Source organism: Monodelphis domestica, chromosome 1 (genome assembly GCF_027887165.1).
Source record: "Monodelphis domestica isolate mMonDom1 chromosome 1, mMonDom1.pri, whole genome shotgun sequence".
Taxonomy (NCBI): Eukaryota; Metazoa; Chordata; class Mammalia; order Didelphimorphia; family Didelphidae; genus Monodelphis; species Monodelphis domestica.
Window position 1 is genome coordinate 43,642,830 of NC_077227.1, and position 144,179 is coordinate 43,787,008.

Below are 144,179 nucleotides of genomic sequence, written 5' to 3' on the forward strand. Positions count from 1 at the left end.
TACATCCACAAAAGAATCGATAAATAGTAATAATATATGGTTAATGTATACAAATATCTTTTTTGTCAAATGATACCTTTCTTAATATGGACTATGGGGGTTAAAGTGGATATTTTAATGGAACAAAACATAAATAAAAATTTTAAATGGGAAAACTACTTGGTTTCTATTCTATTTTGTAGTTTTTAAAGCATTTTTATATTTTTAAAGGAAGGATCCTGGTAAAGTGGAAATTTTTCTGATTTGAGAAAAGACCCTATTGTAAGCTATACCACTCAGTTACTTTGTAGCTTTATTCAAGTCACAGAATATTTCTGGGCCTGTATTTTCCCATTGTAAAATGGGACAGTACTTTTCCTTGTAAGGTTGTTATGAAGATCAAAAGAGAGAGTGTGTGTCAAAATGGTTTTGCTCTTTTGATTCTTCTGACACTTCTGTGAGATAGGCAAAATAAATATTTTCTATCTTTATAGAGTATGAAAATGAGTTTGAGAAAAGGTGAGTTACCCAGGATCCCATAGGGAATAGGTGGCTGACAATTTTATTGAGGCACCATCTTTATCTGTCTCTGTCACTGTGTATATGCCTCTCTCTCTCTCTCTCTCTCTCTCTCTCTCTCTCTCTCTCTCTCTCTCTCTCTCTCTCTCCACTTCCCTCTTCCTCTCTCTCCTAGTAAAACCAGTCAGATACAGAGAAAGGTTGGGTGACAGTTGATGAGAACTCATTGCAAACAGGACTTGCATTTTTGTCTTTTTTTGTATCCTCAGTGCTTAGCACAGTATCTGATACATGCTATGTGTTTAATAAATGCTTGTTGACTAACAAGTAGCATAGCCTACCAGGACTACAGCTGAATACACTCTGTATCCCACTCCTTCATCACCACAAGAGGGCGCTTTCCATCAGTCACTGAAGCTCTTATTAGGATTTAATCAATAAATGAAACTACTATTGCAATAGGAAGTTTCTTATTCCCATTTGACCTCAGTTGTTTTTGGTAAAGGCTTCAAAGTTCTACTTGTTTCAGCAAATAACATCATGTTACATAATATCAAGTAGAGGAAAAACATCATTAAGCAGACCACTGTTGGACCCAAATTCCAAATTCAGAGAAGCATGTGAGCAGTAAATAAAAGTCCTTTTAGGAAGCACAGCAACATTCCTGAGAGTCCAAAACATGGCCTGGAAGACAATCAGATACAGAGATTTTGGTATTAGTAATTCTTGGCTCTGTCCAAATCCTAATAGGGTCAGGTTAACTAGAAAGTCTTTGGAAGTCTCCTCAATCACAGCAACAGAAGACTCAAGGGCTCATCATCTCCTAAAGAACAAGAACACTTTCTTGAGTCCCACTTTGACTTCTTTGTTCCTTAACGTATAAATGAGAGGGTTGAGGGTGGGAGCCACTGAAGTGTATATCACAGATACGACTTTATCCTTATCCAATGAGTAGCTGGAAGATGGCCGAATATACGTGTAAATGACGGTGCTGTAATACATGCTGACCACAATGAGGTGGGAGGAGCAAGTAGAGAAGGCTCTCTTTTTGCCCTCAGTGGTGCGGATTTTCAAAATGCTGGAGATAATGCAGGCATAGGAAAGCATCGTGATCATGAAACTCCCCACCCCTAGGATCACATCTGCTGTGAAGGCCATGGTTTCATTCAGGTAAGTAGGGGTGCAGGAGAGCTTGAGTAAGGGGGGGATCTCACAGAAAAAGTGGTTGACTACATTAGAGTGGCAGAAAGTCAGTTTCATCATTAGGCAGGTGTGTACACTAGTATTGATGATGCTGATTATCCAAACACCAGTGGCTAACAGCATACAGACTCTCTTACTCATCATGGTGCTGTAGTGAAGCGGATGGCAGATGGCCACATATCGGTCATAAGCCATAGCTGTGAAGAGCAGCACCTCAGCCCCTAAAGACCATGTGAAGAAGAAAAGCTGGGTCATGCAGCCTTCATAGGAAATGGTCTTCACACTTACCACGTTCTCCAGTAATTTTGGAAGAATTGTGGAGGTGCAGAGGACATCAACCATGGCTAAATTGATCAGGAAGAAATACATTGGTGTGTGCAGTGCTGGGTTAAAACTGATTGTAACAAAGATGAGGATGTTCCCTGAAAGGGCCACTGTATAGAGGGAGAGGAACAAAACAAAGAACAAGGACTGAAGGTGAGGGGCTTCTGAAAATCCTTTTATAAAGAACTCAGTGACTAATGTCTGATTCATAGTTGCCATTAGGGCAGTTGAAATCTGCATTAAATCGAGAAAGTCCCAGCAATTTCATTTCCTTTCATTTGCTTCATTATGATCTACTGCAAGATGCAAAAAAATATATGTATATTAGTATTAAATATTACTCAATCTATACTCTTAAAAACATGTTTATAAGAATACTGGAACCCTTGAACATTATGATACTTTGATGCAAGATCCTCTTCTGGACCAGAAACACCAAATTGTAAGTGATAAAGGGTCTGCAGAGAGACTTTGAATATTCTACTCATTTGCTTTCATCAGTGCAGCCCTGTCCATTATTCTTACGTGGAATTAATTCTCTTATTGTTCAAAACCTTCTACACTTCTCATTCTCCAAACCACCAGGATATGATACCACTTATTGCAAAGAAAACCCCCCATTCCCAATACCCCGTTGTTTATTATCCCTAAACACTTAAAAGCTACTTCCACAAATGTCCCATTTCTTTCTTGATATTTGCCCACATCATCCACTATACCCTTTGGAGTTCCCACACTATATTTTACCAACTGCTTCATTCTAGGCTTCTTCTTATTCTGCTTCCACATTCTGATTCTCACTGAACTCTAGCTTTATGAGATGATAATGCATCCTTACTCATCTTTTCCTATATTGATTATACTTTCTCATATCCTCAATTTAATAATCCTGGAGACAGAAGTAGAATACTCTTTGATCTCTATTGCTACTTCTAGACATCCCCTACTGCCATCTCTTAGCAACTTCACCTCCTTTAATTTTCCCTCAACTTTTTCACTCATTCTAAATCTTGATACCTATTATCTACGGACTAAAGGACATTCTCCCTCTTTCACCAATGTATACCATTCTTGGCTTATAGTTTCCTACCTCCAGCTACTGTTCTTGAACTAGAGAACTTGAATTTACAAGTTGATGTTACTTGAAATATTCTGACTAACTAGTTCATCAATATATTCAATATCCAACACCAATATTCAATATCCTATACTATACCTTGGCTACATACAGGGATCGACACAGTCTCAATGTTGTCATCACTCAAAATTTCCCACTTCTATGATGATCAACTTTGAAAGTATTTATCTGATTATGATAGTCTATTAGTACATCTCTCACTATCCTTTATTCGTCTTAAAACTATTCTTTATCCTCATCACAAGCTGCAATCTCTCTGCACTTCAATAATTTCCCAAGCCATTGCTTTAGCTGTGGCTATATGTTATTCCTTTTCCAATTTTAATCCCTTAAGTAATCAGTAATATTTTGCATTATCTTCTGCTCTCAAATCATTTGCTTCTTTGTTCTCTTGCTCTTCAGGGTATGTCAAGTTCCAACTTTGAGCCAATTATACTTTATATCTTCTCTGTTTTTACATATAGATTGGTGAATGAAGTTGAAGGCAATAATGGAATTATATTGATAGAGTACACTACAGATTTATGTTACTGGATCTTAATTAGGAAATTACTGAAGCAAGGTAATTCTCTGAATCCTTCCTAACAGATTTTTATCTCATTCATTAAAATGGTTAGTCCAAATCTACTATTGCCTCTTCAAACCTCCTATTGAACTCTTTTGATTCACGATTTCAGTTGAGAATCTTATGACAAATTTTACTAAGAAAACTGACACCACTTCTTTCATTTCTTTTCCCCTCTACTTCTCAGCCTTTATCCTTTGTTTTCCAAGTTAAGGATCAGGCATGAACAATTGGTATGAACCTCTATTAGTATGTTCTTTTATTTTTTCATTTATTCCACTGTCTGGGAAGAGATGGACGAAGGCCAATTCTACACAAGTCCTTGATTCTATTTCTTCCCACCCGGTCTTCTCTAGGAGATTGCCTTTAATATCATTTCCTTTTTAAATATTTAATTTTTACCTCCTGGGTCCTTTCCTGCTGCCTACAAACATGCCCACCTGTTTATCCATTTTTAAACAATCTGTACCAGATTCTAATATCCATTATCATCCTGTATCTTATGCTCTCACTCAAACATCTTTTAAAAAGCTATATATATTAAGTGTCCTCACTAGCTCTCCACTCACTAATTTTTTAGTCCTTTGTAATCTGGCTTCTGATTTCATCACTCAACTAAAACTGCTCTTCCCAAACTTATGACTAATGTTTTAATTACCAAGTTTAATGAGTTCTTCTCAATCCTGACCCATCTGAATCTCTATGTACCATTTGAAATTAGTGACCACTCTCTTGTCCTGGATTATCTCTCCTCTTTGGACTTTTATGACATTATTCTCTCCAATTTCTCCTAATTGTCTGAGCTTTCTCAATCTTCTTTGCTAAATAATTATCTATTCCATGACCTCTAGTTGTGGTTGTACTACAAGGTTCTATTCTTGGTTCTTTTTTTCCCCCATAGAAAATGACCTCATCAGCTTCCATGGATTCAATAATCTTTTATTCAAATACCTATAAGACATGGCATTCAGAAGACATTGTCTTCTCTATTACTTTCAGAAAAATGCTGAATCCCCTGCAGAATTTTCATATTTTGTATGCTCAGTGGCTAGCTAGATGCCTAGAAAATAATAGCAACTAAGTATATGCAGGATAACTAACCAAATGAATAATAACAGTATCAGCAGAAGCATTATTAATGAGGATTATATAAATTAAAATCTTTTTGAATCATAAAATAAAAGGGACTTTATTTCAGCAATGTATTTTACAATCTATGACATTAAAGTAAGAAAAAAGGCCCTCCAGAAGTCATTCTGGTTGGTAGAGAAATAGCCAGGCTTTTACCTACATTTATGCTAATTGACTTGGTATATTCAGTCAAATAACTGATGACAAACATCTTGATCAAAGAGACCTTTGAGAATACCTACTGCCTTTTAACTGTCTTCTACTACAGATAAATACTGTCTGGTGACTCCACTCTGTGTGCTTTTATGGGAGGAGGGAGGAATACTGTCAATATTACTGACCCCTTGTCAGGTTTTTCTGGTGTGGAGCAATTACTATCTAGTCTTTATAAAATAGTAAATGATCAATAATTTGTTGACTGGCTGACAGTCATTATGTCAAACATTGCCTCTAACTCTTCCAGTTATTCCATGATCACTTATTGACCTTGAATTTGGTAAAAACAACTTCATTTCTCAGAACCTTATTTGCTACCTTCTGATAATAATGTAATGCTAAAGGTGTTTTGTCTCCCATGTGAGTCAGGGAGCTACCATCCTTCATTCTGGCCTGTGGTCAGCATTTCATGATCTCTGACAATGAGGAACACAAAGGAATACTCAGTGGGTGAAAGATAGAATCAGAACTGATGTTAAGCAAGGGGTCATCATGACTTTAAGTTCTCAGTGTTTGGTGTGTCTAGACTACAAGCCGCTATCTGTATGGTCTCCACCTAAGATGCCTCTAGGGTCACACAAAATAGAAGGGAACATAGAGACACAAAGAGGAAGTTGCAAAGGACTCTGAAATTATTTAAAGCCAAGATCTTCATCAAAGATGTCATCAGTTTCCTATCCCTTCTCTCAAGACAATCACCCTAAGCTACAGCTATTGAAAATTCCATTAGTCTAGAGGTCTCTCTTTTCCTCACTTTCTCTGATACTCTAAAGCAGGCTCAGAATGAAGAATTAGTATTTTTTGTTAAGCCATTTAAAAGCAGCCTTCTTTTTTCGCCATCACCCCAGTCCAATTTTTCTGCTTTCCTAGATATAATAACCTTTTAGGTCAGGATTTGAGTACTATAAGTAGCAAGAAAAAATAAAATAGTGTTGAAAATAAGGCAAATACATTTGGGATCATAGAAGGTGTATGTATATATGTTTGGTTCTGTGTTTGAAATCAACAAAACTGCGAATTATAGAAAAAAGGACTAGCCATTCCCCAAAAGTTAACAAATGATGAAAGTTTAAAATAAATAAATAAAATGTGCATATATATAAATAAATAAATGTGCATTCCTGAATGAGTATAAAATAGTTGGTTTTTTTTTTTATTTTAACATGCTATGTGTTTATGCCTCCATTGTTTAGAAAATGATCATTTTCTGTCCCTTACAAGTCCTTATTAATTATTATAAATTATAAAGATGGTTTGTACTGATATAAGCTGCCTTACTGGGGTTGTTGTATGAAAATCTAATTGAGAAGCATAATTCCATTATGACCATGTTATTACTATGAGACAATAAATGAAACTATGCCAATGTAAATTGATTTGTCAGGTTCAGCGTAAATGGGCAACCAATCGAGAATCATAATAATCAGAGAGACCATTTCTCATAGTGACAAGAAAAGCACTTTGTAAATTCTAGAGTAAAATACTATGATGAAACTTTATTCCTATATTTAGCATTTATGAATTAAATAAGTATCTGGAAAAACTTTGGCATGGTGGATTGGGAGCTGGCTCCTAAGAGTCAGGAAGGCCAGGGTTCCTTTGACAAAGATTTGGTATATGACCCTGAGCTAGTCACTTAAATCTCCCAATGCTCCAGGCAACTCTTTAAGAATATAAATCAATAAGCTTTTGCTAAAGAGAACCATTAGAGAAAAGTTCCTCGCTGAAAGGATATCATGAGTGTGCTTAAAAGAAATCAAATTTGAATATCTGTGATCATTCAACCATAAATACAAAGTCAATAGAGGAACAATTGAAGATTTCCCCTTATAGACCTATATAATCCAGAAGGGCATCATCATCATCATCATCATGATTATAAAAAGAACCAATGAAATTTATAGTTTGCAAAGAGCTTTCCTCACAAAATTCTGTGATATGTAGCATATTATTTTTATTTCACTGATGAGTAAACTGAGGTTCAGAGTGGATAATATATCATATACTTTCCTCATAAAATGTCTTCATTTTATGGATAAAAGGAAGGGCCTGTGGCTAAATTTCCCCCTGTCTTTAGTCCTTCAACTTGAATTCCCTAAGTTTACTTCTACTGGCTGTCCCCAGTAATTTTTTCATTTGTCCTACATTGACTGAAGCATTAAAAATAAAGTTCTGCAGAAAAAAAATCCTGAGGATAGTTCACATTTCTCAAATATTTCTCATTTAATGACATAAAAGCAAACAATTGCAACACATTGCTAGGTTTGTTTTAAAACAAGCAGACTGTAATTGAGTTACTCTTTTTCTCAGTATTCCCATTTTCTTTTTCTGGTTTAGTCTAGATGTCTTTCCTCAATACATATAACTCAGAAATGAAAAACCAACAATCAAATCCAACACCTGTAATTTAAATTAATTTAATCTTTCCACAATACCAAACAAAAATGACATTTTCCAACATTATCACCTGAAAGAGCTTCATTAAAAATGTTAAATAAAAACTTTAGATAGAATAAATATCTAATCATTGTAGGAAGGTACAACTTACATGAAAAAAAATCATTTTGACCATTTCCTCTAGACCATGAAACTCTCTCCCTATTCCAAAGTAAAAGCATTTTCATTATGTTGTCATGAAGAATTAACAATTAGGAAGAGCAAATAAGAACCTGAAATGGTAGCTAGTCAAGGAATAAATAATCTAGAAGTGGAAAATCCTTGAGATTTATGACCAGAACTAGACATTCTCTACGTCACCTCTAGTGGACATTTGGGATATCAATTTAAACTTAAACTCAAATGAGGACCTGAAGGAACAATTAAGGTGATGCTTATATTCTCTAATTACACAGCTCCTACTGAATTTTCCCTGAAGTCCAAGATAGATCAAATAATTTTCATAATGAATAGTGAGCAGGTCAGCGTATCTTTGCTAATCCCACTACTGTATCCAATAAAACAAGAGAAAAATTGTGGGCACAGGATAATTGCCTGGTCTGAAACTAGAGAAGTTAAAGGAAAAGATTTGAAGAGGACAAATGTCAATCTATATTCACATCCAGATAGATCACTAGCTATAAAACAAACTCCAAACATGAAATCAGGTCATGCTTTTAGTGGCACCTGGTTGTTTATGATATTATACATCTTGTTCTTCTCATTCCAGTCTAAACACATCTTCCCTGAATCCTTGCCTGGATCATCATCTATCTCATTAGTGTATATCTCCTCCATGACTTGGTTTTTAATCCTCTTCATCTCTTTTCATTATTTTGGAAGCTCCTTGAGAATGAGATCTTTAAAAAAAAAACTTCAGTTGTTGTGTCTGGTACATAGTAGTCACTTAATAAATGCTTGTTGGTTTGAATTCTGTCTCTATATTGAAGGTAATTTCCTATGCTACCATGAACTCATCTTTCATATCTGTGGATGCTTATTACACAAGTGACCTCAGGCTAGGCATTTCATGAGACTTTCCTTATCACCATCTCCAGGGCTCCTTCGAGTTCCAGATAAAATGCCACCTTCTGCCAGAGATCTTCTACCATATCCTTTAGTGCTAGGGCTGCTGCTATGTGGATTGTTTCTAGTTGATTTTGTTATTTCTATTCTGTACTACCTCTAATTTCTCTTTTTTTAAAACTCATAACTGTTTGTGTATTGTCTCCCTGGTTAGACTCAGCTACTTGGGCAAAAGGACTTTTTTTATTGTTGTCGCTGTTGTTCTGTTTTGTTTTCTTAGGTCTTCGTTTGTATCACCAACACTTGGTACAGTACCTTGCACATAGTAGGTGCTTGTTGATTTTACCTGTCTTCTTTTAAGGCTTAGGTCAGTTAACATATTCTGCATTATGGCTACTTCAGTCAGTAGAATATAAAACCCTTGATATCAAGGACTACTTCATTTTTATCTTTGTATTCCCATTATTTAGCATTGAGCCTTAGTATTATTTTAGGATTTTGCTGGAATCAGGTTATTCTGACTCAGGAGAGCTGGTTGTTAAATTATCAATGTTAGAATTTTTACCTCAAAAATCTTTACATGCTACAAATTAGGACGTCATTTATTGGGTTGTTGGTTGTCTAGGCTTATGAAAGTGACTGTGGAAATATTAATAGTGAAGATTAAACTTAAAAGAATGCCATGAAGATATTTTTCTCCTTTGAAGTTCATTGTTAAACATTTACCAGAACATCATGAAGTGCTTAGTAATCACCTATAGAATTGAATTGAACCCCTTATTAATTAGGATTCAATTATTACTCAAATTACTTCATTTGCTCATTTACTAATCTATCTTTGTGTTTTTACCAGTTTCAAATTGTTTTGATCATAACTTCTTTCTATGACATTTTGGAATTTGTTCTTCATGTTGTTATAGTCACTGTACATTTCATTTTCTTGACTCTGATTACTCCACTCTGTAACAATTTCATGCTTCCATGTATTCCGCACACAATTTTTATGACACATTTCTATTCCATTACATTTATGTAATACAATTTATTTAGCCTTTCCCCAGTTGGTGGACATCTACTTTGCTTCTAATTCTTAGCTATCATAAAAAAGGAAGGAATCAATATTTTGGAGTACATGGAGACTTTCTTTTTATTTATGGCTTCCTTGGAGAATAAGCCCAGTAATAGAGTCTCTAGTTCAAAGGTACAGACATTCCAGTCACTTCATTTGCATAATTACAAATTGGTTTTCAAAATGATTCCAAAATACCATTGCAAAGATCCACCAACAAAGTATAAATGGACTATTCCCTCACAAACACTCCTAAAATGAATTTTGCTATTATTTTCTATAATACTATAAAATAACCAACTCACCTGGTAGATTCATTGGTTCTATATGAAGTCTATACATTTATTTAGATAATATTATTTTATTATATTATATTGGCACATCACAATGATATATGTAAGTCATCTATTTTTATTTTCTTGGATAATTCCACTAATTCACAATAATATTCTTTATAACCTTTTAATGAAATAGAATTAAAAGTAGTATATTCTGGCCTTAGTAGGAATGAGCAGTCATGGGAGAACAGAAGTAGGGTTGAGTCCCCCTGACTTACTAAAAAGTGGTTTCTACCATACCATTCTGCTTTTTTCATAAACTGAATATCCTATGAGTGGAATATGGGTGTGTAAGACTTTAGCAAACCTAACCATTTAGTATGCACTTATGTGTACATGCATGTATGCATATATGTGTGTATTTTTGTATGTACCTATCTATCAATCTATCAATAAATATTATTCTGGGATTTCAGGTCAGGAACCTTTAAAGGACTCAGTCAAGTGTCAGATGTCTGACATTATGATATGAGAGTGTAGTGGGAAGTAAATCCCTAAAAGTATGAATAACCCCCCAGGATGTAAATATTTGAGGCAGAGCTCTAATTGCTTAAGGTTTGTTCCAATTCTGATTATTAAGAAATAAATCACATATATTCATTTTAAATTTCATATTATCTAATAATTTTCATAATATAGGAAAAATAAATGTTTATTGTTAATAGTAAAGATTATAATATGGGCATATTAAATTTATCATTAAAAATACCAGTAAGGGGGACAGCTGGGTAGCTCAGTGGATGGAGAGCCAGACCTAGAGACAGGAGATCCTTGGATCAAATCTGGCCTCAGATACTTCCCAGCTATGTGGCCCTAGGCAAGTCACATAACCCTCATTGCCTAGCCCTTACCACTCTTCTGCCTTGGAACCAATACACAGTATTGGAAGGTAAGGGTTATAATTAAAATTATTAATAATTTATAATTATGAATAATTATAAATTATAATTATAATTCTTATTAAAATTATAATTAAAATACCAATAAGATTGAATGTAATGGACTTCTCTACTAGCAGCAATGCAATGATCAAAAACAATTCAGAGGAACTTATGAGAAAGAATGAAATCCACATTCAGAGAAAGAACTATGGGAGGAGAAACTCAGAAGAAAAACAACTGCTTGGTCACATGGGTTGATGGGCATATGACTGGGGATATAGACGACTGTGGCAGATTATTTAATCACCCTTGTGCAAATATTAATGGTCTTGATCAATGACATATGTAAAATCCAGAAGAATTGCGTGTTGGCTATGGGAGGGGGGTTGTGCAAGGGAGGGAAAGAACACGAATCTTGTAATGATGGAAAAGTATTCTAAATTAATTAAATAAAATTTTAAAAAAAATACCAGTAAGAAAAGTTCAAACTTTTAAATGTCAAGGCTAGGAGAATGGGTGCCATCTGGTGGTTAAACTTAAGTTCCCTTTTAGAGTAAGTAGATGTGCTGTCTAAAGCTTTCCAGAGGCAGAACTATTCTGTTAAACAAAGAAGTTATGTATTTGGACAAATTTGTACCTTTCTGTAGGATTTTCTAGATTTTTATTAGAGGAATTTCACATCTCTGTTAGTAAGTCTTTGAAGTCCCTCAAAACTAGAATTCATTCTCCACACAACCAATAAAGTCCTAAAGTTCAGGTACCAATGATACTGTTTTTCTGTATAAACTCCAGTAATTCCCTATCAGCTCAACGATGAAAGGTTATTTCACTTCAAACTTTAAAAATGTCTACTTGTGTTCAAGTTTAATAATGTACCTAATTTTAATACATTACTACATATAATAAATTCACAAGAAAAATACACATATTGGGTGTGCATGCTAATTTTTTTTCTCATAGGTCTAGTCAAGCCAAAATTTGGAGAATGCTGTTCTAAGCCTTCAAAATGGTGTTATTTCATAAGTCAGATAAGATTTTAAGCTACCAGGGAGTTTAAAAATTATCTAGGGCTTATATCCCCAGTTGGTCCATACAAAATACTAAAGAACGCAGGAATAGGGACAAAAAAGATGAAGAATCCAGAGATTTAATTACTATTATCTTGTTTTTCTTTATATTAATCTCTGTTTTAATACTGAAGAGCTTCAAAGTGCATATAGATAATCCCTTAAACACCCAGGTCTTGACTCTTCAAATCTATGACCTGAACCTTCATTCTACCTTAACCACCCAAAAGGATGATTATTCCTATGATCTCATTTTTACCTATAACTCTAGTATCTCCATGATGCAATACTCTAAAATTGCCCAATAGGATCACAACCTTAAATACTTCCTTCTCTCTCTCTATTGAAATTGCTTGCTATTTTTCTTCACCAAAAAGTTCAAATCCTTCTAATCTTCCCTTTTCTCATATTCCTTCACCAACACTTTGTTCTCCCTTTCTTTGATTCACAGTTTTGATCATTATGGTGCACCAGTTTAACTACATATTATTCTTTATCCTTGATTTTCTTGATTCCTTTTTTTCTTGCCACACATACCATATATTATCCTCACCCATCACCTTCTCCATTCCTAATCATTTTCTTATGAATAATGCTGGAAGAAATCAATCAATCATAGTGATTGGGTTTATTACAAATGTATATTATCTAATTTCAAATGAGACCTCATTGCTTATTAATTATCCTCTTAATGATTCTCTAAACTACCTAACTCAAAGATTGTTCCAAACCTTTTTGATTTGCTTCAAGTATTCTTCACCAACCATTTCCAATTCTTTTACTGCAGAGAGAATATAGCCTTTTACTTTATCCCCAAAAAGCTGATACCACCCATTGTGATCTTCCAGTTCTCTCCTATTACACACTTCTGATTCTTTTACATTATTTTTCATTTTCTCCATGTTCCAGTCTCTAACAAAGAGGTAGGTCATTCTTCTTAACATGATGAGCCCTTCAACATGAGCTCTTGATCTAATTCTATCCCATCTCCTTTGGAAGTTTTTCCCCTGCCACCATCCCTTATTATTCTTTAATCTTAGTCTCCTTAACTATGGCTGCTTTTAATATATATCTTATGTAATGCTGTCTCTCACCCCTGTCCTCTTTAGTTGTCATTTTATGTCTTTTCCTCTCATGTACAAATACCTAAAATGGATTCTTTACAATAGCAGATTCCATTTTCTCATCTCTAACTATCCTTTCAACCTCTTGCAGCTTGGTTTCTAATCTAGACAGAAACTGCTCTATGCTCATCAATTATCCCATAGCACCAAGGGCTTCGTCATCTGAAATATACATACTCTTCAATGATGGACTGTACTTTGCCACCATTACTTAGATGCTAACTCCCCTTGGAACTTCCCTCTTAGTCTGTGGTCTCTTTTTAGTGGAGCATCAGTCCCCCATTGGTGCATTCTATTTTTATAAGCATCTCAGGTTAGCCAAACTTTATTCCCCTCTTTGCTCGGTAATTATTTTACTTTTTAGAATTCACCACCATACCTGCATGCGTATGCAATCTGTTATTTCTGATTTCTTGTCTGTGTTGTTGTCATCCCTCATTAAATTTTAGGCTTCTTGAGGACAAAGACTTTCTGTTTTCCCTTTCATGCATATTCCTCAGTGCTGACACATGGTAAGCACTTTTTATGAATGTTATCTTATTTTCTTCTCACAATAACCTGAAACATGGATTGTCAACATTTTACAGTTGAGGAAACAGAGACAAACAAATTTTAAGTCACTTGCCCAGCATAATAGAATTAGTAGTTGTGGCGAAGTTTGAAATCAAGGCTTCCCAATTTCATACCTAGTCTTCTGTCCTCTACCCTAATATCTGCTCCCATGAAGAGTAGAGAGAATAGAAAAGAATTGGAAATAAATCTCAATAATTTAACATAAAAGTACAAATGTTTACACTAGGAAATTTTCACTGAAAATCAGAATGGACCAAATGGAAATAAAAGATTCTTTTTTTATTTTCTTTAAAATTTTTCAATGGTTAAATGATTCATGATCTATTCCTATTTGGTCCCCCCTCCAGAATCCAACAAGCAGTTCCACTGGGTTACAAATGTTTCATTGTTCAAAACCCATTTCCAAGTTATTTGTATCTGTAGCAGTGTGATCCTTTATCATCAAAACCCCTATCATATCCCTATCACTTTATGTGATTGATCACATTTTTCTAATTCATTTCTGTTTGCACAGTTATTTCTCTGGATGTGGATTGTGTTCTCATAAGTTCCTCTGGATTGTCCTGGATCATTGCATTGCTGCTAGTAGGAAAGTCCATTACATTTGATTATGTCATAAAGTATCAGTTTCTGTGTCCAATATTCTCCTGGTTCTCCTCCTTTTGCTCTGCATCAATTCCTGAAGGCCATTCCAGTTCACATGGAATTCCTCCAGTGAAATGAATGATTCTAAGTCAATAAGAATTCCTAAATAAAATCAAAAGAATGAAATTGAGGAAACAGTAAGATAATGCATATCAAAAAATAGCTGACCTAGAAACCAGATCAAAATGTTATAATCTAAGATTTATTGTGTTACAGCCCCCAAGAAGCAGTTACTAGGTCACAATTTTACTTACTATTTGTAGTTTTTAGTAAAGGAAACTAATTGGGGATTAGCTCTCAGGTGTGTGTAGGGATAGAGATATATATTTCTTTTTTTGAATTTTTGAATTTTTATTCATTTTAAAACTCTTACCTTCTGTCTTGTAATCAATACTGTGTACTCCAAGGCTGAAGAGTGGTAACGGCTAGGAAATGGGGGTCAATTGACTTGCCCAGGGTCACACAGCTGGGAAGTGTCTGAGGCCAGATTTGAACTTGGGACTTCCTGTCTCTAGGTCTGGCTCTCAATCCACTGAGCAACCCAGCTGCCCCCTGGGGTAGTGATATATATTTCTTAACATCCACAATGGCAGTCTGAGTTTGAGGGGCTCTCAAGTATATGTATCTTATTTCATCAATCTGCCTCATGGCATTGATCCAAGTTCAATAGAATTGTGTGATATCCATGGCAAATAAAAATGAATTGAGATATCATTTTCCAAGAAATGATTAAAGAAAATATCCAGACATAAAAAATAAGAAGGAAAACTAAAAATAGAAAGAATTCACTGATAACCTCCTGAAAGAAATTCCCAAATAAAAACTCCCAGTTTCCATTTTTCAGAGCTTCCAAGAAGAAAAAAGATCACAAGCTAGTAAAAAAAATTAAAATATTGAAGAAGCACAATAAATACTGAACAAGAGTTATTAATTGTCTCTTCAAAGAAATGGAGAAGATAGAATGAAACATTCTATGAGATAAAAAGGCAAAGGTCTATAACTAACAACAACTTACCTGGTAAAACAGGGTATTATCTTTTGAAAATGAACTTTCAATGGAACTTATATTGAAATATTCTTGAATTTTAAAGATAACTGAAAAAGAATTTTGAAACATACTAACAGAACTATTTATATTCTAATTGAGAGGGAAGATACTACTAAGATTTCTTGTAGGACATATTATCATAGGAATCAAATAAGTAAACTGAAACAAATATAGTTTCATTTTGAAGAGTCAAGGAAAAAAGAAAAGAAGGGGTTGGAGTTGAATATACATGATGATGGGTCGATGGGAAAGAATGGAGGAAATTGCTAGGACATAACAAGTTTGTATAAGTAGTGTGAATTTCAAAACTACTCCACCCTATTAAGACCATTCTTTAGAAGATCGGATTTAGCTATTTCCTGATCAATAACAATAGAGATACTTGGAATAACAGAATCAGGTCTTGGAAACTACATTCTCCACCCTACTCCGTGTAACAAGATTAGGAAGGACAGCAGGAAACTCAGGATTTAATTATTTCAGAATATGTCCTTCAACAGACATGTGCAAATAAAGGACAGACCTCTGGGTGGTCCTAGGTCAAGCTTGAGCCACCATTGGCACAAGTGAGATTAAGGAAGTGAGGGAGAGAACAGCCTTTGGAGGTCTCAGGCCTTCCTGTGAGGAGAGCTAGAGGTCAGTTGGAGGCTGGAGCCTGAGGTTGGAGGAGCCCCGCATACTGTTTTCCTTCAGACTGGTCAGGTGAGTGATAAGGATTGACCCCTTTCCCTGCCTTGGCTCTCCAAGCCTTAACACCCACTTTGGCTCTCTGAGTTAAACTTCTTTCCTTCTCTCTCTCTCTCTCTCTCTCTCTCTCTCTCTCTCTCTCTCTCTCTCTCTCTCTCTCTCTCTCTCTCTCTCTCATATTTTTCTTCATCCTGTTGTAATTAAAACACCATAAAAATCAGGCAAATGACTTGGGTATTTTATTATTTGGGATTTCACTTGGAGACCATTTAAATTTAGATTTTTTTCAGTCTCAAACATAACATTCACCCTTTACAGTTTGGCTGACCATGTCAATGTGACGAAATACCCTCAATCTTCTTAACTTTCCTAAACTTTTTTCTACTTGACTATTTTTTTTAATAACATACTTTGATCAGCTATACAGGTAAATTTGGAATTTTTTTTTCCTCTTTTCTCCATCTCTCCTTAAATTAGATAGAACACAGTTGTTTTAAATCTTAGCAACAGGGCCCTAAGTTCCTGGTTGGGAGAACTGTTTCTAAATCTCCTTTCCCCTTAGGGAACAACTGCTTAGATTAGGAGTGGAAAAAACCTGTAGAAAGTTTTGGCTTTGTCCAGCTCCCCGCGTGTTTTGTTAAGACCTTTAGAAAAATAATTACTATATATGTATATATACAAATGAATACTACATTCTTTGACATTTATATGGAGGTTGAAGAATTAGGGACATTGAGGAATACAGCATATTTCCAATTTTTTATATTAATAGGTAATATCATCTTTTAACTCATGAGTACTGTGTTTAGAGATGATAATATAAAAAAATTAATTGAAGCTGAAATTCAGAAAAACACTCAAAAAACTGAGGGCATAAAAAAAGATTCAAGAGAACATGCAAGCCCAATTTGAAAACTTAAAATATTTCTTACAGAATCAATTGGAAACATTCACCCTACCAGAAACAGACCTGTTTCAGAAACATTGAATGAGGAAATTTTCTTCCCTTTGAAACAGAGATGGAAAGCAGCTTTCCTATAGATCAGTTAATAGACTGCTTCTCTCTGTAGTGAAAATTCTGACTGAATTTAATCCCCAAAACCCTCCCCCTGCAATCCCAGTGTCTCATGTTCCCTCTCCTACAGAAAACCAAATTCTAGCCCAAAGGAGTTCTTGAGAAACTAGAGAAACTTGTCCTGGTCAAACCAACCCACAGTTACAAAATTCCACTAGAGACCCGTTTCCTCTAAAAGAAGTACCTGAAATAGGACAGAATGGGGATGTGGTGACTTTAAGACACAGGATACTGTTTACTCCCCAAGAAATAAATGAATTTACACAAAATATCCCCACATATGAACAAGATCCGTTTCTAGTAACAAAAAGATGGCAGACAGATTTTTTTTCAGTATAATCTGTCTTACAAGGACGTTGAGAACTTGCTACAGGCTTTTTTAAATGAATGTGAGAATAATAAAATAATTGCTCATGTCAACAAAACCCTGGGGCAAATTGCAGCACATTGTCCATCTCACGATCCTGAATGGGACTATAACAACCCTGAGGATTATCTACACCTATACTGTTGTAGAGAGGCCATCCTTACAGCAATGAGGGAATGTGCAGACAGTACATATAAGTGGATGGAACTTGAAAAAATTAAGCAAAATGAGGAAGAAACACCCTCTAGATTCATGGATAGAATAATCGAGTTTGGGGACAGATACCTGGATTTTGACCTAACTAAAGAGAATAGCTTAAGACAAGATAGAAGGATCTTTGTCAATAACTCTTGCAAAGTGATTAAGGATTATCTCAGAACACATTTTCCAAGATGGTCAGAGATGGAACTTGAAATATTGCAAAAAACAGGTATATATGTTTTAAAGGGAAACAAAGAAAAGGAGGAAGAAAACGATTCCATGGAGGAAATGAAGAAAGAAACTAGATTTTTAAAAGATAAGATAGCCAAACTAGAAAGTGGACATGATAATGAACCAATGACACTTGCCCCTCTCCAGAAATCTAATTATCAATCCATTACCTGCCACATCTGTGGGAAGAAGCGCCACAATATGGTAGAGTGTGGTAAATTTTAAGATGTCCATCTTGCTTGGTCTAGTACCCAAAATTGTGCACACCCACACTACACAGGCATGGGCTAGTCAATGACAAATCAGAAATAACTAACTGCCCACCTGGGCTGTCCTAAGCCAAGCTTGAGCCACCATTGGCACTTGTGAGGCACAGGAAGTAAGGTAGGGAACAGCCTCTGGAATTCAATGACTTCCTATGGACAGGGCTAGAGGCCAGTTCATGCTAGGAACTTGAGCATGTTGGAGGCCCACAGACAGCTTTCCTTCAGATCAGTCACGTCAGTCAAGGACTGATTCCTTCTCTACCTTGGCCCTTTGGGCCTAATCTCCCTCTGGCCAGAGGTTGAGTAACCCCTTTCCCTTTTCTCCTCTCTCCTTCTCTCCCTCTCCCTTTTCTTACTCCCATTGTTATTAAACCACCATAAATTCCATTCTGACTTGAGTGTTTCATTTTAGGAATTTCATAAGTAAATTCCTTGGCGGCCATAGTTTTAATATTATAACAACCTTCAAAGGTGATATTTTCACTACAGTGTAGAACTTTTCTCAAGAGTATAGGAAGGAATACACAGTTAATAACAACTACAAAAGTGATAATTATAGAAATAGCTATAATTATGAAAATGCAAACCACAGCTTTAGGAATAATGACTATAGGAATAGATATTGGGAAAATGATAACTCAAATCTAATGACTCCACAACAGTATATAAAAAATGGTGCACATTCAAAAAATACTCCAGGCGCTAATACCACTCAGGGGGGTGCCCTTCATGGGGGTGCCCAAGGAACTTCTCAAATACAATGAAGGTGTCAATGGTGGGGTTGGGGCACAGGAATCAGAGGATACAACCTTTGATTTTACGGACCCTGATGTCCTACTACCTGTTGTCCCTATCCACTACCACCCCCATACTAATGAACCCCATGTTACTTTAAAGGTGTGTAACACCTATTATGATTGTCTATTAGACACTGGAGCTTCCTGGTCTGTATTAAAGAGAATACCTGCTTTACAATGTTATCCTGTTGGCTCAGAGAATGTAATGGGTGTGTCAGGAATACCCCAAAGGGTTAAAAGGCATTCCCATAGAATGGTGTCTGTTGGGCCCCTATAAGTACAACATTCTTTCTTTTTGATTCCTGATTCCCCTCTAAATTTGCTGGGGAGGGACCTTCTATGCAAACTCAGAGCCACAATAACTTACTCCCCAGATGGTTCCTTATCATTGGAAGTACCGGAAGAATCTAAATTTACTCCCGGTAATTCTCTCAGAGATCCAGGAAGAAAAAAAGTATCCCACCTTTGCATACCCAAAGATATACCAGAGTATCTTTGGGCCACATCTTCTTCCGATATAGGCTTACTTAAGTTGGCTGTTCCTGTGCAGATAAAAAGTAAATCTACCCACCTCCTTCCAATCCACAGTATCCCCTCTCAAAAGGGGCAATTGAGGGAATTACCCCAGTAATTAACTCATCAATTTCACAGGGAATAATAATCACTTGTAAATCTGAATACAACATGCCCATCCTGCCTGTTAAAAAACCAAAAAGAAAGCCCGATGGGAAATACCTCTATAGATTCATGCAGGATTTGAGGGTATGAACAATCACGTTATAAAAAGATACTCCATAGTTTCCAACATAAATATTGTTATTTCTGGGGTGTATGGGGTGCTCAGGGTGGGATAGTATCTCTGATATGGAGGACTTGTCATGCCCTCTTAGGGCAGCTCTCCAGCCTCTGACCCTCACCTGACACCAAGCTCTCACTTGTGGCCCCTAGTAGCTGCTAGCATTTGGAAGCGGCCTCAACCTGAGCAACGGCTTCAACAGGACGGCTAAACCTTGTGAGGGTAGCCATCGGGTTGTAGACACCTGGTGAACCAAGGCTTTGCTGACCCAGCATGTGAAGACTGCTTTAGCTGAACAGATGGAAGAAACCAATAAGAAGGTTCAACAGCTGAGATGGTGACGCAGCAAAGCACTGTGGAGTGCTTAGGGCGTGTTGGAGCACAAAGGACAACACAGCCATCCAATGCAGCTGAGGAAGTCTCCAGGTTCATTGGACCAAGGCTTCCAATGCCGAGAGAGTGGGACTGTCTCTGTGCAAGAACTTTTCCACTTAAATCTCCATGCACAAGTATCTTTGTGCACACTCATCTATACACCATAGATGAAAAAGCACAAAGACAATGATCATCCTCGGTTACAGAGAGACTACTACTATTATTTCTTTTATTCCTAGCACAGCTACATACTTTACAGTAGTAGATGTGCTCAGACATTTTTTTTTTCCATACCCATACATGAGAACTCCAGGCATATCTTTGCTTTCACCTGGCAGGGCTGTAAAAACTCCTAGAGTCGTTTGCCACAAGGTTTCATAGACAGCCCAAGCTTATTTGTGCAAATTTGAGCCAAGATACAGATAATAAAAAATTTAAAAATAGCAAATTAATCAAATACATAGATGATCTACCCTTGCAGTAGATCTACAGATGCAGAAGCATGTCAGGAAAATAGTAAACACCTTCTTTTGGATTTGCACAAAAGAGGGCATAGATCTTGAAGGCTAAGGTTCAGTGGTGCCTCCCTAAAGCAGAATATTTGGGGTTCACCTGACTGCAGGTGCCCGCTTTATTTCTCCCAAACAAATTGGGAATATACAAAATTTAAGCCCTCCTACCACTAAGAAACAGTTGAGAGAAATTTTAGGAGCAACAGGGTTTTGTAGGCAATGGATTCCTTGGTATGGGGAAATTACTAAACCCCTTATAGCACTAACAAAGAACTTGATCCCTGAACCCCTAAAATTAGAACCAGAACACCTGTCAGCTCTATCACATCTAAAAAAGGCTATCCTGTCTGACCCCACTCTAGGCATCCCAGATTAAAATAAGCCATTTACTTTGTATGTACATGAGTGAAAAGGGGTAGCTTCAGGTGTTTTAACTCAGACTTTGGGACCTTCTCAGAGCCCAATTGCTTATTATTCTGCTCAACTGGACCCAGTAGCATCAGGAGCACCACCATGTCTTAGAGGAGTACCTGATACAGCCTTACTAAAGACAAAAACTGTTGATCTAGTATTGGGATATCCATTAACAATTGTGTTCCCATATGAGGTAGAAGCATTGTTGCTAATACATAGAACACAGGCATTTTTTGATCAGCGAATTACAAGGTATGAAATAACCTTGTTAAACAATGAAAACATTACCTTGAAGCACTGTTCAACTCTTAACCCTGCCACCTTGTTTCCAGATTTACCACCTTCAGGACAACCATTACATAGTTGTGAAACACTAGTGTCCATGGCAGAAAAGCCTCGAGATGATCTCTTGGACACTCCCTTAAACAACTCAGATCTTGTCTTATTTACTGATGGTTCTTCTTTTATGAGAGATGGCATATCTCTCATAATTTGCCACTGAATGGTCAGCTTTGCAGGCCTCTAATATTAGTGTTCAAGGGGCAGAACTCATAGCTCTGAAACATGCCTGTATAATTGCCAAGGGTAAAAAGGCAACAATTTATATGAATCCTAGATATCCATTTGGCATTTTTCACTTAGTCAGAATGCTATGGCTCCAGAGAGGATTTCTAACCTCAGCTGGAAAAACCATATCTAATGCAGAAATTATTAATGAAGTTCTTTCTGCTCTCAAACTGCCTGAAGCCCTAGCTGTAGTTCATTGCTCTTCCCATACAGGTGGCTCTGACCCTGTCTCTAGGGGAAATTACTGAGCAGATACTGCTGTAAAGCTAGCAGCCATGGAAGGGCCTGAATTAATTTTTAACATTAACAACCACTGATGATTTAAATTTATCACTTTACTATAATAAAAAGGAAGTGTAAAAATGGAAAGAAAAATTCAAAGCAAAACAGATTAATGGATTATGGGTGTCATCTGAAGGAAAACCCCTGCTCCCTAGAAGTGTCTATCATCAAATTTGCCAATCTGGTCATAAAAATGGTCATTTTGGTACCCAGGGCATCATGGACTCTGTGAAGAGCATATAGATAGCCCCCTGTATAACTACTATAGCCTCTAAAGTCTGTTCAGCCTGCTCTACCTGCCAGGCATATAACCAACATGCCTTTCATGTCAAAGCTTCGGTGGGCATCCTCAGAAGGATAGCAAGGATAGAACTCCATGGGCTTAACTAATTTCCACTGGAGAAGCATGTAAGTAGCAACCTAGGTGCTTCATAGGACAGGTGTACTCAAATCAAAGGCCTTAATAGCAGCTAGACTCAGCTTTATGGGCTAGTACTAAGGAAGAATTCAGTACATCCCTGTGTAGATCAGCCAGCAATTGATAAGGACTAACTTCAGTAGGAGAAATTTATCCTCATACCATACATGGGTATTTTACTTTTGTCTTGGCTAGATAGTTAGTAAAATTGTAATCCACTGGATTAATCTTCAGAAACCAAAGGTATACCTGGTGTCTTTCCTATAGTGCTGAATACTGTGAAGTGGGAATTGGACTTTATTTGCATATTAATCAGCAAATTTTAATTTAATCAGCCAAAAACTGAAAATACCCGCAATTACCACATGGCCATCAAGTAAGAGAATTCAATTACTTAAAGAGTTCACAGCTACAGAAACTCAAGCAGACAGGAACTGGTGAATCCTTTTGATAAGAGGATGAAAGGTGTGAATCCCACAGACCTGCTCAATTATTTGTAACAAGAGGTAAAAGGGTCCATTTAGTAGCTGAAGAGAAATGTAATTATAATCCCCACCTACACATTTGTTAAAATGTAAATGGATGAGACATAATAGTCTCATACCAGAGGAGCTGGGAAGTACTTCTTATGGAATGGTAACCCTTAATGTATCCAAACATGGAGCATCTTCCATTTGTAACTCTTCAGCTAACTCTACCCTTCCAACAGAATGATCTAGATTCTTGGTCATGTGTTTTAGACCCAACTTCAACTATACAGAGGTTTGGTTTTTTCTAGACTCCTCTGTCTCATTTTTGTAATGATGGTAGCAATAGAATAAAAAAATATCTCAGCCAAGGTTGAAAGATTGCTAGACCTGGAAAACCTTGTGACAAGTATCCATTACATTCTAAGGTGTTTTTTTTTAATGTCACACAACAGACTCATGTGAAATGTGAATTTTAGATTTACTCAACCTTGCTTAGTTTTTAGAATTTTAACCCTGTCAGCACATCAGGATAGGAAGTCACTGGGCTCCTGGAAAATGTAGTTCAAAGGCACAAGATTTCCAAGATACTGGCTAAATGCTCATCAATTGCATTAGTCTTTTTAGAGAATCATATTTAATTTAGATTTATGATTTCTAAAGTATATTTAGATTTCATTTATTTCTCTATTTAAATGTCTACAATTTGCTTTCTTGCCTTCATTTATTCATTGCCTCACTTCTAATTTTTACATGGATATTCAACTTATGAAGCCTCCTCTTTTACATTATATTTATATTTATCTATATTTTTCCAAACATATATATTTCAAAGAAATAGAATTACTTCTAAAGATTACTTAACTACTTGCTTGAAATTTAAGTGTGTTTTCTCCTATGATTTTCCACTGTATAATAGCTAATTTTACTATTTCCACTTTTAGTTATTTATTATTTCATTCCGTTCCTTATTTTCACAAAACTATCATTAAGAATTTCCTTTCTATTATATTTCAGTCACTTTCTTCATGGCTTGCCATCTTTGTCTGCAATAACTTTTAAATTTAGCAAAAAATAGCTGAATAATAAATTTTAAAATTTGGAGTATAACTGTTTTTTTGCTGGAGATGATCTGTAGATTATGTTTATTGCTTCTTCTTTTTAATTTTAAAGTCTGAACCAGTTTTATTGTATAATTTTTTTCTTTAGAAGTGTTAGGTATTTTGACATCTCAATTTCTTGTGGAAGGCTTATGTTACTTGCTCTGTTTTCAAGTTATTATATTTTGCTTCTATAGAAAGCATGCACTTTTAATATTATTGATTTTACTTCTAGTTTTCCAGATTGTCTATCACTTCAGTAAATTTGATTATTCCAATCTAGTTTAATCAAATTTTTTCTTTTGGTAGACACCCTCCTTCATGGATTTAAATTTTCCTATTCAACTAATTTCTGAAATGCATGTCTTAAATTATGTCATTTGTAGTTTTCTATTTTATCTCCAAATTCTAATTTGTCTCATACTATTCTAGAACATATTGCCATCATTTCATGTTATTTTGAGATTTCACAGGATTTTCTGTTAAGATGGAGTTCAAATTACCTTTGTATTACAATGTAAATATCCTATTGCCTTATTGCCTCATATAACCTCTTTTCCCATATATCTTGACATCTTCTCCCATACTTTCCCCTCTACTCTTCTTCCTTTGCTTCATTCTTTCTCTAACATTCTACCTACAAAGCCAGTGGAAAGTAGCATCCTAATTCATATCCTTAAGGCATTTTAAAAGGTCAGACCCTCAAACCCATTCTCAAAAGACTATCATGGGTTAACTTTTACTTAGGTACCTAATTCCCAGTAAAACTGTAGCCACAAGCCATGTCCAGAACTTTCCCACTCACAGAAACTTATTCTCTTATAGCCAGCATACAAATCAATCATAAAGGCCCATACAAAATGTGCAGGTACAAGAAGCTTCTCCATGCCTCATTGACTCTATTTCAATGACCAGAAACTCCCTGCTAACTCTGAAAAATGATCAGCCTAATGATTAATCTAAATTGTATTCCCTATACTCCTCTAATCCCCAAGATTTAACATTGTGATTGTTGAATTGTCTTTAAGAGTTTCTGATTATTTCTTTTTGTTAAAAGCAATAAGTAAATTTCCTTGATTAATAAGAAAATTAAGCCACCTGTGATAAAATAATTTATCTTAAGCAAGACCTTTATTCATTCTGTCAAAATCTGTAGTCATAATACAAAAATACAGGATGTTAATCAAAAGATTAGTTAAAAGTTAATGTATCATTATTTTTAATTATTTCTATTTGGACATGTGTGTTAGATAATGTATCTGTGTGTCAAGAAAATGGATATACACTTCCAGGTAAGCATGGCTGCAGAGTAGACATGGCTCGTTTACTCTCCTCAGACCCAACAACATAAACAACCTCAAAAGACCCCCTCCCCAAAAAAACCCAACCATCCTCATAAGATCAGAGGGACCCCACACTAAGGAGCAGCACTGAAGGTAGGTGGGATTCTGGCATTTCCACAATATAGGGGAAGGAAAAGCTGACCAACACCCCTACCACCACCCACCACACATCAGGAGCCAGAGTTAAAGTCAGCACTGGCCAGAATCAACAAGTGAGGGAGTGGCACCCTAGGACTGCACAACGGGCAGCTCCAGGTTTGGTGACCTGACTAAGACCACCCAGGACCCACTCTGGTGAGTGGTAACACCCGAAAACCTGGCCGGAGGGCAAGGGGAACTCAGATCGCAGGCTCCCAGAACTAGTGCACTATAATCAATGAGTGAGCTAAGGGATCCCCTGAAGTGAGCAAGGGGTATTGTAAAGATTAAAATTTAGGGGAGATGGGGAGACTGAGGCATCTGAGGCAGGTAGAAATTAGTTTCTCTCTGCAAGAAGTATTATATTTTTTAGAGGTTTATTAAAGGTTAAAGATTAAAGAACATACAAGTAAGAAACATGTGCCTAGGCCAGAGGCCTAGACAAAATAACGTCACATCACGCAAGAGACGCTGCTGCTCCAAAATGGAAGTCCAAAAAGAGCCAAGAGAGAGCCCCTCAAAAGCCTTTGAATCAGCTTAAATACCTTCTCGATCTCAGCCCAGGTGAGATTACAAGGCATTCTGGGGAAGTGGAGCAAAGGCTCATGGGGATTGTAGTCCTGTATTCAAGTCTATTTTTTATATACCCCCGTTGATCATTTTTGGAAAAATTAAATTTTCCCCAAGAGGATCATAATAACATAATAAACTTAAAAGATTACAATAGTGTGAGGATAAAAGAAAAAAGAATAAAACCAATAATTGCTGAACACATTGACAAAAAGCCATTAGGGGGCAGTCCCCTTTGGCATAAAAGTATACATACAAATAAATGTTTAATCAACCACACCCAAAGTTCAATTTTGTGCAACTTGTGGTCTGGAGGCTTCTTCATGGTGGCTTCTCCAACAGTTCAGTTCTGGATTCAGAGAGGTAACATCTTCTTTACCTAAAATTCTTCTCAAAAGGAATTTAAACTTTGCAATTTAAATAATTTTATTTTTTTTTACATTCCCCCGTGTTGTGGGTGATTGAAAGATACAGAATCACTTAGGGATGCATGTCTGAGGTATGAGGTATATGAATCAATTGGCAAGAGATATTAAAAAGACATCAGAAAATCCAAAAGAAAAGAAAAATTTCTGGATGAAAATATAGACTATCAAAGTCTTATGTGTAAAAATTCCAAGTAGAAGAAAAATCTATAACAGGTCCTTCAATCAGGGCCCAATCAAAATGATCTAAGTAATGATGCATTTACCCAGTCAGTGCCAGGACTACAGAAAGGTACTACACTATGAGAGGCAGAAAAGAAAGGGACCAGATTATAGAAGCCAAGTAGGAGCCAAGGTTTGGGGACACTCATCTGTGAGTATCTTCAGAGTGAGTGTGGACACAAGGAAAGCCTATGCCTAGCAATGATAAACATAGTAACCTCGAGTCTTCACACTAGGTTCAAGATCTTTGTATTGGCCTAGACGTGCATCAATCCATCCTGGATTGGCCTTTCTTTGGCTCTGTGCAATGGCTCTTGTGTGTATATCTTGTCCTGAAATCAGACAGTATCATTAAGCAAAGTCCCATAATTTATTTAAATAATTAGTGGCATCGTTTTTATAGTCACAAGCTTTTTAGGGCATGCATTGGCAAATGTATCTTAAACTTATAGTACTGAAAATCAAAAGGTTAAAGAAAATCTTAATGCTGGTGACATGTGCTTGAAATATAAAAAGGAGAGAAAAAATAATAAAAAAACTGAAAAAGTATATTGCACATGCAAGAAATATATATTAATAAAAGAGCTTTAAAATTCAAAAATATAGCTTATAATCATTGACACTCTGTGTCAGTTAAGAAAATATAAAATGCAAGGCTTTCTCACCAAAAATGAGATCCATTTCCTCTTAATATCTGGCCATGATCACTGTGAGTAGAAGGCAAATGAATTGAACAAGGTTAACAATTTTTCATTTTTAAAAATACAGTAGTACAAATATGTAGATATCAATATCCCCAAAATTCTCAATAGCCCAATTAATTACAATAGCAAACAAACACACTTTCATATTTCACATAAGTTGCTGTATGACATTTTTAAAACCTATGAATTGATGGACATTTGTCACAATTTTTACAAACATAGCAATCCTTCAACCTTGGTATTTAAACATATTTTTTAAAACAAAGTAAAACTTATCTTGGGTTTAGAACATAATCAAGAAATCTATATATCATTCTGCTGTAAGTAAAGTAGTGAGCTGAAGAGCATAAATAAAGGGGTGCTCCTTTTTCTTGGAGGCTTTTAGGGATACAAATGCCCTGAGATTAACTGCCCAACTTCCATTCACATGTGGGAAGGTTGGGGGTTTATAAAATGTATTTCACTTCAGCTAATGGGCCTTACCTCGTGGTAGGGGCAGGCAAAAATAACCAGATTGTTAAAAAAAATTCCAAAAATCATATTTAAAAAACCCTTAAAATCAAATCATTTGAGGTATTTAGCACATTAAAATTTCCAAAGGTTGTTAATACAATTATAACTAGTTCTGAAGTGCATCTATCCTCAGCAAAATAGAAAAAAGCTATTTTTTCATATATGGGCTTATTCACAATAATATTTGTTCAACACAGTTATAGGGGAAAAACAACAGAATTTTAAAAACCCAGTACTTTCAAAATAAATTCAATCAACCTTCAGTTCAAGCAGAATAATATTGAATCCAGTAATATATGAACTTAAAATCACAAAGTTAAACCATAACAAAAAATGCAATAGAATACAGAGATTTTTATAAACCAATAGAGTCTGAAATGCCTTAGAATATAACCTCAACTCTTTAAAGTCCCTTGGGTGTGTTTATCCATTTAAATGTCTATTGTCCAAAGGCAGATTAGTAAGGGCTAGGCAATGGGTTTCAAGGGACCTGTCCAGGGCCCCATAGCTGGGAAGTATCTGAGGCCAGATTTTAACCCAGGACCGAATGTCTGTAGGCCTGGCTATCAGGTCGCTGAGCCACCCATTTGCCTCCCCAAAGTTAAAGTTGAATCTTTGGGCTGAGTCTGCTCCCTGACAGGCAGGTAAAATCAATGAAATTACCAGAACAGTCAAAAATCCTTTTAAACAGCCCATTGCTTTTTAAGTTTCTATTTGAAAAATCTGTTTCTTCTCCTCTCCCTTTTCTCTCTTTCCTCTCTCCCCTGATATGATCCCTCCTCCTGCCCCAGATCACCCGAGTGGAGCCAATACACCCCCCGTTTGTGTGGAGGCTTAGCCTAAGGGAAAATTACCCATTCTCCTTTCCTTCTCCTCTCTCCCCTCCACCTACGTGGCCAATACTGTTACCAGCTGGTCGAAATGAGTCCTCAGCCATCTGCTCTAAGGATCTGGATGATGAGCCAACTGGGGTTGTGCTCGAGGGTTTGGGGCGCAGAAATAGGCAGGCAGCAGGCTGGTGAGAGGCCAGGAGCAGGAGCTGGAGTGGCTGTGGGGGTGGGCAAGGCCTGGACCAGGTACCAGGTGAGGATGATCAGGACTGCAGGCTGCAGGCAGGAAGTGGAGGGGCCGAGGCACTTGGGGTGGGCAGCAGGTCTGGAGCCTGTAGCAGCTTTGTGAGGGTAGAAAACCTTGGCCAGAGAAATATGGCTCAAAAAAATTTTTTTCTAGGTACTAGATATTAAAAGTTGAACTAAAGATCAGAAAAGAATTCAGAAGATTGAGTTTTTTTTTTCCTTCGTGGTCACCAAACTGTAAAGATTAAAATTTAGGGGATATGGGGAGACTGAGGCATCTGAGGCAGGTAGAAATTAGTTTCTCTCTGCAAGAAGTATAATATTTTTTAGAGGTTTATTAAAGGTTAAAGATTAAATAATATACAAGTAAGAAACATGTGCCTAGGCCAGAGGCCTAGACAAAATAACCTCACATCACGCAAGAGACGCTGCTGCTCCAAAATGGAAGTCCAAAAAGAGCCAAGAGAGAGCCCCTCAAAAGCCTTTGAATCAGCTTAAATACCTTCTCATCTCAGCCCAGGTGAGATTACAAGGCATTCTGGGGAAGTGGAGCAAAGAGGCTTATGGGGATTGTAGTCCTCTATTCAAGTCTATTTTTTTCAGTATCCACAGGTCTTGGGAGTTAACTAAGGTGACCAAAGACCCATACCTGAGAGAAGTAACACCTGAAAAGCTGGCAGGCAGGGGAGGGCAGACCCTGGGCTTCCCCAGGAAGACAGAGCAGCTGTGGAGAACCAAGAATTTGCCCGAGAATAAAGCCTTGATCACTAAACCCTTACACTGAGAGCAAACCCTCCTCACTCAGATTTCTGACCAGAAAGGGGAGATAAAAAACACATAGAGGTGGCAAAAAAAATGCCCAGGAACAGCCTCCCAACACCAAGAAAAGCAAGAAGATGGGGGTGACTTTGGATACATTTTATGGAGGGAAAATATAGAATACAGAGTAAATAGAAGAAGAAACACAAACAAATGCTCCAAAACCTTCCAAAAGAAATGGAAATTGTCCACAAGTTCTTGAACAATTTAAATTGGAAGTTATGAAAAAGATGGAAGCCTTCTGTCAGGAAAAATGAGAAATAATGCAAAAGGAACTCAGCAATTGGAAGGAAGAAAACACGCAATTGCAGAAACGGCTTGAAGCCTCAAAAAGCCAGACAACCAAACTGAAAAGGAAAACCAGTCTTTAAAGGTCAGAATCAGGAAACTAGAAAACAATGATCTCGGAAAAGAGCAAGAATTAATAAAGCAAAGTCAAAAGACTAAGAAATTAGAAGATAACATAAAATATCTCACTGACAAGTTGACAGACCTGGAAAACAGAGGAAGGAGAGACAACCTGAAAATCATTGGTCTACCAAAAAAGCCAGAAATAAACAGTAATCTGAATATCATATTAGAAAATATCATCCGAGAAAACTGCCCGGAGATTCTAGAACAAGGGGGAAAAATAGGCATTGAAAGAGCTCATAAAACACCCTCCACACTAGATCCCCAAAAGACAACTCCCAGGAATGTAATTGCCAAATTCCAAAGCTTTCAAGCAAAAAAAAAAATCTTACAAGAAACCAGAAAAAGACAATTTAGATATAAAGAAATGTCAATCACAGTCACAAAAGACCTTGTATTTTCCACACTGAAAGACCATAAGGCATGGAACATGATATTCAGAAAGGCAAGAGATCTGGATCTTCGACCAAGAATCAGCTATCCATCAAAACTGACTACATACTTCCAGGGGAAAGTATGGGCATTCAACAAAATAGAAGATTTCCAAGTATTTGTAAAGAAAAGACCAGAGCTCTGTGGAAAGTTTGACATCAAAACACAAAGAGCAAGAGAAACATGAAAAGGTAAATATGAAGGAAAGGGAAAAGGAGAAAAATGTTATATTTTTCTTTTATTCAAACTCTCTTCTATAAGGATACATTTATATAAAATTTTATATGTTAATATGTGGGGAAAATTTAATGTGTAACTCTCAAAAATTGCATGCATCATTAGAGTAGTTAGAAGAATCATGCACAGGGAAAGATTGGGGCATTAAGACAATATGGAAAAAAGGGAGGAAGAAAGAAAAAGGGAGGGAGGAATCATTGATGGTACTAAGATATTCTTCAAGAAATAGAAAAAAAACTAAATAGAATAATCTTTCTCACACAAAGATACACATGGGAAGGGGAGGGGAAGAAATCTCCTATAAGAAGGAGAGGAAGAGAGTGCTAACTTATATTACTTAAAACTTACTCTCAGTGAAATCAACTGAGAAGGAAGAACATCTAGATCCATTGGGATCTTGAATTCTATTTTATCCAACAGGGTAAGAGAGAAGGTGAAATTAAGGAGGGGGGGGAGGGAGTATAAAAAGGGAGGGAAGGAGAGGGGGAAAGGAAGTTAACAGACCCTAAAAAAACAAACAAACAAGCAAAAAATCCTCAAACCAACAAACAAACAAGAAGAGAACAAAAAAGGAGGGGCTAAAAAGGGAAGCATATCAAGGGAGGGGATTAGGGGGACTGATTTAAAGTAAATCACTGGTTTTAAAGGTTATAGCTAAAGAATAAAGGTCAGAATTAGGGGAGGATATCAAAGTGCCAGGGAATCCACAAGTGACAATCATAACTTTGAATGTGAATGGGTTAAACTCACCCATAACATGTAGACAATTAGCAGAATGGATTAGAATCCAAAACCCTACCATATGTTGTCTTCAAGAAATACACATGAGGTGGGTAGATATTCACATGGTCAGAATTAAAGGATGGAGTAAGAGCTTTTGGGCCTCAACTGATAGAAAGAAGGCAGGAGTTGCAATCATGATATCTGACAAATCCAAAGCAAAAATAGACCAGCTTAAAAGGGATATGGAAGGTAATTATATTCTGTTAAAAGGGAGTATAGACAATGAGGAAATATCACTAATCAACATGTATGCACCAAATGGTATAGGACCCAAATTTCTAATGGAGAAACTAGGAGAACTGAAGGAGGAAATAGACAGTAAAACCATATTAGTGGGAGACCTGAACCAAAAATTATTTAGATAAATCAAACCAAAAAATAAATAAGAAAGAGGTAAAAGATGTGAATGAAATCTTAGAAAAATCTTAGTTAATTAGAGGTAATAGACATATGGAGAAAAATAAATATGGACAAAAAGGAATACACCTTCTTCTTAGCACCACATGGTACATTCACAAAGATTGACCATACACTAGGTCACAGAAATATGGCATACAAATGCAGAAAAACAGAAATAATAAATGTAACCTTTTCAGGTCATAAGGCAATAAAAATAATGAGCAGTAAGGGTATACAGAGAGGCAAATCAAAAATTAATTCGAAATTAAATAATATGATACTCCAAAATCAGTTCATTAGAGAACAAATCATAGAAATAATTAATAATTTTATTGAGGAAAATGACAATGGTGAGACATCCCTTCAAACTTATGGGATGCAGCCAAAGCAGTACTCAGAGGAAAATTCATACCCCTGAGGGCATATATTAACAGATCAGGGAGGGCAGAGATCAATGAATTGGAAATGCAAATAAAAAAACTTTAAAGTGAACAAATTAAAAAACCCCAGAAGAAAACCAAGCTAGAGATCCTAAAAACTAAGGGATAAATTAATAAAATCTAAAGTGATAGAACTATTGAACTAATAAATAAGACTAGAAGCTGGTACTTTGAATAAACAAACAGAATAGGCAAAGTACTGGTCAATCTAATTAAGAAAAGGAAAGAAGAAAAGCAAATTAACAGCATCAAATATGAGAAGGGTGACCTCACCTCCAATGAGGAGGAAATTAAGGCAATCATTAAAAAATACTTTGCCCAACTATATAGCAATAAATGTACCAATCTAGGTGATATGGATGAATATTTACAAAAAATATAAATCCCCTAGACTAACAGAAGAAGAAATAGAATTCTTAAACAATCCCATATCAGAAAAAGAAATCCAACAGGCCAACAAAGAATTGCCCAAGAAAAATCCCCAGGGCCTGATGGATTCACCAGTGAATTCTATCAAACATTCAAAGAACAGCTAACCCCAATACTATACAAACTATTTGACATAATAAGCAAAGAGGGAGTTCTACCAAATTCCTTTTATGACACAAACATGGTACTGATTCCAAAGCCAGACAGGTCAAAAACGGAGAAAGAAAACTATAGACCAATCTCCCTAATGAATATAGATGCAAAAATCTTAAATGGGATACTAACAAAAAGACCCCAGCAAGTCATCACAAGGGTCATTCACTACGATCAAGTAGGATTTATACCAGGGATGCAGGACTAGTTCAATATTAGGAAAACCATCCACATAATTGACCATATCAACAAGCAAACCAACAAAAATCACATGATTATCTCAATAGATACATAAAAGCCTTTGATAAAATACAACACACATTCTTATTAAAAAACAATAGAAAGCATAGGAATAGAAGGGTCTTTCCTAAAAACAATAAACAGCATATATTTAAAACTATCATCTAACATCATCTGCAATGGGGATAAACTAGATGCGTTCCCAATAAGATCAGGAGTGAAACAAGGATGCCCATTATCACCTCTATTATTTAACATTGTACTAGAACACTAGCAGTAGCAATTACAGAAGGAAAAGAAATTGAAGGCATTAAAATAGGCAGGGAGGAGACCAAGTTATCACTCTTTGCAGATGATATGATGATCTATTTAAAGAATTCTAGAGAATTAACCAAAAAGCTAATCAAAATAATCAACAACTTTAGCAAAGTTGCAGGATACAAAATAAACCTGCATAAGTCATCAGTATTTCTATATATTTTCAACACAGCTCAGCAGCTAGAATTAGAAAGACAAATCCCATTCAAAAATCACCTTAGACAAAATAAAATACTTAGGAATCTATCTCCCGAGACAAACACAGGAATTATAAGAACACAACTACAAAACACTCTCCACACAATTAAAACTAGACTTGAGCAATTGGAAAAGCATTAACTGCTCATGGATAGGACGAGCCAATATAATAAAAATGACCATCCTACCCAAACTTATTCATCTATTTAGTGCTATACCCATTGAACTTCCAAAAAATTTTTTACTGATTTAGAAAAAAACCATAACAAAGTTCATTTGGAAGAACAAAGGATCAAGGATATCCAGGGAAATAATAAAAAAATATATAAAGGAAGGTGGCCTTGCAGTCCCAGATCTCAAACTCTATTATAAAGCAGTGGTCATCAAAACAATTTGGTACTGGCTGAGACAGAAAGGAGGATCAGTGGAATAGACTTGGGGCAAGTGACCTCAGCACTACAGTCTATGACAAATCCAAAGACCCCTGTTTTGGGGACAAAAATCCAGTATTTGATAAAAAACTGCTGGGAAAATTGGAAGACAGTGTGGGAGAGATTAGGTTTGGATCAACACCTCACACCCTACACCAAGATAAACTCAGAATGGGTGAATGACCTGAATATAAAGAAGGAAACTAAATAAATTAGGTGAACACAGAATAGTATACATGTCAGACCTTTGGAAAGGGAATGATTTTAAAACCAATGTAACCAAAATGAGAAGGGAAGCAACAAATTGGGAAACAATCTTCATAACAAAAATGTCTGACAAAGGTCTAATTACTCAAATTCATAAAGAGCTTAATCAACTGTACAAAAAATCAAGCCATTCTTCAATTGATAAATGGGCAAGGGACATGAACAGGCAGATTTCAGCCAAAGAAATCAAAACTATTAATAAGCACATGAAAAAGTGCTCTAAATCTCTGATAATCAGAGAAATGCAAATCAAAACAACTCTGAGGTATCACCTCACACCTAGCAGATTGGCAAACATGACAGCAAAGGAATGTAATGAATGCTGAAGTGGATGTGGCAAAGTGGGGACATTAATTCATTGCAGGTAGAGTTTTGAAATGATTCAACCATTCTGGAGAGCAATCTCAAACTTTGCCCAAAGGGTGATAAAAGACTGTCTGCCCTTTGATCCAGCCATAGCACTGCTGGGTTTGTACCCCAAAGAGATAATTAGGAAAAAGACTTGTACAAGAATATTCATAGCTGCCTTCTTTGTGGTGGCCAAAAATTAGAAAATGAGGGGATGCCCTTCAATTGGGGAATGGCTGAACAAATTGTGGTATATGTTGGTGGTGGAATACTATTGTGCTCAAAGGAATAATAAAGTAGAGGAATTCGATGGAGACTGGAACAACCTCTAGGAAGTGATGCAGAGAAAAAGAAGCAGAACCATGAAAACGTACACAGAGACTGAAACATTGTGGTACAATCAATCATAATGAACTTCTCCATTAGTGTCAATACAATGTCCCTACACGTTCTGCAGGGATATAGGAGTAAAAACCCTATCCACAAGCAGAGGACAAACTGTGGGAGTAAAAACACCGAGGAAAAGCAACTTCTTGATGACAGGGTTTGAGGGGACATGATTGATGAGAGACTCTAAATGAACAACCTAATGCAAATACCAACAACATGGAAATGGGTTCAAATCAAGGACACATTGATACCCAGTAGAATCACGCATTGGCTATGGGAGGGGTGCTGGGAGGTGGGGGAGGAAAAGAAAATGACCTTTGTTTCCAATGAATAATGTTTGAAAATTACCAAATAAAATAATGTTTAAAAAAAGAAAATAGGTATAAAATAAAGGTCAGATGTGGGGATGGTAGCGCTGCTAATAGATGCAAAGCATGCCCATGACTGAATGATATACACAGCAGTCTTCCATTTTTTATTTTCTTGACTGACCATTTGCCACCTGACCGGAACCCCTGGAACCATGAGTGAGGCTGGACCCTGCCTGTGACATTCCCCCAGACAGTGGAGGGAGGAAGAACTCCCATTGAGCTGCTGGGCTGAGAGGTAAAGTGAGGAATGTACTCAACGCTCATGGAAAGGGGGAGGGAAACATCTTTGTCCTGAACTCCTCTGGCTTTCTAGTAACAAACTCTGGCAGGTGACCGGAGTGCCATTGTTTGGCACATGTGCCATAGGTTTGCCATCACTGTCCTATGATCTTTTGGAATATCCGAGTTTAGACTCTAGTTGGGCAGTTAGTGGGAGAAAAAGAAGTGAAAGAATGATTGATTTCGTGAAACTTCCATGGAGATATGGAGAGAAGAAAATAGGGATCACAAATTATTCCCTGCCTCACTGCTTCCCCACTCCCCAGTGATTCTAAAAATACTTCATTTGACAGTAGAAAACAAATACCAATGAAACATTTATAACAACTGCAAATTATTTGAGCTCAAATGCTAGGTGCTACAATGTTGATTCTGCACATCATATGAAAGGATTACAGCTACCTTCTTTGACTTTTACTTGATAGCCATGGTAACTTTACATATCCTCAGTATTCAGTATCATAGTCCATCCATTTGTTACATTAAAAGAGTCACATGTTGAGTGAGCGATTGAGAGGAATATTTAATTGCCCTGTAGAGGTTTAACTTTAAATAACTGTCTCCAGGGCCCTCTGGAGCTGATGCTTATGCTTTATGCATATGCTTTAAATTAACCAAAGTCTATTTAAAGACCATTTGAAGCATGGCTCAGAGTGCTATATCTGTATTGCTCCAGAAATGAGCTTATTTTGAAACCTCCACTCATCAGATCAATAGCTTTTAAAATTTCGTTTTATGATTCATTGAAAGCAGGAACCCAGGAAGCTTAGAACAGAAGACATTCTGTGAGTATGAGAAGGCATTATCCTGTTCTTTTGAATAGTCAGGATTCCTAGTGACCAAATGAATTTTTTTCTTATGTGCTTTGTTGCTGTAATTCTTGATGAATACTTAGAAAATAATGTTGGTCACTGATATAATCCTAATCATTCATCAGCAAACACCTCTTAAAAGGAAGTTTCAGGAGAATGATACAAGACTGGCAAACATTTGCCTCACTCCTCTATCATGTCCATGCAGAGTTGAAGGGCTAGGGGACAAGTGATGTGATAACAGATTTCACATATGTGAAAGAAAGGTTTGACTCTCTCCACATGCAGATGAGGGTCAGATATGAGTGTTCATGAAGCCAGGTGGCCCTGGGTGGAATTCAGACCTTAGCCACATACTGTGTGATCTGGGCAAGTTTCTTAACCTCTCAATATTCTACTTAACTCTCTAAGACCAAACAAGAGCAGCTGCTGACTGGTATGGATACAGGGAGTTTCCTTATCTGGAAGTTCCCTAAGTGAATGAATCTGCAGGTTCAGTCCCTATTTCTGGAAAGCCACAGAAAAGAGAGATAGGAGCAATGGAGGGAAATTACAAAGAGGCAAATTTCCTCTTGATGTATGGAGAAAATACCCGCAAATCAGAATTATCCAGAACTGAATGGGCTCCATATGGAGGCAGGGAATTTTCCATTTATTGGATGGTCCTCAAGCATAAGCTGAATGCCAACTTTATGGGAATATTATATAAGGAAATCCATGGGTCATGAAATATCAACTATTGAACCAACCCGTAGTCTTGAAATTCTCTGATTACATTCACAAGTAGGACCCAGTTCACTTGGATTTAAGTAGCCAATATGACAAGCCAATTTCTGCTTTTATGTTGCATTTGAATTCTGCCATTGTGACTTATTGTCTTTGTAACATAATTCATATGAATTCATTTCTCTAAGTTGAAGTTTCCAATTTTGAACCAAAATTTTGATCTTTGAATCAAGAAAGCACTAAGTGGCTTAGTAAAAAGGAATAAATCCAGGTAACTGAATGAATGATATGAATATGTAATGATACTTTCATTATTTTAAAAAAATATTTCACTGAAAAAGAGAATGGAGGAGGAGTGGAGGATAGTGGGGAATAGTTATTCCATGTCTGTACATAAATTCTCATCCTCATCCTCTTCCTTATCATCCAATATTAGAAAAATGAGAGAAAAATTAATGAATTTCATATAGCACTTTCACCTTTGCAATGCGATTTGCATCTATGATCCCACCTGAAAAATACATAGGAGCAGGAGAAAGGAGGATCTAATCTAATGACAGCATGGGTAGAAGATACAAAGGATAGTACTGACATAGTTTAGGGATGGATTGTGACAGGCCTTAAATGTCAAGGAGGGAATTTTTCATTTTTATTTGCATTCAGTAAATGTTATACATGTATATTCAAGACTGTGTGGGGTTTGTGTTTCTATTAGTTTATAATGTGAACTATTTTCTTTTCTTGTGCTTTGATTTGAGTGCTTAAAGGTGGTGCATTGGATAAAATGCCAAGAGTTCAAATGTGGCCTCAGCCATTGACTAGATGCATAACCCTGGGCAAGTTACTTAACTATGTTTGCCTCAGTTTCCTCATTGCAAAAATGAGATGGGAAAGGAAATACTACCTAATATCTTTGTCAAGAAAACCCCAGATGGATTTTGAAGGAGTTCAACACAACTGAGGAACAACTGAACAACAAGAAATACTTCAAAGGGCCTACTTGAAAACTAAGGAGAAAGTTTCCTGTCAATCGTAATAGGTAAATATCATTCAAAGACATTAATTTGGAAATAATGTTTACCAAATAGCCAAAGACATAATACAGATCAACAATGTCATGTTCAGTCTGCTTTCTCTAATTTTTATGCAAATTCCACTTTTTTTTTGATTTCTAAATTCAGAATAAAATGAAAAATTCACTAAAAGAAAATAAAATAATCAATGTGACCCATTAGGATTCTGTCAAGGTACAATTTTATAGATCAATAGGTAACCAACAAGCAGCAATGTAGGTGTCCATGGAGTTAGGAAGAACCAAGTTAAAATCTGGCATCAGACACTTCCTCCATGTATGACCCTGGGGAAATCTGTTTTTCTCAGTCTCCTTCTCTATATAATTAGTAAAACAACTGTACTTCTAACTAGGGTTGTGATAATAGGATAAAAGGAAATATTTGTAAAATGCTTCCTAAACTAAAAACATTTTAGAGATGTTTAAAGTACTACATACAAATCTTAGCTATCATCATTTTGTCACTCATTTTTCAATTGTGCACAACTCTTCACATCGCCACTTCGGGTTTTCTTGGCAAATATACTGGAGTAGTTTGCCATTTATTTTTCTATCTCAATTTATAAATAATCCAACTGAGGAAAACAGAGTTAAGTGACTTGCCCAGAGTCATATAGAGAGCAAGTATGAATCTCTGTCCACAGTTCTCCCTTAAATCTATTCCTTATTTTCACTTCATATTCTCAATTGATGGTTTTTGGTCATAGCTATATGGTCTGGTGGTTTTCCCTATTTTCTCTCAACATGTCAGTGTTTAATTTTTCCATCTCTTATTTAATTATCTCTTATTTGACCTTATTCCATTTACCTTGGCTTATAGAACCTACATTATATCTTCATATGTAATATTGTTCTTTATAATATTAGACTTTCCTTTTATCAACAGCCCTAATCTCAGCTGACTTCCTTTCATCTTTGTCCCAACCACTTCATTAGCGCTGAAGCTACTTGTGGTTGTCCTCTGCTCTTCCCCAATAATGTGGCATTTACCTTCTGTCTCGAGGGGATCATTCTTTCCAAGGTCTTTATCATGGGAATACTCTCCCTGGGTTTTCTTTGCAAAGATACTGGAGAGGTTTGCCATATCCTTTCCCAAAGGATTTCCTTTTGTCAGAATTCCCCACCTTAACCAGTGCATCTTGGGTGACCTTATGTTGTATAGGTTACAGTTCCATGGAGCTATGTGAGCCCCTCTGCCATGACAAGGCAGTGATCCAGAAAAGGAAGAAAAGAGTAGCTGGATTTGGTCAGAGACCCCCAGCAATCCCAAGGTGAAAGAGATGTTAGTTTATTTTGTCCTAACACTGTGTCTTGTATTCTTCTTGACAACAAACGGTCATTCAGCTTCCTTTGGAAATCCTAGAATGTGGAAAAACTCACTCTCAGGTGTTCTTAGTTGGGGGTTCAAGAGCTTATTTTTGTTTCTAAAATATTTTGATCACTCCATTTAAAAAATCCCTGTGTTATTCTATGTATTTTAATATATGAATTTAAATTTTATTTTAAAGAGATCCATAGACTTCACAAGATTATAAAAGAAGTCCATGATACAAAAGAGTGAACCCCTACACAACCTGCTAATGCAGCCTATGACAATTTCCATTATGGCAAATGAGTAGTAGGCAGAATTGAAGAGGAAAAAAAGATGAAATTGTAGTGAGGGATTTAGATATTAATTTTAACCAACCCCAGCATCAAGACCACCTTTTCTATTCAACAGTCTCTTGATTTGCTTCATGGTGTCTAATCTTTGAAGAGTAAAATTAAAATAACAGTTGATTGAAACAAAATTGTGAACAGTCATTTCATAAGAGCTTTATTGAATTCCAGTGATGGATGGGGATCTTTCTTCATATTGCTCTGAGTACGGATGTTGGACTAGTTTTTTACAGGTCCTTTTCTTTTGAAATTCAAGAAGAGGAATATACTTGTTGTTTTAAAATCCAATTGTCATGAGTATTGATCTGAAACCTGTATCCTTTTAAATTCCAACTTGATTTTCCTCTGTAGGGTAAAGGCTTGTCACTCTTTTACAGCTTTGACATTTTGAATATTTGTTCAACTGTTTTAAGATAGATATTTATGACTTTTACAAGGTAAAAATCCTGGATCATTTGGTCAAACCTCATTTAAAAATTTTTAACTACTCATTATTCTGGACTCCTTTCTCTGGATGAATTTCAAGTTTCTGATATTGTTATTAAAATGTGTTTCTCAGGAATAAATGCAATATTTTAGATATTCAAAGTTCAACAGAATTTTTATGTATTTTGCTATGTTTTATGAAGCATTCAAGATATTGGTTCTTATAACCTAATCTTGACAATAATTGGGAAATCAATTAATTAAATTCTTTATTCTTCCCCCAAATACCCACAAGTTAAATGTCATAAAGACAAGATGGTCCAATCCTTACTTGTGTAATTGATTTTAAAATTCATCTATTCACCTTGTAGTCTCTAAATGGAGCCTTATTAAATTTTACCTTTTTAACTCATACCACAAGATGAGAGAGAGCCCTGTCCAAAATCTGAATATATTATAAGAGAAACTGCTATATCCAAATGTATCATTAACCTCAGAACAAAATTATATGTACCTTGATTATAACATAAATAGAAACTAAAGAAATATCTGAATATTTTTATTTAAATATCATCCTTTAGAATTTTTATTGCCAACGTATCTGATTTCAATGATCTTAAAGTCAAATATCCCAGTGAGGTATATCTAAGACCCATAAAATGGAAGTGTATAGTAAAATGGTTTAGAAACTAGAATCCAACAATATGTTTTTTACAAGAAACATTTGAAACAAAAAGATACACATGGAGTTTATTAAGCTTTATCTGAATTTAAAAGCAATGATGATGTTAGACAAAACAAAAGCAAAAATCTGTTTTAAAAAGTAACCAATCAGAGAAATATGTTGATAAAATGATATGTAACAGATAATAAATTAATATAATAATTTTATATCAATTCTTTCTGTTAAAGGCAATTTTCTGAATTATGTTGGGAATGGAGTCAAATTTATAAAAATAAAAATGATTCCAGTTAATAAGTTGTCAAGTGATATAGAACAGGCATTTATAAAAAGAAGACTTGAAACCAATCTATTTTCATAGAATGAAATTCTCTTAATTATTGTTGATTAGTGAAGGGACAATTGAAACAACTCTGAGGTGCCAATTCACACCGATTATAAATGAAGTTTTGCTTTTAGTTTGTTTTTTTTAAAACATTGTAAACTTCTGAATGTCTGTCTGAGTCTTTCCTTCTCCTGTAGTAGTTTTTATATTCAGATTCTATTTTGTAGTTTCCTCATTTTTCCATCCTATTTCTTTATTTTGAACTTCATAGTAAAGTTGGACTCATCTCTATATGGGGAGGCATTGTCCCAAGCTTTAGGCTTCTTGTGATGTTCTTTTCAGAGCTAAATTGGGGGTGGCAAGTTTTTGGTGCTTCCAAGGTTCTGTAATCTGGGGAGAGGCACTACTAATGGTCAATTGTCACATTCTTTGAACTCTGATCTTTACCTGGGAAAGGCTTCTTCTTTCCTGCATCTACTCCATTGGGCCCTGGAACTGTGACTGGGGCCCTGTTCTTTTTCCGCTTTCTTTCTAGTTCTATTGTCTGCCTTGGAACTTCTGTCTTGAAATGGTCTTGTAGTGCTCTTTCCTGCCCAGGGAATTGCAATACAGAACTGAAATAGAAATGCCAATTAATCTCAACTGGACCCAAATTCAGCAAAGGATTCCTTAAATCTCTTTCTGATTAGTTGTCTGACCTCCTTTGGTCAGACAACTTGTTATCTCAGAGTTCCTATTAAGTAGGAAATTATTATGGATGAGCAAGGGTCCCAATGTCACAGATGTCTCTTGATCATCTCCTAAATTTGCTTAATGTGAGAAAATGGCCATTTTTTGACTCTCATGCTCTAAAATTTAATTTTAATTACCTTAGCATTGTTTGGAAGAAAAACTGGGAAACTTACTTAGGTGACTACTTCTTCTCTGCCCTCTTGACTCTGCTCCTCCTTCCTAGATAGTCTATTTTTAAAACCCTTACATCCTATCTCAGAATCTAAGTATTGGTTCCATGGTAGTAGTAGTAGTCTTTTGGTAACTTAGGATAGGAATTGTCTTTGTGTGCTTTCATCTGTGATGTAGATGAGCATGCACAAAAACACTTGTGCGTGAAGGAGATTTAAGAGGAAGAGTCGATGCACAGAGACAGTCCCACTCTCTCGGCTTTGGAAGCCTGAGTCCAGTGGCATGAAAAGTCGTTACACCTGGAGACTTCCTCAGCTGCATTGGATGGCTGTGTTGTCTTTTGTGCCCCAACATGCCCTGAGCACTCCACAGTGCTTTGCTGGGTCACCATCTCAGCCGTTGAACCTTCTTATTGGATTCTTCTATCTGTTCAGCTGAAGCAGTCTTCACATGCTGGGTGAGCAAAGCCCTGGTTCACCAGGGGTCGATGACCCGATGGCTACCCTCACAAGGTTTGGCCGGCCTGTCCAAGACGTTGCCCGGGGTGCAGCCGCTGCCGCATGCTAGCAGCTACTGGGAGCCACAAGTGAGAGCTGGGTGTCAGGTGGGGGTCAGAGGCTGGAGAGCTGCCCTAGGAAGGCATGACAAGCCCTCCATACCAGAGATACTACTCCTCCCTGAGCACCCCATACCCTCCATGGTAGAAGAGTAGTAAAGGCTAGGCAATTGGTATGAAGTGACTTTTATAGGGTCCAACAACTAGGAAATATCTATGGCCAGATTTGAAACCAGGACTTCCTATTCCTTGGCTTGGCTCTCTATTCACTGAGCCATTTAGCTGCCCAGCTTTATAGTCCTGATGGTGCCTCTGAAGTCTCTCACCTGAATGTCAAAAAATGTATGAAAATTTTATAGGATAAGAATTCATTGAATATTTCTAAATAAGACATGATACTTTCAAACAACAGTTACAGATAATTGGGGCCTATATTGGGGTATTAAAAGTCATATCACTCTTATTATCACATTATACTATGTATTTAGTCAGCTGGCTAGGAAAGTATGAAGCAGAGAAAGATTAACTTCATGGGGACAATATTATAGTTGGATTTTCAATTAAGGAGGAAATTTCTCAAATCCTAAAGGAAAGAAAGCAAGCGAGAGTGAGAGTAAATGAGCAAAAGACAGAGAGAAGAGGCTATGCACAGAGCAGTATTTACTGAGCACCTTCAACAGGTATCCTTCTTTGGTATGAACTGAGGAGATGACAAGATATATGTAAGTTCTACTAGAGGCCTCTAGATCTCATTATATATATAGGAAACTGGATCAAGTCACGACTGTAAAGGTTAAAATTAAATGGTTGGACTAAATTTTTAAGAGTGTGGTTGTCAAAATTATTACTCAAGTCAGAATGACTTTTTATGGTAATTTCTTTACAAAATAGAAAGAGTGAAAGGAGAGAGAGAGACAGAGACAGAGACAGAGACAGACAGTGACAGAGACAGACAGCAACAGAGACAGAGAGACAGAGACAGAGACAGAGACAGAGAGAGACAGAGACAGAGAGACAGAGACAGAGAGAGACAGAGACAGAGAGTCAGAGACAGAGAGAGACAGAGACAGAGACAGAGAGACAGAGAGAGAGAATATTACTCCTACCCAGTCAATACCAGATAGGGCTTCAGAGACCCCAGCAATGGGGGGTCCAGAGATAAATTAAACAAAGGTTCTAGTCACAAAGCCTCTTATAAGATGAGGGACCTCTCCTCAATTTGGAGGCTAATACCTCCAAAAAGTCAGAAAAGGGAGTCAGGCTTTTCACTCACAAAGATCCAAGAGCAGTGTGTGGTCCCTAGCCAGAGCTTCTCCAAGGCCATGTTGAGAGGAGACAAAACTGATCACAGGAAGTTAACACCATTTTTAATGACAGTTCTTTGCATCACTTCCTGTGCCTTCCTTCCATTTTAAGTGGACCAACTGCAGCTTAGCTTTGCTTCACACTGCCCAGGGGCAGTCAATCATTTTTGATTTGTCCATCACTAGCAGATGTGGGTCATAGATCTCACACACACACATATGGATTAAGTCAGGTTGTATACATTCCTGGTAGCTAAAATCTAAATAGGCAGGGGACAGTTAATCCCTTCTTCACACTACACACTTCCTAACCTTTGTTTTGCAACTCATAAATGGGGAGTAGAGATGATACTACTATCTACATCCCAAGGTGACTAAGATAAAAATACTTAGAAATATTTTTAAAAAGACAGAAAAGTCACTAGATTATTTGGGAAAGAGGGGCACAACTTCTATAAGTTTTCATTTCATGTACCATGTATCAAAATTTTCCTTATCTATATGATATGTACCTACATGCATATGTGAACATAGATATATGCATAGACATATGTGTATCTCACATATATATATATATATATATAATACATCAGCAGTACACATTCTGGACTGGAATGGGAAGATAAATAATGTGTCACCAAATGATAGAGGATCTGGAGTATAACCAAATATATAAAAAAATGTTTCATATTGGACAAATGCCAGATCCTGACAAAAAGAATACTCAAAGCAATAGAGTTCAGGGGAAGATCAAATCCCTAATATGAATTAATTCTAGATTTGGTTCTAAGGAATCTGATTATAGTATGAGTTTCTAAAGAAGGTTTAATGTTCTTTATTTTACTTGTGTCCTTCTTACGAAAGTTAGTCCATAATTTCACTGAATGAATTGAGTTTTAAATCAAGCATATATACTTAAATGTCTTCTCTTTTTTCTAGAAGTTATTGCCCATCACATTCACACCATTTGGTTAAGCCTTGAAAGTGTGGCCCAAGAAGCTCAGAAAACCCTCCTTGCTCAATGGCCATTAGTAACCATTCACAAGTCACAGAGTTTATCCTCCAAGGCTTCTCTGAACACCCCAATCTCCGCATTCCATTATTTGGCTGTTTCCTCTCCTTGTATCTAGTGGCTCTCACAGGCAATGTCCTGATCATTACAGCCATCACTTTGAACTCAAGCCTCCACAGCCCCATGTACTTTTTTTTGTTCAACTTGGCTATAATGGACATCATCTGCACCTCCTCTATTCTGCCAAAAGTGCTGCAGGGGCTGCTTTCAGAGGAGAATACTATCTCCTACAGGGGCTGCATGACCCAGCTCTATTTCCTCATTTGGTCTGGATCATCAGAATTACTTCTTTTCACTGTCATGGCATATGATCGTTATGTGGCCATCTGCCACCCTTTACATTACAGCACCAGGATGACCAAGATGCTCTGCAATGTGTTGGCAGCTAGTGTGTGGCTGATATGTGCCTTCAATTCCTCCATAAATACTGGTCTGATGACACAACTGTCCTTCTGTGGACCCAATGTGATTACTCATTTCTTCTGTGAGATCCCTCCTCTGTTGTTGCTCTCCTGTACTTCCACCTACATTAATATGGTTATGACTGTCTCATCTGATGCCTTCTATGGCTTTATAAATTTTGTTCTAACCTTGGTGTCCTATGGGTTCATTATCTCCAGCATCCTGAAAATCCAGACATCAGAAGGGAAGAAGAGAGCATTCTCTACCTGCTCCTCCCATCTCATTGTGGTGTCCATGTATTACACTGCTGTTTTCTATGCCTATATTAGTCCTATTTGTGGCTATAATCCAGAGAGAAGTAAACTAGCTGGTGTTCTATACACCATGTTGAGCCCAACTTTGAATCCTCTGATCTATACTCTAAGGAACAAGGAGGTCAAAATGGCCCTCAGAAAGCTCTTCCCATGCTTTAGAAATTAACCTGGGATTTTCATGCTTCTTCACCTTGGTTAGATGTATGTTATAAAGCTGCTTATGCATGTAGTTAAGAAAAATGTTTTAAATAATCTGAATTGTCAATATCATTTGATGATTACCATGATCTCATATGTTTGGAATTACAAGGCTCAGATTTATAAAGTTGTTTATTTTCTTCTAAGTATTGTTTAAATCTTAACAAGTTGCTACCATCTCTATATTATTTCCTGATTTATACGTCTATGACAGAAAATTCTTCTGTTCAAATTTTTTAAGAGAAGAAAAACATTTTAGTGTTGGAAACCAAAATATTGTTGGTGCCTATGAAAGTGCACACATGTCCTGGTATGCCCAAATGTCAGTTTGTATATAGCAATATGTCAATAAAACATATAAAGTGCACTTTTATGTTAAATATAACTTTAATCCACACCATTAAATATTATGCCATATCATACCTCTCTCTCTCTCTCTCTCTCTCTCTCTCTCTCTCTCTCTGTCTCTCTCTCTCTCTTTTCCTCTCTCTCTCTCTTTCTCTTTCTTTCTCACTATCTATCTAGTGTCTAGTTAATACTCCATCCTAAAGGAAGTTCAAGATTCTGGAGAAAGACTGGATTCAACTGAGTCAAAAAGGATAGTCTTAATTCCCAGCTCCTCACATACAGACTGTTGCTCAGAACAAGTCCCTTAACTTCTTAGTGCTATAGGCAATTCTTTAAGAGAGCTGGTCCTGTCCTTGGACCTCATTGAAAGATACCTACACCAATGAAATCATGGATCCAATTCTAAGTTCTCTTCTAAATATATACACACATATGAAAAATTTTAAAATAACTCATAATTTTTGATTACACAGGTTTTGGCATAAAATTTAAGATGTAAATTTATTAATATATGGAAATTTTTTATTAATCTTAAACAAAAGCTTAAACTTTTAAAAGTATAAATAAAATTCTTTAATCCTTCAAATGACAATTTTATCTCTATATTCCTTCCATTCATGGAGATCACATCTGTTGTAAGTCGTGAGGTTTTATGGAAACAATTTCATATTAGGAATGGTATTGGGAAGGGAGAAAGTTCTAGAGGCATCTTTCTATATTGTATTCATTTAAGGAGAGTTCAGATTTTTCATCCCTCTTTACCTAAGTCTTCCCTTTGTAAATACATCTTGCTATGGCTCACTATTAGATTATTACTTCTTCAAGAGCACAGACTATTGTGTTTTCTTGTTATTCCTGAGAATATGTATAATACTTTATATAATTTCATTATAATTTAAGCTCGTTTATTTAATAGTTACGGTTCTTTACCCATTCTCACAGATGGATTGCTCATCAAAGTTTCTTCAAATTTTTTCATAGCATTCCCTTGACAGATAAAAATCATTAGCATATCTTGGCTATCTTTCTGCTGTTACAACTTCACAAATTTAGGTGGGTCATTCCTTAAGTATTATACACAGGTTCATCAGTGAGCCTACAATTAAAACTTTTAAATATTGATAGGATCTCTTAAGAGTTTGTGCTCCATTGAGGCAATCTTTGAGAACTCAGGGTACTGCCATGACTGGGTGAGGCAGTAACATAAAACTGAAAGGCGACTAAATTCTAAGCCAACATACCTTAATTAAACACTGCATTCATTATCACAGTAGAGTAAAAAAGAATATCTAAAATTATTGGAATCAGATATTCATCCAAGGGTTACCTCTAACCCTGGCTTTAGCTCTAGGATTTGAGTGTTCTCAAGATCACTGTGTCTAAAACAGGTAAATCTGGCTTTTTTGAGACCAAGGGATATTAAAAATTTTATTGTCATGGGTCCCTTTTATAAAAATATAGAATTTATGAACCTCCTTTCAGAACAATCTTGTAAAGTTCACAAAATAGAATGCATAATATTCAGAAGAAAAAAATTACATTGACTATAGTTATAACAATATTTAAAGTAACAAGGTCATTTTATCATTTTTAATAAAAGTATGTATATGATATATTTAAATAACAAGGTTCTTAACCAGATTAAAAACTACTGCTTTTAGTTCTGCTCTTCCTTCTTTTTGAGATATTTTAAAGTATATATTGCAACTTTATTGAGTGTAAAGATTATGTTGCTAGTCTCCAGCTGAAAAAAATGATTATGTTTGACCACTAAGATATCAAGATATATAGTGATAAGTTCCCATTTAGTTTATAATTACCTTGAGTTAAGAAAATGAGATTAGTAAATTATTAGGTGAACAAACATCATTTAGTCCAGATATGCAAGTTTAGGAAACTTTTTGTATTATAATGCTCTTGTGTTTGATAAGGTAGGGTGACAGTCCAGACTTCCTGTTGATTGTCTCAATCTTCAGTCCTTGTGAATTGGTCCAGCAACAACTATAAGGGTAAATACAGTGGGAGATCTGGGCTCTTCTTCTGGATTCCCATCTTTCCCTTTGCCCAAGTCACCATTCCATTATGTGTCCATTGAGTTATAGAGTCAGGGGATCACATCATTGCACGTAGATCAGTAATAAGCATCTAACTCATAATCCTCTGAATATTTTTGTTTCTTCTTAGTTCTACCTTATCCATTATGTCACTTCAAGGAAAGACCATGTTTACCCTTCTCTTCTCCTTTTCCTTCATAGAAAGAAAAGTCAGTGAAGAAAGGTGGCAGAAATAATGGGCTCTCCATCTAGGTCAATAGCAAAAATTCCTGCAATAATCATTTACACACATTTTTTTTCTCCAATGCAGAGAGCTTCAAGTTCATTGCAATTTCCTGGTGAACCACATTTTTCTCATGAATATGCACACATTGATGGTCATCTTAGTCACTATTTAGTGGTTCATTTTTAGGCATTAGTTCATTTGTTAGTTCTTCAGATCAAGCAATTACAATCATGCAATTTTCTTTTCACTACAAAAATTTCCATCTTAATCAGAACATAATGATGTTTTCCTATTTATTATATTCAATACAGAAATACTTTCTTATCAAAAAAGCCATTTTGATGCATTGGACAGAATGCTGGAAAGCAGTCAAAACCAGAAATACTTCTTGTAAGCTTGAATTTGGACAAGTGACCCAACTATTCAAGGCTGTAATTTCCTCAACTATTCAATGAAAGTGGACACAAAGACTTCTAAGATACCTTCTATGTTTATCTATGAAAAAAGATCATCTGTTTATCTTCTGAGCCTTGATTTAAATGGACATTAGTACAGAAAATTCATGAAATTTGTTATTTAACTTGTGAAATTATTATCAAATTTAGTTGTGCTCTCCTACTGACAATAGATTAATACACTATGTATGTGGAATAAAAGAAATAGAGAATGGGAGCAGAAGTACAGTGTTTCAAAGCCTTTACTAGAGGGCCCATTCTGTGAGTAAGGATATAACTTCAGATGCTACTCATCCTTATTTTTCTGGGTTTAACTGATTACATTCAGGGACATCACTTATTTTCTCATTTCTTGCAAGACCAGACTTTAAATAAAGGCTTTGGGCGTAAATTCCGTATCTAAAAACTTGTCTTTTAATAGCCTTATATCAAATCTGTGGAAAGAATGAGAGGGAAGAATAGGAAATAAGCTTTGCCCTCAAATAACTTCTAATCAGATGGAGAAGCAAACTCAGAAACAATGTCATGTTTAGAGACAAAGACTGTATAAAGCACACACTAATGCATTTCATTCAGGCCCTGAATGTATCAAACAAATAAGACATCTTCAAACTCATGAAGTGCCTGAAGATTGTCAAAGAGCTTTCCTGTCTACAACATTTTAAGGTAGGTAGTCCAAAGGTCATGATCTCTGTTTTGATGATGATAATAAAATAAATAATAAAAATACTGGATGAAATTCAGATGGATAATTTACATTTGCAAAGATATGGGTGGAGACTATCACATTTAATGATCATAAAAATAGTGCATAATAAGAACTGAATTTCATTATCTTCATATTACCAATGAGAAAATTGAGGCTCCAAGACTTTAAAGGAATGCCCTTTGTTTCTAAACCTATTTAGAACCCTAAGTAGGATAAAAATGCACTTTCTCCCTTGCTGAAGCTTAGGAAAACAGTGGTGGTCACTTGCTTTTCACTAAGAAACATATCAGAATTGTGTATGGAATCTAGGTGTAGTCCATAAGATTCAGCATATCATGGAAACCTAGATCTCTCAAAAAGAGGGAAAATAATGGGAGAAGAGAGGAGAGAAGAGGGGTTGAAGAGTGGGAGAGACAGAAGGATAGAGAGTGAGATGGAGAGAGGGAACAAAGTAGGGAGAAAGATGGACAAAAAAACAAAAATGAGGAGAAAGGACAAGAGATAGAGGGTTAAGTATAGAGAAAGCCAAATACAGAGAGAGACACTTTTGCTCATCTGTCCATTAGGAAGAGTCTCATAATATGAAAGGAAGAACAAAGAGCAGAAACTGATATTCTGCCCACCCAGAAAGGAAAAGAGGCAGACAGATAGAAAGACACAGAGACAGAGGCAAAGGCAGAGATCTAGAAAGACAAGCAAAGATAGAAAGACAGAAACAGTCAGAGACTGCAGAACACCCTAAAGTCTTTGGTCTGCCCATTACTCTCAACACAGGTACACCTGGAGATTACAACAAATGACTTCTAATGAAAGTGGACATATGACAGTCAGAAATGTCATGCATAATCTCCTTAATATAACATTGATTCATAAAAATCTAAAAATTGTACTCAATAGATGTTTCCATTCCAAATGCTTATGATCTCCAAGACTCATTGAATGAAAAGTTTTTAAAATATTGATGCCTAGTCAAGAAAATCATTGGGGGGAGGGAAGAAAAGATCTATATCATCACTCTTGTCCTGTCTACTACTGGAGTTGTATCAAGGATACCTTTAGTGATCCTACAGAGGGCAGTCTTGTAACCTTATATTTTTTACTAAATTACAAAAGACAGTTATTGCACCCACCATGAAAAGTCCATTAGACTTTGAAGGTTAAAGAATAATAGCAAGAACGTTACTTTTTCAAGTTCCATTTCTATCTGAACCTCATTACAATGGATGAAAAAACAGTGATATGATAATTAATTTTTATGTCAAGATTTCCTGTTCCATTGATTTAGGCAACTCCTATAGATTATACTTGTAGAAAAATCACATAACTGAAGTGATCAGATATATAGTTTCATTCACAATTGATCATTCCAATATTGATGTTTCAAAATTCACTTAATTCCATAGTCTGCCTCTATCTACTACAATTAGTATCTCACAAGAGTAGACAAGTGGCTAAATAAACTACAAATATACTCATTGCCAATTATACTATTTCAAAGAGTACTTTAGGAAAAAAACAAATACATTTAATTTCTTAGGTTAATTCATTAACTTTTGCACTTGATTTAAATTATTAGCAATTTAATTTTTAATTATTGATTAAATTAAATTAAAATTGAATGATTGTATCATTGTGAGTGCTGAAATAACTAGCCAAGATTATTCTCCCTTTATGCATTTGTAGATAGGCACTAAAATACAAGATAAAAATAATTTAATAGTTCCTGCTTTTAAGAATTTTATAATAAGATAGAGTAGGAAATAAAGACATAGGAATACATACAAAATTAAACCAAAATTATTTCAAGGGGAAGGCACTAACAGCTATGAGGATCAGAAAAGGCCTCAAAAAGGAGGTAATGATTTAGTTGTCATTCAAAGAGTACCTAAATAATCCTGTCTCAAAAAAAAAAGAAATTGAATAAATCCACAATGAGTTCCCTAATAAAAAATAATTTCCAGGATCAAATGGATTCACAATTTAATTCTACCAAATACTTTGTTGTTATTGTTAAGTCACTGTTAGTCTTGTCTGACTCTTTGTGAACCCACTTGAGGTTTTCTTGGTAAAGATACTGTAGTGGATTGCCATTTCCTTATCCAGGTTATTTTACAAAAGAGGAAACTGAGGCAATCAGGAATGAGTAACTTGCCCAAGATCTCATAGCTAGTAACTGTCTGAGGCCATATTTTATCTCACAAAGTTGATTCTTCCCAAAAATTCAGAAATGACTGAATAAGTTGTTATATATGATTGTTAGTTATGAAATACCATTGTACTATAAGACATGATGAGCACGATGCTTTCAGAAACCTAGAACGTCTTACATGAGCTGATACAAAATGAAATGAGCAGAACCAGAAGAATACTGTCCACAGTAACAGTAATATTATATGATGATCAACCATGAATGACTTCCTCATTCTCAGGTAGACAATGATCCAAGCCAGTTCTGAAGGACTTATGTTAAAAAAAATACCATTTACTTCCAGAGAAAGACGTAATGCAGTCCAAATGCACACTGAAGCATACTCATAAACTTTCTTCATTATATTTGGGTTTTTCCCCCAACATGGCTAATATTAAAGTGAGTTGCATGATTTCACTTGTACAATCTGTATTGAACTGCTTCCCTACTGAAGGAGGAGAGAGAAGAGAGAGTTTGATATTCATGATTGAAAAAAAAATGGCAATTTTTTTGATGATGTTTAATTGAGAAAAACAAGAGTTCCCAAACTCATAAAATTAAGCGGAACCTAAACTTTTTACAAAGTGTAAGGAACGTTAACTGGTGGTTTTGTCACCCAGTCCCCAGTTCCATATCACAGATGCAAGGCAAACTTAGAAAATTTTCCATATCTAGTGGTGGTGTTCTACGGTAAAGAGCTATCAAAGCCACTGACTTATGTGCCTACAGAGGAACAAGTAGAGATGTGTGCAGTAGCTATGTGCCTTAGGCTCTGACATATGAGCAAAATCTCAATTTCAGCTTAAATTCTTGGCTAAAGTCTGCAGGAATCCAACACCAAAGAGCATCCTATATTACCCTGAACCAGCAAAGTTTCCCAGTAAGGTTTATAGTAGCTAAATCTAGTAGCAGTTATTTGTTGAGTGAAATTCAGGTAAGAAACTTGCAGAGGATGGCAGCTGGGTAGCTCAGTGGATTGAGAGTCAGGCCTAGAGATGGGAGGTCTTAGGTTCAAATCTAGCCTCGGCCACTTCCCAGCTGTGTGACCCTGGGCAAGTCACTTAACCCCCATTGCCTAACCTGTATCACTCTTTGGCCTTGGAACCAATACACAGTATTGATTCTAAGATGGAAGGTAAGGATTTAAAAAAAAATTTAAAAGAAAAAAACTTGCAGTGATCAGACCAGGAAGCAACAACTAGGCATTACACTGGATAAGACAAATTTGGGAGCACTTCAAGCATGCAATTCAAAAGCCTAAATATTTTAGGCTAGTATATCACTCAAGCCAAAGGAATTTTGATTAGGAGAAATTCAGGAAACATGGAATAAAAATAAGCAGACATAAAAAGGATTTCCCAGAAAAATATTTTAGTGACCGGGACATTCAATACTCAAAATCACAAAAACAAAATTACTCAAAAATAGCTACTAGAAAAACTCCAACAAAGACAGAGAATATGCACAAATTAAACCAGAATTCTTGGAAAAAATATGAAGTGAGAGTTTTATTAAAGAATTAATTTAATGAAGTAAGGCTATTAATGAGAGCAAATGAACAGGTAATGAAGGTAACAACTTGGCACAAGCATCACCTAACAAAAAAAAAAATCTCCGGGGGATGGGGGGGCACTTGTAGCTCAGTAGATTGAGAGCCAGGCCTAGAAATGAGAGGTCCTAGGTTCACATCTGGCCTCTAACATGTCCTGGCTGTGAGATCCTTGGCAAGTAACTTAACCCTCATTCCCTAGCCCTTACCACTCTTCTGCCTTGGAACCAATACAGAGTATTAATTCTAATATGGAAGGTAAGGGTTTTAAAAAGTCCTATAAAAACGTAACAGAATATAATGAATTAATGTCTCAATAAGACAATAAGAAATATTAAATAATTAAGCAATAATGCTGAACATTCCTTAGAAAATACAAGGCATCTCATAGCAAAAAACAACCAAACTGGAAATTAGATTGAGAAGGAAAATCCTTATATCATTAGAATATTTGAACATCAGGATTCTAAGTAAATAAATAAAAGAACCTATACATCACATTTCAAAAAATATTTTAAGCATCCAGAACACTGAGAACCAGAAGACAAAGTGGAAATAGAAGGAATAAATATGTCACCTCTTCTAAGAAGTCCCAAAATTAAAGCTCCAAAGGAACATTATAGTCAAAATAAAGTTTCCAAATCAAATAAAAATATTGTATACAAAGTAAAAGAAAAAATATATTGCAATATAAAATTAATGAACTCAAGTACCAAGAACCCACATTCAAGATTGTATACAATTTAGCAGCCACCATGGCTAAAGAAGAGAATTTGGAATAGCATATTCCATACATCAAAAGATACAGAATCATGATGGGGAGGAGGAAAACTTGTTAAGCAAATTAAAATAGCATTTTAAAAAATAGGTCTTTTATTAAATTGAAGACTAAGATGCATTCTTTTTTTTTAAATATATTTTATTTGATCATTTCCAAGCATTATTCGTTAAAGACATAGATCATTTTCTTTTCCTCCCCCCCCCCACCCCCCATAGCCGACGCGTAAGTCCACTGGGCATTAGATGTTTTCTTGATTTGAACCCATTGCTTTGTTGATAGTATTTGCATTAGAGTGTTCATTTAGAGTCTATCCTCTGTCATGTCCCCTCAACCTCTGTATTCAGGCAGTTGCTTTTTCTCGGTGTTTCCACTCCCATAGTTTATCCTTTGCTTATGAATGGTGTTTTTTTCTCCTGGGTCCCTGCAAGTTGTTCAGGGACATTACACCACCACCAATGGAGAAGTCCATTACGTCCGATGATACCACAGTGTGTTTGTCTCTGTGTACAATGTTCTCCTGGTTCTGCTCCTCTCGCTCTGCATCACTTCCTGGAGGTTGTTCCAGTCTCCATGGAACTTCTCCACTTTATTATTCCTTTTAGCACAATAGTATTCCATCACCAACATATACCACAGTTTGTTCAGCCATTCCCCAATTGATGGGCATCCCCTCGTTTTCCAGTTTTGGGCCACCACAAAGAGTGCAGCTATGAATATTTTTGTACAAGTCTTTGTGTCCATTATCTCTTTGGGGTACAGACCCAGCAGTGCTATGGCTGGGTCAAAGGGTAGATATTCTTTTGTTGCTCTTTGGGCATAGTTCCAAATTGCCCTCCAGAATGGTTGGATCAGTTCACAGCTCCACCAGCAATGAATTAATGTCCCTATTTTGCCACATCCCCTCCAGCATTCATTACTTTCCTTTGCTGTTATGTTAGCCAATCTGCTAGGTGTGAGGTAATACCTCAGAGTTGTTTTGATTTGCATCTCTCTGATTATAAGAGATGTAGAACACTTCTTCATGTGCTTGTTAATAGTTTTGATTTCTTTATCTGAGAACTGCCTATCCATTTCCCTTGCCCATTTATCAATTGGAGAATGGCTTGATTTTTTGTACAATTGATTTAGTTCTTTATAAATATGAGTAATTAAACCTTTGTCAGAGGTTTCTATGAAGATTTTTTCCCAATTTGTTGTTTCCCTTCTGATTTTAGTTATATTGGTTTTGTTTGTACAAAAGCTTTTTAGTTTGATGTAGTCAAAATTATTTATTTTACATTTTGTGATTCTTTCTATATCTTGCTTGGTTTTAAAGCCTTTCCCCTCCCAAAGGTCTGACATGTATACTATTCTGTGTTTACCCAATTTACTTATGGTTTCCTTCTTTATGTTTAAGTCACTCACCCATTTTGAATTTATCTTGGTGTAGGGTGTGAGGTGTTGATCTATTCCTAGTCTCTCCCACACTGTCTTCCAATTTTCCCAGCAGTTTTTATCGAATAGTGGATTTTTGTCCCAAAAGCTGGGATCTTTGGGTTTATCGTATACTGTCTTGCTGAGGTCGCTTTCCCCCAGTCTATTCCACTGATCTTCCTTTCTGTTTCTTAGCCAGTACCAAATTGTTTTGATGACTGCTGCTTTGTAATATAGTTTTAGGTCAGGGACTGCAAGGCCCCAATCATATGTGTTTTTTTTTCATTATTTCCCTGGATATCCTTGATCTTTTGTTCTTCCAAATGAACTTTGTTATGGTTTTTTCTAAATCAGTGAAGAAGTATTTTGGTAGTTCAATGGGTATGGCACTAAATAGATAAATAAGTTTGGGTAGGATGGTCATTTTTATTATATTGGCTCGTCCTATCCATGAGCAGTTAATGTTTTTCCATTTGTTCAAGTCTAGTTTTAGTTGTGTGGCGAGTGTTTTGTAGTTGTGTTCATATAGTTCCTGTGTTTGTCTTGGGAGGTAGATTCCTAGGTATTTTATTTTGTCTAAGGTGATTTTGAATGGGATTTCTCTTTCTAGTTCTTGCTGCTGAGTTGTGTTGGAGATATATAGAAAAGCTGATGATTTATGTGGGTTTATTTTGTATCCTGCAACTTTGCTAAAGTTGTTGATTATTTCAATTAGCTTTTTGGTTGAATCTCTAGGATTCTTTAAGTAGACCATCATGTCATCCGCAAAGAGTGATAACTTGGTCTCCTCCTTGCCTATTTTGATGCCTTCAATTCCTTTATCTTCTCTAATTGCTACTGCTAATGTTTCTAGTACAATGTCAAATAGTAGAGGTGATAATGGGCATCCTTGTTTCACTCCTGATCTTACTGGGAATGCATCTAGTTTATCCCCATTGCAGATGATATTAGCTGTTGGTTTTAGATATATACTGTTTATTATTTTTAGGAATGACCCTTCTATTCCTATGCTTTCTAGTGTTTTTAATAGGAATGGGTGTTGTATTTTATCAAAGGCTTTTTCTGCATCTATTGAGATAATCATGTGGTTCTTGCTAGTTTGCTTGTTGATGTGGTCAATTATGTGGATGGTTTTCCTAATGTTGAACCAGCCCTGCATCCCTGGTATGAATCCTACTTGATCATGGTGAATGATCCTTCTGATCACTTGCTGGAGTCTTTTTGCTAGTATCCTATTTAAGATTTTTGCATCTATATTCATTAGGGAGATTGGCCTATAGTTTTCTTTCTCTGTTTTTGACCTGCCTGGTTTTGGAATCAGTACCATGTTTGTGCCGTAAAAGGAGTTTGGTAGAACTCCCTCTTTGCTTATTATGTCAAATAGTTTGTATAGTATTGGGATTAACTGTTCTCTGAATGTTTGATAGAATTCACAGGTGAATCCATCAGGCCCTGGGGACTTTTTCTTAGGAAGTTCTTTGATGGCTTGTTGGATTTCAATTTCTGATATGGGATTATTTAGGAATTCTATTTCCTCTTCTGTTAGTCTAGGCAGTTTGTATTTTTGTATATATTCATCCATTTCTCCTAAATTGGTGTATTTATTGCCATATAATTGGGCAAAGTAATTTCTAATGATTGCCTTAATTTCCTCCTCATTGGAGGTGCTGTCCCCCTTTTCATCTTTAATGCTGTGAATTTGCTTTTCTTCCTTCCTTTTTTTAACTAGATTGACCAGTACCTTGTCTATTTTGTTTGTTTTTTCAAAGTACCAGCTTCTTGTCTCATTTATTAAATCAATAGTTCTATCACTTTCGATTTTATTAATTTCTCCCTTAATTTTTAGGATTTCTAATTTGGTTTTCTGCTGGGGGTTTTTAATTTGATCGCTTTCCAGTTTTTTCATTTGCATTTCCAATTGATTGATCTCTGCTCTCCCTTGTTTGTTAATATAAGCATTCAGGGATATGAATTTACCTCTGATTACCGCTTTGGCTGCATCCCAAAAGGTTTGAAAGGATGTTTCGCCATTGTCATTTTCCTTGATGAAATTATTAATTGTTTCTATGATTTCTTCTTTAACTAAACGGTTTTGGAGTATCATATTGTTTAATTTCCAATTGGTTTTAGATTTGGTTTTCCATGTACCATTACTAATCATTATTTTTATTGCCTTGTGATCTGAGAAGGCTGCATTCATTATTTCTGCTTTTCTGCATTTGTGTGCTATGTTTCTGTGACCTAATGTATGGTCAATTTTTGTGAATGTGCCATGTGGTGCTGAGAAGAAGGTGTATTCCTTTTTATCCCTATTTATTTTTCTCCATATGTCTATTAATTCTAATTTTTCTAAGATTTCATTCACTTCTTTTACCTCTTTCTTATTTATTTTTTGATTTGATTTATCTAAATTTGATAATGGTTGTTTTAAGTCTCCCACTAGTATGGTTTTATTGTCTATTTCTTCCTTAAATTCTCCTAGTTTCTCCATTAGAAATTTGGGTGCTATATTATTTGGTGCATACATATTGATTAATGATATTTCCTCATTGTCTATAGTCCCTTTTAACAAAATATAATTACCTTCCCTATCCCTTTTGATCAGGTCTATTTTTGCATTGGCTTTATCAGATATCATGATTACCACTCCTGCCTTCTTTCTATCAGTTGAAGCCCAGAAGGTCTTACTCCATCCTTTAATTCTGACCTTGTGGGTGTCAACCCGCCTCATGTGTGTTTCTTGAAGACAACATATGGTAGGGTTTTGGATTCTAATCCATTCTGCTATTCGTCTACGTTTTATGGGTGAGTTCATCCCATTCACGTTCAAAGTTATGATTGTCATTTGTGGACTCCCTGGCATTTTGATTGCCTTCCCTAATTCTAACCTTTTCTTCTTCGGCTCTACCTTTTAGTCCAGTGATTTACTTTGAAACAGTCCCCCTTGTCCCCTCCCTTGATGTTTCCCTTTTTAGTCCCTCCCTTTTTGTTCCCTCCCCCTCCCCCCTCTCTTTCCCTCCCTTTTTGTTCTCCCTCTCCCCCTCCCCCCCTTGGTTTCCCCTTCTCCTTACCCTTGTTGGGTAAGATAGAATTCAAGATCCCAATGGATCTGGATGTTTTTCCCTCTCAGAGCTGATTTCCCTGAGATTGAGGTTTAAGTAACCCCCCCCCCTCTCTTCCTCTCCTTCTTATAGGAGTTTTCTTCCCCTCCCCTTCCCATGTGAATCTTTGTGTGAGAATGATTATTCTATTTGGTCTTTCTTTACCCCCTATTTATACATTACATTTTCCCCACATGTTAGTATACATAGGTTGATATAAATGTAGTCCTTATAGAAGAGAGTTTGAGTTAAAGAAGAAGATAACATTTTCCCCTTTCCTTAATATTTACCTTTTCAGGTATTCCTTGCTCTTTGATTTTCGGTATCAAACTTTCCACAGAGCTCTGGTCTTTTCTTTGCAAAAAGTTGGAAGTCTTCTATTTTGTTGAATGCCCATACTTTCCCTTGGAAGTATATAGTCAGTTTTGCTGGGTAGCTGATTCTTGGTTGGAGACCCAGCTCTCTTGCCTTTCTGAAGATCATGTTCCATGCCTTACGATCATTCAGAGTAGAACTTGCAAGGTCTTGGGTGACCCTGATTGGCATTCCTTTATATCTAAATTGTCTTTTTCTGGCTTCCTGTAGGATTTTTTCTTTTGTTTGATAGCTTTGGAATTTGGCAATTACATTCCTGGGAGTTGTCTTTTGGGGGTTTAGTGTAGAAGGTGTTCTGTGAGCTCTGTCAGTGGCTGTATTGCCCCCTTGTTCTAGAATCTCTGGGCAATTTTCTTTGATTATATCTTGTATCACCATGTCCAGTTTGGTGTTTATTTCTGGCTTTTCTGGGAGTCCAATTATTCTTAAATTATCCCTTCTCCCCCTATTTTCCAGATCTATCACCTTGTTGGTGAGATATTTTATGTTCTCTTCTAATTTCTTGGTATTTTGGCTTTGCTTTATTGATTCTTGCTCTTTTACACGATCGTTGTCTTCCAGCTGCCTGATTCTGGCCTTTAAAGCCTGGTTTTCTTTTACAGTTTGGTCAAACTGGTTTTGTAGATGCGTGAATTTCTTTTGCATTATTTCCAACTTTTCCTCCCAGAAGGCTTCCATCTTTTTGGTCATTTCTGATTCAAATTCTTCATAGGTTTGTGGAGAGTTTCCATTTCCTTTGGAAGGTTTTGGAGCATTTTCTTTTATATTATCTTCTGTCTGCTCTGTATTTTGTATTTTGGCTCCATAGAATGTGTCCAAAGTCGCCCCTTTCTTCTTATTTTTCTTGGTATTTGGGGGCTTCTGTGGTTCTGTGGAGTTTGCCATTTCTGAATGTGGAGGATTAGTTTTTCTTGTCTCTGTCTGGTGTTCAGAGGCTTTAGTCCTGGGAGCTTTCCCTGGGTTAAACTGAATATGCCTCACTGGAACTGGAATGGAAGGGTCGGACCACGAGGCCACACTCTCCCCCCGGCTCGCTTTCCGGAAGTTGCCTTCAGAATCGCTGGCAGTGAGGCTGTTTCGTCAGCCTGCGGGGGGATGGGCTGCAGCTAGCCCAAGCTCTAGGGCAAGGACTTTCACTGAGACTTGGATAGCAGGATCCAGCCCGTGAGGCTGTCTTGCCCGCCCTGAGGGTTGCTGTTGTTTTGACCAGCTCTCTGCAGCGGAAGCCCCAGGCAGTAACTTTCACTGGGACTGTAGAAGGCCCTGAGGGTTCTGCTCTCTGAGCCGAGCCGGGCCCGGGCTGCGGCTTCCGGGAGCCTTGGACTCTGCGCTCCTACCCCTGAGGTCCGAGTGATCTCGGGTTCTGGCTTTTAAGGGGAGCCGTACCTTTTGAACCGGGTCCAGGTCCAGGAGGAGGGTTCCCAGGGTCTGTGCTGTTGATCGTTTTGAATTTCGGCGCCTTAGGAGCTTATAGTTTGAGATCGGTTGGGAAGGGTTTTCCGGAGATCTGAGCTTTAGCTTTCTCTAAGCCGCCATCTTAACCGGAAGTCTAACATGCATTCTTAATGAAAAAAAAAAAAAACAAAATTGTGTGTGTGGGGAACTTTGAAGTTCAAATACAAGAGTTTAAACAAACATAAAAAGATAAACATTAATAAATATTCATAAAGGATAATGGAACTAAACTGCTTACATTCAAATATGGGGAGATAATAACTTCTGTACCTTATCATCATCAGTGGTCAGAGAGGGAGTCTAAATAGAACAAAAGCCTGAGACTAATTCTGTTATGTGTTGATGATCATAGAAGAAGGCAAAGAGAAAGAAGGAGGAAAACATGGGAGAATGAGTAGAAGAAAAGAAAGGTTAGGGAGGGAAAATATCTTACATATTCAGCATGTACAGGTGCTCATGTACTCAAAAAAGGAGGAGGGGAGGTAGGACCCGCTGATGCTTTAACCTCCCTCTCCTCTAAACTGATCAAAGGAGATAAGACACACACACAATTTTACTTCAGAGTGAAGGTTGCCTGGCCCATCTTTACAATTTCACATACCCTAGATCATCTGAACTGCTTCTTTTCCCAGTCAGAGTAAAGTATGATTGCCATAAAACACTCTGAATTGTCTTGTTTTCTAGAGTGTATTAACTCTGCCCTTTTATTCAAAACAAAATCAAAAGAATGAAAAAACACACAAGAAAATATGATCTATCTCATTGAAAAAATAATGGAAAATTGATCCAGGTGAGTCAAATTAAGAATTATTGGACTACCTGAAAGTCGTGCTAAAAAAAAAAATTGGACATCATAATAACAGAATTATAAAAAAAGCTGCCCAGATATTACCAAATAAGAAAATAAAATAGAAATTGGAAGAATTAATAAATCATCTCTAGAAAGAAATCCCCAAATGACAACTTCCAGGAATATAATAGCCAAGTTCAAGAGTCCCCAAGCCAATGAGAAATTACTGCAAACAGCCAGGAAAAAAAAATTCAAATACCATGGATCTACAATCAGGATCACACAGGACTTAGGAGCTCTACATTAAAGAATTGGAAGGTATGTAATATGATATTCAGGAAGGCAAAAGATCTACTCACCTATCCAGAGTCACCTCTCCAGCAAAACTGAAATTTACATTTAATAAGAAAGAAGATTTCCAAGCATTTCTGTGGTATAAGCCAGACTTAAACAAAAAAATTTGAAGTCCAAACACAAGACCCAGGAGAAGCCTAAAAAGGAATGATGAACTACTTCATTTCTATATGAACTGAAAAGATCTCCCTCCATGAACTGATGCAGAGGGAAATGAGCAGAACCAGAATGATCAAATGTAAAAGACTGTTACTAATAGTGATTCAATGATCAAGAACAATCCCATAGAACTTATTAAAAAGAGTGCTATCCACGTCCAGTGAAAGAACTATGGGAGTAGAAACGCAAAAGAAAAACATGATTTCTCTCTCGGTTATATAGGTATATGATTTGGGGTTGTGTTTTTTAAAAGATCACACTGTTACAAATAGAAATCTGTTTTGAGTAATAAGACATGTATAAACCAGTGGAATTGCTTATCAGCTCCAGGAGGGGAGAGGAAAAAGGAGAGGGTGAGAACATAAATCATGTAATAATGGAAAAATATTCCAAAAATAAATTGAAATTAATTTAAAAAATTTAAAGATGATGAAAATAAAGCTTGCCATCTTCATACAGTAAAAAACAGAAATTTGTTCTTGAACATTTACAAATTAAAGTTCTACTCAGACAGAAGTAGGCAACAGTTCTTTATGTAATTAATGATACCCTATTTCATCACAGATTTCTTGAATTTCAAGGACTTTTTCAGTTTTGTATTTGCAACTTGGGGTTTCACTTATTACAAAAGCTCACTTGCAAGCTTCTTTTAACCTACTAATCATGAGTTTTTATTCTAAATTTTTTGATTTGTAGATTCTACTTTTTCTTGTTATCATTATATTTCCACCATATTTTTGTTTTATTTTCTAAGATGTAAAGAAATCATATGTATTAATTCAGTTAGCATTTAGAGGTTTATCTATTTAAGGCTCCAATATGTTCCATTTATCTAGGTAACTCATTTGTCAATTCTCTAGGGAAAAATAAAACAAACATCAATCACATCAGGTGTTTAGCTCTATGTAAACTTTTGTTTACAAAGAGCATGGCACTCACATTGTCATTTAACTGGAATTAAAGGGTCATACCTTCAACATACTTTAAGATAAGGAAACCTTATACTGATAAATGAAGGGAATGACTAACCTCAACTACCAGTCATGGCCTTGTCTTCTACAGAAGCTGGTCCTCAGGGGACATGTTTCTTCCCATTTTAACAAATATGACTTTGAAGTGAAGTCACTAACAGCCCAGAAGTCATAGTTTAATTGTTCCTCCAGGGCCTAAAATGACAGGATTTCCCAGGGCTCTCTACAGCTGACCTTTGGAAAATGACTGGGCATAATTGCATTCTTCTTCCATCCCTACTTATATACCAATGAATCCACAAACTAATGAGCATTTAGAAAAAGGAATCTTCCAGTTATGATCTTCTATCTGAAAAAGGTAAGGTTTATAAGAAGTGAGAAATAGAAGTTCCTTCGTTACGAGAAAATAAAGATATGACTGTAAGAGCAGGGAAGAAAAATGCATATTTATATTGTTATGAAAGGTCTCTATATCTCCACAAGCTATCAAAAGTATGGGAAATGGAGAGCGAGAGAAATAGGGAAGGTGGGAGATAAAGATAGATTCAGACACATAGAAAGATAAATGGACATAGAGAAGGAGGGAAAAAGGAAAGACGAAGATAGAGTCAGAGAGAGTTCTTCACCAAAATAGGAAGTGAAAAGTTTATTGATATGAATAAAATGTGTTATTTCAGTTTCTCCTTTTAAAATTTCATCTTAAAGTTATTGATTGAGTCAAAATTTATTATCAAGCATTTCTTTAATGAGAATTTTCTATTAATACTATTACTAACTACTAGTACTACTACTTCTACTACTACTACTACTACTACTACTACTACATCTTCTGCTTCATGTCTAAACTAGTGATTCCATAGGTGTGCAGAGGACATTTAGTATGGACATTTATTTCAATTTGGCACCTGCAGTAACTTGTTATGTTAATTACCTGGGATACTAAGAATTAGTCACTGTTCCATTCAAATATATGTCAGAGGTAGGACTTGAATTAGTTCTTTCTGACAATACGGTCAACCTTCTGTCTACTATGCTCCATTGCCTCTCACATCATATGACATGTATACTTGTAATGATATATCATAAGCTCTTAACATTTGCAAATCATCAAAGATGAAGGGTTTTCTTGTGTGATTTTGGTATGAAGTATAATTGTCCTTTGCCACTCGATGGTTTTTTATGCACACAAAACCTATATAATATAACAAAGAAGTTGATATATATTTGCATCATATTTATTATAATTATATTTATATATCATATTTAGTTTCAATAGTAATTTTAATTTCCCCAACTTAGGTTAGATAATGGTGATTACTGCCTTGAAGTAAAACTATTTCCCTTTTCGGGATCATACAATCATGACCGTGTTTGAATCCCTTCTGTAAAAGACAACCAGGCATAATAGAAAGAGAATTGAACTTTGATCAGATTTTTAATTGTATTTCTGGATTTGCCACTTATTAATTCCACAGTCTTGGGCAAGTCACTTGGACTCTTTGAGTCACAGGTTTTTCATCTGAGATCTGAATGTAAATATATCTGTCCCAGTTTTGCAGGATGCTGTGAGGATGAAAAGAAATGTAATACATAACTTTCCTCTATAAATATTTATATATATCCTTAATGTCTTTATTCTTTTATTAGAAGAGAGAGAATCTATGAGTTCCAGGAACTTTCTGTCATATGATTATTAGGACACTATGGAGCACTGGTTAACTTTTCCTTTCTAAGTCCTTAGCCAATAAGTTCTTTATAGAATCTGTTTCTATTAAGCAATTGCCTCAAGCATACAATGAGCCCTGAGCTATACCTCTTCATTCTTCTAATTCTTAATTTTAGATAATTCTTTGTGTCTTGGTGAGGACAGTGTCAAGAAGTGCATCTAGACATGGGGATTCTTTGTGTCTTGGTGAGGACAGTGTCAAGAAGTGCATCTAGACATGGGGGGGTCACAAAGGAAGAGATAATAGTGAGAGATAATAAGTGACAAAAAGAAACTGAGGCCAATGATTGCTGACCCATGTTTTCCCCTTCTTTTTTGCATAATGTTACCTCTTTCTCTTTGATTCTGTTTCTTCTAGCATCCTAATTTGCAAGGGTCCCACGTTTCTTTTCATTGTCCTCAATATGGAATAATAATGATGATAACTTATGTTTACAGAATACTTTACAGTCTGTGACACATTTTAAATTTGTTTTCTCATTGGAGATTCATAATAAGTTTTCTACGGCAGCACCTCTATTATTGATCTCTACTTTGCAAATGAGGATGCTGAGATCTATAGAGGCAAAATAAGAGATTGAAATAGAAAGGTAAATCTGTGTCTCTACAACAAGACTCACCAATGTTTCCACAGCTATTTAAATACAGAGGTCAGCTTCAAATCCAGATTTATGTGGACTCCAAATTCAGAACTTTAATTATTATTTCATTCTTCTTCATTTCTTTTTTAATATTCAGAAATCAATAATATCTTAAATAATCTCATATGAATCAGTCTGCAAATATTTATTGAGTACTTTCCTTTTAAAAAAAGCAACCCTTGCCTTCTGTCTTAACATCAATACTATGTATTGATTCTAAAGTAGAAAGACTGGTAAGAGCTAGGGAATTGGGTTTAAATGACTTGCCCATTGTTACACAACTAGGAAGTGTCTGAAACCAGATTTGAAACAAAGACATCCCATCTCGAGGTCTCGCTCTCCATCCATTGAGCTATCTACCTTCCCTTATTAAATGTATTCTATATGTCATGTAATCTTCTAAATCCTGGAAATGCAAAGAAAGGGAAAAAATAGTGCTTGCCTTCAAGAAAGTTATTTTTCATATGGGAGGCTACATGAAAATGATTACTGGCAGTCAGAGGTTAAGTGACTTGCCCACAGTGTCTGGTGCTGGATTTTAACTCGAAGATACTTTCTCCGGGTCTGGTAATTCATGTCTTTGTATGATTCTTAGATTCTGTTTCTGATCCTGGTTCTGAGCCAGTTTGCATTACAGATGCTGAACAACTTTCCACCACTTTTTGGCCATCCACCTCCAATACCTGTGTCTTGGACATCAATTTTATTTTGGGACTGTCACAATACAATTACATCATGGTCATCTCTCACAACCCACGTTCAGATGAATGAACTTTACCATGGAACTTATTTGTTCTCATCTCATCACTAAGCTAGGGATTGGAGTAACATTCAACAAAAGACATTAAAGGTACTTGAAAATGTCAGATGAAAATAGCATGATTTACTGAAGGGAGCTAGTGTATGTGTGTGTGTGTGTGTGTGTGTGTGTGTGTGTGTGTGTGTGTGTGTGTGTGTGTGTGTGATTTAAATATTGAGGGAGACTGAATGCCCTAGGAAGACCTCACCAATCAAATAATGTTTCTCTGTTTTTGGTCTGTGGTATAATAGAGTTGGAGAAATTGTCAAAATTTAATTTTGGAATATCAAAGTATCTTTAATGTTCTTAACTTGAATGCAGATCTTTTTTTTTTTCTTTAGTGAACAGAGAAATCTATTGGTGATTGGATTTTGTGGGCATACACTGATGAAAGGGAAACTGACAACCTACTCACATGGCATCAAATAATCAGACATCAGTGACTGAGTTCATCTTAAAAAGTTTCTCTGAAAATCCTCAGTTTCAGATGTTTCTCTTCAGTCTTTTCTTGGGACTTTTCATAGTGGCTTTCACAGGTAACTCACTCATTATTGTTGTGATCAGTCTAAATCCAGGCCTCCATACTCCCATGTACTTTTTCCTCATAAATCTAGCCTTGTTGGACATTCTCTCCACCTGCACTGTGGTGCCCAAGTTGCTACAAAACCTAATGACTGAGAATACCATTTCCTATGGTGGCTGCATAGCCCAAATATATTTCCTAACTTGGTGTTTAGGGGCTGAGCTCTTGCTTTTCACAGCTATGGCCTATGACCGGTATGCAGCCATCTGCCAACCCCTCCACTACAACACTATGATGAACAAGACAGTTTGCTGTCTCTTAGCATCTGCAGTATGGGCTTTCAGTGGGACCAATATAACCATCAACATTATCATGACTGTACGCTTGTCCTTCTGTGGACCCAATGCCATTGATCATTTCTTTTGTGAGATTCCTCCATTATTGCCTCTCTCCTGCTCCCCAACTTACATCAATAATATAATGACATTTGTGGCAGATATGTTCTTTGCTATTATCAATTTATTGTTCATCCTAATATCCTACGGCTTCATCATTTCCAGCATCCTGAAAATCCAGACAACGGAAGGGAAGAAGAAAGCATTTTCCACTTGTTCTTCCCATCTCATTGTGGTCACTATGTATTATTGCACTATAATTTACATCTACATTCTTCCTGCTTTAGGTCAGTCTCTGAAAGAAGGTAAAATAGCTTCCATGTTTTATGCCATAGTGAGCCCAGCCGTAAATCCTCTGATCTACTCCCTGAGAAATAAGGATGTGAAAATAGCCCTCAAGAAATTATGTCCTTTCTTTGGAAAATAATTGGCCATTTGGCAGATTGATATAGCTCAACACATGGGATTCAAAATGGCATCTAAAAGAGAAAACTCAACATGAGTTAAAACAGCCTGGGAAAACCTTAAACTTCATTTCTCCTGGTAGACAATGCTCCTGAAGTCAGGATTTGTTCTTAGGTGAACCACATAATTCTCTGGTTACACTGGTTTTTCTTGAAGACTTTCAATACAAGAAAAATAAGAGTGGCTGCTCCAAAGAATAAAACAGAAACATCAGAAATACCACACTATTTCAGATTCATGGTTTAAATAGTATAGAATTTTGTTGCTAAGAAATATTTGAAGAGATAATTCATTTGAAGGTATGGTTACTTATTCTTTCTGTCAACTAATTATATGCGATATACTAAAGTTTTTATGGTAGTCCCTAAGGCATTAAAGTGAACCTGACAGACTTCAGATGGAAAGGAAGGGTCTCAGCTAGGTCTCTCATTCCACAAGAGAACTTTCCTGGATTTAACTGAGGAGTAAAGAAAAGACTTCCCTCACTCTCTCTCCTCAACCAAAGAAAATGTCTTCAATCAAGGATGATTTGTATTAGGGGAGTACTTTGATGACTGATGACTTTGATGGTGGCATCAAAGGTATAAATAAATCCCAGTACTATAAAGAAATAGGAACTCAAGTTGATTCTATCTCAGGGTAGAAGAGATCTAAAACTTAGCTTTTGAGGTGTCAGTCACAAAAAATGAATAATGGGGGAAAACTAACATTTTTATTATTCCATAAATGATAAAATCACCAACCAAGGAAAGGAAAATAACTCAAAAATACCTCTTACCAGAACCTCAAAAGAAGTATGGCCAAAAGTTAATTAGAATTCTTCAAAAATGATAAAGTTTCTTTTTAATTATAAAGGAAATGAGATGTATGGGAAGGAAAGAAATTATCATTTATATGGCACTATTATGTTCCAGGAACTGCGTTAAGCACTTTTTATGAATGTTATCTCTCTTTTTTTAAAAAATATATTTTATTTGATCTTTCCAAGCATTATTCGTTAAAGACATAGATCATTTTCTTTTCCTCCCCCCCAACCCCCATAGCCGACGCGTAAGTCCACTGGGCATTAGATGTTTTCTTGATTTGAACCCATTGCTTTGTTGATAGTATTTGCATTAGAGTGTTCATTTAGAGTCTATCCTCTGTCATGTCCCCTCAATCTCTGTATTCAGGCAGTTGCTTTTTCTTGGTGTTTCCACTCCCATAGTTTATCCTTTGCTTTATGAATGTTATCTCATTTGTTTCTCACATCAACCTTAAACATGTATTGTCCAGATTTTGCAGTTGAGGAAACAGAGAAAAACAAATGTTCTCACTTGCTCAGCATAATAGAATTAGTGAGTATTTCAGGTGAGATTTGAACTCAAGGCTTCCTATTTGCAGACCTATTGATCTACCCACTACCCCAACGGTTGCTCCCAAGAAGAGGAGAGAGGAGGGAAAAAATGGAAATAAAGCTCAACAATTTATCAGAAGAGGTACAAATGTCTAATTTAATAAAAATTCACTAAAAATAAGAGTAGACAAAATGGAAATGAATGATTCTATGAGTGAACAAGAATTTTTAAATAAAATCAAAAGAATTAAATTGAGGAAACAGTAGTATATCGCTTATCATAAATAAACAGATCAAAATATAATACTCTAAGACTTACTGTGTTATAACTCCCAAGAAACAGTTATTCGGTCACAATTCAATTGGGATCTATAATTCTTACTAGAGGAAACTAACTGGAGATTAGCTATCAGATGTGGGTAAGGATATAGACATATATTTCTTAATGCACACAATGCCAGGATGAAGTTGAAGACTCTCAAGTATATAGATTTTATTTTATCAATCTGCTAAAAATTTTGATCCAAGTTCAACAGAATTGCCTGATATCCATGGCAAATAAAAAGGAATTTAGATATTTTTCAAGAAATGATTAAAGAAAATATCCAGACATAAAAATAAGAGGGGGAAATTGAAAAAAAAAAGAATCCATTTATAGCCTCCTGAAAGAAATCAGCAAATGAAAATTGCCATAAATGTGATAACCAGTATTCAGAGCTTCCAGAAAGAAAAAAAAATCATAAGCATTAAGAAAGAATTAAATTATTTGAAAAAGCACGATTAAGACTGAATAAGATTTAATAGCTATCACTTCAAAGAAATGGAGAAGATAAAATGAAACCTTCCATGTGGTAAAAGACAAAGGTCTGTAACCAACAATAACTTATCTAGTAAAAGTAGAGTATTATCCTCTGAATGTGGACTTTCAGTGAAACTGATTTTCAAATATTCCTGAATTTAAAAAGAAAGAACTGCAAAAGAAGTTTGAAATACCTTTCTAGAACTGTATATTCTAATTGAGAGGGAAGATAATATTAAGATTTCCTTCAGAACATATTATCATATGGATCAAAGAAGTAAACTGAGACAAAAGACTGATAGTTCCATTTTGAAGATGCAAGGGAAAAAAGAAAAGAAAGGGTTGGAGAATATACATGAAGGGGAGATAGAAAAGAATGGGGGAAATTGTTAGGACATAACTTGTGTAAGTAGAAATATTTTCAACCATAGAAGGAGTGGGGGAACTAGAGTGGATTTTAAATTAATCAAAAGAGGGCAGAACATACAAAGTTTAGTGTATAATTACATTCAACTGAAAAGGTTATGGATCAGAAAAAGAAGAGGGAAAAAGGAAATATAAGGAGGGTGGATTCAGTGAGTTATTTGTCATTAAAAATAACAAACCTAAAACTTTGAGAGAGGATAGTGAAGAGAAGGTTAAAAGTGTGGAAAAAGAGTAAAAACTTTAAATAAATAAGGAAGGAAGAATATGGAGAAGGAAAATATAAAAGAATAAAATAGAGGGCAATAAACAATTATCATAGCTGTGGATGTATATGGCATTAACTCATTCATAAAATGGAAGAAGTTAGAATGAATTTTTAAAAACACATCTTTCTATAATGAATATACTTGAAATATAAAGACTATATATAGTTGAAATAAAGGGTTAGAGAAAAGTCCATTATGTCTCAGATGAAAACAAAAGCAAGGATGCTTATTATTGTTTCAGAAAAAGCAACAGAAAAACAGACAATAAAAAGAGAAAACAAATAAACTGTATTTTGTTGAAGGAAGAAATAAGCTGATTTTAATACTCAACATATATTCATCCAATGGTGTATCTTAAAATTCTTAAGAAAAAGGAAAAACAATTTTAAAGTAGAAATTAAAAAAAAATGATGGATCAACATGCTCCCATTAAGTCCTAGATAAATCTCATAAAAATAAATAAGATTAATGTAAATAGAATCTCATATATATGATAATAATCGTTTGACATTCCCATTGTAACAAAGTTGTTTAAGGAAGGATTAATCTAGAAAAAGTATTAAAGATCAACTGGAAACTAAGTAACTAAATTCTATAGAATGATTGGGTCAAAATAAATCATAGAAACAACAAATAATTTAATTTAAAAAAGAATGACTGTGAATGGGTAGGAAATGCCACGGGCAAGGTCCAGCCTCATTTGCTACTCCAGGGGTTCCCGACAGGTGGTGAACGATCAGTCCAGAAATTAACAAATGGAAGACAGCTGTATATTTACAGCCATGGGCATGCTTTGCATCTGATAGCTGCTCCATAATCCCCAGGCTTGATGTTTATTTTTATGCCCATTTTCTGGGCACACAGATACATTACTTAACACACATGTCTAAATGGAGATAATTGGAAAAGTGATACATTAACTTTTAACAAATCACTTGATTAACATTCTATATTCTTGTATTGTGATTACAGATTCTTGACAGCATAAAGGTTTTACACAAGATAAATGATTCCATCACAGGTGGCTTAATTTTCTCGTTACCCTGTGAGGAGTTTTGAGCTTACAAACAATCAAGGAAATTTACTTATTACTTTTAATAAAAAAGAAAATAATCAATCAGAAGTTCTTAAAGGCAATTCAATAATCACATCATTGAGGATGAAGGGAACTGGGAACACAATTCAGATTTAATATTAGACTGGTCATTTTTCAGGGTTTACTAGGTAGTTTCTGAGTTACTGGTTTGTGAAATCAAGTCACTGAGGCATATTGAAGCTTAGTGTACCTATACATTTTCTATGGGCCTTTATGATTGATTTGTGTGCTGGCTTCATGAGAATAAGTTTCTGTGCATGGGAAAGTTCTGGGCTTGACTTGTAGCTACAATTTTACTGTGAGTTATCTACCTAAGTAAAAGTTAACCCATGGTAGTCATTTGGGATTGGGTTTGAGGGTCTGATCTTTTGGTGATGTTTTAGAGAATTAGGGTACAGGTATTTTGCTCTTGCATTATTCCTTCTGAGACTAGGGGGAATGATAGTCATTTCAATTCCATAGGTAAGGGACATTGATGAGAGAGGTCATGCAAGGGGGACTGAGTGGGCAATCACATCTTGCCAAGGGCCACTCTGTGGCCTCCTTAGCATATGTGTCTCTGTCAAGGCATTGTGGCCTAATGCCTCCCAGCAAAAAAAAATATTCACAAAAGCTGTTTAGAATTTTTAAGTTACTGAGCATCAAATTTCCTTTGAACACTGTGTGTATGTGTATACATACTATATTTCTATGTAATTCATATTGCCATTGAGGGAGTTTCTTCTGTTTACTACACCTATTTTTGTTTTTCTTTTTTCTCAATAGGGTTAGGAAGGAAGAAAGGTACAAGCTAGATTTTCTGTTAATTATGTTAAAATAAAGAGATGGAGATGTTAAAGATACTAACTGTTGCAAGAACTTTCAGATGAAATCACTGAATTATTAGTTTTATTTTGTTACATGGTTCATAAAGTGGCAGGAATATATAAATATTTGTAATGTAAAATAAAACATCAATAAAGGTAATTAAAGAGTAATTTTAGATGGATTAAACATTAACAAATTTACACAGACTCTTCTGTATTTTCTTTCAATGCAACCTCTTGTTTAAACTGAACTCCAAGTTTCTATTAGCTTGAATTTCAGAGATGGATGAAAATTTATACATTATGGATATCAAACCATGCCTGTATACAAATCTCTTCTAAAACATCTAATGTCTATGTTTAAAGACCTTGACTGAGATTTCTGGAGAGAGCCTCACGCATTTATGAATACCTCCAATTGTTATGAAGATTTCCCTTATAGCTAACCAAAATAAATAACCTCTGGATGCCAAATAGAAAACTTAATCCCTCTCATTGATGACAGGTCTTCAAATACTTAAAGATTACTTACTATAAGTGACTGCATCAGCAACCATAATTCCAGGGGTGAATATATTATGGATTAAAATTGGCAAAATGAGAATTTAATATTGCTCAGTATTTACTTTTCATTTGGGTCCTCAGCAATATGCTTAAAGTAGAATCTAGGATTATTAGAACTGAAGATCTTAGAGACTGATTTTAGAAGAATTAACAAGAATTCTAATGAATTGAGTTCCAGATAGTTTATATAGTATGTAGTTTTAGTTTGATGAAGGGGTTTTTCTTATTTACTAGTGATAAGCACAGAAACTTTAATTTGATTTCTTTTTAATCTGGGCCATTCGCCACCTGTGCCCAACTATTACTCCATCCCATTCCTTCCCATGGGCTCACCACATTGGTACTAGACTTAGTATGGGTCCATGATGAGCTTTATTCTTTTCCAAAGCTTGGAATTACCAATCTCAAACATTTCCATAGCCCCAGTCTCCCAGATTACAAGCAATATCAGTTGTGTGCCACATGATGAATGTTTGATAGTTGAAGTTTAAAGAACAAATTGAACTTTGGAGGGTTTAGAAGCAAAAGTTTATTACTTACAACTCATAAGGATAGCATGTATGCAAGTCCCTGGGCTTAACTCATTCCCACTAGGCAAATATATAAATAGCAATCCTGGTGCTGCATAGGATAAATGTACTCAAATTAAAGGGCCCAATGGCAGCTGATACTCAGCTTTATGGGTGAGTGCTGAGGATGAATTCAGTATGTAACAAAATAGATCATCCAAAAGTTAATAAGAACTCACTACAGCAAGAGAAATGAATCCCCAGACCAATAATGGAGAATTTTACCTTTGATTGGCTAGAAAACTAGCAAAATTGTAAAATTACAGTCCACTGAGGTTGTCTTCAGAAGCCCCCAAAAGTCAAAGCTATGCTTGATGTCTTTCTTAGAGTGGTGGATAATTTTAGTGCAAGGAGCCTCTTTGTCACTTTGGTAGGGATGTCCCACAGGGACTTTGGGTATACAGTGCTCAGAAATCTGATCCATGGAGCAGACCTCTGCATCTTAACAGGGCAGATGGACCACTTGTCATCCTTTAGCAGAGTCAATAAGTTCTTCAGACTCTTCTAAAGATTTTTCTCACTCAGTCCAACCAGGATGAGGTCATCAACATAAAGAAGTACTGTCCCTATGGGAGATTTAGCCAAAGAGGCCAGCCTCATACTACCCTTTGGTGGTAGATTGTGAGGCTGTCTGCTCAAGTCACATTGAGGAAAGACAATAAAGATATACTCCATACTTTGTCAGGTACAAGGAAACTGAAGGCATTAGACAAATAAGCAACATAGCTGTCTACAAGAGCAGTGCTCTGGTTGTCATTGCTAGTCACAATGTCTGGGACTGCAGAAGAAATGGAAAGGACCTATTGAGCATCCTGTAGTCAATTGTTAAGTGTCAGGTATCCCTGGCTTGCCAACTAAGCAGACAGGGCTGTTCAACAGGACTCCACATATCAACCCTGCATCCAGGATATTGGTGATTTTCATGCTTGTCCCTTCAAATAGCCAATATTGCTTCAGTTGTACCAACTCCCTGGGAATAGGGAGGCTAGTTGAGTCATAGGTCAGTATCCAGATGCCTACAATGATTAACACTAGGACAGCTCTCTGATAGTGGGGCCATTCCCAGTGGGTAGCAGATCTCATCAAACATTACAAATGGTCATTTCCTATCTATGATTGATGATTTTGAGGACTACAATCATAGTTCACTGAAGAGGTTCATGTAGCCCTACACAGACAGTGACAATTGGTCAAATATTGAGGTCTTATCAGAAAATAGATTAAAGGGGTACATCTAACAATTGGTGCTTGCTGGAATCACAGTCATTTGGGCCCTGGTATCCAAAATTCCATGAAATAACGAGTTCCTATGTGTGAATCATGTGAGGATGACAGTCCAATTGTGAAAGACAAAGCCATCAGGCTGGGCCTTATTTCACCTTGGAATCTTTTAAAAGGATCAGGTCAGGACAGAAGCAGACAGCACATTTTCTCCATAGAAAGGGCCAAATAAATACAAGCAGTTTCACAGGGTCTTGTTCAGAAACAGGTTATCTAAAGGGCTAGTTTTTCCTCCTTATTCTTGTCTTCCTTTTCTCTGTCCTTGGACTCACAGTGGGGATCTTATTATTTCTTTATAGGGCTTATTCTCCCCTTCCCACAGGCCTCCTCATCCTACCTAATTTCCCATGTTCAGGGATTTGTGTTCTTTAATCACTATGATAACTCTCCTAATAAAATAGCTGTCAGAGTTTCCCTTCAGGGATCTTCCTACATCCCGGAACTTCCTTCATGTGCCACATATGGAGGCTCTATCTATATCTTCTCCTTTAACTCCATGATTTAATAACCAGGAGAACATGATCTCATAGGAATGATGTTCTTCCAGTAACCTATACCCTGATTGTCTCACTTGACTCCTCTTTGGGCTGATTGCCTGAGAAGCTCTTCCGTTATCTGTGGAGGGGCACATTCTCAGATTTCACCTTTTCTATTCCAGATTCGAGAATTTCCTGACTAGTGTCAACTTCAGTTTCCTCTTTTAGTTTTGGAAGAGGTAGATTCCAAGGGTTCATATAACATTTTAATGGGGTCATTTATTTCAAAAGAATGGGGAGATATTATTTTATTTTTGAGGCCTGTCATCTACATATTTCATTGACCAGGAACACAACATCAAATGTATTGTAGTGTCCTAATTGTCATATAGGTAGAATACTACTGTCAATTGTCTTACCATCTTAGTAGACTCAGTGGGTATGTTGAAGATAAGGTTACTTAGGTATTATATTTCTTTTTCTCTTATTTTGAACAGTTAATATTTTTCTAAATATTCATCTATTTTACTTAATCTTTTTTACTGACATATAATTGGGCATAATGGTTGCTTTAATTTTTTTCATTGATTGTTATTCACCCTTCACAATTCAGATGCCAGAAATTTGGTATTCTATATATCAACTTATATAATCAACTTAACCAATGGTTAATCAGTTTTATTGTTCTTTTGCCATAAAACCAGCTCTGAGTTTTATTAATTGGTTTAATGATTTCTTTACTTTCAATTTCATGTAACTCTCCTTTGATTTTCAAGATTTCTACTTTAGTGTTCAATTGGGGATTTATAATTTCTTCTTTTTCTAAATTTTTTAAGTTGCATGACCAATTCATTTGATCTTCTCTCTTTTTCTTTTATTAATGCACACATTTAGAGACATAGATTTCCCACCAAGTACTGCTTTGACTATGTCCCACATATTTTTGAATATTCTCTCACTTTTGTCATTTTCTTTAATGAAATAATCAATTATTTCTATGATTTGTTCTCTGATTCACTTATTCTTTGGGGTTATATTGTTTTGTTTTCAATTCATTTTTATTATCATATTTTTATTTAAAATTACATTTAGAATCAGTTTTAAACATTCTTTTTTATATTTTCAATCAAAATTCTGTACATTTAATACAGCAAGTAATTATACGCTGCAATAAAAGTATATTGCAAATATAAGAAGAAACTCATGAAAGAAATGAAATGAAAAATGATATGCTTTAGTCTGTATTCAGACTCCATCAGTTCCTTTTATGACATTGTTGTTACTGTGTACACTGTTCTCCTGATTCTGTTCATTTTGCTTTGCATCAGTACACATAAATCTTTCCAGGTTTTCTGAAATCATCCTATTCATTATTTCTCATGGCATAATAGTATTCCATCATAATCATATAGCACAAGTTGTTTAGTAATTTCAAAATTGATTGACATCTCAGTTTCAAATTCTTTGCCACCACAAAAAAGAGCTACTAGGAATATTTTGTACAAATCAGTATTTCCCCCACCAATTTTAATCTCTGTAAAATTGGAGATTTTGAACCCCAGACATCAATCCCCAGAAGTCCTTGGTATTTCCCAGAATTCCCTATAATCTCACCTGAGTCCCCAGGTTGGCGAGATCACAATTGGAATTTAACTGGCAGTAGTGCCTCCCGCATTTGCTCTCTCTGCCATTGCAATGATGTAGGAAGTACAGTGGTAAGCTAAGCTAAGTGCGGGGGGTTTGAATGGGCTAATCAGCCATGGGCACATTTTTATTTTGTATCTTCTTTATTCCTTGATTTGTAATAATTCTTAATAAACCTCATAAAATATAATATTTTTATTATTAGAAAATAATTTAATTTTTACAATTTATGGCAACCACAAGATTGGATAAGAACTTCTCAATTTTTTTAAAGATAGCCTAGATAATTTTTCTTTAAATCTACGTTTCTCCAGCCAACACTTTTCGCCTACCCTGGCAAAGCTTCTGATTCAGCTTGCTTCTGCTGCCTGCTTCTGTGCTCCATCCGCGCTTGCCTCCAGCTTCACTCCACTCTGGACCTGCTTGACCCAGATCACTCTCCTGCCCCAGTCCCAACCCTGGCCCAGCCCTGGCCCTGGCCCCAGCTTATCTCCAGCCTCAGACCCAGATCACTCCAGGCCACCCCCAGGACCCAGGCTGCTTGGTAGCTGCCCCTGTGTCTTCAGAATCACAAACCAACCAACTGGTAAAAACTGAAGTGTTCTTTCCTTAGGCAACAATTAGTCTCCACATGGTAGGGGACCTGGGGAGGTGGGGAATGAGGAGAAGGAAGAGACTTTTCCAAACAGGAGGTTACAAGTATGGCGTATTCTATGAGAGAGCAGTGCATTTCCTATTTCAAAGGAGGTTTTTTGAGTGCACTGATACTTTTACTTTTCTTACCTGAGATTCAGGGAAGATATTCATTTCCCTGCAACTCTTTGCCATTTGGGGTCTACCCAATTTAAGATTCCTAAAACCCATGTTCATCCTTGCTATGGAAAATCCTACCACAATACTGACAAAAGGCATCTCAATGGATAAAAAAAATTAAAGAGACAGGAGGTTATATTTTTAAGGCTTTTCAGACTCCAGTGTTTTATAAAAATCTATTTTTATTGCATTTTGCTGATTGTTTTGTTTAAGATTTAATTTTGTTAGTTTTAAGTTCATATATTAATGTATTCAATACTGTTCTGTTACACTGAGTCATTTTAATGTACTTGGTTTTAACTACTGTTATATACTGTTGCTTTTCCCCTATAACTATACTTAACAAACATTATTGAATAAGCCCATATAAAAAAACAAAACAGACTTTTTTCTATTTTGCCTTTGTAAATTGTCACATAGAGGATGGATGGACTTCATTAAAACTGGTTACAATTGAATAACAACCTTTGGAAATTTTAATGAATTAAATATCACGAATTGATTTATGGGATCTTTTAGACATGATTTTTAGATTATTTTTCAACAACTTTGATCATTTTGCTTGCCTCTAACAGGAGGTAAGGTCCATTTTAGTAGCTGAAGTGAAATACAATTATAATCCCCACCTCCCACATTTATAAAAATGTGAATGGATGGGACATCACAGTCTCATACCAAAGGAGCTGGGAAGTTAATCCCAGGGCATGGTAACCCTGAATGGCTCCCAAAAGAGAGCATCTCTCATAACTCTTCAGCTCACTTTACTTCCACCAGAATGATCTCTAAATTCCTTGATGATGATCTAGACCCAAATAAGTTTTATTTTGTTTAAAAATATCTCATACCAGGTTGAAATATTGCTACACCTGAAAAACTTGTGACAAGTATTCATTTTCTTTAAATGTCATTCAGCAACTTATATGAAATATGACAGTGGGTTTGTTTGCTATTGTAATTAACTGGGCTATTGTGAATTTGGGGGGTTTTGGTACTTTTTGAATGCACATTACCTGTTGTACTACTGTTTTTTATAAAAAAAACTGTTATTTTGTGAAATTCATGTGCTTGTACTCACAGTGGATCATGACCAGGTATGAAGAGGAAATGGATCTCATTTTTGGTGAGAAACTTTGTATTCTATATTTCCTTAGCTGACACAGCATGTCAATGATTATAAGCTATATTTTTTAATTTAAAAATCTTATTATTATATTTTTCTTGCATGTACAATATACTATTTCAGTTTTTTATTTTTTCTCTCCTTTTTATGTCTGAAGCACATGTCACCGGTATTGATTTTCTTTAACTTTTTTGATTTAGCAGTAATATAAGTTTAAAATATTTGCTATGATGTCAATGCATACCCCAAAGCTTGAGACTATAACAATGATGCCATTGGTTGTTTTAAAAATTTTATGGGATTTTGCCTAATGATTCTGTCTGATTCCAGGACAAGAGAATATAAAAAGAGCCATTGCACAGTGCCAAAGAAGCACAAAGCTAAACTTCATAGTGCCAATCGAGCACAAGGTCAAAGAGATGAACCAATCCCAATTGGGTTGATGAAAATTTTGAGCCATGACAAGAGGAATTGAACATGTTTGGGTTTTGAGGTTGTGGCTGTTTAACATGTGTTAAAGGCAGGTCTTCCTTGTTCCACATTCTACCAAGTATCTCAAATTTGGCTCCTATCTGGCTCCTAAAAATCTAGTCCCTTTTTTGTCTTTCAAAATGTGGCAACTTTCTGTAGTCCTGGCTATTGACTGGGTAAATGTGTAAATGCTTATATCATTTTAATTGGGCCCTTATTCAAGAACCTGTTATAGATTTAATTTTCCTTTACTTAGAATTTTTACACATAAGACTTTGGTGGTCTATATTTCATCCAGAAATTATTGGTTTTTATTTGGATTTTTTTGATTTCTCTTGCCAAATGATTCATATAACTCATAACTCACCCATGCATCCCTGAGTGATCCCTATGTTTTTCAATTACCCTATTCGGGGGGGGGGGTTATAAATTATTATTATTATTTTAAATTGAAAAGTTTAAATTCCTTTTGAGAGTAATTTTAGGTTAAGAAAAATGCTACCTCTCTGAATCCAGAAAGTGAACTGTTTGGAGAAGACACTATGAAGATGCCTCCACAGACAACATACTGCACCTGAAGATCCAGAGTGAACTTTAGGGTGGGATGGTTTGAACTGTGTGGGGTTTGAATGCATTTGTTTTTTATGCTTATGCTGAAAGGGACTGCCCCCTAACTGGCTTTTTGGCAATGCACCTAGCAATTATCTGTTTTGTTCTCTCTTCCTCTTATCCTCAAATTATTGTAATTTCAAAGTTGATATGTTTACAAGACCCATTGGAGAGACTAGTCTTCCTCAGACCTCAGGGGGTTGGGAGTAAAAATGGAGATTTTGAACCCCAGACTTCAATCCCCAGAAGTCCTTGGTATTTCCCAGAATTCCCCATAATCTCACCTGAGTCCCCAGGTTGGTGAGATCACAATTGGTATTTAACTGGCAGTAGTGCCTCCCATGTTTGCTCTTTCTGCCATTGCAATGATGTAGGAAGTATAGTGATAAGCTAAGCTAAGTGCGGGGATTTTGAATGGGCTAATCAGCCATGGGCACATTTTTATTTTGTATCTTCTTTATTCCTTGATTTGCAATAATCCTTAATAAACCTCATAAAATATAATATTTTTATTATTAGAAACTAATTTAATTTTTACATCTCTTTCAGATTAAAATAGTGGTGTTATTAGGTCAAAGAGTATAAACAGTCTTATAGAGTGTTGGACATGGTTCCAAATTTCTGTTTAGAATGGTTGTATCAGTTCACAATTTCAGCAACCATGTTTGTATCTCATTTTTTCCACATCCCCTCCAACATTTATCATTTGCTTTTTTAGCTCTGATCCTTACCCAAGAAGGGTTCTTAATCTCTCCTCTTGAGATGGTAATTAATACTTCTCCCCTGGTTCTCTGCTCCCTTGGGACTGGAACTAATGCTGTTCCTCTGAATTCTTAATCACCTGAGACTCTAAGTTTTACTGCCCTTCAGGCTTCCTACTCCCCTTTATTGAAAGTGCTCCTCTCTACTCTCAAACTATGCAGAAGTTTGTACAAACAATGGAGTTACCAAATAGTACACATCCAGTGTTGATAGAAGTATACCCTGTAATGTTTTTCTAGGTAGGTGCCAGGCCCCCTCACTGTCTCTTGCTTAAGTGCTCCCAAAACTGCTCCTGCTTCTGTTATCACCATCTATTCTCAAAACATGTGTTTCATCCACATTGGCTCAGGTCAGACTATCCCTCATTTTATATATCTCTCTTTTTCTGATCTCATTTTTTGTCTTGAGGTGGAAAGATGCCTCACTCTGATCTTTTGTTGCTTCAGTCACTCTTAAATTCAATTTGAGGTGTTTTTTTTTTTTAATTCATCATTTAGAAAGGACTTCTAGGACAATTCAGCTGAATGCTTCTTTATTCTGCCATCTTGTTTCTACCACAGATATTCACTTTCTTTAAAAGTATGATATAATTCTCCTGAAAATCCATCGTAACCTATTGCCTCACTTTATTAGTATCCTTACAGCTAGTTCTTTTTTTTTTTTTGCTGAGACAGATTTGTAAAATGCTTGTTAGGTGTTCTGAGCCCTCTGGCATTATGGTTTTGAGATAAATCTGCATTTATTCCTTTTTTAGTTTTGCTGGCACACAATTGTACATAGTTTGTATTCAAAAGTTTTATAGTGGTTATATTATGATTTTTCCTTAAAATTTTGGTTTTGTTGATTTGATTTTCTTCTTCATTTTTAATATAACTGACTAAATGCTTATCAATTATATTATTCTCTTCAGAGAATCATATTTAATTTAGATTTATCACTTCTATTGACTATTTAGATTTCATTTATTTCTCTACTAATGTCTACAATTTGCTTTCTTGTCTTCATTTTTTCATTGTTCTCATTTTTACATGGATATTCATCTTTTTAAACCTCCTCTTTTACATTATATTTATATTCATCTACATTTTTCCATACACACACACATTTCAGAGAAATAGAATTACTTCTGAGGATTACTAAACTACATGCTTGATATTTAAGTGTATTTTCTCCTATAATTGTACAGTGTATAATAACTATACAAAACTATTATTAACAATTTTCTTTCTCTCATATTTAAGCATCTTCCTTCATGGCTTGCCATCATTCTCTGAAATAACTTTTAATTTTAGCTAAAATTATATTTTAAAATTTGTACCATAGATGTATCATTTCTGGAGATGCTCTGTAGATTACTTTTATTGTTTCTGCTTTTGAATTCAAAAGTCTGGACCAATTTCATTGTATTGTTTCTTTCATTAGAATATTTAGGTCTTTTGACTTCACAGTTTTTTGTGGAAGTCCTATGGTCCTCACCCTATTTTCAAGACATTATATTTTACTTGTATAGAAAACATATAATTTTAATACAATTGATTTTATTCTATTTTTCCACATTGTCGATCACTTCAGTAAATTTCTTTTTTTATTTTTATCACATTTGTTCCCTTAGTTAGACTTTCCTTATCATGGATTTTAACTTTCTTATTGAACTAATCATTTCTTAAATGCATTCATAAATTATGTCATTTGTACTTTTCTACTTGATTTCAAAATTTTAATTTCTCTTGACTATTCTAGAACATATTGCCAGTGTTTCATGTTCTTTTGAGATTTCATGGGGTTTTCTACTAGAGTTCAAATTACCTTTGTATTGCAATGTTAATATCCTACTGCCTCACATAACCTTTTCCCCTGTATATCTTGAAACATCCCCTCCCATCCTTTCCCCTCCACTCTTCTTCCTTTGCTTCATTCTTTTTCTGATATTCTACCTACAAACCCAGTGGACACTAGTATCCTAATCTCATATCCTTATGCTGTTTTGAAAGGATCAGTTAAAGATAACACATAGGAAATACTATTCTTCATTGAATTTTTTGCTCACTGGAAAAAATACATTTGAAAATATATCAACAAAAAGCAGGAAAATCATGTATCACCTTAAATCCTCAAATTTTATCCCAAGAAATATAAAAACTTGTGTTTGGTCCAGCTCTCATTTAGAGAAGCAATATGACTGGATTCAGAAAGAGGTAAGCTCAGGCTTCACCTCTGAGAAAAAGGAGTGCAGATCATCCTGGACAAGTAACTTAATCTAACTCTCTGGACACATAATTAAGGGGATTTACATTGAAGAGAGATTCAGTTTGAATTTGTGTGGCAAATTTCCTTCATTTAGAGAGCTCTCTATAGCAATGTAATCACAGGTCCAATTCCAGCCATTATCTTTCAATGGAGCAGTTGGGTGACACAATGGATAGAACACTGGGATTGGAATCAGGATGACTTATCTTTATGAAGTCAAATCTTATCTCAGACACTCACTAGCTCTATGACCTTGGCCAAGGCTTATCCCTCTTTGCCTCAGTTCCTCATCTATAAAATGAGCTAGAGAAGGAAATGGCAAACTACTCCAATATCTTTGCCAAGAAAACTCCAAAATAGGATCACAAAGAATTAGACATGATTGAAATGACTGAACAATAATAATCTTTCATTAAGTAGTTACTATCTTTACAATTTCCATGGAGCTTTGTGGAAATATGAAAGCCTGAGTAGAAAGGCATTCTCCTAGCCCTATTTCAGAGCTTTATACCTCAAAGTAGAGGGAACCAGGAAACTAAGATTGCAGATCAGGGCTTGTCCTTTAAAAATCAATAAAGTAAATGTTTTCACTCTTCTCCTGCCTTCCAAATCCTCCCTTCCTAACTTCACAGTGCTCCTTTCGGTACCTTCAATGATAATATTTCCGGTCAGAGTGTCTAGGGACTACAGGTTGCCTTTCGGTGGCACTGGGTACCTCACTTAAATATATTTCTTCCTAGGCAATACTCATAGTCTAGATGCTCTCTCTCCCCATCTTCCCCTTTATACAATCTTTCTTTCAGCTGTCCCTTTAAGAAGTATATCATAAACTCATTTATACTGGGGACATAGAACTGCAGAGTTGGAAGGACCATGAGACTTTCTAGTTTGCCATGATTCAGAAGGAATTTCTCTCTATCTCCAGTGGTCATGTAGCCTCCACTTAAAAAGGTCTAAAAAGAGGTGACCCAGTTCCTTCAGAATATATTCACCTTTTGTCAGACCTAAAGTTTTTCCCCATATTAAACTAAAATCTGACTGGCAACATTGATTCAGGACTCTTAGTTCTCTTCCTGGGACTTAGCCTTGACATGACAGCCTTTCAATTCCTGATGACAGCGATCATATCTTTTCCAGATCTCCTCTTTTTTATCAAAATGCCTAGTTCCTTTGAGAGGTTTTTGTATGGTGTGCTTTCCGGTCGACTCATCACGCAAATTTTATATGCCAACTTTCAATATCCTTCCTAAAAAGTGGAACTAAAAAACTGAAAAATACCCCAGGTGTGACCTGCCCAGGTCAGAGTACTTTAGGACATTTTGCCAGGATAATGGACTTTCAGTCAGACAAATTAAAATTGAATCCTTTTTTTTTTGGCTTCCTGTTACAATGTTGACTAACCATAGGGATTTTTTTTTAACATCAGTTGTTATTCAACTAAACCTTCTACAACTTACATTTAAACATTTGATTTTTTGAGTCATAGTACTGGACTTTATATGGACTACTACTACTAAATTTTAATAACTTGTGTTTACTTGATCTATTACCTTTCAAAAAGAGAATTAATCTTTTAATAATAAAAGGGATCCAGAAAATGCCACAATTAAGATTATTTCTTAACGTGATCAGGGAAAAAGGATAAGAATCTGTAGGTTTTAAAATATGTGTAGTAGCTCTCTTTGTTGTGACAAAGAATTTTAAATGGAAGAAATTCCTATTAATTGGGAAATGGTTAAACAACCTTTGACATATGATCATGATGGAAAACTGCTATGCCATAAGAAATGATGAGCAGGTTAATTTTGAAAAAAATGGAAAGACATATAAAATTATGAAGATTTAAAAGAGCAAAACAAAGAGAACATTATGTATATATAAACAGAAATATTGTTTAAAGAATGACTTTTGTATGTCTACATCCACAAAAAGAACCGATTACTAGAAATAAGATGTGGTTTATATATACAAATACCTTTTTGTCAAATGATACCTTTCTTAATATGGACTATGGTGGTTAAGTGGATATTTTGATGGAACAACAATTTTTAAATGGGAAAAATACTTAGTTTTTATACTACTTTGTAGTTCTTAAAGCATTTTTACATTTTTAAAGGAAGGATCCTGGTAAAGTGGAAATTTTTTTGATTTTGAGAGAAGACCCTATTGTAAGCTATACCACTCAGTTATTTTGTAGCTTTATTCAAGTCACAGAATATTTCTGGGCCTGTATTTTCCCATTGTAAAATGGGACAGTACTTTTCCTTGTAAGGTTGTTATGAAGATCAAAAGAGAGAGTGTGTGTCAAAATGGTTTTGCTCTTTTGATTCTTCTGACACTTCTGTGAGATAGGCAAAATAAATATTTTCTATCTTTGTAGAGTATGAAAATGAGTTTGTCAAAAGGTGAGTTACCCAGGATCCCATAGGGAATAGGTGGCTGACAATTTTATTGAGGCGCCATCTTTATCTGTCTCTGTCTGTCTGTCTCTCAATCTCTCTCTCTCTCTCTCTCTCTCTCTCTCTCTCTCTCTCTCTCTCTCTCTCTCTCTCTCTCTCTCTATTTCTCCACTTCCCTCTTCCTCTCTCTCCTAGTAAAACCAGTCAGATACAGAGAAAGGTTGGGTGACAGTTGATGAGAACTCATTGCAAACAGGACTTGCATTTTTGTCTTTTTTTGTATCCTCAGTGCTTAGCACAGTATCTGATACATGCTATGTGTTTAATAAATGCTTGTTGACTAACAAGTAGCATAGCCTACCAGGACTACAGCTGAATACACTCTGTATCCCACTCCTTCATCACCACAAGTGGGCTCTTTCCATCAGTCACTGAAGCTCTTATTAGGATTTAATCAATAAATGAAACTACTATTGCAATAGGAAGTTTCTTATTCCCATTTGACCTCAGTTGTTTTTGGTAAAGGCTTCAAAGTTCTACTTGTTTCAGCAAATAACATCATGTTACATAACATCGAGTAGAGGAAAAACATCACTAAACAGACCACTGTCGAACCCCAAATTCCAAACTCAGAGAAGCATGAGCAGTAAATAAAAGTCCTTTTAGGAAGCACAGCAACATTTCTGAGAGTTCAAAGCATGGTCTGGAAGACACAAGCTTTTGGTATTAGTAATTCTTGGCTCTGTCCAAATCCTAATATAGATTCCAGTTAACTAGAAAGTCTTTGGAAGTCTCCTCAATCACAGCAACAGAAGACTCAAGGGCTCATCATCTCCTAAAGAACAAGAACACTTTCTTGAGTCCCACTTTGACTTCTTTGTTCCTTAACGTATAAATGAGAGGGTTGAGGGTGGGAGCCACTGAAGTGTATATCACAGATACAACTTTATCCTTATCCAAAGAGTAGCTGGAAGATGGCCGAATATACGTGTAAATGACGGTGCTGTAATACATGCTGACCACAATGAGGTGGGAGGAGCAAGTAGAGAAGGCTCTCTTTTTGCCCTCAGTGGTGCGGATTTTCAAAATGCTGGAGATAATACAGGCATAAGAGAGCATCGTGATCATGAAATTCCCCACAGCTAGGAACACATCTGCTGTGAAGGCCATGGTTTCATTCAGGTAAGTAGGGGTGCAGGAGAGCTTGAGTAAGGGGGGGATCTCACAGAAAAAGTGGTTGACTACATTAGAGTGGCAGAAAGTCAGTTTCATCATTAGGCAGGTGTGTACGCTAGTATTGATGATGCTGATTATCCAAACACCAGTGGCTAACAGCATACAGACTCCCTTACTCATCATGGTGCTGTAGTGGAGGGGATGGCAGATGGCCACATACCGGTCATAAGCCATAGCTGTAAAGAGCAGAAGTTCAGCACCTAAGGACCATGTGAAGAAGAAAAGCTGGGCCATGCAGCCTTCATAGGAAATGGTCTTCACACTTACCATGTTCTCCAGCAATTTTGGAAGAATTGTGGAGGTGCAGAGGACATCAACCATGGCTAAATTGATCAGGAAGAAATACATTGGTGTGTGCAGTGCTGGGTTAAAACTGATTGTAACAAAGATGAGGACGTTCCCTGAAAGGGCCACTGTATAGAGGGAGAGGAACAAAACAAAGAACAAGGACTGAAGGTGAGGGGCTTCTGAAAATCCTTTTATAAAGAACTCAGTGACTAATGTCTGATTCATAGTTGCCATTAGGGCAGTTGAAATCTGCATTAAATCAAGCAAGTCCCAGCAATTTCATTTCCTTTCATTTGCTTCATTATGATCTACTGCAAGATGCAAAAAAAATATGTGTATATTAGTATTAAATGTTACTCAATCTATGCTCTTAAAAACATACTTACAAGAATACTGGGACCCTTGAACATTATACTTTGATGCAAGATCCTCTTTTGGACCAGAAACACCAAATTGTAAGTGATAAAGGGTTTGCAGAGAGACTACTCATTCTACTCATTTGCTTTCATCAGTGCAGCCTTGTCCATTATTCTTATGTGGAATTAATTCTCTTATTGTTCAAAAACTTCTACACCTCTCATTCTCCAAACCACCAGGATATGATACCACTTATTGCAAAGAAAACCCCCATTCCTCATACCCCGTTGTTTATTATCCCTAAACTACTTTTTAGTTTAAAAAAAAAGTTAGTAAAAAAAAAAGCTACTTCCACAAATGTCCCATTTCCTGCTAGATATTTGTCCACATCATCCACTATACCCTTTGGAGTTCCCACACTATAATTTACCAACTGCTTTATTCTAGGCTTCTTCTTATTCTGCTTCCACATTCTGATTCTCACTGAACTCTAGCTTTATGAGATGATAATGCATCCTTACTCATCTTTTCCTATATTGATTATACTTTCTCATATCCTCAACTTAATAGTCCTGCAGACAGAAGTAGAATACTCTTTGATTTCTATTGCTACTTCTAGACATCCCCTACTGCCATCTCTTAGCAACTTCACCTCCTTTAAATTTCCCTCAACTTTTTCACTCATTCTAAATCTTGATACCTATTTTCTATGGACTAAAGGAAATTCTCCCTCTTTCACCAATGTATACCATGCTTGGCTTATAGTTTCCTACCTCCAGCTACTGTTCTTGAACTAGAGAACTTGAATTTACAAGTTGATGTTACTTGAAATATTCTGACTAACTAGTTCATCAATACACTCAATATCCATCACCAATATTCAATATCCTATACTATACCTTGGCTACATACAGGGATCGACACAGTCTCAATGTTGTCATCACTCACAAATTTCCCACTTCTATGATGATCAACTTTGAAAGTATTTATCTGATTATGATAGTCTATTAGTACATCTCTCACTATCCTTTATTCGTCTTAAAACTATTCTTTATCCTCATCACAAGCTGCAATCCCTCTACCCTTCAATAATTGCCCAAGCCATTGCTTTAGCTGTGGCTATATGTTATTCCTTTTCCAATTTCAATCCGTTAATGACTCAGGAACGTTTTGCATTATCCTCTGCTCTCAAATCATTTGCTTCTTTGTTCTCTTGCTCTTCAGGGTATGTCAAGTTCCAACTTTGAGCCAATTATACTTTATATCTTCTCTTTTTTGACATATTGATTGGTGAATGGAGTTGAAGGCAATAATGGAATTATTTTGATAGAGTGCACTACAGATTTATGCTACTGGATCTTATTTAGGACATTACTGAAGCAAGGTAATTCTCTGAATCCTTCCAAACAGATTTTTATCTCATTCATTGAAGTGGTTAATCCAAATCTACTATTGCCTCTTCAAACCACCTATTGAACCCTTTTGACTCACACTTTCAATTGAGAATCTTATGACAAATTTTACTAAGAAAACTGACACCACTTCTTTCATTTCTTTTCCCCTCTACTTCTCAGCCTTTATCCTTTGTTTTCCAAGTTAAGGATCAGGCATGGACAATTGGTATGAACCTCTATTAGATCTTCTATTATTTTTTCATTTATTCCACTGTCTGGGAAGAGATGGATGAAGGCCAATTCTTCAACAGAAGTCCTTGATTCTATTTCTCCCCACCCTGTCTTCTCTAGGAGATTGCCTTTAATATCATTTCCTTTTTAAATATTTAATTTTTACCTCCTGGGTCCTTTCCTGCTGCCTACAAACATGCCCACCTGTTTATCCATTTTTAAACAATCTGTACCAGATTCTAATATCCACTATCATCCTATATCTTATGCTCTCACTCAAACATCTTTTAAAAAGCTATATATACTAGGTGTCCCCACTAGCTCTCCACTAACTAATTTTTTAGTCCTTTGTAATCGGGCTTCTGATTTCATCACTCAACTAAAACTGCTCTTCCCAAACTTATGACTAATGTTTTAATTACCAAGTTTAATGAGATCTTCTCAATCCTGACCCTTCTGAACGTCTATGTACCATTTAAAATTAGTGACCACTCTATTGTCCTGGATTATCTCTCCTCTTTGGACTTTTATGATATTATTCTCTCCAATTTCTCCTAATTGTCTGAGCTTTCTCAATCTTTTTGCTAAATGATTATCTATTCCATGACCTCTAGTTGTGGGTGTACTACAAGGTTCAATTCTTGGTTCTTTTTTCCCCATATAAAAGATTACCTCATCAGCTTCCATGGATTCAATAATCTTTTATGCAAATACCTATAAGACATGGCATTCAGAAGACATTGTCTTCTCTATTACTTTCAGAAAAATGCTGAATCCCCTGCAGAATTTTCATATTTTGTATGCTCAGTGGCTAGCTAGATGCCTAGAAAATAACAGTAACTAAGTATATACAGGATAACTAACCAAATGAATAATAACAGTATCAGCAGAAGCATTATAAACGAGGATTATATAAATTAAAATCTTTTTGAGTCATAAAATAAAAGGGACTTTATTTCAGCAATGTATTTTAGAATCTATGACATTAAAGTAAGAAAAAAGGCCCTCCAGAAGTCATTCTGGTTGGTAGAGAAATAGCCAGGCTTTTACCTACATTTGTGCTAATTGATTTGATATATTCAGTCAAATAACTGATGACAAACATCTTGATCAAAGAGACCTTTGAGAATACCTACTGCCTTTTAACTGTCTTCTACTACTGATAAATACTGTCTGGTGACTCCACTCTGTGTGCTTTTATGGGAGGAGGGAGGAATACCGTCAATATTGCTGACCCCTTGTTAGGTTTTTCTGGTGTGGAGCAATTACTATCTAGTCTTTATAAAATAGTAAATGATTAATAATTTGTTGACTCAATGACTGCCATTATGTCAAACATTGCGTCTAACTCTTCCAGTTGTTCCATGATCACTTATTGACCTTGAATTTGGTAAAACAACTTCATTTCTCAGAACCTTATTTGCTACCTTCTGATAATAATGTAATCCTAATGGTGTTTTGTCTCCCATGTGAGTCAGGGAGCTACCATCCTTCAGTCTGGCCGGTGGCCAGCATTTCATGATCTCTGACAATGAGGAACACAAAGGAATACTCAGTGGGTGAAAGATAGAATCAGAACTGATGTTAAGCAAGGGGTCATCATGACTTTAAGTTCTCAGTGTTTGGTGTGTCTAGACTTCAAGCCTCTATCTATATGGTCTCCACCTAAGATGCCTCTAGGGTCACACAAAATAGAAGGGAACATAGAGACACAAAGAGGAAGTTGCAAAGGACTCTGAAATTATTTAAAGCCAAGATCTTCATCAAAGGGAGGTGTCATCAGTTTCCTATCCCTTCTCTCAAGACAATCACCCTAAGCTACAGCTATTGAAAATTCCATTAGTCTAGAGGTCTCTCTTTTCCTCTTTTTCTCTGATACTCTAAAGCAGGCTCAGAATGAAGAATTAGTATTTTTTGTTAAGCCATTTAAAAGCAGCCTTCTTTTTTCACCATCACCCCAGTCCAATTTTTCTGCTTTCCTAGATATAATAACTTTTTAGGTCAGGATTTGAGTACTATAAGTAGCAAGAAAAAATAAAATAGTGTTGAAAATAAGGCAAATACATTTGGGATCATAGAAGGTATATGTATATATGTTTGGTTCTGTGTTTGAAATCAACAAAGCTGTGAATTATAGAAAAAAGGACTAGCCATTCCCCAAAAGTTAACAAATGATGAAAGTTTAAAATAAATAAATAAAATGTGCATATATATAAATAAATAAATGTGCATTCCTGAATGAGTATAAAATAGTTGGTTTTTTTATTTTAACATGCTATGTGTTTATGCCTCCATTGTTTAGAAAATGATCATTTTCTGTCCCTTACAAATCCTTATTAATGATTATAAATTATAAAGATGGTTTGTACTGATATAAGCTGCCTTACTGGGGTTGTTGTATGAAAATCTAATTGAGAAGCATAATTCCATTATGACCATGTTATTACTATGAGACAATAAATGAAACTATGCCAATGTAAATTGATTTGTCAGGTTCAGCGTAAATGGGCAACCAATCGAGAATCATAATAATCAGAGAGACCATTTCTCATAGTGACAAGAAAAGCACTTTGTAAATTCTAGAGTAAAATATTATGATGAAACTTTATTCCTATTTTTAGCATTTATGAATTAAATAAGTATCTGGAAAAAGTTTGGCATGATGGATTGGGAGCTGGCTCCTAAAAGTCAGGAAGGCCAGGGTTCCTTTGACAAAGATTTGGTATATGACCCTGAGCTAGTCACTTAAATCTCCCAATGCTCCAGGCAACTCTTTAAGAATATAAATCAATAAGCTTTTGCTAAAGAGAACCATTAGAGAAAAGTTCCTCGCTGAAAGGATATCATGAGTGTGCTTAAAAGAAGTCAAATTTAAATATTTCTGACTACATTCAACCATAGATACAAAGTCAATAGAGGAACAATTGAAGATTTCCCCTTATAGACCTATATAATCCAGAAGGGCATCATCATCATCATCATCATCACGATTATAAAAAGAACCAATGAAATTTATAGTTTGCAAAGAGCTTTCCTCACAAAATTCTGTGATATGTAGCATATTATTTTTATTTCACTGATGAGTAAACTGAGGCTCAGAGTGAAAAATATATCATATACTTTCCTCATAAAATGTCTTCATTTTATGGATAAAAGGAAGGGCCTGTGGCTAAATTTCCCCCTGTCTTTAGTCCTTCAACTTGAATTCCCTAAGTTTGCTTCTACTGGCTATCCCCAGTGATTTTTTCATTTGTCCTACTTTGACTGAAATATTAAAAATAAAGTTCTGCAGAAAAAAATCCTGAGGATAGTTCACATTTCTCAAATATTTCTCATTTAATGACACAAAAGCAAATTGTTCTTTTGCAACAAATTACTAGGTTTGTTTTAAAGCAAGCAGACTGTAATTGAGTTACTCTTTTTCTCAGTATTCCCATTTTCTTTTTCTGGTTTAGTCTAGATGTCTTTCCTCAATACATATAACTCAGAAATGAAAAACCAACAATCAAATCCAACACCTGGTTTAAATTAATTTAATCTTTCCACAATACCAAAAAAAAATGACATTTTCCAACATTATCACCTGAAAGAGCTCCATTAAAAATGTTAAATAAAAACTTTAGATAGAATAAATATCTAATCATTGTAGGAAGGTACAACTTACATGAAAAAATATTTTTGACCATTTCCTCTAGACCACGAAACTCTCTCCCTATTCCAAAGTAAAAGCACTTCCATTATGTAGTCATCAAGAATTAAAAATTAGGAAGAACAAATAAGAACCTGAAATGGTAGCTAGTCAAGGAATAAATAATCTAGAAGTGGAGAATGCTTAAGATTTGTAACCAGAACTAGACATTCTCTACGTCACCTCTAATGGACACTTGGGATATCAATTTAAACTTAAACTCAAATGAGGCCCTGAAGGAACAATTAAGGTGATGCTTATATTCTCTAATTACACAGCTCCTACTGAATTTTCCCTGAAGTCCAAGACAGATCAAATAATTTTCATAATGAATAGTGAGCAGGTCAGCGTATCTTTGCTAATCCCACTACTGTATCTAATAAAACAAGAGAAAAATTGTGGGCACAGGATAATTGCCTGGTCTGAAACTAGAGAAGTTAAAGGAAAAGATTTGAAGAGGACAAATGTCAATCTATATTCACATCCAGATAGATCACTAGCTATAAAACAAACTCGAAACATGAAATCAGGTCATGCTTTTAGTGGCACCTGGTTGTTTATGATATTATACATCTTGTTCTTCTCATTCCAGTCTAAAAACATCTTCCCTGAATCCTTGCCTAGATCATCATCTATCTCCTTAGTGTATATCTCCTCCATTGTAAACCTCAAAATTCCTTAGACTTATAAATGTTGGAAATTTCACCATTGGGATATTTCATACTTGGAAAATTTCTTACTGATAGTCTATTGGAATGGGAACCCCATTGGCATGGGAGGTTCCTTCTCTTCCCTTCTTAAGGTTACTTTAGGACAGAAACCTTTTGCTGAACAATGGAAAGGACTTTGACCTATGCTTAAGCATAGAACAGGAATTTCTGTGAGTCATGATTGATTTTAGAATTGATACAATGGAGATACTTGGAATCAATCTCCACCCTATTCAGTCCTAACAGGATTGAGTAAGGGCTGCAGCCTAGATCAAAATTTAATTATTCCAATCTCTACCCTACTCAGGTTAACAGGATTTAGAAAGGGCTGTAGCAAAGGATCAAAGATTTAATTATTTGAAAATATGACCTTCAACAGACATGTGCAAAAGCCAGAGACTTCTGGGCGGTCCTGGGTTTAAGCTAGAGCCTCCATTAGCACAGGGAAATTGATGGACAGGTGATTGGTAGATGTGAGGACTGACGGGAGGCAACTTGGATGGTTTCCTTAAAGATAGGGGAGTCTGAAGACTCGGGGGTGGTGGAGGAGTTGGTCGGTGTGGTTGGTGTGTGCTCTGAGAAGCTTGCTCTGAAGGAAGCTGAAGGTGGGGGCCCCTGAGACTGTTTCTCCATTTTGGTCACGTGAGTAATAGGGAGTGATCTCCTTTCTTTTCCCCAGCTATCTAAGGGCTTGGGCCTTTTGGCCCAGCCTAAACAGAAGGGGTATTTAAGCCCTATTCCTTTCTCTCCCTTTTTCTCTCTCTCTATCTCTAATTCCTTTCTTCCTCCTATTGTAATTAAACTCCATAAAAGATTGACTGCAAACTTGAGTTTTCATTTAGGAATTACATAGCTGAATTCCTTGGCGACCTTAAATTAATATATATCAGTCTTTTAAAGTGATTCCCTTGTAACACCATGACTTGGTTTTTAGTCGTCTTCATTTCTTTTCATTATTTTGGAAGCTCCTTGAGAATGAGATCTTAAAAAAAAAACTCTAGTTGTTGTGTCTGGTACATAGTAGTCACTTATTAAATGCTTGTTGGTTTGAATTCTGTCTCTATATTGAAGGTAATTTCCTATGCTTCCTTGAGCTCATCTATCATATCTGTGGATGCTTATTACACAAGTGACCTCAGGCAAATCATTTCATAAGACTTTCCTTATCACCATCTCCAGGGCTCCTTTGAGTCCCAGATAAAATGCCACCTTCTGCCAGAGATCTTCTACCATATCCTTTAGTGCTAAGGCTGCTGCTATGTGGATTGTTTCTAGTTGATTTTGTTATTTCTATTCTGTACTACCTCTAATTTCTCTTTTTTTAAAACTCATAACTGTTTGTGTATTGTCTCCCTGGTTAGACTCAGCTACTTGGGCAAAAGGACTTTTTTTATTGTTGTCGCTGTTGTTCTGTTTTGTTTTCTTAGGTCTTCATTTGTATCACCAACACTTGGTACAGTACCTTGCACATAGTAGGTGCTTGTTGATTTTACCTGTCTTCTTTTAAGGCTTAGGTCAGTTAACATGTTCTGCATTATGGCTACTTCAGTCAGTAGAATATAAAACTCTTGATTTCAAGGACTGCTTCATTTTTATCTTTGTATTCCCATTATTTAGCATTGAGCCTTTTAGAGTTTTCTGGAATCAGCTTATTCTGACTCAGGAGAGCTGGTTGTTACATTATCAATGTTAGCATTTTTACCTCAAAAATCTATATATGCTACAAATTAGGACGTCATTTATTGGGTTGTTGGTTGTCTAGGCTTACGAAAGTGACTGAGGAAATGTCAATAGTGAAGATCAAACTTAAATGTATGCCATGAAGATATTTTTCTCCTTTGAAGTTCATTGTTAAACATTTACCAGAACATCATGAAGTACTTAGTAAACACCTATAAAATTGAATTGAACCCCTTATTAATTAGAATTCAATTATTGCTCAAATTATTTCATTTGCTTACTTACTAATCTATCTTTGTGTTTTTACCAGTTTCAAATTGTTTTGATCATAACTTCTTTCTATGACATTTTGGAATTTGTTCTTCATGTTGTTATAGTCACTGTACATTTCATTTTCTTGACTCTGATTACTCCACTCTGTAACAATTTCATGCTTCCATGTATTCCGCACACAATTTTTATGACACATTTCTATTCCATTACATTTATGTAATACAATTTATTTAGCCTTTCCCCAGTTGGTGGGCATCTACTTTGCTTCTAATTCTTAGCTATCATAAAAAAGGAAGGAATCAATATTTTGGAGTACATGGAGACTTTCTTTTTATTTATGGCTTCCTTGGAGAATAAGCCCAGTAATAGTCTCTGGTTCAAAGGTACAGACATTCCAGTCACTTCATTTGCATAATTATAAATTGGTTTCCAAAATGATTCCAAAATGCCATTTCAAAGATCCACCAACAAAGTATAAATGGACTATTCCCTCACAAACTCCTAAAATGAATTTTGCTTTTATTTTTTATAAAACTATAAAATAACCAACTCACCTGGTAGATTCATTGGTTCTATATGAAGTCTATACATTTATTTAGATAATATTATTTTATTATATTATATTGGCACATCACAATGATATATGTAAGTCATCTATTTTTATTTTCTTGGATAATTCCACTAATTCACAATAATATTCTTTATAACCTTTTAATGAAATAGAATTAAAAGTAGTATATTCTGGCCTTAGTAGGAATGAGCAGTCATGGGAGAACAGAAGTAGGGTTGAGTCCCCCTGACTTACTAAAAAGTGGTTTCTACCATACCATTCTGCTTTTTTCATAAACTGATATTTTGATGAGTAGAATATGGGAGTGTAAAGCTTTAGCAAACCTAAGCATTTAATATGCAACTATGTATACATGCATGTATGTATATATATGTGGGTATGTATGTACCTATCTATCAATCTATCAATAAATATTGTTCTGGCTGATCCAACCATTCTTGAGGGCAATTTGGAACTATGCCCAAAAGGGGAAAAAAGACTGTCTGCCCTTTGATCCAGCCATAGCACTGCTGGGTCTGTACCCCAAAGAGATAATGGGGAAAAAGACTTGTACAACAATATTCATAGCTGCGCTCTTTGTGGTGGCCAAAAATTGGAAAACGAGGGGATGCCCTTCAATTGGGGAATGGCTGAACAAATTGTGGTATATGTTGGTGATGGAATACTATTGTGAAAAAAGGAATAATAAAGTGGAGGAATTCCATGGAGACTGGAACAACCTCCAGGAAGTGATGCAGAGCGAGAGGAGCAGAACCAGGAGAACATTGTACACAGAGACTGATACACTGTGGTATAATCAAAAGTAATGGACTTCTCCATTAGTGGCGGTGTAATGTCCCTGAACAATCTGCAGGGATCTAGGAGAAAAAACACTATCCATAAGCAGAGGATAAACTGTGGGAGTAAAAACACTGAGGAAAAGCAACTGCCTGACTACAGCGGTTGAGGGGACATGACAGAGGAGAGAGTCTAAATGAACACTCTAATGCAAATACTAACAACATGACAATGGGTTCGAATCAAGAACACATTTGATACCCAGGGGAATCATGCATCGGCTATGGGGGGTGGGGGGAGGAAAAGAAAATGATCTTTGTCTTTAATGAATAATGCTTGGAAATGATCAAATAAAATTAAAAAATAAATAAATAAATAAATGAATGAATAAATATTGTTCTGGGACTTCAGGTCAGGAACCTTTAAAGGACCCAGTAAAGCGTCAGATGTCTGACATTAGGATATGAGAGTAGAGTGGGAAGTAAACCCCTAAAAGTGTGAATAACCCCCCATGATGTAAATATTTGAGGCATAGCTCCAATTGCTTGGTGTTTGTTTCAATTCTGATTAAGAAATAAATCATATTTATATTTATTTTAAATGTTTCCTATTATTTGATAATTTTTCATAATCTAGGAAAAATTAATGTTTATTGTTAATAGTAAAGAGTTTAATATGGGCATATTACATTTATCATTAAAAATACTCGTAAGGGGGGGCAGCTGGGTAGCTCAGTGGATTGAGAGCCAGGCATAGAGACAGGAGGTCCTTGGATCAAGTCTGGCCTCAGATACTTCCCAGCTGTCACTTGACCCCCATTTCCTAGCCCTTACCACTCTTCTGCCTTGGAACCAACACACAGAATTGATTCCAAGATGGAAGGTAAGGGTTATAATTTTTTTAAAAAATATCAATAAGATCAAATGTAATGGACTTCTCTACTAGCAGCAATGCAATGATCAAGGACAATTCGGAGGGACTTATGAGAAAGATGCTATCCACATCCAGAGAAAGAACTGTGGGAGTAGAAACTCAGAAGAAAAACAACTGCTTGGTCACATGGGTCGATGGGGATATGATTGGGGATATAGACTCTAAATGATCACCCTAGTGCAAATATTAATCGTCTTGATCAATGACATATGAAAAAATCCAGACAAATTGTGTGTCAGCTACGGGAGGGAGGTTGTAGAAGGGAGGGAAAGAACACGAATCTTGTAATGATGGAAAAGTATTCTAAATTAATTAAATAAAAATTTCAAAAAAAAATACCAGTAAGAAAAGTTCAAACTTTTAAATGTGAAGGCTAGGAGAATGGGTGCCATCTGGTGGTTAAACTTAAGTTCCCTTTCAAAGTAAGTAGATGTGCTGTCCAGAGTTTTCCAGAGGCAGAAGAACCATTCTTTTAAACAAAGAAGTTATGTATTTGGACAAATTTATAACTTTCTGTAGGATTTTCTAGATTTTTATTAGATGAATTTCACATCTCTGTTATTAAGCCTTTGAAGTCCCTCAGAACTAGAATCCATTTTCCACAAAACTGATAAAGTCCTAAAGTTCAGGTACACAATGATACTGTTCTTTTGTATGAACTCCAGTAATTCCCTATCAGCTCAAGGATGAAAGGTTATTTCACTTCAAACTTTAAAAATGTCTACTTGTGTTGAAGTTTAATAATGTACCTAATTTTAATACATTACTACATATAATTAATTCACAAGTAAAATACACATATTGGGTGTGCATGCTAATTTTTTTCTCAAAGTCTAGTCAAGCCAAAGTTTGGAGAATTTTGTTCTAAGCCTTCAAAATGGTATTATTTCATAAGTCAGATAAGATTTTAAGTTACCATGGAGTTTAACATTTATCTAGGGCTTATATTCCCAACTAGGTTCATACAAAATATTAAAGAATGCTGGCCAAGGGCAAAAAGATGAAGAATTCAGAGGTTTAATTACTGTTGTCTTTTTTCTTTATATTAATATCTGTTTTAATACTGAAGAGCTTCAAAGTAAATAGATAATCCCTTAAACACCCAGGTCTTGACTCTTCAATTCCAAGACCTGAACCTTCATTCCACCTTAAACACTCAAAAGGATGATTATTCCTATGATCTCATTGACACCTATAACTAGTATCTCCATGATGTAATTCTCTGAAATTGCCCAATAGGATCACAACCTTAAATACTTCCTTCTCTCCCTCTATTTAAATTGCTTGCTATTTTTCTTCACCAAAATGTTACAATCCTTCAAATCTTCCCTTTTCTCATATTTCTTTACCAACACTTTGTTCTCCCTTTCTTTGGTTCACAGTTTTGATCATTATGGTGCACCAGTTTAACTATATATTATTCTTTATCCTTGATTTTCTTGATTCCTCTTCTTCTTGCCACACATACCATATATTATCCTCACCCATCACCTTCTCCATTCCTAATCCTTTTCTTATGAATAATACTGGAAGAAATCAATCAATCATAGTGACTGGGTTTATTACAAATGTATAGTATCTAATTTCAAATGAGACCTCATTGCTTATTAATTATCCTCTTAATGATTCTCTAAACTACCTACCTCAAAGATTTTTCCAAACTTTTTTGGTTTTCTTCAAGTCTTCTTCACTAAACATTTCCAATTCTTTTACTGCAGAGAATATAGCCTTTTACTTTATCCAAAAAAAAAGTTGATGCTACCCATTATGACCTCCCAGTTCTCTCCTATCACACACTTCTGATTCTTTTATATTATTTTTCTTTTTTCCCATGTTCCAGTCTCTAACAAAGAGGTAGGTCATTCTTCTTAACATGGTGAGCCCTTCCACCTGAGCTTTTGATCTAATTCTATCCCATCTCCTTTGGAAGATTTCCCCTGCCACCATCCCTTATTATTCTTTAATCTTAGTCTCCTTAACTATGGCTGCCTTTAAATATATATCATATAATGCTGTCTTTCACCCCTGTCCTCTTTAGTTGTCATTTTATGTCTTTTCCTCTCATGTACAAATACCTAAAATGGATTCTTTACAATAGCAGATTCCATTTTCTCATCTCTAACTATCCTTTCAACCTCTTGCAGTTTGGTTTCTAATCTAGACAGAAACTGCTCTATGCTCATCAATTATCCCATAGCACCAAGGGCTTCGTCATCTGAAATATACATACTCTTCAATGCTGAACTGTACTTTGACACCATTACTTAGATGCTAACTCCCCTTGGAACTTCCCTCATTGCCTGTGGTCTCTTTTTAGTGGAACATCATTCCTCCCATTGGTGCATTCTATTTTTATAAGCATCTCAGGTTAGCCAAACTTTATTCCCCTCTTTGCTCAGTATTTTTTACTTTCTAGACTTTGCCACCATACCTGCATGAGTATGTAATCTGTTATTTCTGATTTCTTTTGTGTGTTGTTGTCATCCCTCATTAAATTTTAGGCTTCTTGAGGACAAAGATTTTCTCTTTTCACTTTCATACATATTCCTCGGTGCATAGCACAGTGCTGACACATGGTAAGTATTTAATAAATGTTTATTGCCTTGCTTACTCTCATATCTACCATGATAATGATCTTTTCTCAGTTTTCATTTTACTTAATCATTACTCAGAATTTTAAAAAAAAACTAAAAGAATTTATAGCCAACTTCACATGATTAATAACTAATTTCTTTAAAAGTAAAGTAATCTAAGTACATAAAATATGTATGGGAGTGTGAAGTATTACCTACAAGTGAAATTATTTTGTATCACTGACTTTTCAAGGTACCCATCATTCTTTCAAATATTTATTAACAATTACTTTTCTTTGTTAAAACCTTTTCTTGGGGGCAGCTGGGTAGCTCAATATATTGAGAGTAAGACCCAGAGATGGGAAGTCCTGGGTTCAAATCTGGACTCAGACACTTCCCAGCTGTGTAAAGTCACTTAACCTCCACTGCCTAGCCCTTACCACTCTTCTGCCTTAGAACAAATACCCAGTATTGGTTCTAATATGGAAGGTAAGGGTTTAAAAAGAATCTTTTCTTTCTTAGAATAAATTCTAGGGCAGAAGAGTGGTAGGGGTTAAGTAATTGGTGTTAAGTGACTTGTCTAGGGTCACACTGCTGGGAAATATCTGAGGCCAGTTTTAAACACAAGTCCTCCTGACTCCAGGTCTAGTGTTCTATCCATTGTGCTACCAAGCTGTCTCTACAATTACTCTTGCCTCTTCAAAAAAATTCTCTTCATAATTCATGGAGGCAAGATGTGGAATTTTCCAAGGTCTTCAGGATTTCCAAGAGTACAAACTAAGGTTAGTCTCATCCTAGCTTTTGTCAAAGAGCTATTGTCACCAAGTAATCCCCCAAAATGCTTAAGAACTTCAGCTTTACTAATGTCTATACCTTTCCCAGTGAAGAACCAGCATTATGTGCAACCGTGAACCATGTGGCCAAAAAGTCTCAAAGAATTCTTTAAGTTTTTATCTAATTGCCTTAAAAAGAATCAAGATATTTCCTGCTCAGGAAAAAGATGAGAAAAATGTATTCTTTATTCTTTGGTGCTAAGGAGGAGGATGTGTCTCTAGATGAAAAATGAAATATTCTTAGTTATCTTTGCCATGGTATCATTGGATTTATAGAATAAATATTTATGTAAATATATCTTTGTAGAATGGTTTTTATCATACAGTAATATAAGTAAAATACTACCAAATCAAAGTATAATATTCATAAATTGTCTTTCTGAGCCTTTTAATTCAGAGAGATAAACAAGCCCATCTCTACTCTAAGAGTAAATTAGATCATCACAATCTTTGAACCAAAAGGTGTACATGAGTTAGGGGTTCTGGGATGGATGTACAGAGCTGTCAAAAGAAAAGCCTAAAAATAGAGAAGAACATGAGAAAAAAGAACTGGGGCAACATGATTTAAGTAGGAGTCAGTGATAAGGCCTTCCTTCAGCCCTGAATGAACCTCATCAAGCTATCCTGGATCAAAATGATGGCCATGACAGTGGACAATACAGAGAGAGAGAGAGAGAGAGAGAGAGAGAGAGAGAGAGAGAGAGAGGCAGACAGAGACACACAGAGAGACACACAGAGAGAGAGAAAGAGACAGGGAGAGAAACAGAGAGACAGAGACAGAGAAAAGAGAACTGAGTTGATTAAAGGAGATAGAGACAATTAAAAAACTTGTACTAATATATAGTCAGTGTACTGAGAAAACTGGAAAGAAAGAAACTAGGGATTTGACTGACTGAAAATATGCAAAGTTTGAGGTTTGATTTAGGGCAGAGAGCACAATTTTTTTTTTCCTCTGGAAATCAGGAATTTTCATAACTGGAGACTTTCAGCTATTGTGATTGTATTAATAACTTTTCATTTGGTAGAAATTCTACAAAGTAGAAAAGAAAAGCACCAAATTTGAAAACAATAATTTTGCTCCTAAGATGAAAGTAAGCTAATTTTTATAACAGTGTATTCGATTTAGTTTTCAGAGAGGGAAAAGGCAGGGAAGAGAGTTGAGTGCCAAGAGAATTATCATACCCAAAACTAACCCTCAGAGAAGACATAGGTATGTGCAGCAAAGGTTCAGCTCCATCCTGTTCTAGGGAGGAGGGAACGAAAGCCATAATGTGACAGAGGTCAAATGTGAGCCTAGATCTTCAATATTCTTAGGATATGCCATCTGTTTCAGGGGTAAATCAAGGTGTTGTTGGCTCTAATCAATATTTCCATATCCCAGTGCCTATTTCCTAAACAATCTGGACTTCTCCCAGTGTTTCTGTGCCTCAAAGAGAGAGTAACCTGTCTCCTCTACTGCGCTTCATTGGGGCTCGTCTTTATCTGGTCATTCACACCTATCCATGATCTTTTGCTGGAGGAAGTCATGCCAATCTGAGATAGGGTTTATTTAAAATGGACAATATAGGAGCTCCTCTGGGTCCATGGCTGTTGTGGAGCAATGTGTCCAGTATTCTTTCTGAGAGGACATTGAAATGTCTACAGCAGATGGTCACATCTGTTACTTCTCCAAACAAGCACCTGACTTTATATCTTACTGAGAAAATTGGCTCTTTGTCTTTGTACTCCCTTTTTCTCCTGTTTCACAACCCTCTGTTTCATCACAAGTTTTCTTTTCCAGATTCATAAGATATCTCTTACTCTGTGTTAAAGCAACATCTTTGTTTAAACCCTTCATCAAAGCCCCTTCTTTCTAGCATTCTGTCTAGCCATAATTCCCTTATTTTGTCATTTCAATCTTTCCTTACCTCACAGTTATTTCCCTACTTCCAACAACAAAGCCAAAATAATACTGTTCTGGTTTCCCATATGTAAATAAACAAAATAAAACTTCCCATAAAGTTACATTTTTTCCCTTTTCAAAGTCAAATTCATAAATATCTATTGCCTCCATATTCTCATCTCCTGCTCAATTCTCATCATCTTGCAATGTGACTTCTAATCCTATCATCACTATACTGAAACTTTTCTCTCCAAGGAGGCCAAGGAAATCCTAGTGGCCAAATCTAGTAGGATTTTCTCTGTCTTCATCCTCCATGAGCTGTCTGTTGCTTTTGATATGATTGACCTTGGTTTTCATGCTGCTGCCCTTTCCTCATTTCTCATCAACCTGTATGATCACTCCTTCTGATTCCTTTATTGGATTAACATCAATCTTTTATTCCTTAAAGGTAAGTGTTCTTCTCAAGATTCTATCCTAGCCCTTCATCTAAGTATTTTTGCTTTGCAACTTTATCTATCTCATCATTTCAATTATAATTTACACACAGGGAATTACCAAATTTATATATCTATCCTTAGCTGCATTCCAGTCTCATATCACCAAGTGCCTAGTAGTCCGTACTTCACCTGGGAGTCCAATGACACTACAAATTCAACATATCTAAAACACCTCTTCATCTTCCTAACTTTTCTCTAGAATTCCCATTTTTGTCAAGGCCACAGTTGTCCATTTTGTTACCCATATTTGTAAAATCAATTATTTTTAATTCTCTTATTTTCTTCTCATCATATAGTCACTTGCCATATCCTATCAATTCTACCTCCATCTCTCTTTCAATAATTTCTCCTCTACATTCATACTTCCATCCTTATTATCAATTTGTATCATAAAACTATGGTCATTTACTACTGTGTTTTGATTATCTAACCTATTCCATCAATCCACTACTCTATTTGTAGTTAGTAATAGATTGTTTTAATGGTTACCACTTTATAATACAGTTTGAGATCTGATATGACTAGGCTTCTTTCTTGCTTATATTTTTATTAATTCCCTCCAAGTACTTCATATGTTTTTGTAATATAATTTGAAATTTTGAACTGTTAGAATGATTTTTTAAAGATTTTTTTCACTGATTCTCGTGATATCCTTGATATTTTGATTTTCCAGATAAATTTTGTTTTTATTTTTTCTAGCTCTAGAAAATTATTCTTGGGTAATTTGGAAGGGCACTGAATAAGTTAATTAAAGCACTTTATAAATATTTATTTCCTTCCTTTATATAATCAAATTGACCAGTTTTATCATTTGTAATTACCTCTAATCTTATGTGGTTAAGAATATATCTCCTACTCATAGCTGTTGGAGATATCATATGTGTGTATATGTATGTGTATATACATATATTTGTATAAAGATTTAATTTTAATATACATCTGTGTTGATTGTTTTGTGGAAACTTGTACAAAATGTTAGTCTAAATCTAATTTCTTCCAGAATGCTTTTTTTATTTTTACAGAAATTCTTGTCAAATAGAGAAATCTTGCCCTAATAATTCATATTATTGTTTTTAGTGTTTAAAATTTTATTATTGTGTTCCATATTTCTGAGAGAAGAGCACAACATTAATATAAAGTTCCAAATCAAGAATTAGGGTGGTAAAATGAGCAAACAACCAAAAAAGAACCTGACCATAAAATCTATTATGGTGACAGGGAAGATTAAGACACAAAATCAGAAAAAGATAATCAAACCAGCTATAAACAAAACCTCAGAGAAAAAGGTGAACTGAGCACAAGCCCAAAAGGAATTCCTAGAAGAGCCAAAAAAATCTAACTCAAATAACAATGAAAGATGAAAAATTAGGTTAAAATTGAAAGTAACAGAAGAAAAGTTGTGAAAGTAAAATTAATGACTTGACAAAAAAGAAGGCACAAAAACGTCACTGATGAAAATAAGAAACTTAGAAAAGTAGGTCAAATGGAAAAAAGTAGTACAAATGGTCATTGAAGAAAATAATTTCTTAAAAATTAGAATTGGGCAAATGTGGGCTAATCACTCAATAAGACATTAAGAAACAATAAAATGAAGCCAATAGAGTGAAAAAGAAATAAAAGAAAATATGAAACATCTTATTGGAAAAACAACCAACATGGAAAATAGGTTAATGAGTGATAATTTTAAAATTATAGGATTACCTGAAAGCCAAGATCAAAGAAAGAGCCTAGACAGCATATTTCATGAAATTATCAAGGAAAATAGTCCACCTCAGGGAAAATAAAATTTGAAAGAATCCTGAGAGTTACCCAAATAAAAACTCCCAGGAGTGCTAAGGGCAAAGGGAAAAAAAAAACTTGAAGAAACCCGAAACAAATCACTCAAATACTGTAGAGACACAGTTTGGATCACACAAGATTTAGTAGCTTTTTATGTCAAACCAGTTGAGGATTTGGAATATAATATTCCAGAGGGTAAAGAGCTTAGATTACAACCTGCCTAGACAAACTGGGTATAATTGTTCAAAGGATATTTAACCAAATAGAGCACTTTTAGGCATTCCTAATTTTTTTAAAAGGGCTCAGAAATGAATAGAAACTTTGACTTTCAAATAGTAGCCTCAAGAGAAGCATAAAAAGGTAAACATAAAAGAGAAGTCACAAGTGAATATGATACATGTATCTTCCAAGAACTTCATCAGAATTAGGGCAGTTGGAATGATTCTCCATGGAAATGAGTAAATTATTTTTAGATGATGTCAAAAATGTATAGGCAAAAAAGAGGGATGTACTGACAGAAGGGAGAATGGAGATGAAAAACAGGGGGAAATATCTCACATAAAAGGGGTGTGCAAAGAAGAGTTTTTTTATATTGGCATGGAAATTGGGGAGGGGGGGGAACAGTGCTTGAACCTCACTCACAACTAAATTTGTCCAAAAAGAAAAAAGTATGTAGTTGTATATATATATATATAAACATACACATGTATTTATATGTATATGTATGTGTCAGCAAATATAAATACACACACATGCATTTATATATACACATACACTCAAATGGCAATTGTAGCATCCCAAGGATATTCTCATCTATGAAATATAAATGACTGTATTATTACTGTGTCTTCAAGCATGAGGTTTTACCGATAAGGTTTGTGAAGGTAACCTTGACCTGATCACAAGACCTATTGCCCAACACAAGTCCATTAACATGTTCGGAGACTTGCCCGGGAAAGCGAGGTTACCTCGTACACGCCCAAAAGGTGTTCCCTCCTCCGTACCACCCAATCATGATTGTCTAAAATATGTGATGTAATTGTTACGTGATTAGAGGCATCCCTCTGCCTCCTCATCAATAAAAGCAAGGCAACCCCTGGAATTTTCTCTTTTTAGGAAGGTTCTTTCCCTAGATAGGATTACCCTTTCTCTCTCTCTCTTTCTCCTCCAAGTCCTTTCCTTCACCGAGGCTGTGACTATCTCGGCCTGCATTCTCTATCTTAATCTCCTCAACCACCTTGTATTCCATTATCCTCATTTTCCGCCTTAAGGAAAATCATAGGGGTTGCCTGCCCTATCCAACCACTGATTTGTAGGTGTCTTTCATTTCCACCCTGGTTCTCGGTCCCTATCTCTCCTCGGTCCCATTACAAAGGTGAGCCCCTTTCCGTTGTGGGACCCTGCTGGTCAGGGTAGTTCATTAGGAGCGAACCCACAAGTGGCACCCCGGTTTTGGGAGCGAAATTCCTTTGTCACAGGCTTCGAGTGCGCACAACCTGAGGAGCAATCATCGAGGTACAGAACCACAAAGGCGTGACCGGGCAGGTGGCCTCTGACAGTAAGAAACGCCTTTTATTTCAATTTCTTATTTAAAGAATCATTTAGAACCATGGGTCAATCAGCCTCCTCCCATTCATGTTATATCAGACTACTAAAGTCACTTACAGAAAAGAAAGGCATTAAGATATCAGAAGCTAAGATAAAAGCCTTAATTAAGATAATAATCAAAGCATATCCCGACTTTCCAGAAGCAGGAGTGCTCAATATACAGGATTGGGAGCTAATCGGTGACAAAATGAGGCAATATCAGAAAGAAGGACAAAAAATATCGCAAGTCAGTTGGAATACTTGGGAGATCATAAGAATGACCTTAAATGCACAGCCGTTACAGCACTCAGGTACTAGGCAGGAAAAATCCGCACAGGCACAGGACAGTAAACTGTCTCACTCTAGCCACAAGTCTCAGAAGGCCAAAAACCATTCAAAAACCAGAGCCATCTGAGCCTCCAACTTCGCCTCCACCCTTTGAGGAGGTAGCCTCTGCCGCAGCTTACCCCTCAGGGCAGACAGCAGAAAGAGCGCAGCCAATAGGTTTATCACCCTACACAGTAACAGATCCTATTCTAAAAGGAGCAGAAGCCTTAACTTCTAGTGCTTTTGGCTCGCCGCTCCCTCCTCCACCCTTTAATTTGAGCTTTCATAACTGTCCTACTCCTACACACACACACCTCAGTCACCAGGAATCTCTAAAATGGTATCAGGAAAGAGAGATAAGGAGAGAAAGACATCAGGACAAGCAACAGAAATGCTAGCATGTCCCATAGTGCTAAGAAATAACCCAGACAATCCCAACGAACAGATAGCAGAACATACACCTCTTGACTACAAAACCTTGAAAGCCTTAAGAGACAGCATAGTGCAGAATGGAAACACAGCTCCATTCACTATCGCCCTCATTAAGAACATGAGCCAGCAGTTCCTCACCCCTGATGATTGGAGAGTAATTGCTGAATCTGCTCTCAATGGAGGAGATTTTTTAACTTGGAAACTAAAATTCCAAGATTTCTGTCAGGAACAGGCTTCTAATAACAGAAGGGCAGGATTAGACATTACATACGACCAGCTAGCAGGTCAAGGAGAGTTTGAAACCACTGAAAGGCAGATTGCATGCACTGAGCAAGTCTATGGCCAAATAGCCTTAGCGGCAAAGAGAGCATGGCAAGCTCTCCCCAACAAAAAAGAGGCAGCAAACTCCTATACGGAAGTAATTCAAAAGCAGAACGAATCATTTGCCGATTTTCTCGATAGATTATCGCTAGCAATAAGAAGGCAAATTCCACACGAAGGTGCAGCTGCAGTCTTATTGAGAGACTTAGCCTATAGGAACTCAAATGCAGATTCTAGGAAGGCGTTAGCACCAATTAAAGCCACGGGCACGATCACAGATTTTTTAAGAGCATGCCAAGACATAGGTACCTTGGAGCACCAATCTGTTCTAGCTACACAGGTCAGAGAGCACACAGGTCAATGTTCTTCCTGCGGCCAAACAGATCACTTTCGAAATGCTTGCCCACAGCCAAAAACTAAGAGGGTACCAGGTCTTTGCCCCAGATGCAAAAGAGGCAGACATTGGGCTTCCAAATGCAGATACAGCGCCTCACAGAATAGTAGCCATCAACGCCCTGCACATGAGTCAAAAAACATGTAAACGCCCCCCCACCCCCAGCCCAGGAAAAAGGCGGGGAATCGAGGACGCACAGAAGTACAGCAGTTTAGAATCAGCCTCGAATCCATACACAGATTCTCAACCCCTGAGTATACCAATTAAAGCAGAATCAGATTTACTAGCCACTATGCAAATGGGAGTCTTTAAAATCCCTGCAAAATTCACTTTTTCCATGCCTCAAGGGTATATAGGATTAGTGTCTGGCAATCCTGAGCTTATGGAGAAAGGACTAGAAATACTTCCTCAAGTCATTGAAAAGCAGGAAACAGACACATTATATATTTTAGCCAGAGTCATTTCTACATTTAACATCACAGAAGGCATGGAAATTGCCACCGCACTGTTAGTTGCTAAGGCACCTAGCTTTGGAAAAGATGCCAAGGAAGAAAGTCATTTTGAATCACAGACACAGAGTTTGTATTGGACTCAAAGAATCACCAAAGATAGGCTTGTCATGTCCCTTTAGGTAGAGGACAGAGTCATCAAAGGCATTTTAGACTCAGGAGCAGATGTATCAGTAATTGCAGCTTGTGATTGGCCTGAGTCTTGGCCAGTCATTACACCTCACCACAGGTTAATAGGCATTGGCACACCTGAAAAAGTATTACAATCTGCTAGAAACTTAGCATGGTCCGACAGTGAAGGCCATAAGGGAATAATTAAACCCTTTGTATTAGACATAGACCAATCCCTTTGGGGTAGAGAGGTCATGGCCAACATGAATATAACACTAACCACATCCAATCAGGCACAACCAGCACTTGTAGGTGTTGTAAACAACACACCAAGGTGTTAGACTCCAAGCCGGTCTGGATTAACCAATGGCCTATTTCTAAAGAAAAGCTAGTACATTTAGAGGAAATAATACAAGAACAGCTACAATTAGGGCATATTAGGGAGTCAAACAGCCCTTGGAACACCCCAATATTCTTAGTGCCCAAGAAATCAGGGAAATGGAGACTAGTCCATGATTTAAGGAAGGTCAATGAGCAAATGATGGACATGGGGACACGCCAACCAGGCCTACCCTCCCCCAGCCCCATCTCAATAAATTGGAAATTAACAGTGATAGACTTAAAAGACTGTTTTTTCAACATAAAACTTTCACCACAGGATTGTCACAGATTCGCTTTTTCAGTCCCCTCAATTAACTTTAACACCCCATTCAAACGTTTTGAGTGGACCTCCTTGCCTCAGGGCCTAAAAGTCAGCTCGTGTCTATGTCAGAAATTTGTAGCACAGGCTTTGGAAACAGTGAGAACGAAATATAAATCTTCATACATTTGCCAGTATTTAGACAACATTTTAGTAGCAGCGCCGTCTAATGACAAGGTAGAGGAAATGCTAATCGAGACTACTAAAGCTCTCAAAAAGGCACAACTGGTTATCTTCGAGGAGAAAATTAAAACCTCAGCTCCTTACAAATACCTAGGAACGATCGTATACGATCAGGAGATTAGACCTCAGAAAATAGAAATTCGTAGAGACAATCTAAACACTTTAAATGATTTCCAAAAATTACTAGGTGACATTAATTGGCTCAGACCCTATCTAAAAATCACCACAGGTGAATTGGAAAATTTATTTGCCACTCTGAAGGGAGACCCTGCTCTCTCTTCACCTAGAACTCTGTCACCCAAAGCTGAGGAAGAACTAAGAACAGTGGAAGCAGCCTTATCTGCAGCTAGGCTATACAGAATTGATCCTTCCATACCCTTAACAGCATCGGTCTTACAAACCAAATACACACCTACAAGTGCTATTCATCAAGGGGAGCATATAATAGAATGGATTCATTTAGCCAATCAGCAGACTAAATCCCTCACCAGTTACCTAGAGCTCATGATCCTAATTATAACCCAAATTAGAAAAAGATCTCAACAATTAGTAGGCAGTGATCCAGAGATTGTTCATGTCCCAATCACAAGAGAACAGGTTCAGAATTTATTTGCACAGTCACTACCTTGGCAAATTGCTCTTGCAGACTTTACAGGGAGGATTGATAATAGCACTCCCAAGAATAAAATCTTACAATTCGTAAAATTAACCCCCATCATTTCCCCCAAAATAACATCCATGCACCCTATTATCGGTGCTGTAAATGCATTTACAGATGCATCAAAATCAGGCAAGGCAGGAGCAATAGTCCAGGACAACGTTATGCTGCTAGACACCATATACACCTCCCCACAGAAGGCTGAGTTAGCAGCAGTCAGAGCCGTACTTAAAGACATAACAGAACCTTGCAACATCATATGTGATTCACTGTATGTGGTGAATTTGGTTAACTCGCTGGAGACAGCTAAAATCAAACCCATCTCAGATGAAGAATTATTTCTTCTATTTCGTACCACTCAGACAGTAATTTTAAAAAGGCAAAACAAATTTTTTATAACACACATTAGATCACATACTAACCTTCCAGGACCTCTATCTGAGGGAAATTCTAATGTAGACACATTAGTTGCCTCTGCCTTTCAACAGGCAGTTACTTCTCATTCACTATTGCACCAAAATGCCAAATCTCTCAAAGGGCAATATGGCATAACCAAAAAACAGGCCAGAGAGATAATTCAGCAATGCAGTACATGTGCTCCTTTTGCTTCAAATCCTCTCCCACACGGAGTTAATCCAAGAGGCCTGAAAGCTAACCAGCTTAGGCAAATGGATGTTACTCAGTATGCTCCCTTTGGAAGATGGAAATATGTACATGTGGTTATTGATACACACTCACATGTTATATGGGCCACAGCCCAAACTGGAGAAAAGGTTTCTCATGTCATTGCACATTTGCTGGAAGCATATGCACACTTGGGCATTCCCAAGCAAATAAAAACTGACAATGGAAGTGCATATACCAGGAAAAGATTTGCAAAATTTTGCAAATTATGGAGCATAGCCCATAAAACTGGAATACCAGGAAACTCCACAGGACAAGCTATTGTGGAGAGGGCTAACAGGACTCTCAAAAACCAGATACAAAAACAAAAGGGAGAGTACCAAACGATTTATGAAGGTGAAATCTCAAAACCCAAACCTATCATTCCTAACAAATTGTTAAGGATGGTACTTTTAACACTAAATCATTTCTCCATCCCAGAAGGCCTGACTGCCACTCCAATGCAAACGCATTTTGAGTGCCATGATAAAAACAGCACAAAGCATCAGCCCTGGGTTCTGTGGAGACTACCAGGAGAAAAAGATTCCAAGGGACCGAACAGGGTAATAACAATGGGTCGAGGTTTCGCTTGTATATCCACAGATAATGGAGAATGCTGGATTCCCACTAAGCATCTCAAACCCTGGAAAGGACCAGATCCAGATCCAGAGGGAGCTGATAGGCGGGCAGAGCAGAGCACAACGCCACACGCAGCTCCAGACCAGGAAGAGAAGCAGACGAACAACACAGACGTCACCAGCTGATGACAGATCAAGCACACTGCACAGAAGCTGGAAGACGCCAATGGTGAATACAACTGCACCAGAGATTCATATTACACTATGCTATTAAAAAAAAAAATAAAATAAAATAAGAATAAGACAAAGTATTTTTAAGAACATTTTATACCATTTTTATATCATTTTAATCCTATTGAGCAATTTTGATTTGATGCTCTCACTTTATTTTCTCTGAATATTTTGATTATACTATATTGATTTCATTTTTCTCTTATATTTTGAAAAATATTTCAAGTACTTTTAACACTCTAATCCTGAGCAATGAAGGTGCAAATGTTTCTCTTAATATGTACCCAACAGCATCAGATTACAAGAACGTGACAGCAATTGTTAGAGTTGCAGGTGACTATCCTGGGAAACCATCACTGATTGCATAAAAAGGGAATGCAGAGGACACCTCAATGGGCCAGACAGCCAAAGCCACACATACAGGCATATATTCCATAAGAGATGGATATATGTGGGCTGCTGAGGTTGGAGGTCCTGGGACACAGTGCTTGACACCCTCATTCACAGGTGGCTCGGGTATCAAAGTCCAACCATATTGCCATGTGGCAGGCATCTAGGCGGGTATATCCCTAAAATGCATAATCAGTACAAGGGAGAAAAAAGAAATTCCCCTTCATATCCAGATGCAGTCATCTTTTATCTTGCTACGAAAGCTCTGGCAACTTCTTGTAATCCTAACTATGTGTGGGTGATAATCTAATGCACCTGTCCTATGTTCTAAGGGACTACTACCTCAATAATTCAGGTTAATCAGAGTGAAAACTTTTTTAATACTTTCGTCATTATTTTTAATCATTTATGAAAATTTTTATCTTTGATTTTGATTGTTTAGTATTAAGAACACATTTATCTTTGCAATAATCTTTATGAGCAAAGAGGAAGATTTCATTATTGTTGATAATCACAATTACCTTTTTCAGCCAAAGTTTTGGCAATATATTTTGAATATCTATTTTTAATCACTTGAAGCATCAATTGGTGATGCTACATGATTTTTATATTTTTGATTTTAGTAATCTCCTTTCAAAAAAAAAAGGGGGGGATATGTAGCATCCCAAGCATATTCTCATCTATGAAATATAAATGACTGTATTATTACTGTGTCTTCAAGCATGAGGTTTTACCGATAAGGTTTGTGAAGGTAACCTTGACCTGATCACAAGACCTATTGCCCAACACAAGTCCATTAACATGTTAGGAGACTTGCCCGGGAAAGCGCGGTTACCTCGTACACGCCCAAAAGGTGTTCCCTCCTCCGTACCACCCAATCATGATTGTCTAAAATATGTGATGTAATTGTTACTGATTAGAGGCATCCCTCTGCCTCCTCATCAATAAAAGCAAGGCAACCCCTGGAATTTTCTCTTTTTAGGAAGGTTCTTTCCCTAGATAGGATTACCCTTTCTCTCTCTCTCTTTCTCCTCCAAGTCCTTTCCTTCCCCGAGGCTGTGACCATCTCGGCCTGCATTCTCTATCTTAATCTCCTCAACCACCTTGTATTCCATTATCCTCATTTTCCGCCTTAAGGAAAATCATAGGGGTTGCCTGCCCTATCCAATCACTGATTTGTAGGTGTCTTTCATTTCCACCCTGGTTCTCGGTCCCTATCTCTCCTCGGTCCCATTACAAAGGTGAGCCCCTTTCCGTTGTGGGACCCTGCTGGTCAGGGTAGTTCATTAGTAGCGAACCCACAGCAATAGAAATCTATCTTACCCAACAGGAAAATAGGAATAGGGATAAAAGAGGAAGGGTATGAAAAAAAGGAAGGATAAAAAAATAAAGCAGTCATCAGAAAAAAAATAGAGTATAGAGAACAGGCAAGATAAAAAGAGAGAATAACAAACAGAAGAAAATAGAATTGAGAGATATGTACAGTTAATCTTTACCTTTGAATACAGAAGTTGATATCGTCAATAGAGTTGAGTGTCATCTGTTCCAGCATTCCAGGGCTAGTGTAAGGTACCCTATAATCTTTCTAAACAGTTGCCAAGTCCCCTTGCTATTTCTGGCTTAAGAGATCCTAAAGTTGCTGCTAGTTCTGTCACCAGGACTTAGATCCACCATTTGTATTTCACTCACATGAGCTTGGAATCAGACCCAACCTCCTCATCACAGATCTCTCTTTCTGATTTTGCATATTGTCTTGGGAAGGAAGAATGTCTCATTATGAACTTTTATTGGCTCTCCCACTATAGAATTAAATTTAAGGAATTTTAGAGTTGTTTGGAGGAAAATGAGGAGAGTTCTCTACTCCACCACTTTGGTCCTAATACAGTTATGAGATGGAAAGATCATTGTAATGCTACACAGCTTTGATGGTAATGGTATAAAAATATAGTACATTATATTTGCCATAATGTTCCTGAGGATAGAGTTGACACAGTACTTGTTTCTTCTCTCCTACCAAACAAAAACTAGTTATATAATCAGATTACTAGGGGTCAAAACCACAATTTTTTTTTTGAAATGAGCTTTGAAAAATCATGCCATTTTTTTAGAAAAAAGTTAAAATATTTTCCCATTTTATATTCTGAAAACTTGTTCAAGGCTGTTGACTTGAGCACCTAAATAAATTTAGTTTTGCCCTTTTGCCCATCAAACATTTAATGTTTACTATTACAGTAGTCTGGTATAATCAAAAGTTCCTTGTGTTGAAAGCTAAAAGTCATTATAGTTCCAACTCTTTCATAACTCATTATGTAACTTGCAACAAAGACTTTTCTTTGACCCTTAGTTTTCTCATCCCTAAAATGTGCTTATTGTACTAACTAATATTTAAGCTCTCTTCTATTTCTGTTTTTTTCTCATTTAATCATATTGTTATATTATATTATATTATATATAATTATAATAATTATTTTTGTTTAATAATCAGTATTGAAGCATCTTTGCCTTCCTTATAGAAATCCAATTTGAGCAGAACGAATACTGTTTTGGAGAGAAAGTTGTCATTTGCTGGTTATTATTTTAAAATCTTCAAGTTATAAATTTAAAATGAATTATTGCTATTGGTCTATATTTCATATTCTTTTCTTCAGCTGTCTTTAGTTTAGTTTTTAGAATGGCACTTGTCCCATAAAAGGAGTTAGAATTTTTTCTTTCTCATATTTTGAGAAATATCTAGTACAGACACTACTTGTTTTTGAGTATTTGATAGAATTCATCTGTAAATCTACCTAGACCCAGGTTTAAATTATTATTTAAGTATTTATTATTTAGTAGTTTATTTATTACTAGTTCAATTTTCCTTTTCTAAAATATGATGATTTAAAAACTGTACTTAGCATTATATTAATTTTGAGATTATATATACATTTTGACAACCTTTTATTTCTCAGTTTTATTTACTAATTTATATGTCCCTCCTCCAAATTTTAAGATTTCTTCTTTTATTATTCTTTTGGTGTATATATTGACTTATTTTCTAATTCTAAAATTGCATGCTTATTGAATTAATGTTCTCTTTTTTCTATTTTATTAATGCATGTTATCAAGTATAGTTTTCCTCTGAGAATTATATTACATATAATCCATAAATTTTTGATATGTTTTTTTTTCACTTGGGTATACTATCTAAGGCACTGAACTCTAATACAGTAAGACTCAGATCGGGGGCAGCTGGGTAGCTCAGTGGATTGAGAGCCAGTCCTAGAGACGGGAGGTCCTAGGTTCAAATCTGGCCTCAGCCACTTCCTAGCTGTGTGACCCTGGGCAAGTCACTTGACCCCCATTGCCTAGCCCTTACACTCTTCTGCCTTGGAGCCAATACACAGTATTGACTCCAAGACGGAAGGTAAGGGTTTAAAAAAAAAAAAGACTCAGATCCTTCTAGCTGTGTTACCTTGAGGAAATCATATGAACCCTGTCTCAGTTTCCTTGTCTGTATAACGAGTGTTGAACTACATGTCTTTAATGATTCTTTGAGCTCCAATTCCTGGTCCTATAATCCTCTGGTGTAGTTTTTGTGATTTGTTACTTGACCAACATTCAGGATATCATGGTTTCCATTTATTATTGTATCTTTTGCTTATGCTCCCTTGATTAATTACTACTTCTGTGGTATTACAGAACGTAAAGAATATGTTAGTATTTCTGCTTGTGCACATTTATTTTAAATTTCTATTAACCCGTGGATGATCTATTTTTGTAGCTACTATTTGATTCTAATGTCTTTTCTTTAATGTTCATCTATCAGAAGATTCTTGAGTCTTTTAGGATTACAATCCTTGGGTAATGTTTTAGTTATTTATTTTCTTTTAGACATGTTCTGCTCTAAGAGAATAACATTAAAACTCCTATTCTGATTGTGTTAGTATCTATGTTTTTCTGAAATTCAGTTATTTTTCCTTAACTCATTTAGAAAGTCTGGCATTTTTTATAAGGGTTTCATGTTGATTTTTCTTTATCATCTATAATTAATTTAAGTACAGTCAAACCTTGGTACTCAATGGTTTCAGAACTCATTGATGTTGGTATTTTGATTCATTTTGATAAGACAAAATTGTCACAGTATTCAGTGTTTGGCACTTGTACATGATAGAACGTGTTGGCATCACCATCTTGGGAAGTGTATGCCCCCTCTAGCTGAAACAAAGGATCACATGTTAGTTCTACAGCATTAAAAAGAGAAGCTGTCAGAATTTCAAAGGAAAAACCAAGAACTGGTGTCAGGGAAGTTTTATTCAGGTGAGGAGGAGGAGGAACATGCAAAATGGGTGGAAGTATAAAACTTTGTTGAAGAATATCACTCTGATAAAACTTTTAAGAAGAATTGTGAATTTATTAAATGATCAGATCATTTCCCACTTTAGAGAAATTTTGAAACAGACAAAAACATACATCTTTGGAGAGGTTTCTTGTGAAGCTAACATCTGGTAAATCTCAAGCAGTGTTCACTGGTGATAAAGGACAGAGAAGAGGAAGAGAAAGAACTCCAGAAGGACAGTTGCCCACAGCTATTATGGAAAGGAACTTCCTCTCCTCTCCCCCAGCCCTTTATGCCATGAACTCCTCTCAATATAAAGTTAAAATATTTTATATAAACTATTTTTTTATTTATATCTGTATTATTAATATTCATTTAATAATGTATAACTTCATTAGTGCATATACTACCATATAAAATATGGATTTTATGGGTATCTGTAATGGACTATTTCAATTTATGTCATCCATTTGAAACTCAGTCTTTTTTGTATTCGATCTTCATGAAAGACCTATTATGAGTCCTCCCTTTTGTTTTCATAATAAGCTGTGTTCTCTTTCTGATTACTCTGATCATTGGACCTTTGGACATCCTCTGTCAGTCCCCATTGTTGGATATTTAGAAAAAGAAGATGAACTTAAGGATCTCAACTAATCCCTCATTTCTTGATCACAAAAGAACTAGATCTTTAAGGAAAACACCAATACACCCTCCTTTCAAATGGGTCATAGTTCACTAGCTTGAGAAACATGACTAGACTCACTCTTTTCTACTGTTATGAAATGGAATGTCAAGAAGGTTATGAAGCCCATTTTTTTCTAGCAATCTTTGACTAGAAAATATAAGTTGCATTTACCATGCTTCCAGTGGCTCTTTCCTTCACTGGCACCTGATTACCTCCAACTGAAGATTACATGCTTCACAAGGACAAAGCGCTTCTCTTCTAAGATGCATGAAAGAGAAAGTTCTTGATTACAAATTTTTAAAAAAGAGTAGATGGCTACTCAGCCTATGATGGGGGATTTTCCAATATTGAGCATCCTCTAAAATTTCTTGGTACAACAGAATAAGTGCTAAATTTGAGCAACTGATTTGAGCCTCTACTCCAAAACCCAGATATGGAAATAATTCATTTATTCAATTATATTAAGTTCAATTATAATAAAATTAAATCTTCTCACTATTTATTTAATTCCTTTCTTTCTCTTTTTTCTTTCTTCTTTTCTTCCCCCTCTCTCTTTCTTCCTCCATCCCTTCCTTCCTTAGTTCCTTCCTCCCTTACTTCCATGGTATCAAGGCAATCCCTGCTTTTTTAATTCATCTAGTCCAGAGAAAAATTTGTTCCAGATTTTCATTTCCATTCTATATGTGCCTTTCTTTTTTATGCTTTTTTCTATAAAATAAATGTTTGCAAATTGTTTTCTTTGTTATCCTAATGGTCTTTTTCATTATATTGGATTGCTTACTCTCTTCATAGTTTTTACAATTATGATTGATGTGTTTATGTTTTCCTCCATTTGCTTATTGTTTATCAAAATCTTTCTGTATTTGAGTCAATTCTTTGTTCCTTTCACTACTTTTGCTTAAATTACTTTTAATGCTGTTCAATTGTAAAAATTAATCTCTTCCCACCATCCCTACACCAGCCATTTTCCCCATTCTTGAACTCTATATGCATTTTAATATATTTTCTATATTTTATTTCCTTATTTATTTTTTGCTCTCTCTCTCTTTTTGTTTTTCTTGTTGTCCGTTCAGTTAAGTGATTAGTTCAAAACCTTCCCTTACCCCTTCCAAATGCTCATTTTTAATATTTTTTACTTCACCTTTTTGTAAAAAGACTTTCTTTTCTTTACACTCTTTATTATATCTATTCCTTTATGGTCTATTCTTATTTTTATTTTCTTAGTTGTGGAAACCAACACTTTTTACTATTTTTTTTAATTCTCTGTGTCACAAATGCAATTCAAATTTCTTAATGGTCAGGTTTGTGTTCTGTTTCTATTTGACTTCCAAGTTATTGCCTCTGTCAATCTCTCTGCATCCTTCTTATTTATTTTTTTTAAAGGATTCTTTCTGTTGATTTATCTACTTGAACTCTGGGATTTATTAGGATTTTACCTCTTGATATCTTCAATTTTCTGTCATTTTCCTGTTTTCTCCCTTTACCCACTCTCTGGCTCTTCCCTCCTTGCTAATAAGTAGATCACTGAGGTTGGTCAATCAGGTTATCTCAGGTTGTGGAATATTGAGTGGCTCTTGGTCTATTATTCTGTCTTAAGAACCACTTAGAGTTTAAAAAATTGTTTCATCCGGGGTTTTAGTATCCCTTTTATCAAACCCAACTAAGAAGAGCCATGAAAACTCAACTATTCCTACCTTCAATCTCCTATTTTCTTTCATTTATTGGGTAGAATTAGTAGTATCTGACACTTCTTTAAGCATAAGGAATATGTGGGGGTAGAAGAAGAAATCTTTGGGTAATAGCACTATGGCCACAAGAGACATTCAGAACTGTTACATTTTCATCTGAATAGATATTTTCCCTTTTAATCCTTTCCTTAAAAGACTATGCATAATTCACACCTCCTCCCTAAGGAATTAGCAAAGATAATACCTGACACAATAAAAAGTTTCAGCAATAACATATAATGAAAAAAATCAGTAGCTTTCTTTAAAATAACAAAATATAAGAAGTAATATTAGAAAGGGAAATTCAATTAAAAAGTATGACAAAACGCATAGAATTGAGGAGTTCTATTTACCAACGCACACTCAAGCTTATATACATTCATTTGCAAAATGCTTCTTAAATGACAAACCCCTTAAATATTGGACCCCTTAAGTAGTTGGAGGCATATGCAATATCCTTGGCTGGTCACCCACAATACTATGAGATTTCATTTAGTATCTTAATGCTGTACCAATTAACCCACCAAAGGAATACTTTATAATGAAAGAAACTATAATAACAAACTCATTTGGAGAAAAAATATTTAGAATATCAAAGGAAATAATGAAAACATATTGAGAATGAAGGAGAAAAATCATTTCTATACCTCTAAATATAGTATAAACTAAAGAACAGTTTGTACTGGTTAAAAAATAGAAAACTAGGTTAAAAATTGATTAAACAGGAATAACCAGAAATAATAGAACTGAAAAACACAATTTTAAAAAGTAGAAACAATAATATAAATTACAAGGACAAGATTTCTTTATTTAGCAAGAATTTTAGTGAAAATCAGAAAGCCATTGGGCATAAATTGGGCTTAAATTACCAGTTTGTACCAGATTCCACAATAAATTTGTAATGGATGTGTAATATAAATGTTATATTTTATTATATATGTAGATATACATATATACACACATATACATATAACATGTATCTAACAGCTAAGGTTGGGAGATGTATTCTTAAACATGATTAGAGATAATTGAAAAAGATAAAATAGATAATTTTGATAATATGAAGGAAGGAAATGAACATTTATTTATTAAGTGTTTATAATGTGCCAGATACTGTGCCATGTGCTTTACAAATATTACCTCACGTAATACTTACAACACTATACCACAATATGACACATGTTAAATGCATGAGATGGGTATAAGTTAAGTATTATAGGAGATATAAGGTTTAGTCACTACTTTTTTTTTAATATATTTTATTTGATCATTTCCAAGCATTATTCGTTAAAGACATAGATCATTTTCTTTTCCTCCACCCCACCCCCCATAGCCGACGCGTAAGTCCACTGGGCATTAGATGTTTTCTTGATTCGAACCCATTGTCATGTTGTTAGTATTTGCATTAGAGTGTTCATTTAGAGTCTCTCCTCTGTCATGTCCCCTCAACCTCTGTATTCAGGCAGTTGCTTTTTCTCGGTGTTTCCACTCCCATAGTTTATCCTTTGCTTATGAATGGTGTTTTTTTCTCCTGGATCCCTGCAAGTCGTTCAGGAACATTACACCGCCACTAATGGAGGAGTCCATTACGTTCGATTATACCACAGTGTATTAGTCTCTGTGTACAATGTTCTCCTGGTTCTGCTCCTCTCGCTCTGCATCACTTCCTGGAGGTTGTTCCAGTCTCCATGGAACTCCTCCACTTTATTATTCCTTTTAGCACAATAGTGTTCCATCACCAACATATACCACAGTTTGTTCAGCCATTCCCCAATTGATGGGCATCCCCTCGTTTTCCAGTTTTGGGCCACCACAAAGAGCGCAGCTATGAATATTTTTGTACAAGTCATTGTGTCCATTATCTCTTTGGGGTACAGACCCAGCAGTGCTATGGCTGGATCAAAGGGTAGATATTCTTTTGTCGCCCTTTGGGCATAGTTCCAGATTGCCCTCTAGAATGGTTGGATCAGTTCACAGCTCCACCAGCAATGAATTAATGTCCCTACTTTGCCACATCCCCTCCAGCATTCATTACTTTCCTTTGCTGTTATGTTAGCCAATCTGCTAGGTGTGAGGTGATACCTCAGAGTTGTTTTGATTTGCATCTCTCTGATTATAAGAGATTTAGAACACTTCTTCATGTGCTTGTTAATAGTTTTGATTTCTTTATCTGAGAACTGCCTATCCATTTCCCTTGCCCATTTATCAATTGGAGAATGGCTTGATTTTTTGTACAATAGATTTAGCTCATTATAAATATGAGTAATTAAACCTTTGTCAGAGGTTTCTATGAAGATTTTTTCCCAATTTGTTGTTTCCCTTCTGATCTTAGTTATATTGGTTTTGTTTGTACAAAAGCTTTTTAGTTTGATGTAGTCAAAATTATTTATTTTACATTTTGTGATTCTTTCTATATCTTGCTTGGTTTTAAAGCCTTTCCCCTCCCAAAGGTCTGACATGTATACTATTCTGTGTTTACCCAATTTACTTATGGTTTCCTTCTTTATGTTTAAGTCACTCACCCATTTTGAATTTATCTTGGTGTAGGGTGTGAGGTGTTGATCTATTCCTAGTCTCTCCCACACTGTCTTCCAATTTTCCCAACAGTTTTTATCGAATAGTGGATTTTTGTCCCAAAGGCTGGGATCTTTGGGTTTATCGTATACTGTCTTGCTGAGGTCGCTTTCCCCCAGTCTATTCCACTGATCTTCCTTTCTGTTTCTTAGCCAGTACCAAATTGTTTTGATGACTGCTGCTTTGTAATATAGTTTTAGGTCAGGGACTGCAAGGCCCCTATCATATGTGTTTTTTTTTTTCATTATTTCCCTGGATATCCTTGATCTTTTGTTCTTCCAAATGAACTTTGTTATGGTTTTTTCTAAATCAGTGAAGAAGTATTTTGGTAGTTCAAGGGGTATGGCACTAAATAGATAGATGAGTTTGGGTAGGATGGTCATTTTTATTATATTGGCACGTCCTATCCATGAGCAGTTAATGTTTTTCCATTTGTTCAAGTCTAGTTTTAGTTGTGTGGAAAGTGTTTTGTAGTTGTGTTCATATAGTTCCTGTGTTTGTCTTGGGAAGTAGATTCCTAGGTATTTTATTTTGTCTAAGGTGATTTTGAATGGGATTTCTCTTTCTAGTTCTTGCTGCTGGGCTGTGTTGGAGATATATAGAAAAGTTGATGATTTATGTGGGTTTATTTTGTATCCTGCAACTTTGCTAAAGTTGTTGATTATTTCAATTAGCTTTTTGGTTGAATCTCTAGGATTCTTTAAGTAGACCATCATGTCATCCGCAAAGAGTGATAACTTGGTCTCCTCCTTGACTATTTTGATGCCTTCAATTCCTTCATCTTCTCTAATTGCTACTGCTAGTGTTTCTAGTACAATGTCAAATAGTAGAGGTGATAATGGGCATCCTTGTTTCACTCCTGATCTTATTGGGAATGCATCTAGTTTATCCCCATTGCAGATGATATTAGCTGTTGGTTTTAGATATATACTGTTTATTATTTTTAGGAATGACCCTTCTATTCCTATGCTTTCTAGTGTTTTTAATAGGAATGGGTGTTGTATTTTATCAAAGGCTTTTTCTGCATCTATTGAGATAATCATGTGGTTCTTGCTAGTTTGCTTGTTGATGTGGTCAATTATGTGGATGGTTTTCCTAATGTTGAACCAGCCCTGCATCCCTGGTATGAATCCTATTTGATCATGGTGAATGATCCTTCTGATCACTTGCTGGAGTCTTTTTGCTAGTATCCTATTTAAGATTTTTGCATCTATATTCATTAGGGAGATTGGCCTATAGTTTTCTTTTTCTGTTTTTGACCTGCCTGGTTTTGGAATCAGTACCATGTTTGTGTCGTAAAAGGAGTTTGGTAGAACTCCCTCTTTGCTTATTATGTCAAATAGTTTGTATAGTATTGGGATTAACTGTTCTCTGAATGTTTGATAGAATTCACAGGTGAATCCATCAGGCCCTGGGGATTTTTTCTTAGGAAGTTCTTTAATGGCTTGTTGGATTTCAATTTCTGATATCAGATTATTTAAGAATTCTATTTCCTCTTCTGTTCGTCTAGGCAGTTTGTATTTTTGTATATATTCATCCATTTCTCCTAAATTGGTGTATTTATTGCCATATAATTGGGCAAAGTAATTTCTAATGATTGCCTTAATTTCATCTTCATCGGAGGTGCTGTCCCCCTTTTCATCTTTAATGCTGTGAATTTGCTTTTCTTCCTTCCTTTTTTTAATTAGATTGACCAGTACTTTGTCTATTTTGTTTGTTTTTTCAAAGTACCAGCTTCTTGTCTTATTTATTAAATCAATAGTTCTATCACTTTCGATTTTATTAATTTCTCCCTCAATTTTTAGGATTTCTAATTTGGTTTTCTGCTGGGGGGTTTTAATTTGATCACTTTCGAGTTTTTTCATTTGCATTTCCAATTGATTGATCTCTGCTCTCCCTTGTTTGTTAATATAAGCATTCAGGGATATGAATTTACCTCTGATTACCGCTTTGGCTGCATCCCAAAAGGTTTGAAAGGATGTTTCGCCATTGTCATTTTCCTCGATGAAATTATTAATTGTTTCTATGATTTCTTCTTTAACTAAACGGTTTTGGAGTATCATATTGTTTAATTTCCAATTGGTTTTAGATTTGGTTTTCCATGTACCATTACTAATCATTATTTTTATTGCCTTGTGATCTGAGAAGGCTGCATTCATTATTTCTGCTTTTTTGCATTTGTGTGCTATGTTTCTGTGACCTAATGTATGGTCAATTTTTGTGAATGTGCCATGTGGTGCTGAGAAGAAGGTGTATTCCTTTTTATCCCTATTTATTTTTCTCCATATGTCTATTAATTCTAATTTTTCTAAGATTTCATTCACTTCTTTTACCTCTTTCTTATTTATTTTTTGATTTGATTTATCTAAATTTGATAATGGTTGGTTTAAGTCTCCCACTAGTATGGTTTTATTGTCTATTTCTTCCTTCAATTCTCCTAGTTTCTCCATTAGAAATTTGGGTGCTATATTATTTGGTGCATACATGTTGATTAATGATATTTCCTCATTGTCTAGAGTCCCTTTTAACAAAATATAATTACCTTCCCTATCCCTTTTGATCAGGTCTATTTTTGCATTGGCTTTATCAGATATGATTACCACTCCTGCCTTCTTTCTATCAGTTGAGGCCCAGAAGGTCTTACTCCATCCTTTAATTCTGACCTTGTGGGTGTCAACCCGCCTCATGTGTGTTTCTTGAAGACAACATATGGTAGGGTTTTGGATTCTAATCCATTCTGCTATTCGTCTACATTTTATGGGTGAGTTCATCCCATTCACGTTCAAAGTTATGATTGTCATTTGTGGACTCCCTGGCATTTTGATTGCCTTCCCTAATTCTAACCTTTTCTTCTTCGGCTCTACCTTTTAGTCCAGTGATTTACTTTGAATCAGTCCCCATTGTCCCCTCCCTTAATGTTTCCCTTTTTAGTCCCTCCCTTTTTCTTCCCTCCCCCTCCCCCCTCTCTTTCCCTCCCTTTTTGTTCTCCCTCCCCCCCTCCCCCCCTTGGTTTTCCCTTCTCCTTACCCTTGTTGGGTAAGATAGAATTCAAGATCCCAATAGATCTGGATGTTTTTCCCTCTCAGAGTTGATTTCCCTGAGATTGAGGTTTAAGTAAACCCCCCCCTTCCTCTCCTTCTTATAGGAGTTTTCTTCCCCTCCCCTTCCCATGTGAATCTTTGTGTGAGAACTTAGTCACTACTTTCTAAGGGAATAGGAGCATTAGAGCTGACTTCCTACAGGAAATGAAATTCAAATTTTTCTTTAAAGGATAGACAGAAATTTGATTTTTGGAGATGAAGGTAGGTCATAAGAGAGGGGAACATTCTACAGATAGGAGTGATTTAAGCAAAGACTAAAGGTTAAGTAATTATAGAGAACTTGCATTAGAAGAGAGGGAACGAAAAACATTTGTTAATTGCCTAGTATATGTCCCACACTATACTAAGCATTTTTGCAGATATTTTCTCCTTTGATCCTCATAATAGCCCTGTGACTGTAGTTGTTATTATTATCATGCCCATTTTATAATTGAGGAAACTGAGTCAGATAGAGGTTAGATAATTAACTTTTAGTCACACAATCAGTAAGCCTGAGGATGGATTTGTATTCAGGTCTTCCTTGCTCCAGGTGCAATGTTGCATTCACTGTAGTGTCTATTTGACTTTGATGACAGAATATAGTCCAGTTTATTTAGAATAGATATTATATGGGGGAAAGTGATATAAAATAAATGTGGAAAGCTCATGTGCTACAATTTGGTTGAGGGACTTGAATCCTATGCATAAAAACCTGGCTTCAACTGAAAAAGCTAGAGGGAGCTAGTGAAGGGTTTTGAGCAGGGGAGCACCATGGTCTTACTTTAATTGAATATCCTATTAGAGATGTCTCAGCAATAATGGGCCACATTGATATGGAGCTCAGAAGACAAGTCAAGAGTGGAGGTAGAAATTTAAACTCATATATGTGTATGCAAGCCATCAGTGAAGGTGATGATTGAAGCAGTGTAAGATTTCCATTGATAAGGGGCAAAGGAGGGGAATCTCTTAATGAATCAAGAAAATGATCAACAATCAAAGAGACAGAGAAGCAGTAGTAAGAAAGATAGGAGGAAAACCAGAGAATCTTTCCTCTAATCTTTAAACAACTGCCCTTCACATATGTAATAGGAAAGACTCGTGCAATTTCCCATATGTGAAAGAGACTGGGGAGCCTGATTCTGGAAAGGTAAGGTGATAGCTAATAGAACTGCCTTCCTTCACAATTTGGAATATATGTGGACATTCCTGACCTGGTCCATGGCTGCTAACCTCACAGCGAGGAGACTGACACTCAGTTGACAGTATAACCAGAATCTTCATGCATTGAGAGGACTTTAACTAGTACAAGTAAGTCCCTTGGTTTTATTCTTGGCTCTTCTGACTCATCCTTGTTCATGACTCATGTTCCAATGAAGAAGCAAAAGCTGCATCAAGCCTTTAACTAACTACCAGAGCTCTGTCATTTTGGTCCAGGAACGCATCATTCTACTGGGGCTGTTGTTTCTGTTATGTTTATTTTGCTTATTTTTAGGTGAAGGAGACCAGATGTGGTTATGATCTTTTGATTTTTAAAATATTTAAAGAGTGAGTCACCAGAGGTCCAAAATTTGGAGATTACCAAGACCTCTGACAGAAAAGAGTGAGTTTCTTAGTCATGAGTAACCTTCTTGACCCATCCCAATGCTGGAAATAAACTTGATGGGACCAATTAAATGTAGAAACTATCTTAAGTTCAATGCTTCTTTCTCTAGAAACCAAAGTGGCATCTAGGAAAGTGTACCTTTAGGTGGCAGAGAACAGAAATATTTGTAACTTCTATTCTTGGTAGAATTCAAAGGAAATATCCCTTTATAAAAGCTGCCTCTTGTTAATTGTTAAATGAACTGGGATGGTAATTACTGGTGACTACTGGTAGGGGAACACACAGGAATGAGGGTTATGGCAAATTATATAAGGGAAATGCAATTTTGACCCTTAGTAAGTATCCTAGATTGCTAAGGGGAAGGGAAATATAGCCAGTATAGCTCTAAAACAAAGAGTCCACAGAAAATTGCCACATATTTGACTTGGTCAAAATAACACTTCTTGGGAAGAGAAGACAAAAGTCAGATAAGAAAATATGACCTCTCACACTTATATAATTTAGAGAGATATCAAAAAAACTTGAAAGAAAACAAAATTAAACCTTTGATATATTCGGGGACATGACACTTCAGAATCAGAAATTGGATGTACCTTTTTTCTGTCTGATTTTAACATCAAAGGATTACCTTTGTTTTATATCTAATCATTGGTTAGAAGTACCATTTGCCACATTGATTGCATATTTTGTATTGATTAGAGTATTCAAGTTTACTTTTATAAAGAAGATAAGAGATCAAGGGAAGAAAAAGAATCAAAATATAAGAGAATTAACAAAGTAGACCTGGGTGAATCCACAGGGAACAGCAAAATGCACCAGTGGCAACTCGGTGATTGAATCACTGAATTCTTTGACTCTAGGAAATAAAGGAGCCAAATGTCCCAAGAGATGACAAAAGCTGGCCCATGGAGAGTCAGTTCTTCAGTGTAAATTCATTAAGTACCTGCTGTATATCAGGCATGGTAGTAAGGCAAGCATTTCAAACATCTGTCTATCAGAGGAAAAAAAAACAACAACACAGACCCAGTTGATCATGAACTAGTTACACAGACAACTAGTGGTAGAACCTTTGCTCTGCCATGAGATGGGCAGAAGCAGCATTAATGGTTCAATGGCAATAAAAGATAAACCCAGACTATTGGAAGTGAATGAGAAACAAGCCTGTAACTATGGAATAGGACAGTGGTGGTGAACCTTTTAGAGATGGAGTGCCTGGTCCTTGCCCCACCCCCACCCCATCCCACAGATCAAATGCCACTGCCTGCCCAACCCACCTTACCCCTCATATTCCCCCTTACCCCAGACAGAGGAGGAAGGAAGCACTACCATTGTGCTGCTGGGTAGAGAGGAGATTAATGAAAAATGTGTGAGGAGAAGAGGACCATAAGGAGGTCTCAGCTCTCCCCTCCCCTACAGTGCTGTTCCCATCAGCTATGTGTCACACTGTGAGCTATGCTCCCCTCAAACCTAGATCTTTTCCAACTCCACCATGGGAATCACCTTTACCATAGACTCAACAGGCTGCTGTCTGTGAGGCACCCTCATACAGCTAGTGAGGCCCCTCCTCTAGCACCTTACTACAGACAGGGGAGGGAGGAAGTGCTCCCATTGGGCGGCTAGGCAGAAAGGCACATGAAGTGAGGAATGTCCTCAGAGGCGTGGAGAGGGGGAGGGGAACAACTTCACCCTGAGTCACCCTGGCTTTCTAGTAAGGAATTCCGGTGGGTGACTACAGACCTGCCCACAGAGGAAATTTTATTATATCAAATTAAAAACATTTTTAACAAACAAAACCAATGTAAGTAAGATTATGAAAAAAACAACAAACTGGGGTAGGAAATTTTATAGCAAATTTCTCTAATAAACTTCTAATTTCCTCAAATATATAGAGAACTAAGTCAAATGTATAAAAATATGTCATTCTCCAGTTGGCAAATGGCCAAAGGATGTAGACAAGCAGTTTTCAGAAAAAAAAATCAAAGCTATCAATAACCCTATAAAAATATTCTAAATTACTCTTGGTTAGAGAAATGCAATTTAAAACACCTCTGAGGTACTACCTCACCTATCATATTGGCCAATATTATGGTAAAAGAAAGTGATAAATATTGGAGGGAATGTGGCAAAATTGAGGCACCAGTACATTGTTGATAGAGTTGTAAACTGATCTATTCGTTCTGGAAGGCAATTTGGAACTATGCCCAAAAGGCTATAAACCAATGCATACCTTTTAATTAAGTAATACAACTACTAAATCTATATCCCAAAGAGATCCTAATAAAAGGTGAAAGGACCTAATTGTACAAAATTATTTATAGCAGCTCTTTTTATGGTGACAAAGAATTGGAAATTGAGGGAATATTAATCAATTGGGGAATGGTCAAACAAATTGTGAAATGTTATGGTGATGGAATACTATTGTACTATAACAAACAATGAGCAGGATGATTTCAGAAGGGGCTAGAAAGACTTATATGAACTGAACCAGAGTGAAATAAGCAGAACCAGAAGTTCTGTACAGTACAGTACAGAACACAGTAACAGCAAAATTACATGATGATCACCTGTGAAAGACATAGCTACTCTCAGCAATATAATGATACAGGAAAATTCTGAAGGACTTATGACAAAGAATGCTTTCCACCACCAGAGAAAGAACTGATGGAGTCAGGATACAGATCAAAGCATACTATCTTTCACATTAGTTTATTTGCATTTTTCTTGGGGGGGGGGTTCAATTTTAAAATAGATTTCTCTTACAATGAGGACCAATATAGAAATATATTTTGCCTGATAATATATCTATAATTCAGATCACTTACCATCTCTGGAACATGGAAGGGAAGGAAAAGATGAAGACAATTTGGATAATATGATTTCAGAAAATGTATTGTTATTACATATAATTGGGAAAATAAAATATCTTTAAAAATGAAATGAAGGAACATCCATCCTCCCACTTCTGCACCATGTTCTTGGTTCAAATACCTTCATTTTTGGTTTACTTACTGTCATACATTGTGACAGTGAACCAGTCAATTTTAGCATTCATTGAAATAATATAGTCTACCAAGTATTTAAACACACAGAAACAGACACAAAAAACATTTTCCCTATTTGTTTTTCTTTTGTCTATTTAATAAAGTCAAATTCCACCATTGACATGGAGTTAATGTTTTATCTCTTTTGAGTGTTTTGTTAATGTGGAAATGTTATAGCATTGTAACTATAGATAGACAACTTTCTATTTAATTTGAATTCTGTTTTGTTGGAATCATAATTTGTAATTTTGTTCAAAATTCTTTTATTCCCTTTGAACTACTTGTGATTTCATTCTGTTCATTTTTAATTTTGATAATTTAATTTTCTTCCATTTTTAAAAAAATTCAGACTTCCAGGTAATCATGGCTACAATCTAGACGCCACACGCTTTCTCTCCCCGGCACCAAATGAAACAGACTACATCAAAGGAGCATAAAAATCACTTTTGGCAAAACAGGACTCCCCAGTATCCCACAGAGGTGAAGGTACATGGGGCTTGAACATTTCTACACTATAATGATAAGGAGGAAAAGCTTGCACAGAAAAGTGAACTGAGCCGCCCTTCCCCCATCCCACCTCCCCCACCAAACCAGAGTGAGCTACCTGAGCACTCACCAGGACAGCGAGTGAGTGGGAAACGTCTCTGTATGGGGGGGGTGGCACTCCAGGGTCCTTGGGATCTGGGGACTGCCAGGAAAAAACGTCTCAGGGCGGTTTCACTGGAGAATCCGGCGCTGATTATGGGGGTCAGTGGAGCTGTACTTGGGGCAGTTGCGCTGAACATCACGGCGGAGCTAAACACCAGGGGCAGATCACGCGCTGATTATCTGGAAGGAGCTGAACACCTGGGCAATGTGGCTGTGATCAGGGACCCAGCACACTAAGAAACCTCGGAGGCTGGGAAGAACTAGTCTGAAGCAACTTAAATTCACAGAAAAACCGCCCATATAACCCAGACCCCAGACCAAAAAGGAAAGGGGAATAAAACCACCAAAGGGATGGCTCACATGGCCCAAAATCAAGCCTCCAGGAAGAAAGGGAAAAAAGTGACTATTGAAAACTTTTATGGTGGAAGTACCCAAGGAAAAGAGGAGAATGAGGAGGAAAGCCCAAAAAAATCAGAACATGCCTCCCAAAATGGAAACTATCAACAAGCTCTGGAAGATCTCACACTGGAACTTATCCAAAAGATGAAAACCTGGAAAGAAAAATGGGAGAAAGAGATCAGCAGTCTGACAGATAAGACTGCTCAATTGGAAAAAGAACTCAAAGCATCCAATAGAAGGGCAGACAAAGCTGAAAAAGCAAAACCAGTCCCTAACGACCAGAATCAAGCAACTTGAAGAAAGTGAGATGATAAAACAGCAAGAATCAATAAAGCAAACCCAAAAAATTAATGAATTAGAAGAAGACATAAAATATCTCACTGAGAAGGTCACCGATCTGGAAAACAGAGGGAGAAGAGAAAATCTCCGAATTATCGTTCTCCCAGAAAAAAAACAGAGATAAACAATAAACTCAATATTATTCTACAGGAGATTATAAAAGAAAATTTCCCCCACATTCTGGAGCAAGGGGGCAAAATAGAAATACAAAGGGTTCATAGATCACCTTCTATACTAAACCCCAAAAGACAACCCCTAGGAATGTAATTGCCAAATTCAAGAGCTTCCAAGAAAAGGAGAAAATCCTACAAGAAGCCAAGAAGAGGAGCTTCAGATATAAGGGGGCTCCCATAAGGATCACACACAACTTAGCGGCTAACACACTAAGAGACCGCAAAGCATGGAACACGATATTTAGAAAGGCAAGAGAGCTGGGTCTCCAACCAAGAGTCAACTACCCAGCAAAACTGACTATATACTTCCAGGGGAAAGTATGGGCATTCAACAAAATAGAGGATTTCCAAGCATTTGCTAAGAAAAGACCAGAACTCTGTGGAAAGTTCGATATCCAAGCACAGAAAGCAAGAGAAACATGAAAAGGTAAATATGAAAGAAAGGGAAAAGGAGATAAATCATATCTTTTTCTTTAAGTCAAAGTCTCTTCTATAAGGACTACATTTACATCAAATTATATATATTAATATGTGGGGAAAATGTTTTGTGTAACTTTCATAAATTGTAGCATCATAATAGTAGTTAGAAGAAACATGCATAGGGAAAGATTGGGGCATTAAGAAGATTTGCGGAAAGTGGGGGCAAAGAAAGGAAAAGGGAGGGGGGAACCGTCAATAATACTAAGATTAACTTCAAGAAATAGGGGGGTGGGGAATCAATAGAATAATCTTTCCCATACAAAGATACACATGGGAAGGGGAGGGGAAGAACTCTCATATGAGAAAGAGAGGAAGAGAGTGTGAAGTGGAATTACTTAAAACTTACTCTCAGTGAAATCAAATCTGAGAGGGAAGAACATCTAGATCCAGTGGGATCCTGGATTCCATCTTATCCATTAGGGCAAGAAAGAAAGGAAAATTAAGGAGGGGGTGGGGGGAGGGAGCAAAAAAAGGGAGGGAATGAGAGGGGGAACGGGAAGGGAGCAAAAAAAGGGAGGGGCTAGAAAGGGAAGCATCTCAAGGGAGGGGACTAGGGGGACTGACCTAAAGTAAATCATTGGTTCAAAAGGAGAAAGCTAAAGAAGAAAGGTCAGAATGAGGGGAAGATATCAAAAAGCCAGAGAATCCACAAATGACAATCATAACTTTGAACGTGAATGGGATGGACTCACTCATAAAATTTAGACAAATAGCAGAGTGGTTCAGAACCCAAAACCCTACCATATGTTGTCTTCAAGAAACACATATGAGATGGGTGACACTCACAAAGTTAGAATTAAAGGTTGGAATAAGACCTTTGGGGCCTCAACTGATAGAAAGAAGGCAGGAGTTGCAATCATGATATCAGACAAAGCCAAAGCACAAATAGACCTGATCAAAAGGGATAGGGAAGGTAAATATATTCTGCTAAAAGGGAGTATAGTCAATGAGGAAATATCACTAATCAACATGTATGCACCAAATGGTATAGCATCCAAATTTTTAATAGAGAAACTAGGAGAATTGAAGGAGGAAATAGACAGTAAAACCATATTAGTAGGAGACTTGAACCAACCACTATCAAATTTAGATAAATCAAACCAAAAAATAAACAAGAAAGAGGTAAAAGAGGTGAATGAAATCTTAGAAAAATTAGAGTTAATAGACATAGGGAGAAAAATAAATAGGAACAAAAAGGAATACACCTTCTTTTCAGCACCACATGGCACATTCACAAAAATAGATCATACACTAGGTCATAGAAACATGACACTCAAATGCAGAAAAGCAGAAATAATAAATGCAGCCTTTTCAGATCATAAGGCAATAAAAATATTGATCGGCAAGGGTACATGGAGAGCCAAATCAAAAACTAATTGGAAATTAAATAATATGATACTCCAAAATCAGATAGTTAGAGAAGAAATCATAGAAACAATTAATAATTTCATTGAAGAAAATGACAAAGGCGAAATATCCTTTCAAACCTTATGGGATGCAGCCAAGGCAGTACTTAGAGGAAAATTCATATCCCTGAGTGCATATATTAACAAATTAGGGAGGACAGAGATCAAGGAATTGGAAATGCAAATCAAAAAACTTGAGAACGAACAAATTAAAAACCCCCAGAAGAAAACCAAAGTAGAGATCCTAAAAATTAAGGGAGAAATTAATAAAATCGAAAGTGACAGAACTATTGAGCTAATAAACAAGACTAGAAGCTGGTACTTTGAAAAAAACAGACAAAATAGACAAAGGACTGGTTAATCTAATTAAAAAAAGGAAAGAAGAAAGGCAAATTACAGCATCAAGGATGAAAAGGGGGATGTCACCTCCAATGAAGAGGAAATTAAGGCAATCATTAAAAACTACTTTGCCCAACTATATGGCAATAAATATACCAATCTAGGTGAAATGGATGAATATTTACAAAAATATAAATCGCCTAGACTAACAGAAGAAGAAATAGTTTTCTTAAATAATCTCATATCAGAAAAAGAAATCCAACAGGCCATCAAAGAACTTCCTAAGAAAAAATCCCCAGGGCCTGACGGATTCACCTGTGAATTCTATCAAACATTCAGAGAACAGTTAATCCCAATACTATACAAAGTATTTGACATAATAAGCAAAGAGGGAGTTCTACCAAACTCCTTTTATGACACAAACATGGTACTGATTCCAAAGCCAGGCAGTCCAAAAACAGAGAAAGAAGAATCATGGCTGCAATCTAGATGCCACACACTTCCTCTCCAAGGCACCGAATGAAATAGACTACATCAAAGGAGAATAAAAATCACCTTTGGAGGAACAGAAGGACACCCCACTACTCCCAGTACTCCACAGAGGCGAAGGTACGTGGGGCTTGAACATTTCCACACTATAGTAAGGAGGAAAAGCTTGCACAGAAAAGTGAACTGAGCCACTCTTCCCCCACCCCACCTCCCCCACCAAACCAGAGTGAGCTACCTGAGTGCTCACCGGGACAGCGAGTGAGTGGGGAATTTCTCTGTCTGGGGAGGGGGCCACTCCAGGGTCCTTGGGATCTGGGGACTGCCAGGAAAAAACGTCTCAGGGCGGTTTCACTGGAGAATCCGGCGCTGATTACTGGGGTCAGTGGAGCTGTACTTGGGGCGGCTGCGCTGAACATCTCCGTGGAGCTAAATACCAGGGGTGGACCATGCGCTGATTATCTGGGAGGAGCTGAACACCTGAGCAATGTGGCTGTGATCAGGGACCCAGCTCTCTAAAGAAACCTTGGAGGCTGGGAAGAACTACTCTGAAGCAACCTAAATTCACAGAAAAACCACCCATATAACCCAGACCCCAGACCAAAAAGGAAAGGGGAATAAAACCACCAAAGGGATGGCTCACATGGCCCAAAATCAAGCCTCCAGGAAGAAAGGGAAAAAAGTGACTATTGAAAACTTTTATGGTGGAAATACCCGAGGAAAAGTGGAGAATGAGGAGGAAATCCAAAAAAAAAAAAAAATCAGAACATGCCTCCCAAAATGGAAACTATCAACAAGCTCTGGAAGATCTCAAACTGGAACTTATCCAGAAGAAGGAAACCTGGAAATAAAAATGGGAGAAAGAGATCAGCAGTCTGACAGATAAGACTGCTCAATTGGAAAAAGAACTTGAAGCATCCAATAGAAGGGCAGACAAAGCTGAAAAGCAAAACCAGTCCCTAACGACCAGAATCAAGGAACTCCAAGAAAGCGAGATGATAAAACAGCAAGAATCAATAGAGCAAACCCAAAAAATTAATGAATTAGAAGAAGACATAAAATATCTCACTGAGAAGGTCACCGATCTGGAAAACAGAGGGAGAAGAGAAAATCTCCGAATTATCGTTCTCCCAGAAAAACCAGAGATAAACAATAAACTCGATATTATTCTACAGGAGATTATACAAGAAAATTTCCCCCACATTCTGGAGCAAGGGGTCAAAATAGAAATACAAAGGATTCATAGATCACCTTCTATACTAAATCCCCAAAAGACAACCCCTAGGAATGTAATTGCCAAATTCAAGAGCTTCCAAGAAAAGGAGAAAATCCTACAAGAAGCCAAGAAGAGGAGCTTCAGATATAAGGGGGCTCCCATAAGGATCACACACAACTTAGCGGCTAACACACTAAGAGACCGCAAAGCATGGAACACGATATTTAGAAAGGCAAGAGAGCTGGGTCTCCAACCAAGAGTCAACTACCCAGCAAAACTGACTATATACTTCCAGGGGAAAGTATGGGCATTCAACAAAATAGAGGATTTCCAAGCATTTGCTAAAAAAAGACCAGAGCTCTGTGGAAAGTTCGATATCCAAGCACAGAAAGCAAGAGAAACATGAAAAGGTAAATATGAAAGAAAGGGAAAAGGAGATAAATCTTATCTTTTTCTTTAAGTCAAAGTCTCTTCTATAAGGACTACATTTACATCAAATTATATATATTAATATGTGGGGAAAATGTTTTGTGTAACTTTCATAAATTGTAGCATCATAATAGTAGTTAGAAGAAACATGCATAGGGAAAGATTGGGGCATTAAGAAGATTTGCGGAAAGTGGGGGCAAAGAAATGAAAAGGGAGGGAGGAACCATCGATAATACTAAGAATAACTTCACGAAATGGGGGGGGGAATCAATAGAATAATCTTTCCCATATAAAGATACACATGGGAAGGGGAGGGGAAGAACTCTCATATGAGAAAGAGAGGAAGAGAGTGTGAAGTGGAATTACTTAAAACTTACTCTCAGTGAAATCAAATCTGAGAGGGAAGAACATCTAGATCCAGTGGGATCCTGAATTCTATCTTATCCATTAGGGCAAGAAAGAAAGGAAATTTAAGGAGAGGGTGGGGGGAGGGAGCAAAAAAAGGGAGGGGCTAGAAAGGGAAGCATCTCAAGGGAGGGGACTAGGGGGACTGACCTAAAGTAAATCACTGGTTCAAAAGGAGAAAGCTAAAGAAGAAAGGTCAGAACGAGGGGAAGATATTAAAAAGCCAGCGAATCCACAAATGACAATCATAAGTTTGAACGTGAATGGAATGGACTCACTCATAAAATGTAGACAAATAGCAGAGTGGTTCAGAACCCAAAACCCTACCATATGTTGTCTTCAAGAAACACATATAAAATGCGTTGACACTCACAAGGTTAGAATTAAAGGTTGGAGTAAGACCTTTTGGGCCTCAACTGATAGAAAGAAGGCAGGAGTTGCAATCATGATATCAGACAAAGCCAAAGCACAAATAGACCTAATCAAAAGGGATAGGGAAGGTAAATATATTTTGTTAAAAGGGTGTATAGACAATGAGGAAATATCACTAATCAACATGTATGCACCAAATGGTATAGCATCCAAATTTTTAATAGAGAAACTAGGAGAATTGAAGGAGGAAATAGACAGTAAAACCATATTAGTAGGATACTTGAACCAACCACTATCAAATTTAGATAAATCAAACCAAAAAATAAACAAGAAAGAGGTAAAAGAGGTGAATGAAATCTTAGAAAAATTAGAGTTAATAGACATAGGGAGAAAAATAAATAGGGACAAAAAAGAATACACCTTCTTTTCAGCACCACATGGCACATTCACAAAAATAGATCATACACTAGGTCGTAGAATCATGGCACTCAAATGCAGAAAAGCAGAAATAATAAATGCAGCCTTTTCAGATCACAAGGCAATAAAAATATTGATCGGCAAGGGTACATGGAGAGCCAAATCAAAAATTAATTGGAAATTAAATAACATGATACTCCAAAGTCTGATAGTTAGAGAAGAAATCATAGAAACAATTAATAATTTCATTGAAGAAAATGACAATGGCGAAACATCCTTTCAAACCTTATGGGATGCAGCCAAGGCAGTACTTAGAGGAAAATTCATATCCCTGAGTGCATATATTAACAAATTAGGGAGGACAGAGATCAAGGAATTGGAAATGCAAATCAAAAAACTTGAGAACAAACAAATTAAAAACCCCCAGAAGAAAACCAAAGTAGAGATCCTAAAAATTAAGGGAGAAATTAATAAAATCGAAAGTGACAGAACTATTGAGCTAATAAACAAGACTAGAAGCTGGTACTTCGAAAAAACAGACAAAATAGACAAAGTACTGGTAAATCTAATTAAAAAAAGGAAAAAAGATAGACAAATTAACAGCATCAAGGATGAAAAGGGGGATCTCACCTCCAATGAAGAGGAAATTAAGGCAATCATTAAAAACTACTTTGCCCAACTATATGGCAATAAATATACCAATCTAGGTGAAATGGATGAATATTTACAAAAATATAAATTGCCTAGACTAACAGAAGGATTAGTTTTCTTAAATAATCCCATATCAGAAAATGAAATCCAACAGGCCATCAAAGAACTTCCTAAGAAAAAATCCCCAGGGCCTGATGGATTCACCTGTGAATTCTATCAAACATTCAGAGAACAGTTATTCCCAATACTATACAAACTATTTGACATAATAAGCAAAGAGGGAGTTCTACCAAACTCCTTTTATGACACAAACATGGTACTAATTCCAAAGCCAGGCAGGCTAAAAACAGAGAAAGAAAATTATAGACCTATCTCCCTAATGAATATAGATGCAAAAATCTTAAATAGGATACTAGCAAAAAGACTCCAGAAAGTGATGAGAAGGGTCATCCACCATGATCAAGTAGGATTTATACCAGGGATGCAGGGCTGGTTCAACATTAGGAAAACCATCCACATAATCGACCATATCAACAAGCAAACCAACAAGAACCACATGATTATCTCAATAGATGCAGAAAAAGCCTTTGATAAAATACAACACCCATTCCTACTAAAAACACTAGAAAAAATAGGAATAGAATGGTCATTCCTAAAAATAATAAACAGTATATATCTAAAACCATCAACTAATATCATCTGCAATGGGGATAAACTAAATCCATTCCCATTAAGATCAGGAGTGAAACAAGGATGCCCATTATCACCTCTATTATTTGACATTGTATTAGAAACACTAGCAGTAGCAATTAGAGAAGAAAAAGAAATTCAAGGCATTAAAATAGGTAAGGAGGAGACCAAATTATCGCTCTTTGCAGATGACATGATGGTCTACTTAAAGAATCCTAGAAATTCAACCAAAAACTAATCGAAATAATCAACAACTTTAGCAAAGTTGCAGGATACAAAATAAACCCACATAAGTCATCAGCATTTCTATATAATTCCAACACAGCTCAGCAGCAAGAACTAGAAAGAGAAATCCCATTCAAAATTACCTTAGATAAAATAAAATACTTAGGAATCTATCTCCCAAGTCAAACACAGGTTCTATATGAACACAACTACAAAGCACTTTCCACACAACTAAAACTAGACTTGAACAATTGGAAGAACATTAACTGCTGATGGGTAGGACGAGCCAATATAATAAAAATGACCATCCTACCCAAACTCATCTATCTATTTAGTGCCATACCCATGGAACTTGCAAAATTTTTTTTTACTGATTTAGAAAAAACCATAACAAAGTTCATTTGGAAGAACAAAAGATCAAGGATATCCAGGGAAATAATGGAAAAAAAATACAAAGGAAGGGGGTCTTGCGGTCCCAGATCTCAGACTATATTACAAAGCAGCGGTCATCAAAACAATTTGGTACTGGCTAAGAGACAGAAAGGAGGATCAGTGGAATAGACTGGGGGCAAGCAACCTCAGCAAGACAGTATATGACAAACCCAAAGATCCCAGCTTTTGGGACAAAAATCTACTATTTCATAAAAACTGCTGGGAAAATTGGAGGACAGTGTGGGAAAGATTAGGTTTAGATCAACACCTCACACCCTACACCAAGATAAATTCAAAATGGGTGAATGACTTGAACATAAAGAAGGAAACTATAAGAAAATTAGGCGAACACAGAATAGTATACATGTTAGACCTTTGGGAAGGGAAAGACTTCAAAACCAAGCAAGAATTAGAAAGAGTTACAAAATGCAAAATAAATAATCTGGATTACATCAAATTAAAAAGTTTTTGTACAAACAAAACCAATGTAACCAAAATCAGAAGGGTAGCAACAAATTGGGAAACAATTTTTATAAAAACCTCTGACAAAGGTTTAATTACTCAAATTTATAAAGAACTAAATCAATTGTACAAAAAATCAAGCCATTCTCCAATTGACAAATGGGCAAGGGACATGAACAGGCAGTTCACAGCCAAAGAAATCAAAACTATTAATAAGCACATGAAAAAGTGCTCTACATCTCTTATAATCAGAGAGATGCAAATCAAAACAACTCTGAATGTATCACCTCACAGCTAGCAGATTGGCTAATATGACAGCTATGGAAAATAATGAATGCTGGAGGGGATGTGGCAAAGTAGGGACACTAATTCCTTGCTGGTGGAGTTGTGAATTGATCCAACCATTCTGGAGGGCAATTTGGAACTATGCCCAAAGGGCTATAAAAGAATGTCTGCCCTTTGATCCAGCTATAGCACTGCTGGGTTTGTACCCCAAAGAGATAATAAGGAAAAAGACTTGTACAAGAATATTCATAGCTGCACTCTTTGTGGTGGCCAAAAATTGGAAAACGAGGGGATGCCCATCAATTGGGGAATGGCTGAACAAACTGTGGTATATGTTGGTGATGGAATACTATTGTGCTAAAAGGAATAATAAAGTAGAGGAATTCCATGGAGACTGGAACAACCTCCAGGAAGTGATGCAGAGCGAAAGGAGCAGAACCAGGAAAACATTGTATACAGAGACTGATACATTGTGGTACAATCGAAGGTAATGGACTTCTCCATTAGTGTCAATGCAATGTCCCTGAACAATCTGCAGGGATCTAAAAAATACTATCCACAAGCAGAGGATAAACTGTGGGAGTGAAAACACCGATGAAAAGCAACTGCTTGACTACAGGGTTGGAGGGGATATAACTGAGGAGAGACTCTAAATGAACACTATAATGCAAATTCCAACAACAGGGAAATTGGTTCGAGTCAAGAACACATGTGATAACCAGTGGAATAGTGCGTCGGCTATGGGAGAGGGAAAGGTGGTGGGAGAGGGGAAGGGAAGGAAAAGAAAATTATCTTTGTTTCCAGTGAATAATGTATGGAAATGACCAAATAAAATAATGTTTAAAATTTTTAAAAAATTCATTTGGTGAAAGATTTATTAATTTTGTTTGTCTTTTCAATGAACTGATTTAAGTTTCTTAATTTATTACTATAGTCTTTGGTATTTTACATTTGAATATTTCCCCCCTAATTTTCAATATTTCCTTTTTATATTTGTTTTGGATTTATTAATTTATGTGATTTTTGTGATCTATCTATTTCTCCCTGTAGATCTATCTATCTATCTATTTATCTATCTATCTATCTATCTACTTATCTATCCATGTACCTATATATCTTATCTCTATACATTTCTCCTAAGGATGATTTTAACTTCATTCCAGACACTCTGCTTATATTATCATTATTCATCTTTTTATCTCTTACTTCTTAGGGAAAACCTTCACTATGAATTCTACTTTTTCTAGCCTTCTGAATATTTTTAAAATATCATATTGAGAGCTATATTCTCATGCAAAATTATTTCTCATTTCTACCTTTATGGATTTTATTTCTCTTTTAAAACATTTACAATTTCTTGTTCAATGATCTCTTGGGATTCCATAATCTTCATGTCATCAAGCACTATTTCTCTGCTCATTGTCTTATAATATTTGTTAAGAGAAATTGCCATCTCTCTGAATGAAAAAATGAATAATTAAAGCATCTATTAAGTATTTATGATGTCCAAAGTACTATGTTAAGTGCTACAGTTAAAAATAGAAAAAAAAGCACTATCTCTGTCCTCAAGGAGTTAACATTATAATGGGGAAATAAAATATATGGCTGATTTTAGTCTCAAGTTGAATGGAAAGATCCCATGATCCATAAAGGACAGAAGCAAAGGAAATGATAATGTCCTTCCTTTAATATTGTTTGCATCAATAAATTCAAGTCAGTTTTTGTATATTGAACAATTTGATAGGGTTAAGGACTTTGATGAGGAGACCTTTCTGTTCTCAGTCTTCAGTAACAGTGACTGTATGATGTACAGGAGCAGTTGCCAGGCTGCATCTATATAAGCTTGTGTTCCAAGATGGTGAGTGAGGGCAGTGGGCTGGAAGCATTACTATTACCAAGACATTTTTTCTTAGGATCTTGGGCTTCTATAAGCTTCTGAGGTAAAATAGTGATTAAAGTGAATGTGATAGTATGATTTGCCTAATGCCCATGTCTCTGGCAAAGACTCTTGCTACTTCAGCCATGACTGGTTTGCCTGTCCCTTGAGTGGAAATTAATTCAAACTTGATAGCGATGGAGGAAGAAAGAGAGAGAGAGAGGGAGAGAGAGAAGGGGAGAGCACTACATTTAGCATTATTCTACCTACTTGAAAAGAAAGTGGTGAAGTGAAAAAAAGATTGAAAATAATTATGAATTTCATTTAAATCATTTTTCTACTCATGGTCTATATCATTCACATTTAAGAATACTATTTGTTGTTAGAATTCCTAAAACCTAATGCTCAATTCCCTTTGAGGGTTAGGGGTAAAATGGGGGTCAGAAGTGAAAAATGAGCTTTGATCTGTTTAAAGAGGGAGGTCTATTTTGAGGCAAGGAGATCCTACCTGGTTAGCAATAGACAACTGCCTTCTCATTCAGATTTTTCTGTTGGCTTGCTTCTTTTGTTCCAAAGCCCATTGTTTAGATGGAAGCTAAAGGAGAATGGGGAAACATGGTGTATGTGTAATAATATCAACTGACAATGACAATATTGGCAACAATAGATAACCTGAAAAGCTCCTAATAATAGTATATATGTTATCACATTTATGGAATATAAAGTACTTGAGCAAGATTTTTAGTCCCTACCTGATAACTTTGCTTTTCACCAAATAATTCCTTTCCCAACATCTGCAAATGAGAAATCATCACAAAGATTCTTATGACGTGAGTACTATCCTCATTGAAATTTCATCTCTTTGCCATGTTCCAAAATAAGAATGTGTTGCCCAAGCATTGACTCCTTGGCTCAGACACTATCCAAAGAATGGGTTCTTTCCACTTAACCCCCTGCCTTTACTCAAATTTCTAACTCATATTGGAAAAAACTTGTTTATGTTCTTTTTTGTTGACATTGATGTCAGATGAAATCAAGCCAGAATACTTGTAGAATCCAGAATGATATTTATTCTTAATATTGTCCTTGATCAGTTAGATTAGAATACCCAGAACACAAGAAGTAATACTTTGAAATGTTAGCCAACACAAACTAATGGAAATTAATAACCTGGAACAGACTAGTTATTGTTTAACTAGTGGTACTATGTGGATAGGAAGCATCATAAAAGGTCCCCTGTTGTTGTTCTGCCTCTTGAGTTGACAGTAAGACCACCATAGCTCCAATGGCTTTTCTGGGCGCTACTCTCGCTTTGTTAGTTTGGTTCGTTTTCCTACTCTTTGTCTCAGTATGGAAGCAGATTCAGAGCAGTTGGAAACTTCCTCCAGGCCCATTTCCTCTTCCAATAATTGGAAATCTTTTCACCTTGGACATTAGGAATTTCCCAAAATCTTTTGCCAAGGTATGAGAAGCTTTGTTTTCTTTTTCATAAATTGAAGATTTAAATCTTAGAAAATATGCTGCTTTTATTAATTGCCAATCAAGTATGGTTGAACTGTCAAAAATATGGTGGTCTTCTTTAGGAGGTAATCAATTTCCTCAGCATTGCAGATTTTTAAGTATGATATAGCTTGTGATATTATAGAAGGGATTTATATTCAAGTATGACTTGGTCCATATGACTTCTCAAGTGTCTTAGATCCCATAAGTGCTTTTCAATCACACAAAAGTTAGATATTGATTTTGTTATATCTAGTTGATTCTAAAACCACTGGATCAAAGCAAAAAAGCATTTAGCCAATTTAAGTGATGGGGAGGGGAAAAATTATCTTCCTAGTATGAAATAGACTTTTGGACTGATAATTTTCAGTTATCTCTCATCATGTAGTGCTAAGGTCTTCACAGAAAACTTTGTGCCAAACTTTTTGGTTGAACCAGTTTAGTATCCTCAGGTAAAAACTAGATTTTTATTGATATTGTTTCTTTGTATTCTGTCAATGGATAGACTAACAGTTATCATTCTGTGATGTCACTTCTGCTAAGCCTAGACTATTTTCAATTGACTGTTTCCTCCCCAATTGATCTATTGCTTAGCACCTTGTAATAGCCAGGGTACCTAAAATAGAACTTATTTATCACCATTAAATCCTGCTTTTTTAAATGCATGACTTTTTTAGTACAAACCTCTGAGATAGGAAATATAGACATTATTATCTTCCCTTTGCAGATGAGGAAATTGAGGCACTGAGATATTGAATGGCATGTCCTTCTGGATATAACCAACATATATCTGAGGCAGAATCTGAACCCCATTTTACTGATTCCAGTTCCAGTTCTCTATGCTCAAGCCAGAAAACATGGAAAACTATAGCTCTAAATGTTCATTACATTTATGACTAATATAGTTTGGGGAAATGCTACATCCTTCTCAGACATAAAATATACATATCATGGTAGAAGGAGCTTTGTCTATGAAGTCTAAAACCTGGACTTAGATTTTGGTCTCACCTCTTTAAAATTATATGCTCTTGGGTAAGTCATTTTAAGCCTCCATTTCCTCTCCTATATAAGGGAGTAGCATGATTCTTGCTCCACAAATATTCCAGATTATTGAGAGAATCTAACAGAATAATAGATATAAAGCAATTTATAACAAATATTCTCTTTCCCTTTCTTTCTCCCCCTTCTATCTTTTTCCCTCACTCCTCTCCATCTCTCTCTCCTTCCATACTTAACCTTTCCTCTCTTTTCCTTTCCTTTTTCTTCTTCTCTCCTCCTTGCAAAGGAGTATTATGAAAACTTTGAGCTGGTGGTAGGCAGAATAGATGGTGAGTAGAGATTACAAAACATTCATATAACCTTGCTCAGGAAGAACATAAAAGTCTTGGATTAGAAGAGAAGTAATGACAAAACAAGGTAAGGTGATAGTCAATCAACAAGAATGCTGTAATCCTAACAGGAGCTTAGTTTTACAGGTACTAATTCTCTAAATCATTTAGGAGCTTAAAGTAAGGATTCAATTCAACTTCCTTGTATTATTTTTCATTCCCTTTATAATAACTGCTGCCTAAAGTTTCCTTACTGTTGGTGGGGAAAACATTTAAATGTGTGACTTTCTGAGCAATAATTTCCTTTTCTCTAAAAGTTGATGACTCGATGGAGTGGGGGAGGAATGAAAATGATGCTGGACATAAGTGAGGGCAGTTCCCTCCACAGCTGTTCAGAGTTGAACTGGAAAGGTGAAACTTATCTT

General features: G+C 36.1%; 5 protein-coding genes across 5 annotated transcripts in view; 3 read left to right on the forward strand and 2 right to left on the reverse strand.

The window, feature by feature from the left end:
- Positions 1-248: 248 nt before the first annotated feature.
- LOC130454380 (olfactory receptor 13G1-like) lies at positions 249-10,611 on the reverse strand. The gene has a single exon (XM_056798015.1). It carries the CDS (start codon positions 2,263-2,265, stop codon positions 1,315-1,317), a length of 951 nt encoding a protein of 316 aa, XP_056653993.1. The 5' UTR covers positions 2,266-10,611; the 3' UTR covers positions 249-1,314.
- Positions 10,612-45,259: 34,648 nt separating this feature from the next.
- On the forward strand, positions 45,260-46,244 carry LOC100028525 (olfactory receptor 13A1-like). Its single transcript, XM_056798044.1, has one exon. It carries the CDS (start codon positions 45,260-45,262, stop codon positions 46,190-46,192), a length of 933 nt encoding a protein of 310 aa, XP_056654022.1. The 3' UTR covers positions 46,193-46,244.
- Positions 46,245-66,678: 20,434 nt separating this feature from the next.
- LOC100028561 (olfactory receptor 13A1-like) lies at positions 66,679-67,663 on the forward strand. The gene has a single exon (XM_001378527.5). It carries the CDS (start codon positions 66,734-66,736, stop codon positions 67,661-67,663), a length of 930 nt encoding a protein of 309 aa, XP_001378564.3. The 5' UTR covers positions 66,679-66,733.
- Positions 67,664-71,054: 3,391 nt separating this feature from the next.
- Positions 71,055-105,750, reverse strand: LOC100028576 (olfactory receptor 13G1-like). Its single transcript, XM_056798007.1, has one exon. The coding sequence runs from the start codon at positions 87,162-87,164 to the stop codon at positions 86,214-86,216; it is 951 nt and encodes a 316-aa protein (XP_056653985.1). The 5' UTR covers positions 87,165-105,750; the 3' UTR covers positions 71,055-86,213.
- Positions 105,751-142,174: 36,424 nt separating this feature from the next.
- LOC100015828 (cytochrome P450 2E1) overlaps positions 142,175-144,179 on the forward strand; it is a 15,027-nt gene continuing 13,022 nt past the window's right edge. The window contains exon 1 of the mRNA XM_001364864.3: positions 142,175-142,388. Within this exon, the coding sequence (XP_001364901.1) occupies positions 142,212-142,388 (177 nt within the window). The 5' untranslated portion in view covers positions 142,175-142,211. The remainder of the gene's footprint in view (positions 142,389-144,179) is intronic.

Excerpts from the sequence above, each read along its gene's own strand:
- LOC100028561 (XM_001378527.5), top strand. The coding sequence starts at position 66,734 with ATGGCATCAAATAATCAGACATCAGTGACTGAGTTCATCTTAAAAAGT.
- LOC100028576 (XM_056798007.1), bottom strand. The coding sequence starts at position 87,164 with ATGCAGATTTCAACTGCCCTAATGGCAACTATGAATCAGACATTAGTC.
- LOC130454380 (XM_056798015.1), bottom strand. The coding sequence starts at position 2,265 with ATGCAGATTTCAACTGCCCTAATGGCAACTATGAATCAGACATTAGTC.
- LOC100028525 (XM_056798044.1), top strand. The coding sequence starts at position 45,260 with ATGGCCATTAGTAACCATTCACAAGTCACAGAGTTTATCCTCCAAGGC.